At 32.5% G+C, this 144,179-nt stretch overlaps 1 protein-coding gene across 2 annotated transcripts; it reads left to right on the forward strand.

Moving 5' to 3' along the window:
- Positions 1-5,313: 5,313 nt before the first annotated feature.
- On the forward strand, positions 5,314-117,626 carry LOC119085747 (homeotic protein ultrabithorax). Of its 2 annotated transcripts, XM_037196227.1 has the most exons (3): positions 5,315-6,088; positions 36,468-36,518; positions 111,620-117,626. In XM_037196227.1, the coding sequence occupies exons 1-3, from the start codon at positions 5,527-5,529 to the stop codon at positions 111,910-111,912; spliced, it is 906 nt and encodes a 301-aa protein (XP_037052122.1). In that variant the 5' UTR covers positions 5,315-5,526; the 3' UTR covers positions 111,913-117,626. The 2 variants fall into 2 exon arrangements, with proteins under 2 accessions (XP_037052123.1, XP_037052122.1); XM_037196228.1 differs by lacking the exon at positions 36,468-36,518 and having other exon boundaries at positions 5,314-6,088.
- The last annotated feature ends 26,553 nt before the right edge of the window (positions 117,627-144,179 follow it).

Below are 144,179 nucleotides of genomic sequence, written 5' to 3' on the forward strand. Positions count from 1 at the left end.
TGCTGAATTAAATAAGTGACCGAAGGATTGATAAAATGAAATACAGTACCATTTCATTTATATGTATACACGAACACGGTTCCGTTTATTTATTTCCAATCAAATGAATTTTTTCCGTATTCTTCGTTTCATTGTAACAAAACAATTCCAAATTCTTCATGCTAAAATAAACAAAAAAAAAAACAGGTACTCATCATCATCAAGTTATACCCTCTATACCCGTTTTATATGCCGGCACAATAAAGAATCAGCACAATTGCTTAAATGGGCAATAACAAGGCAGTAAAAGTTTCGCTACCTAATATACTCCATGCACATTTACTTAACTTCTTTCGAGAGAAAGATAACACCCGTACACATCACATGAGTCAACAAAGGAAAACCGTTTTCCGATTGCCATTCTCTCTTATGAAACGTAAAAGCAAAACTATGAAGGTATTTTTCTCTATGTATTTTTTCCCATAAAATACACTTTTTTCAATAGTGTGAGTGGAAATTTCGACGTGCACAATGTTCAAAACAATTTTCCATCTCGTACTATCGCATTGGCAATGTTGTCATACGAAAGAATTTCTCTTTTTCAGCACACTTGAATTCAGAATTGACTTTGTACAACTTTTTATGGTGTGTTAGATGATTGTCATATATATCGTAAAACGGCAGAAAGAGATAACACAGTAATAACTTTCTTCATTTTATGTTTCCATTGAAAAAATTATGTGAACAGGGATTGATTTTTAATATGCTTTTGAGTAGGATAGACAATATACCGCCACGATTTTCTTTGAGGGTTTTTTTCTCGTTGTTGTGTGTTGTATGTTTGATTATATGTGTATGTGGAAAAGTGAATTGGGTAAGGGGTTTATGAACTTTAAACGAATTTATTGTGGGTTATAAATTTCTAAACTAATAAAGCAATTAAATTTAATAAGAGGTCCTACTATGATATACCATTGTTATTTTGATTGGAATGAATACTTTCATTGGTTTCTCTTTTATTTGATTTTGTGTTATATATGTTAGTGTGGTTATATTTGACTAGTTCTAAATAGTTGTATTGTACCATAGTTAAACGTATAAAAAGGTACCAGCACGCTGATATCTATACTCTTTATTCTCTGCCTTTGTACTTATCCTTATTATCTCCTATTAAAATTGCTTAAATAGTCAAAGTCCCATTCGAAATTAGAGGTGAAGTATCTGACTACATAAAGCTATATAGAAACTATATACCAACATATTTACCTATATATAACTATTAGTGGACAGTTTACAGTTAAATATAGCAATATATAGCTCAATATAACAATATATAGGTGAATATAGCAATACTTAGGTGAATGTAGCAATATACATGTAAATATAGCAATACATAGGTGAATATAGTCAAATATAGGTGAATTTAGGTGAATTTAGGTGAATTTAGGTGAATTTAGCAAAATATAGGTAAATATAGCAATATATAGGTAAATATAGCAATACAGAGGTGAATATAACAATATATAACTGCATATATCAATTTGTAGATATACAGAAATGGTATTGTGATGCCGGAAACACCCACCCAATAACCAATCACTTCCTTCAAGAAATCAACTTTCTAAATTTGATTTTAATTTTTACTAAAATCCAATATTAGCTGCATTTTGTTAGGTAACTGAAAAAAGTAGCGCGCACCTCTTCGCTTCATTTCCTTCAACAGTACAGCCAAGTAAATCCACTTACGCTCAGTCCTTGAAATCTAACTTCCGATCCGGAGAAATTTTCATAATTTTTTTTCCTGATTAGCTTGGTAGGTTTCGTTAGACGTATTTGCAGCTGTCTTGTTGGCATAGTGTAAAATATACGAAAATCCTTAAGCAGCCCACTACAATATCACTTTTTGGACAATAACTGGTTTTGCTCATATCAGTTTTACTGACGTTAGAGAGTCCACAAAAATGTATCATCTTACTCAGAGACTCTTATTCCCTGTCTTACAGACTTGTTAGTTTAACTAGTAGACCCTTGTAAATTCGTCCGAGTCTAACTATAGTTAAGTGTGAGTCAGAAAGACGAGCTTCGTAAGAAGTAAGGAATTTGAATTTCTGCGAATATAAAACTCAAAATCAGCTCTGTTCACAACACAACATCTACTACTTCATTAGTTGCAGCATACAGATTGTTATGAAAGATAGCACCTACCGCCAAATTTTTGCGGCCATTGTCGGCAACAGATGAAGTGATAACTGGGACTGCTGTCCGAATAACGCAAAAACTCGAAAAGGCGAAAGTAAAAATCTTCTCCTCTACACTCCAAAATATATCGGAATGAAATGAACATATGAACATATAGGTAACATGTTTCAATGTGACCTATCCTATCCTCATCACATTTTTTGAAGCAAATTCTCGTCTATACGAGGAGTTTATGGTAAAAAATCTAATGCTTCTCAGATCGCTCTTTCTACATGCACAGTTTTGTTCGAAGCCCATACGCAAACGTAAAATACTATTAAAAGCATCAAAATATATATCCACAACAATGCTAACAAAGGAAGACAGACATGTTGAGGTTACGCTTATGTAGACCTCGACAGTTTTCCAAATTTTTCTACGAAAATACTTTGAAGTACATGCGAACAATATACACAAAGCAGGTAGGTGTGAGTTCTCAAATAAAGTCGAATATGAAATTGCAAATTGTTTTTTTTTTCTCGCAAATTTTCTTTCATTTCGTACTTCGTCGCTACATAAAACAGTTATCGTTATCGATACAATCAGCTATCAATTTTCTTCTTCTTTATTATCAATCGGATGATTTGTCAATAAAATCTTGCCGATTGACAATTTGTTCGTCGATTGAATTTGGGGGGAACAAATTCATTTTGGAATGTTATGATAATGAAATCATTCTCATTAAAACGAAACGTATTCGGTTGTAAGATATTATAAAAATTCCCAATTGACTGTCATTAAGCGCACTGAAAGTGGTAAAGATTTTAAGCGCCAGTGAAATTCATTTCAAGTGCAGAGGTTTCAAACCATCCTACGAAATGACTTTTCTTATTTGTCATAATACCTTCACATACCATTGACGAAGGTCAGACATCTTAATCTGCAGATCATTGAACTCATACGTCAACGTTCCCAGGGGGATACAGCAACTAGCAGGCTTCTCATAAAAGTAACTCTGGTGCTTAATACTCATTTAGTATAACCATTGAATATTGGGTTCGACAAACAGGGTCATATGCCATTCACTCGCTTTTCATAATATTGATCACAAGATGAGTCGACTTTGGAAAATTTAAACTAATTTAAGTTTTTCCAAAAATCTGGTACAGCCTATCTATTTGAGTATCAAACTCTTAGATTTGCCAGTATGGCATTCTTAACGTCCCAATTCCAAATTTTGAAATTTTCGGTACTTTAAATTACAAAAACAGAACATTGAATCATAAAATCTTTTAAAACGGCAAGCAAATCTGTTACTTCTCTTCTTTCAATTTTTTTTCACAAAAAAATCTTTTACTTCAAATATTTTAACGTAAGTACATTTTGCTATATAGCATCACACTAAAATTCACTGTCTTCGTTGTCGCTAACAGATGATAGCCATTTTATTATTTTATGACGAGGACAAACAATTGACAGTTAATTATTCTAATTTCATCAAAAGCATTATTCAATAAAAAAAAACACACACAAAAAACAACGACAAAATTCACGAATCAAAACAAAACAAAAATCGCGCCTAAAATTTTACACCTTTCCCATAATTCAATAAAAACAATTGGTTGTAAAATGCCACTGTAAATGCTTAACGAAGATAACAACAATACTTCACTTATATCTCAACAACGAGATGAATAGTAAAACCAATTTTTTTTCGTAAATTAACAACGACCAACAACAATAACACTAAAAGTGGTCGGTTAGACTTAAAAAAAAAACTTTTTTATTAATAACAATGACCAAAGTAAATAAATAATTCATTTTCTTTAAAAAAATTAGAAAAATTGTCCAAAGTAAATAACTATAAAAGGAGATAATTTTAATTGTATTTATTAATGTGCTAAAACAGGAAGAGTATATGAAACATTCAAATGAATATTTTCTATATAAAATTCATGTTAACAACGAGATGGTTTCATATAAAATTTAAATTGGAGTAAGCGAAATGAAAGATTGCGCAAGATACTTTTAAACTATAGCCCAAGTAACAACACATTTGAGTTCAGTTTCCGAATCGTCGTATCAAAGTGAACATTCGTTTCAAGACAACTGTTCAGAACAGGCGCGTTTTATATATTATCCTCAATGCAACATTTTTTCAGAGTATAACAAACACAGAAAAAAAAATATCAAAATAAAATACTTTAATACATTTTATTTTGTCGTAAGTGTATTTGTGAGAAAAATATAAAAAATTTTCTTTCTATATAAAACCGAAAAATTTTTGTGCTCTGATATATAAATGTGTTATAAAACTTCTGTTTATTTTGTGCGCTCTGCATATACTCTTGAACATACAACATTTCGAGGGTAACTTTTACTCTTTATACCAGCAGAAAACATAACAAAACACCTCGTTTTCATATCGTTGTCGGCGCTATACGATATCGGTTGTGACGTTTTTAAACAGTGCTTTTACGACATACCCACACATTTCATCGCATCGGAAAAAAATATATAAAAATTTTTCGTTCGTATTTTTTATGGTAAGGTCTCATGCATTTATTGGATTGGGGATTATAAAATTATTTTTGATTACTATTTTTATGATTATTGTTATTATACACAAATCGTGTAAACAGAAACAAGTTCATAATGATGACAGTTATTGCTCCAATAAAATGATTAAAAAAATGAATTTCATACGATAATTTTCTCAACATTGACATTAGAAAATTTGTTTTTTTATTTTATTATTATTTTTCATTCACAAAATTTCCGAGTGATAAAGGTGAATAGTTGAATTAAAAGTTTTTTTTTGGAAAAAAAAGAAGAAAAAGCAAAGTGATAATTTAATTTTTATTAATTTTATTTAATATTTTTTATAAATAAAAAGAATTTTACCTAAATGCTTTAGTGTGTGGCGATAAATTTTGATAAGTGTTAACTGTTGTGTAAACAATTCTTTTTAAGAAAACATTTTCGTGAACTTTTGTAAAGGAAATTACAACAGAAAAATATTTGAACGAACAACAACAAATGAAAACATTTTTAGAAAAATTTTTAATTTAAAAACTGATACTGAAACAAGAGACGAAAGAAGAAAAAAAAACATGGAAATCAAAGTAAAAAGTTTTTTGGAATTTTTTATTAAAAAAATTTCAGCAGTGCTAATTTAAAAAATTAAATTAAAAAACAAAAAACGATATACGTAAAAAAAATCCTTAAAAAATATTTCTAATCCAGAATTTACAGTATTTTGTGTGACTTTTATTAAGTGACTTTACCGTACTTAAAATATTTTTTAAAAAAATATTTAAAAGAAAAAAAAACTTTAAAAAAACAAAACAAAACAACAAATCATCAAAAATGAATTCATATTTTGAACAAAGTGGATTTTATGGTCATCCGCACCAAGCATCCGGAATGAGCATGACAGCGTCATCTCATCACGATCAATCGTCAGCCACAGCCGCCTATCGGGGCTTTCCACTGTCGCTGGGTATGTCACCGTACGCAAATCATCATCTTCATCAGTCCCGGTCAACACAAGAGTCTCCGTACGATGCCAGTATAACAGCAGCATGCACCAAATTATATGACGGCGCCTACAATAAAGATTGCTCGAAAACGGCTTCAACCGGCGAAACGAACGGTTACAAAGATGTATGGAATACATCGTCTAGCGGTAGCACGGGTCAAAATAGTTCCGTTCCAGTACGACCATCGGCGTGTACACCGGACTCTCGCGTTGGGTATTTGGATGGTGCGGCTGCCAGTCCGGCTAGCCGTGGCGGTTCGACGACTGGCGTTACTGGCAGTGCATGGAATGCATCACAATGTTCGATTACCGGAGCTAGTAGTCAGGCGGCGGCGACAGGTTTACACCAAGCGAGTAATCACACATTTTACCCATGGATGGCTATAGCAGGTATGTTTTGTTCATTTATTTTGATATAAAATTTTTTATCATGTTTACGTTTACACTGCACTTTCATGTCAGCTAACGTATGTAATATATTAAAAACAGCCTCGTTACTTTGTATCGAATAAAATCAAATTATAGATAACTAAAGGTTTTTGCCCACTTGCTTTACCTATGCATTTTCTCCTCCGTGTACGTATAAACATACAAAAAAAAAATATTAGCCCTGCAGGTATATCGTGGATGCCGAATTTTAGTTCAGTAAACTTTGGCATATTATGCTATACGTTTTCTTTGAGAATTTATGTGTGGACGTAAAAATGTTCTATAATTATTTTGATTAAAGTTTTTTTTTCTGTGTGAGTGTGTGTTTGTGTGCTCGTTTTAAAATCAATTTCGAAATAAATTGAAATTTAAATAATTTTAATTGTTGGTCAAACAAAAAATAAATTTTACGTCGAATTGCCGTCGGTAAAAAAATTCAGTCTCAGTTAACACATGTTTGATGTGATCTAACATACTAACAATATGATCGGAAGTTTTATCAGTGAAAATAAATGAAATTCAACTTATGCTAGGATTTTTGTCCGTAGATCTTTTATGTTGGAAATTCTTTAATCTTTGATGAAATTTGTCAATTCTATTAAGTGATCGTAATTTTGAAATTATTTTTTGTTGTTGAAAGATATTGTGATCAGATCCAAAATAACTTTCAAATTCAAATCGAATTTTATAGTGTTGGCAACTTACCGATCGACTAATTTTTACAAAATTTTCACTAATTGTTCTCATAATTCACTTTTTGTATTTAAAATTAATTTCTGCTCCTCAAAAAATTTATTGTAAAAATGAATTCTCGGACAAGAAAAATCAAGATCCCTGCCAAAATCTTTCGAACGCAATTTCAAATTACCCATCTGGATTCAAAGAAAATGTAAATCGCGCAAATTCTAAAATTAAAATTGAAATTTTGGTTGGTGTGAATATCATCAGAAAATTCTAATCTTCAAATTGACAGTCGCAATAAAATCCAAGTTTTTATTATTCTCGCAAAAAAATCCTCTCCTGATAACTTTTTCCTTACATCAATAGGCTAAGAATAGAAATTTAAAATATTTTCTGGTTGACATTTGAAGTTAGTTATGATTTTGAGAGGTCGAAAATTTCAGTACTACAAGTAATTTTCACACTTTTTTCAATTTATTCAAACTAACTTGACAATCACATTGTTCAGACTGCAGATTGACCGATCATGATTTGAAACGTAAATTTATAAAAATAATTGACCAAATCCAGTGCATTTCACTCATGTCATTATTAACAGTGACGAAATTATTTCCGTCTACATTTTATGAACCGCGGACCCGGCCAGCAATATTAGATTGATGAGTATAACCCATTGTCATTGCATTATTACAAATGGACAAAATTTCTTCCGTTTTCTTTCAAATTTTCTGTAGCTTGGATGCCACCAGTAATTTCTTATCAATAAGTTTTATGATTAATTTTATTTCGGTTTTTAATCTTCTTTAACTAAATTCTACACACACGGAATTTTGAAAACCGACACATTTTCTGTTTCTGAGCTTTACTTGAGTTTCTGATTTCTCCATATAAAAATACACGCAAAATTCACTAAAAACCATTAAACCACGAAACAGAAAAATGTGTCGGTTTTCAAAATTCCGCTAGTGTAAATTCATTATAGCGAAGAGAATAAAAATATTTACACGCAATTGCAATCAATAAATCTTTAGCTTCTGTTGTTGTGCAAAATCTACTACTTCATTTATTTTTAGCATACGATTTGATACATAAGAGAACACTTCGGTCCTTATTTTATTTATTGCTGTCGATAACAGATGACTAGCCTTTTCTGTTCATCTTAATTGCTGAATATATTATGTTTATATTGCCCCCTATCAGAACAATGAAATTGATCTCAACGTACAATACGTACGTTGGCTTCAAAATGTTTGATCATTTCCAAAGAAGTGAAGTGAAGACCTACCTTGATATACTTACTCTAAACTCTATGCATCCATATTAAAAAAAAAAAGAGTCCTTAAATGGGAATGCACAACAATGACAAAAATCAAATTAGAAATTTCTAATTCAAAAAAAATATTTTACCTGGATAAACAATAATTCTTTTAAGAAACTAATCAGACTAAAACGTTTATTTTTTGCTATTACCACCGTGATTCTCGGTTCATTTTTTCTTATAAGTTTGAAGCTTCGAATAAAACGGTATAGAGAATAGAAAGGAGAAACCAAACGAAAAAAAAAATATTGATTGCCCTGTTTCAAGTTATTTATCGCATTCTACTTTTCGTTTGATTCGTTCGCAGCCGCACATTGCTGATCTGAAAAATATAAAATGAGGATTTGGTTTATTGAAAAAGAGATGGCGCACTAGATTCTGAGCTCAGGCTGAAACGATTCATCAAAATATTTTTTTTTTGTTTTTTCTCTGTATAATAAATCGGGAAAAATAGATTTTTGTATTCATTCATCATTAGGGCATGCGATTTAGTCTTAGAAATTATTAGATTATTTTGTAAATAATATACGGCATAGATTTCAGTTTCAAAGCCGTGAATAAAATTAACCTTTTACATTTTGAACACTTTATTTCGTTCGTCATTCTGTAGTCATGCTGGTGTATGATTGCCAAAATATTTGCGAAATGCTCGTCACTAAATCAGATACAGAGTACAGCAAAATATTTTATTTCAAAGTGACTTTGCATTCGTTTGAGTGAAATAAAATGATTTTGCAACATTTTGGGTTATCGCTTTTTTGTAAAAAAATAATTTTAAAATGAAAATTCGTTTGAAGAGTGCTGCCGGAAAATATTATTTCTGTGAATTGGGTAGGCAGGTTTTTCTCTCACAAATTATTTCCGGCAACTATAGTGGAAAATGGTTATTGCACGTCACTCTTGTAGACTATGAAAAATAGAGATGGCGTTAGTGACGCAATATTAGAATCCGTGAGACTAACAAATTCATTAAATTGCATATTGCTCATAATTTTGTTACTCTTGGGGAGTTGTTTTTGGGGGAGGTAATGCAAGATTTACCTCACAGTGCTTGTTCTGTTCTAAGAGTTATATTCATATATATAGAGAGGAGGTGTCACGTATTTTTTGTAAACTTTTTTTTTGAGCGGTTAGACGACAATCCTATTCGATTTCCATCTTTTCCCAGGAATGACACGAGTTAATCATAAAGTAGTGAAATAGAAAATAAATAAATTCGTGCTGCTTCAACGTTTTTAATGTGATCGTCCGTAAAATAACGTGGTGTATTATTCGAAAAAGGATTATAGACATTTCCCCGCGTAAACGAAATAGCATTCCTCCATCAAAATATTGTGGCATATTATGTGAAATACTTAAAATGCTTTATGTCGGTCTGCTCTGATTTATTGTCACCGAACCGGTAAAGTATATTAGAAAAGAAAATTATTCCATTCACGAATAAAAAAAAATTTGTTTTTCTTTTTTATTTATTTATTTTTTTGGTGATTTATTGATTGAGGCGGTTTGTTACGAATAACAAATGATTTTCTAATATGCATAAATAAAAGCGAACATTGAACAGAAACCAAAAATAATAATATAAAACTTTGTATCCACAATAATTTTTCAAGTACATGTCGTAAAAGAATAAAAATTTATGAATACAAACAATAAAGCATATCATGTGCATTATATATTTTATAATTTATAAAATGTTACGTATATGGGTATGCTTCAAAAAAAACTAACTTTTAATGCTATTACATATTCATTTATCGTGTAAACCATTTTGTTTATATCACGAATGCATTTAAACCTACTTAAATGCTACCCGACTTCATACATATATGTGTGCTTGATATGCTTTATGGTATTATGTGCTGTTGTGTGAACTAAACTATTTGATTCAATTATGTAAAAAACGTTTCCATAATTATAAATTTTAATTAAATATTTTTTTATATATTTATTCATACTTAAGAGAGCACAAGCACAGATATGACGACGATGATAATTTTTTTTTCTGTTTTGTTTGTGAATTAAACTGGAAAACATAATTTAGATCATAATTATGGTTCGGCATCGAAAAGAAAATCGTATTTGTTTTTCGAGAAATAAAACACCATTAAATGTGTTGCACTATTATAATCCATAAACCTGCATTCAATTTCAAGTTTTGCCGGAGATTTGTTCTTTTTATCTACTCGTCTCGATACATTGTTAGCCTTCGACACAATTTTTGCTCATACATATGCACCATACAAAGAGTGTGTAATTCCAAAACCACATGAGTGTATACCATGTGATACAATCAGATCTATTCAACAAGTCTAAATGAATTTTAATTTTTTTATTTTTTTACTTTCGGATCTCTACAAATATGGTAAAGGTACCTCACCTATCTGTCAGCCAGTTACAGGCTTTCTAACACTGACATATGGTTTCTTGCGTCACAGAGCACGTTAGAAAATTTTCTCTAATTTTGAACGTACGCGGTGTGTATACGTACAACATTTTTTATTACGATATTGTTCTGATGTACGTTTTATGCGCTACATACACATTACCATATAACATGTAATGGGTGAATTGAAAAGGTTTTTTACTCGTTTACAGATAGCGCGACGAATACTTGAAAAATTAATATATCTAAGTTATCAGCATACGTAATTAGAGTTCTATTCCACTTGGCTGAAAATTACTCGGGAATTTTTCTATTTTTTTTAAATTCAAATAAAAATGTTTGAGCATTGAATGCATCTATGAGGTTGAATGTTGGAAGTAGTTAGTTGTTGTAGATGAACTACTAAAAGCAACCAAAGTACAAACAATGTGAAGATCTGAACAAAATGATGAAAAGTGAGAAATAAGTTTGATAAAAAAATAGGAAATAGTTTACAGGCAGCACAAATTCCAGGTGGGTCTGACGGTACCCACCTAATATTTAAAAAAAAAACTCAAAGAACGGCTCGCAAAGCTTTGGTCATGAAAACAGGGGCGTCGACTTCTAAGGACAAGTGAGGCTCGTTCACCACTACTCGAAAGTTGATCAATACTGGGCTCTAGTAATTTTACAGTAAAATGAATGAAAAGAGGTCTCGTGGGCACCACTACTCACAAGTACAAGTCGGCGCCTCTGCATGAAAAAGAAACTGAATTTATTACGCGTTGTATTTTGGTAATATTCTTCTGATAAAGGACCGCTCATTAATGTCATCACGAAAGAAGGTTTCGGGGGTTCACGTTACTCATAACTTGCTTTCTATAACGCTGGCTTCTGTCAATGTTCTGTTAATGACGACAACAACAAAAATAAGCATTGAGTATCGGGTAAAGTGGCTTTATAAAAAAATGAAAAACTAATGAAATAAAAGATCTGCTCAAATGAAGTAGTAGTCACGATAGTTATACTGGTGAATGTGATTTGCTTGCTGTCAGTGAAAGGTCAAAGAAATACATGGCGTAATTATCGACGCAATTTGTTTTGCGCCTTACAAAATTTTGATTAGTATAACTTCCATGTACGGTCGTGTCTTAATGAAGATAGCCTGATATGCTTTCAAAAATTCACCACACATTCATAAATAAATCGATCGATTTTGTCTTTAAATCGTTAATTTTTATTAATTAACAAATTTGCAAATCGTAGAGACATTGTTCGACCACTCAAATGAGCTCACCACATCAATAGCATTAAACATTATGCGGTTAAAAAATAACATTGAGCTACCAGCAAAATTTGAGTATATAAAATGTTTGGTGGAACTTGTTTCGTTTTATGCGTATGTTGAGTATAGACCATTCAAGAAAAAAACAGGGTGATCAGGAAGACCCGTACTATATGTTCCATTTTGAATTTATTTGTTTTTCAATCGCAGAACTATTTTTTTTTTCATTTTTATATAAAATAGATTTAGTCTTTACGAAACATTTTTGCTTATTTTGTTTTAGTCATCCATTTTTCTACAGCTCTTTAATCACTCACTAACCGATCCGGCTTCTATCCATGTGAACAAGCTTACAAAGAAATTAGTAATTCTTGGGTCGAAATTAAAAAGCCAGACTGCAGAGTATTGAACAGCACACAACATATGTTTTCCAAAGTTTTGAATTGTTTCGATCGAATGAAAGAAGTGGAACCCACATAAAATATTTTTGTTATTTTTGCTAAATTCTGAATCATCGAAAAGAGATAGAGAGAGACAGTGATTTTGATTCATAATGTTCACAACGAATAACTACGCCTGTGAGCAGAATTGTAAAATGATAAATGTTTACGTATTTAGAATGTGAAAAATATGCCAACGAAAAGGAATGCCGTGAATAAGATAGAAACTTTTGTTTTTTTTTTTATTTCGTTTGTTCACTTCTTTCATTTCAAAAACATTTCTCACTTTGTTAAATTAACGCGAAAGAAAAATGTTTGCTTTCACTTTTTTAACGTTGGTTCTATTTGGCCGTGTTTTGACAGCTTAAACGATGTGGTGATCTATTCGTTGGATCTTTCAGTTGTTTCGAAAAACATATTTTCACAGCTCAATGGCGAAAAGAATCGTTGCATCGTTCCAGTTGTAAAAAGTTTTTTCAGATACACGATTGTCTAAGTCGGCCTCTAGGGCCCAAAATCACTATTTGCTTTTCCCATTTTCAATAGTTACTTGATCCTTGGGAAAGCAACGTTCTTGTTCACACATCAATTTCATTGGTTTTTACTAATTTCCTTCCCCTCCTTCTTCCTTATCAGGCATTTTCTTTCTTCTCTCTTCAAATAGTCTTGATCTGCGAAATGATTACTATTCCAGTACATTTTTGGCAATAGTAGCTGCCCATTAGATTTAACCCTATAACCTACCTCGTAGAAATGGCTAATCATCTGATATCGACAACAACGAACAAAATAGGAAATGAGTTCTTGTCTTACCTTTCAATGAACAATATGTGATAAAACAAACGAAGTAAAAGATTGAACTCAAATTTGAAAGACTATCGATAAAAGATTATGCCCGGGAAGCCATTCATTTGCAAAGATCTCAATTCGAAACTGAGTGATTATTTTGGAGATCTTCAGTAAACAATGTACTTGGAAAAAAATTTATAAAATAAGTTCCATATTGTTTATTAACCTCGGAATCGCCTCGCATCAACAAAATTTCACACGAAATGGTTTTTCAATTACGACTGCATATTGTCAGCGGATCTATATGTAGATTAAATTCCGTATTGGTGCATCCTGTAGACCAATTCACTGAATCAGACAATCGATCTAAATATTTATCAATTTTTATTTTATCGATCGCATCTACGTCTGAGACCGTTACTCTAACTAAATGCCAATATAATAAAGGCAACAAACGAGATACGCATTTTTCTGCTTGCAAAGTCGGTTCGAATCAATTAATTGTTGAACGATCGGTCGAACCATGACCATAACCACTAAAATTCATTAACCTTAGTAAAAAAAAATCTTTTTTCTCAAATGAAGCTGCTTTTTTCAATCGTAAATCTATCAAAAAATTCACAAGAATAAATTCAAAAATAAACGAGAGACCGAAATTCATTTCTTCCAGAAGTCTGGATCCACACAATCTGCTTCTGCTTTTACATTTTAAGAAAGTGAAAATGAATAATCAACTTAACCTTGAATCTATTATCATCTTCGTATAAATATATATTTTCTATATAACTTGGTAGACGCGTTGCATTGAGCATAAAATAAAACTACACATAATAGCACATCATAAGAATATACCAAAAAAAATAATAATAATAAAACTACAACAAGATGTTGTTCATTCAATCATTATCATGTAGATTTAACCTTAACTTTATAGCCTTATAGCATCTTTTACCTAACTTGCTATAATATTATACAACACTAATAATTATTTATAAATTCTGTGCCGCACTAACACGCCCATATAAACGAGGTAGGTATGTTTTGAAAATAAGTTTTCAATGTATTCGTAGTGGTAAGCCATTATGATCAGCTGTTCGGTCTTATCGGCCATCATAACTGAAAACACACATATATATGTACGAATGCGTAAATAAGGTTGATATTTTCGTTGAGCAACTTCAGACCTTCATGATATTTTGTTCCATATAAAGCATTTCGATACTTTTTCTTCCCGTGCGTCTTCATATTGGAGAGAATGTTCAAGCCGATAAGGTAAATTCGAGAAGAAAAAAAACTTTTCGTTAATAATTAAAGTGTGTTGAGTGTTTTGCCCATAAATAAATCAATAATTTTTCATGTATATTCATATATATTAAGAGCATTATTATACTGACGACATATAATGTGTGAAGAAACGGATTGCAAGATTATTTCTTTTTCTTTTTTATTTAAAAGAAAGCTAAACTGTGCTGCCATAAATGGACATTCAGTGAAATTTATGTGCAACTCTTTCGAGTGTCACACTTACCATAAATGAATGAAAAGACAAAAAGAATGAAATAATTAATTCATTAAAAAGTTACGCTCGTCTGCACATTGTAATTTATAATCACGATCCTTTTGTTGTAAAGTGCAAACGATCACGTATTACAATTAATAAAAATAAAAAAAATTATCACAAGAAAGGTCAAATTGATCCTGATCCCGAAATCCAACCCAGTTTATTAAACTTTTTATTCTTTGCAATTAAAAGTCGATCGATAATTTCGAATGTTCGATGTACATTCTTGATGTATAAACAAAATGTTCTACATTTTTTCGATGTTATTTCAACAAAAAAATGAAAGAAGAAAAAAAATGAACCGACGGTGATCGTAAGATAATCAGTAAAATACTGAACACGGTTGCGCCGTTTTATTATAATGTATGCGTATCAAGTGAATAATCGATTTTTAACGTCGTCAGTCTTAATTGTGTTCTTTTTTGGAAAGAAAAATGTTTCACTTTTAATTTAAATGGACAATTTTGTCATGACCGAAAGGGTGCCAAGAAGCAGTTACTCGATCGCTTTAAGCGAATCAGAATTATTTTTCAGAATTTCGACTGGAAAACCTTTTTTTTCTCGTTAAAATGAACATAATTTTTAATCTTTCACTAATTAATAATTGATTCACCAGTTATATTTTCGTTGTAAATTCCACTACAGGCATGCGATCTTTCTTATGAAGCAAAAAATTCATTAGAATAATTGTCCAGTTAAATTTTGCACAGTTTTTCGAACGAATGATTAGTGAGTACCGTTCAAGATCACTTTGGTCCGCTGTGTCTCAGTTCATGGTTTGTTGTAAAACATATTTCACAATTCAGTTCAACTTAAAGTATTAGCTCGAAATGATTTATACAATGAATATCAGAAAATATCTCAACCATCGTTTATATTCGAATAAAACATATTCAAGATGCTTGCTCTAACGGAAGAAATGACATCAATATTGTGTTCAGATGGAAACGGATGAAGTTGCCAGTTTCCTTTCACATGAGGTGCGTTGTTCGTTTAACATCACATATATAATGTCTGTTATGCATCTGATTATGTATGTGGAATTCTGTTATTTATAACTCAAAGAGCTGGAGTGATTTTTTTTTCTTCTTCAATTTTTCTTTTTTTTTATTATTCTCTTGTACCGTGGTATGTAAAGTAAAATGAAGAGATTGCAGAAAAAGTGCGTAACGTCAATAAACACAGCGAATAGTTTCCGTTAAGTGCTGGCACTTTTTAGTTTGATTTGATGAATCAAGTGAATCTGAGAGAATCAATGTGTTGTAATTGATGCGCCAGAAAAGCTTGAAAATAATTACACTTTGATGTCATTGAACGAGGTGTTCATCTTTTACGATAAAACCAAATTTCTTAAAGGCGTTCATTCAAAGTGTATCGGGATGTTGGAGAAATATTCTTAGTTTGTGTCTTTTATTTTCACTCATGAATTTCTCGCGCACGTACATGGAGAAGATTTAATGTCGCATTCGGCTCCGGACAGGGCTCCGGACCTATTTTTGGAAATTTGTTTTGCGCTAAAATTCAAAAATTAAGTGAATTTTAATTTTGGAAAATCTTAGTACAGTCAGAGGCAGAAAAATTTCAGCAGAATTTGTTTCAGCAGTTTTTCATCTAATCCACACATACAGTTGTCTATAAAATTGAAGCTGCTACACGCACACGCGTGATTGTGGTAAAACCGTATAAAGACGTATAAACAGTTTTGATTGTTAGTGTGGATCAGTTGAAAAACAGCTGAAGCAAATTCATGCTGAAATTCCACTGACTCTATCTGTAAATTAAAAAAAATAAGCAAGTGTAGCAAATCAATTTAACAAAAATAGACACTTCTTGTTGAAACGAAAGTTGATAGTGAATTTATTTAGATGTTGATCAAGTTTATGTTGTCTTCGAATTACAACATTTTACAGATGGCGGCGCGCAAAAAATATATTTTGTAAATATCTTGCTTCCTTTGATGTTGACTTATAATGACACCATTTTGTAATAACCAAATTACTACCATTTAAAAAATGTCTTTAAACATGGTTATTGCAAAGTGCTGCTGAACAAATTGACAAATCTTTTACTTCATTTCATTCAAACATTGGTTAGATGTTAAGTTAGATGCTCAGTGAATAATGACCAATCGATTGTGGAAATTGTTATCGTCACTACAGCAAAAATCAGCGATGGCACTGCCTTCGAGTCGGTCTTTTGAGATACGAAATTTAAAATCAAAATTATTTGTTAGGAAATTAAGTTAAATTCGATCTGCCCATGAAAATATTGTTCGGTGAAGTGACCGAATTGCCGACAGTGTCAATCATTGAGAGTCCTGTGAAATAGTGCTCAAAACCACAATCTATAGATCTAAGAATTAGAACATTTCGAACATTTAAAGGAAATGCCGACAGAAATTAAAAAGTTTGGCTGTACGTACAGCTTGCGTGAAGAACATAAATGTAATATTTGTTTCGAATTCGCGTACAGGTCGCTGTTCTAACACGGACCGTGATTTTAAAGAAAAAATAAATTTATAAAATCCAATAATTCATTTGCGACCAACGAAAAGAAATTCATTAATTAGCATAAGTCTTGACTTCACGTCATGTTTCTAACATTTTTACGCAGATAGGTTGTATTTTTCTATACAATTAAACAAACATTATTCAAGTTTATCTATATCTCTATAATTACTGCACTTTTTTAGTTTTTTACATTTCACCGCAAAATGCGGCAATGTATTGGTGTGATGTATGCATATCAATTAATTAGTCTTTACCATTTACACACCAACACATCGTACGAATAGCACACTTGGAGCGTAAATATACCTAATTAATGTTAACATGAACATTTTTGAAAAATTCACACAACCTACCACCACTATCGGTCGGCTGTGGATTCAATACTATTAATTGAATTAAATTACGCTTTTGTGTCTGATTATTTCGTAACGTACAAATTTTTCGGGAAAATAAAATTATTGTTTTGAATCAAAACATAAGACATAAGAAGAACCACCGAAACAAATGGATTTGAAGTACTTTTCAGCCAAATTCATTCATCATGGTGGTAAATGTAGAAATGGAAATGGTTTGCGTGATAGAAGTACCTTGCACCTTTCAATTTACGTGTGCGTTTGCGTGTTGTGCTTGATATTATTATTTTTTTATGAAGAGTATCAAATTATTTGGCAAACTAGCAAAGTGAAACGTTGTCAAAACAAGGTGTTTTTTTACTACAGTTAGAATTTATACGAAATTAATAAATTGAAGGAAGACATAGGCGACGACGTTAATTAAATTGAGTGAAATATGTTTGGTGCAAAGAGGCATTATATGTTCTTACGCCTAAACGCTAATGTTGTGCAAGTATAATTAAGTGCCTGGCTCTGAATTTTTTTTTTCTGCTCATTTATGATGCAAGCAAAGAATTAAATATTTCAAAAACTAACGTAAAATACCAATATAAAAGTTGAACAAACCTTTTTTCATAAATCATAAAAAAAATATTTAAGTCTCTTGGTTCATAAAAAACATTCGGCTATAAGCCTAGGTTTTTTTCCCTGCCGTTTTTATCATAAAACCATAACGCAACATCGACCTTGAACAAATATTACATTAGAAATATTTTTTTTTGTTGTATTAGAATTCAAATCTCTAAGAAGTCATGATGAGGTTATGGTTTTTCACCTATAATTTTATGACTTTATTACGTGACGCAACAATAAAACTATATTACCGTTAAAAATTAAATGGTTTTTTCTAAGGTAACTTAATGGATGTGGTGTTTTGCATTTACTTAGGTGCACTTCTTATTAATTTCACATCTACTGTGACACTGTTCATTATGCATATATGTTATAGTTTGTTTGGCATAAAAAATGGTTTTTTTTTGGGATGGTCACATGGTTCATGTATGTATATAACGTACCTTTCTAAAAAGAAATCCTGTACGATCGCTGGATTATTTCGATCAGACTCGGTAAATATACCGTCAAAATTATGATTTTGCAAATTTTATTTTTTTTTTATTTTCTTTTTCGCGAAAAGCATTTTATAAACGTAATCCGTAAAATAATTCGTTAATCGTCCATCGAGAACCAGAACAATGAACTGAACAATTATTGCTCACATCAATTTTTTTTCGCTGTTTTCATTGATCAATGATCGGTACACCGATTCAAAAAAAATAAAACATGTTTGAGTTTCACCATCTGAAAAGATGAGGAATGTTTTTATGAAAATGAAATAATTTAACGTATAAAATTGCGTTGATTGTTTCTCGTAAATGAACAAAATGTTGGGAGCTGATGTCGAAATCGTATGACAATTTAAAATTAGGCGAAATTTTTATACGTTTAACATTTGCCATCGCATGGTGATCAAAATACTTAATACTTATTTTTTCATTACGATTCAGAGCGTTTTTGCAGAAAATAGAACCATAGTCTCAACAGACTCAACAGTCAATGCAGAAGTTTCGATTTGTTTGTATCATTACTAATGTTAGAGTAAGTAGTTCTATGCCTACGTCAATAGACGCGATTAAATAGAAAACGGGCAATATGAGGTAGACTGGACACAGATATTTTCTACCCGCAAAGGTCGATGTAATAAATATTTTCAGCTTGACTGAACATTTCATAAAGTTGTTGCTTTTGTGGTACATTGAATGGTTTTTGTAAACGTTCCGAACATATGCGTACACACACATACCTCGGCACTCGGCTGTTGTAGCTAGCAATATTAAATCAGTTTTTATACGGGAGAAGATGTACATATTATTGTTTTTTGATGATATGGTTGAAGTGGTAAAAAAATGAAAGAAAAAAATTGTTTTTCTCGCTTATTTAGTGGAGCCGAATTGTGAACAGTTTAAGAAATAATTGAAGAAAATTGAACCGGTATGAATAATACGTACTGTAATGTCTGTCTGTATTGCAATTCTACAAGCCGAGAGTTTTTTGTTTGAGTGACCCATGAATCCAATTTTGAAAATTAATGGATAACTGAATTGATTGAAAACAAAAAGCATTTCAATAAAATTAATTTCTGTAATTTTTTTCTCTCTAAAGAAATCGATATAAAATTCAAGTTTTAACCAGCAACCGGCGCTAATCTCACTATTTATTTATTTATTCCAATTCGACAAATAAATCATCCATGAATACCTGAGTATATGCTATAACAACATAAACACACGGCAATCTAAAAATACACGCGCAGATTCATTTATTTGTGTTTTATCAAACAGAAAAAAAAATAATAAAAAAAATGCTGACGATGATTATGTTACGGACGATGTTACCTACATGCTAGCGCATTAAACACACCGATGATACCGGACGATACACACAGTACCGAACAATGTAGGAATAACCAGTCTTTGAAGACGAAGAAGTTATTATAATTATCGATTCATCTAAAGAGTTTTCAAGATCATACATTGAAAGTTTCGCATTCGCATAGATGGGAACGAAAGTGCTGGTATTAAAATTATTGTGGTTGACAAACACCGGCTTGTATAGTAACTTTTCATTCACGTAACTGGAAAATAAATAAAGAAAACCAATTGAATTGGTCTGCAATCTTGTAATATTTGAACTCACTGTCACATAATAGTTGCTTACATAACAGGGGGCTACTTACTTTACACCTCGCTTTACACTCCAAATATATTTTTTGCTGATCTTGATCTTGGGTCGATTAGGGAGGGTAATATTTAAGAATTAACTCTGAATCATTCACAATTTTTTTTAAATCTCTTTAGTTAGCCTGAAGTGTTTTAACCCTCCAGGCAATGCATTCATATATCGCAATAAAATCACAAAATCTAAATTTCGTTTGTTTAAAGTATATTTGAGTGTTTGGTGCAAAATCTATTACTTCGATATTTGTATCATAATTTGATAAAACACTCGACATTTCATGGCCGGTTGAATTTTTTTTTCTAAGACTAAAAAAATTGAGCCGGTAATAATAACACTGTATTGGGACGAAAATGGAGAGTTTTCAAAAGTTTTCTTTGAAAAATTGGTAATTCGCCAAAGTTTAAACTCCAAAGTTGTGCACTTATATGACTTGGACGAAATTTTCTTTGACACTCTCCCATAAAGCCCTCGCTCCGGTCAACAAAAAATGACTTTATAAACCGTAGTATATGAATAATTAGAAATAATTAGCAGAAAGAAGACATTAGCAAATTATAAGAAAAATGAAAGTTTTAATAGTCGCATACAGACCCGCAATTTCTGTAATATCACAACTAAATGGTTAATAGATTGGTTTAAACCAGAAAATTGTTAAGGTAATTTATCTCAGTTCGTGCTATTTCACAAAATTTTGAGTTTGAGCATGGATGTCGTGGAAAGTGTTGATGGAATTGGCTTAGACTAAGATGTCAACTTGAAGTATGTTAAATTAATTAATTTACGATTTAATCAATTAAATCAATCAAAAAGATTTAATAATTAAGAGTAACTTATATTTTATTGATGATGCTTCGTGCTATTCAGGCCGCGATTCGTGCTTTTGTATGGATTTCAGAATATCTTATTTCGTGCTACCATACAAAAGTCATAGCACCAAACTAGATACATCGAATAAAAGTTCGTGCCATCACAATTTTTGCATGTAAATTCGCATAAAAGAACCAAAATCATTTTTAGATAGCACGGACGCAGATAAGTTACCTTATTCTCAATACTCCAACTAAATCTGTAACGGCACGGCTCAATAGAATGCTCCTTTCAGAAATAAAAGTCATCATTTTGATGTCGTCATAGGACAACGATTATTACGTGAAATCACCGTTAAGTGTTGGTATAGAACGAGGAATATGCTGAGCAGCAAAAGATTAACATAAACAATCAAGGGACCTATTTCTGCAATTGTGTGCAATAATTGGTTACAAACGAAGCCCACAAACTGCACTGTAATAACTCCTTTTAAATTTAAATAAATAAATAATGCATAACGGGAATAAATTACGTCACTTAATTCGCCTGGAAAGGGTAATGAACTCAAACATTATTACGTATACTTCACCCATATTACAAATTTTTTTTTCTTCGTTAAAGAGCGAGCGTTCTTAAAGTTGGCATATTTTTCAAGGGGAGAAACTTTCAGAAATATAATGGATGGCTGGTCATTTGCTTCTTAATTTTGACAAAACAATGAATTTAAAAAAAAATGTGAAACACAAACCATTTTCCTTTCTTTGTTGAACACACATTAACTAGCCTTTAAAAGCTTAATTATTTTCCCAGATCTTAAACAATATTAAATTCCCTGCTATTCCAAATATTTACATTTGTGTAAATCATCAGACAACAACCCATTGTAATAAACTTAGTTTTCATCATATACCACGGTGATATTACCACCTTACCGACATTTCGATGTATACTTGCCTTCATAATAACTTGCTAAATCACATATTATGATGAGAATGAACAAAAAAAAACTCATTTATTATTTCAGCAGACTTTGGTTACACGAAATATTTTGAAAATGATTTAATATCACTGATAACACACGTGTACCAAACCCTGGCGCCTGTGTAAATGTAATTTTCAACCGGCTGTGTTTACACTATAAAATTAAACTTAACCTTACCTTTTTACTAGTGTCATAAATGCATAGGAATATCGTTGTACAATGTGTGTACACACAATATAACATAACTGAAGTGATTCAATAAATTATTCGTATATTGTGGCATCGCATAAAATATATCACTTTAAATTGTTGAGAAAAATTTATGATTTTATAAAGTGAATATTTTAAAAGTATAAGAAGTGATACTATGGATACGGGAATGAGTATGTACCACCTAATATGAATAAATATGGTTTATTGGTGGTTTAGGGGCAATTTGAAGAGTTTTATGGAAAAAAAATATATCTTTTTATTGAAACGGTTTGTCGAGTCGTCGGACACGTGGTAGAGAGTATATTGTTTTGGCCGTGCAGATGCATTCCGATAATAAAATGCAGTAAAGTAAGAAAAAAAAATAGTTCAATTCAATAGCTGCAATTCTGCAATTGCCTGAGAGTAATATTAATTAAAAGCGACACTTACATCGAACGTAACTGAATAACCATGGGGCTTTCAATAAAATGATAACCGTCCTGTTATGATATATGGTAAATCAATGGTAGTTTTGATCTTTAAAAAAAAGAAGAAGAAAGAAACGAATAATAACCGAGATTTAAAATAGATTAGTGAATCTTATTTTTTATTCAGAAAACCACACAACTAATGGTTTTTCGTTCTGATATTTTTTTTTTTCACTTCTTCTGTGTATACAATGCAGACAAGCGATGCTTAAAATTTATATGTGGGTAACTAACTTCCACACGTTGTAATGAGCGCTAGAGCCGCGGTTAAAAGCAGTACACTGAGCCGATAAAAAATAAATGTTAAGGAGTGTCACGTCAACAAATCTTCGAATTTTTCCTAGACTTTCCTCGTAATATTTTGTCTCCCATTCTTTCTTTAAGGCACTGTTGTACATTTTGTCGACGAAATGCTTAGGCAATGGCTTCAAATAGTATTGATTTTCCGTTAAACTTAGGCGTATCTGTTACCTCTTTTGTTCAAAGTATCGCATAGTGGTTGGTGTAAAATCTTATACTTCATTGGTTGTGAATATACAAGATATGTAAGAGTAAATTGACCAGAGTTCCAGACATTACATCTAGTTCATGAATCTCTTTGATATTGAGCAGAGTTCTGCATTTTGGGCAGGGAAAAATGTATGTCAAAAATCTTTTAATGCCAAAGCGAAATTCCTATTACTTTCAAATTTGGAACTGAATGCAGAAATGTTAGAGCAAATGCTTTTCAAATTTACACCAGTCTGCTACCTTGAGTTATGGAACACAGTCTCTAGAGGGCAGCGGCAACCTGGTGTCAAGTTTAGTGTCATGCAAGACGTTTGGTACTAGATTTTTGACATCGCCTAATCAGTAAAGTATTGTCAATAGAATTACGCGCTTCTTCTTTACCTCTACTAACTTTCCTTCTGGGGAAATCATATTTTTACCAAGAAGCTGCATCTGAAAAAATATCCGCACCAATGATAGTCGACCAATCTGTAATAGTTTGAACAACAAATGTTTCAAAAAAGAGAGTTGACTGTGTCCACATTCTAAACTATCAACGCAGAAAGCAAAATGCTTTTCATTTTTATCATCGATCACTGTTGTCAATAACCGATGACAAGCCGTTTCCGAAAACCTGGTGTGTCGATCATTTGATGAAAATTTTGACATTTTTTTTAAACGGGAAGGTATGCCTAATGGCTTGTATGGTGTAGACAACATTCTCTCTAATTTTCTGTATTTCTTTCCAAAAGACACTACTGCTGGACAAGAAACTTGTTATATTACCAGGTCACTTTTAGCACTTGCATGCACTTTTAGCGAGTCTGCTTGTAGGGTCTGTTAGGTGCGTTTTCTTTGGTTCTACATACAAGAACATTTACACATAGTTTACATTTTTAAAGGCATTTCTAACATTTCTTAAGAAGCCTTATGATTCTCTTCATATTATTAGGCACTAGAGGCCTATCAGTACCAGAAATAAGGTAAATGCGCCCAATTCACCATGTTTGAAAATATAATCTTAGGTGTTGGAAATTAGGCACACTTAGTAGCTAGCGTACACTGATAAAAAAATGTTGGCGATGTACTTCGGATACGTATGATGTACTTCTGTGATGCATAGTAGGCGTCGGGTATGTACAATATAAATTTTGATTTGAACTTGTGAGGTTTACAGTTCGGGCCGATATAGCCTGAAGTTCATGCACCATGCAACAATTTGCAAATAACAATTTTCTTACCACGATAATTCTTGTGACGTATAGACTTCTTGAAGACTGTGAAACTATGAAAACTTGAAGCTCCTTCTCAATCTTGAAACACTTTCAGTACGTTCTGAATCAAAAGTTTAGTTTATTTTTTCATTCAAAATAATAATTCGCATATCTGACGGCACATCTGACGCTTCCGAGTAATGGCCGTTTTGTCTAAATGGCGTATCTATCGCACAGCAGTATGCAAAATTTACATACGAATTTCCGACCTAAACACCGTAATTTGTAAGCAGTCACTCAAATAACGTAAATATAAACTCAATTGATTCTAAATGTTTGTAATAATTTTGTTTTTTTGTGCTCCTTCGGCCAACGGTCAAAGTAATTGTAATTCGCACGAGAAATCATCTTAACCCGTGGCAAATATTTTTTGAATTATTTTAAAATCACTTATGTATATTCGTTTCTGTAATACAATGCACTTTGAAACAGGTTTTTGTGAAAGACCTAATATTAAATATTTAAAAAAAAAACTTTATAATGAAAGGTATACACACAGCATAAAAATTAAAAAAAATACACGATGTACAACAAAAACACTCCACCAGAAAACTACACTATAACACAATATGAAAAAAAAAACAACAAAACGAAAAACCACGAAAATATAGGAAAAGGAAACAGCAAAACACTGGAAATTAATCATCGAACATAATTTATGGACGTCTCAGTGTAGTCAAGATATATGGCATGGAATGTATTTTTCAGTTATTAAATCATTGATTTTAATTTTTCTACTATTTTTTATCGTGATTTCACTATAGGATATTAAATTTTGTTATGAATTTCGGGCAGAAAAAGAATGAATTGCTTATTTAAAAATGTATAAAACACCATTAGAAAAATAATTTACGATCAATTCATTACATAATGTAATGTAGGTGGTCGTTTCATTTCAATAATATAATATAAAACTGACTAATTATTGTCAGTGGATGTGTTTTGGATGCTGGTGTGTATGATATACAATATCAGTTTTACGATGCGGATTCATTTTTTTTTTAATGTGAAAATGATAAAAACGAAGCTGAGGAATATGATCTCAATAAACTGAATATAACTGGTTGTTTAGCGTAATTTTACCATGTAGCAGGTGGTAAAAGAAAAGAAAACATTTTTAGGTTTTGTGTCGTTTGTTCTTCTCTCTTTTCGTTGATAAGTTGGGAAAATTTATTTCTTTTTCGCGCAGTAATTTTACTCCGTGTACATGTTCATTCTGCCTTGCATCTCGTCTGTCTAACATTACAGAATTGTTTTGGGCTGCTGAAGTTTAAAAAAAACAAACCATTCCGAAAAAGCAGGTTACGAACAGCATTTTTATATTGCATTCTTCAGAGACAGGGAGTCGACGTGTGAATGTGCAACAAAGGCTGTTAATTTGCAATACTCGTCGAGATCTACCTTCATTTTATCATCAATTTTTAAATGTGATTACGAAATCCGGTTATGAGAATATGAGATGTGTATCATGTACATAAACGACCCCAAAAATATTACTTATGGTAACCCATTTTTTGTGTATTTTCATTGATAAAGAAGAGCATAACCGAACCAGAACCTTTCCTTTCACTTGTTAGTTTGTTAATAAATTGTCTGACTTGGTTCTATGTTCTCTTGATTCTGACACAATGACCTTATAGAGCCTTTATTAACAAAAATAGATTATGGAATTTGTTCATGTACTGTCCGTTGACAAGGGGATCGCCACTAGTTTCGAGTGGGTTTTGATTTTTTTAAACGTTGTCACAAATTGTTGACAAATGTAATTTTTTAATTTGGAAAATTACGCAGATTGCTTGGTGAAAAAGGACTTCACCTAGCACAAATTAAAGAACTTGGACATATATTTGACAATGAGATATGTTATAACAAAGCACCTAGCAGGGTAATAGAGATTTTTACACGTCAAATAGAGTAGTTTTTTGATACCAATAATACCATTAGCAGCCTTAATGGTAATTTTGCAATGACATTATGAAAAAAAAGGTATGGAAATATTCGCATACTTCGATTAAAGTACTACTTTATTTTTTTCTATTACCCTGCTAGGTGCTTTGGTTATAACATACAAAAAATTAATTTCGAAACCCACCGAAACACTGTGCTTCGACTATAGGTGTGAATTCAACAGATATTAGCAAATTCAAATTTTTTAGTTGAATTCTGAGTCTTTGGATAGTTTTTCTAAAAAAAAATTGCCTGTGGCGCTTCTTTAACCGTTCTTTCTGTTTTCTTTGAAAACGTGGCACTGAAACCCCCACACGACCAAACTGAAAGTCGGCGCGTCTGCTTCCACCGACATAAAGATCACGAAGTATAAAACAGAGACGGATAATTATCTGTTTTCGAAGCAACGACGAAAATAAGCGAGAGTCTCCTAAAATGGTTTTAAATAGTGAGATGCATGTTAAAACGAATGAAGTAAAAGATTTTTTCATGAAACACTAGGCGATATTTTGATCAATAGACGTAACAGATTGTATGATCGTAGTAAAACGCTTTCTGTATCTTAAATCAAAAAGGTTAACGATCAACTTCATAGAGGAAATTCATTGAATTTTATCTTGAATTTGTAACGTTGAATCTAAGCTAGCACAATGGGCCCAATGGAGGCCCCCGTATGTGTTTTCTACCTCGGTAGAAACAGCTAAACAAGAAAAAAACGTTGAATCTTCTTCTGAAAGTCAACCATCAGTTTACTAACCAACTCAGTGCGACCTCAATACTATTTATATATAATGAGCTACTGTTACCTGTTTTATGCATCATCGTTTGACATTAATCGCATTTTCTTTAAATTTTATTGGTGGATAAATCTTAGATCCCCAAATTCGACTCTGTTATTTATAAAACTGATGATAACCTTTTGCGCCCTCTTCGTCTCACAATATATGTTAGCATACACACACACTGACGTCATGCAGCGATTAACACCGACCGAAATACACTTCTTTACCTGAAGCCAAATGGCTCTTCAGTGATGATGAACTTTGTTAAAAAATGTTTCTTTATTGTAACTAACACCATCTATGCATAAAACGACGAACTCTAGTACCGAAGTCAAAGGTGTGTCTTATCAAATAAAAAAAAAAAATAAACTTACAAGCAATCAAAGGTGTATATTTTGAAAGCTTATATTATTTATTGATGTTATATTCGCCTATATGATTCTTGTAAGATTCACAGCTGGAGGTAGAACTGGCAAATAAGAATTATGCATTAAAGAGTGTCAAGATTTGAGTTCGTATAAAATCTTATTAGTTAATTCTTCTTTTTTTTTCTCCTCTCATTTCAATTTGTTTCTTTTTTAGTGTTAAATAAACTTATGCATCATGCATGGATAAAGTACAAAATACAAACGAGAGACAACAAAAAAATGTATATATTGAAATTTTCTATATATCGATATTATCGTTTTCTCATTGTATGTCCGAATGTCCCCCCATGTAACGTGGTCGTCTCGTATATGTAATTTTGTTCGTATTTTTCATTTTCTCTGTGGTCATTTTTCGATGTCAAAATGTCCAACAAAGATGTTCTCTTATTTTGTGATTGTTGTAAGAGATTTTGACTACCTACTAACATTTCATATAAGCTACATGTATATATATAAAAGCACGTTGGAGTGCGCGGTACACAAGAACTTAAAAAAAAATACATGAAAAATATTTAAATTTCAAATTTAATATTTAATTAAATTGTTGCGCATATTTAGTGAGATAATAAATTCAATCTGAGACTGGTGTACGGTGGCTAATGGTTCTGCAGAAGTTGTTTATTCCAATGTACTAGCGATATTGAACAAGATTTGTTTATTCGATATTTTTGTATATAAAAAGAAATATCTAAAGAGAAAAGTATTGTCCAAAAGCAATGCCTACTACATCGTGTTAGGTTAAGAGAAAGTTGCATAAATGACCCACCGTATTTGAGCTTGAAAACTTAAAAAAGATTCGAAGTTCTGTTGCGAGAATTGTTTCATAGCTAGTTAGTTATGTTGATCCACGTTGTGGCTTGCATGTTTTTTTTTCATTATTTTCGTGTTTTTATCATTTTGTCGTTGCCAGAAGTAGGCTCGCCGTCTTTTGCCTTTTTTTAAATTAAAACTTGCATGAAAAACAACTTGACAAAACCAAACTCGCATGAATTCGCCTAAGTCTTCCAACTTTTGACTTTGCCATAAGTGCTAGTCTACAGACCGTTTAAGTTGGCAGAAACGACTAGATTGTATACAAAGTGAACCCATTTCACCTTTTTATTTAGTTGTCTCCTAGGCATCTGGTTTTTTATCGCAAACAGTCTGTGCATACTTTTCGCTGTCTTAAACGTTCATGAACAAGGGATACTTTTCTCGCTCTGCCACTGCCACCGACAACAAATCATAAAAACACTTCGGTTTGATTTTATATCAAACTAGAAGACTGAATGACGACGTCAATAGCTATTTTCATAAAATGTTGTTTAATGGAAATTTTGCGTAATAGATGTGAAAATTGTCAGCCCGAGACGAAGGCGAGGTTAACACCATATCGTATGCTCAAAATTCCAGTTTAAGCACAAGTTGGGAACAACATTATATGTACTATTTCAATAGCACTACTGTACTTAAATAAATTTTTAAATGTCACAGAACAGTGACAGTTAAAAATATCGATGATTTCATTTGAACTTTGGATAAGCTGGGCAGATGAGATGTATTATTTCATATTAAATTGGCTCTTATTCACAAACATGGTATAATTAATTATGCGAATGTTGATCTCGAATTAATAGAACGGTTCTAGTGAATGCCAAATCTAGTCCTTCAGTCTTAAGAAACGTATGTGAGTGAAAAAGTGTGCATTTCTTTAAAATAAGTTTCATACAGAAATAAAAGATTTTGCATCAAACGCAAAGCGTTACTGAACAAAAAGAAGTAACAGATTTAATCATTTTATTGATACACTTTCCGTTCCTGAAAGGTCAGTCACTTAAAAATATTGTTAGTCACCCTGCAAAGATTTATTTTTACAAAATAAGATCCAAGTCTTTCGGCGCTCTTTGTTCATTTTATTTTGTGTAATTAATTTTGTTGCACCCAATCATTTCAAAGCGGAAGGGGTTCTCAACCAAACAAAAAAAAAATTGAAAGATTTTAAACAAGTGGATAATGCTCTCTGACGCATTGTACTAACAAAAAACGCATTTTTCTTCTTAGGCTCAATTATTCAAAATTTAAAACCATTTTCCAAGCTCGGCTGTAACGGCATCCATTAAACTGAAAGTACGTGCCAAACTATTATTGATAAAATATAAACAAAACAAAAAAAATCTATTTTCGGTTAACAACACGACTAGAATATCATTTTATATACTGAAGGAAGTGTCTTTAACATAAAAAAATTTCTTATTTGGTAAATCTTTTAGGATTTATTTTGTCGAAAATAGACAGCCATATATTTTATTTTGTGTTGAGTCCGTACAGTGAAGTGTCATGTTTTGGTGATTTATTATTATTTTTTATTTGTTGATCACGCCCAAAAATCTTGCATTCCATTTATGTATAAATATATATACAATATTATATGCTATTGAAGTACAAAAATTAACGAAGGTTTTTTTTTCTTGAATTTTTTTTTCTCTCTCTGTTTGTTGTTATTCGAAATATACAAGAAAAACGAACATTCAAAACTTTTATTTAAATTCTTATGTGTGATAAGAATAAATTTTTGATTATGAAGTGATTATTTATTCGTTTTACCTGTTTGTAATTTAAAATATATTTATTGTTATTGTGAAAAGGATTTCTGGAGACAGTTTATTATCTTCATAATTTATCATTTAAATCTAGGTCGATGATGATGAGCCAGACGTAATACCATTTTTTCTGTTTATATGTGTTAAAGAACGCTTCTTACCTATAGTAAATAAAATTGTATCTCTGCTCGATAGAATTTTCCAATTGAATTAAATTATTCGCCGTTTACGTTATAATGGAATGCTAAAATAATGGTTATTATACGCAATTTTCTCGTCTACCTTTTCCATTAATCACCAATTAATTTCAAATTACTTATTCAAAATGGGAAAAAATAGAACCGCAGGGCACAAGATTTTTTACATATACAGTTCATAGCCAAACAATTATCAAAGCTAAGACGCGTGAAATACGAGCACGAAAATTCTAACCTGCTCAACTTTCAATAAACATTTGAATTTGCGGAATTAAACGCTTTTACTCGATATATGCTGAAAACAAACCATTATTAAACGATTGAAAGCAAAGAAATGATGACCGGCATCGTTTTTCATTTCCCTGAATAAAAGTGATGAAACAGAGATATGACAAAGTAAGCCGTTTCTTTGTGAATGTGCTCAACTGCGAAGTACTCTATCAGAATTCTTAAGCAACTAGTACATATATATTGAATTCTCGAGTGCACGAGGAATATAAAGTTCCACTGGGACAATTCTAGATTAAAAAATTAGGTCACCAAATGCTACTGTCGTTCATTCAGATTATATTTGATTTTCGACATCAAACAATCATGCTTTCAAGTTTCTTGTTCTCTCTATTGGGTGGCCCTTACCCATAAATTAGAGTTGGTCTAGCTGTTCCATAAATAATCTACGTTTTATGAATTGCGGACAATGCAAACGTCACTACAGCACGAACCTGATCATTGTGAACCGGCATCAGATCAATGAAAACGTGACAAAAGTTTCGGAGATCTTAACTTAAGTGTAAAATTTCAACATTTTTGATTTAAACACCCACATTTGGGCGAACTTTTAATTCATTATTATCCGCCAATATTGTTGAGTAGCGATGGCGTCGTTGTGTGGAAATAAGAACAATTATAGACATCCTTTAGATTTTATCAGGGAGGACTGATCATTTCTGATCAATGCACACAGATCATACTTTGTGCTACCCTGTCATAGACAGCCTTGATCATAACGGTCTATGGGCAGCATCTGGTACCTATGTCTGTTACTACAAAAACAATAAATAAGTTCAGCTTGGTTTGATCTTATATAGTGAAGTATATTGAACTACTGAAGTAAGATTTTGTATCAATCTACTGAAAATATGTAGTTGAAACGAAGTGACAGATTCGGTAGAAATGAAAGTAATCTGATATGTGCAGCTCCTTATCCCAACTATTTCACCAGAAACACACCACTATTACAATAAACAATCTAAAGTCAAGGAACTCACAATGTCTATGATACATTCACACTCATGGCTATGTAGACAGTGCTAAGGTTTTTTGATTGTTAATTACACGCTGAATGTGAAGGTGTGTTTCTGGACCAATTGGTCCAGTTTATTTTGTAAAGTAAAGGTCACAAAAAGTGTACCAAACCGATTAAAATGTTTCTAAGGACGTCACAATATCGACCAATATGACAACGAAATGAACATAAACTTTTAATGAACCACCCTATAAAACCATCTGAAATGTGATATTAAACTCCGAACAAAACTGGTGCAGACCATGATACTTAACAAAACATATAAAAATAAAATATTTTGTGTCAAAAATTTCTATCTGATTCTTATCTTAGGTGATATATTCTTCTAGAGACAAATGGCATGGAAGATCCACATTATGTATTTTGCTGATATAAATGACTATGGAATATCTATGTATATACATACCCAATCCAAGATGTTTTTACCGTCGTTGTTGTTGTATAAAATTTTTATTCTGTTTTGAATACTCGTAGTTTGTGAAACATTTATTTAAATGTTGAATTTAGTGTTGCTTTCTTGTCGTTGGAAACATATTCACTACTGTAGGGGGGCATCCAGTGCCCTAATATCACAGCAATCAAAACTGTTTCGATTATGATCTGTGAAAGGGAAAATGTATTGTTCTTATGCGATACGAATGTACTTGTAGGACGAAATGCCGGAGGGACATAGATCGGTTATTATGTATTGATTTAAGATTGGGCACTTGAATTAAATAACAATAATCGTAATTAAAATCAGATGACGTACAACACTTGCGGAAACATATAAATTTTGTGTAGTAAGAATGCTAATGGTATACGCATATATGGAGAGGTGGAGTCAATGAGTAATATTTCCTTTTAAATATAGCAAATGTTTTTGCTACGATTCCTTGATAGCAATCACTGCAGTCGATGCAGAATGTTTTAAGCAGAAATAATCAGTGCGAAACATGTCAAATGACCTCCCACCTAACAACCTAAACAATGTTTTACTCATCACTCACTCCCTATCATTATCTTCCGTTATTCTCAATAAAAATACAAATGTGCCACCATTTTCGGTTGTTGTTTGCCCCTCGCTTTTCAATTCAATAATAAATTGACTGTTCGCAATTTTGATTAATTTGATTCATTAATTGGTTCTTTCTATCCTTGAATGATTGATTAATTCATCCATTCACTCGTTCATCGGTCAATTGATTTATTACATACGTCTGTATCCATTCGAACTTTCAACAAACTATATTTACACAAACTCATATTATACAGCATCGACTGATTGATGTGAGATTTGTCTATTTAAACAAGTTTTGCGAAAAATGTGATTGATTTGAAATGCGCAAAAATTGTATTACGCACCAACCAATTACATGGTTCATGTTTACTTTCAAATCTACGATAATCTAACCTCGAAGCAAATAAAAAAGCCGCTGAAATGTTACAGCATACACAAACGTATTATGTACGTATTGGCCGTAGAATGAGGATTATATTAACATTTATATATGGTAAACCGAAGCAAATATTAGCAAGTTTTATTGAAATTAGTAAGCAAATAATACACGAATATCATTTGTAATGCTACGACGACGGAAGTCGTCAGCTGAGCGAAATGAACGTGTTTATTTCGAAAATGTTCAATATGTCGCTGCATATGTAGTATTATATAGACATATTTACATAAATTTGTGGTGCCATGGAGCCGAGTCCAACGGTTGGATTTCTTCATTTTGGTTAGACGTGAAACAGAGTGTGAAACGCTATTCCAGGAAAAATAGCTAGAACCGTATTATCGCGAGAAAAAAAAAAGAATTTACTTCTTTTGTACCATTTTTTTTATCGTTCAGTTCTATCAACCCCTCCCGTACAATTGTAGCGAAATGGATGGACCCGAAACAAGACAATACTTCCATGCACTCTTTTCGTTGTAATATATTACCATATGAATCGGTATACAATGTACGCATAGCTGCATCGTAAATTAATTTGTCAATACAAATTATATGCACAATATATATTGTAAAACGCACGTGTTAATCATGTTCCTATATAATTCCTTCCTTCCAACCATGCCCATGTAGATATACGCAACATGCACAAAACTTTACACACAGAACGTATAGGAACAGCCGAACGATATGGGTACGAAGTATATTTATTGTTGATCTCCTAAATTGGTCCCCAAATAAGATTATGTGTATCAAATAAACAGATATTCGGCACCATTATATTGGAGCTACTTTATGCAGTAGAGGAGAATTCGATTAGTCCTGTATATGCGCTATAGGTTACACAATTTCATATGCCGTGTGACCACTGACCGTTGTTCACTTTATAATGCAATATAAATACAAGTGCATAGCTTATAATGTATGTATGTATATAGATTTACTTTACAGCATGTGTAAGTGGAATGTGAAAGTAATGAATTAGGGGATGTAACTAATAAAGTAGCCTCGTTTCGTTTGTATTTGGTTGTTTTATAGATACAATATAGAGACACACTTGTGCACATACATATATGTATAATACACAGTGTTATTGGCAATGGCCACCCTTACTCCATGAAACAACACAATGCAACATTCTGCAAAGGGTGGTGTAAATATACTCTACTCCACTTTGTACAAACATTAATTTATTTGTTTTGTTCTTAGATCTATGGAACAACACAACTAAAATGTATAATATATTTTAACTATGTTTTTCATTCCTTTGTCTGGAGCGGTGAAGTATTTAAATCGGTTCGGTATTTGTATGCCACTTTATAGATTGAGCTAAATGAAAATCGAAAGTAAAAGTTAACATGCGATCGTGCAATAATAATATCAGGATATGTAATTTAAAAATTGCTGAACATTTATTGTTCAAAATATTTTAATTGGGTCAAACGACGACATTTTCACATAGGTGTACAACTAACTGGGGACATTCAGCGCAGCTATACCATGTAGATATTTCTTTTATAGACAGTCAGCACAACTACTCTTAGGACTCTTGCTCGCTTGTGGTGGGCATACTCTTAAGTAAAGCCTATAGTTTGAAGTAATGTTCAAGAAATCTGCATACATCGCTTTAATACTTTAGTCGTTCAGCTTTAGTTATCTGCACCGATGATAGAAAATTAATTTCTCGTATAGTAATCATAGCTTCAAGTACTACAAGTTTTTCTGGAATTAAGAGAGGAAAAAATGATCATTTAGTTGTACAAACAATCGTTAATGACTTTGCCTCTTAATGTTATAGCACACACATCCAATTAATAAAAATTAATTGAGATGACTTTTAACAAAAAAATATTAAATTAATTGATCTGGCAAACAAGTATTCATTAATGGTCAATTACATTTGCAAACATTTTTTTTTTTAATGAAACGGAGATAATTCTGCGACTAGAGTCAAATTAGTGTAATTAATATCAAACATGTAAAATTACCACTTAATAAAAGAAACAAACAAAAACATAATTCTCTTATACTTCTGTCCAACTACTTTGTTGGTCAATCAGATCAGTACATTTGCGGGACTCAGATAAGAAAATAACTATTTCACAACTCATCATCATAATGTGCGAAAACTGCAAACTTTAGATGTTTTTGTCGTGAAAAAAGTTGTATGCAACTCGGTGCGATATGCTGTATTAGGTACACAATGTTTAATTGTCCCACGAGGCCTAACAAACTCGGACATAATTTCTTTATTTGTCCACGGGTGACTAAGGAACTATCATGATTCCGAACCATGCTAGTGTTCTGTTATTATAATAAATTCTATGCTAAAGTAATGAAGTAAAAGATTTTTGCAACAAACTCAAAGATCTGAAGAAGTAAAAGATTGAATGATTTCAACGCAATACTCTTGCCAATTATTAACATGATTGGGTTCACTGTTTACATTTGGTGTTAGAATTAAGAATGGGACGACCCACTTCTACCCTGGTTCATTGAGACGTGCAGGACACTGAGGGATCTATGTTTTTATAAAGTCAATAAAATTCTTATGGACCCCTTCCTTACAACAACACGAGTGTATCAGCGTTGTATTCGGTGCTATAATGAACCTGGTCTGACCTATTCCGACCCTAAATGAAACCAATAGTCCCATTCCTATCCCTAATGAAAACCATCTTTCGTTCTACGGTGCATTGTTCCATTACCGTCAATGCGATATTGAGAGACCGCACAGACAGAAATTAAGGAAGTTTGTGCCGAATTATTTTAGTCGTCGGACTGTGTGTGTATTTCATTTGAAAGTTCTTTGGAGCATCTAACCGTCCAGCTGTTTTTGTATGTTTTTAAACTAAATGTTCAAAATTTAAAATACAAATTCAATCGATGGATTTCATTCAAAAATTGTTTTTTATTTGCATATCACCTAGCCTAGTATTACATAATTCTTTAGAAGTTTTGTCGAATTTCACGGTCGAACAAATGTTACATTTTTCAAGCTCATCATATTATAAATGTGTATTATATGCGTTTATATAGCATCTATTTTGATGCATTATATATAAATTTAACGTGTAGTTTATGCGCAAAATATATTTCAACAAGGGATGTTGCCTTTTAATTTATAGCCATACAATATGTGTAATTCACCATCTATAAATTTGCTATATAAGCTAGCATAATCTACGTCTGTAATATACTATACATCATATGCGAAAAACAATGGTTTTGTTACTGTGTTATCTGTGGAACCGTATTAATTTGATTCTACTCTCCCTCTCATTTTTTTATGCATATAAATTGCATGGAACTGAAAACGATGGAATTAATCAAATTGCTTTTCTTTACTTTCGTTACAGGTAAGAGATATTCTGAATCTCTTGCGAGCTCTCTACTTCCAGATTGGATAGGTAAGCGAACAGCCTTCATTATTTTATTATTTTCTATTTCTTTTTTAAGTTTATTTTGATATTTTTTTTTTTAAATTTATAATTTCTATTTTTACGATATTCTTCTTACCAAAAAAAAACAGGCGACAAAAATTTTTCTCTTGTATATATTTTTGGGTATTTTTATTAGATTTTTTGAATAGTTTTTTTTATTCTTTCGATCAATTCTCTATGATTTTATTTATTTTCTTGTAATGTATAGTTTTTAATTGTTTGTATAATTCAATAATTTTATGTTGAAAACTGAGACGATGAACTGATTACATGTATACGATGTTGTTTGACTTGAGTTGATCGTGGTTTTACGTTTAATTTATGGAGTTTTGTTTCATTCTAAACTCTCGGTAAAATAATGTTCTATTTCCTGGATTAGACACCGACAATTCTCTCTTGTGTCTCTTCGTGGCGGAAAAGTGAATGAACTAACGGTTTGAGTTTCTTTTTCGAAATGAGTAGAATGAATATTCAACTGATTTATTTAAAAAAAATGGTAGACGATGCATTATAGAATTAAGAGGTGAGAACTGCCGACGAACAAACTTCGTGTGTTCCAACATTCAGTTCACGACACTGGTTTATATAAATTTTGAATATTTTTCCATACTTGTTTACTTAGTTTACGCCAAAAAAGAGACTGAAAAAGAGGTCGAAACACCTAATTAAATATTAAACTTGCATACAATTATGAAATTTATGTTTGAACATATCTTGAAAATGAGTTTCAATACAAAAATACGCCCATCACTTTAACTAAAATTTTAGATTGTAGCCAGTAAAGAACCTTTTAGAAACTATTAATCATTATGGTGTCGACAGCGATGACTAAAATGAGCATTGAACTTCGGTTACAGATATCTTATATTACAAAATGTATGTCCGAACAAATGAAGTAGAAGATTTTCTTGTCGTACGCTCTACCCTGCAACGCATAAAAAAGACTTACAAACCTGAATTCTTCTGCTATAGGCGGTTTGTAAGTTTTTATGCGATGTAGGGTAAAGGTAGACTACATTTTAAACAAAAGAAGTTCCAGATTGAATAATTATGACGTCATTCGATTGTCGTTTATAAAAGGTTCAAAGTTTCGTAGCTAGAAACGTAGCGGTGAAAATTGAAAATGTCTACCAAAAGTCAATAAAGGAGAATCTTCCCAATTAACCAAGTAACTATTGCTTCGTTTGAGTCACTCATCTCTCAAAGGATTTCACGGAATATCAAACTGTAAATTGTGGTAACTTGATAACACTACCTTTACTGTCAAAAATACTGCTATTCTGCCTTTTTAACTCTCAAAAAAAGAAAATCTTTTGTCTCGATTCCAGAGCAAACTAAATTTAAATTATAAAAGCCAATTTCTCGGATTAATTTTGCTGATCTCATGGAGAATTTTCTACAACATTGGTATAACCCTTCGTGACTGGTTAATGAATCATGCAGAGTGTCACGAACCAAATTTTTCTTTCGTTATCAGTTTCAGGGCAACTTTGAAGTTAATTTAAATAGCAAAACTTTTCTATGAAATCAGAAAATCGATTCTTTTTTCAAAACTTTGTGTAAATGTGGTAGACCTAGATCGGCTGGTGTTGAACTCATACATACTCTATTCTTAATGTCATCGTCCATAATTACGAACTATGCGTGGTCATGATTTTCCATAAAAAGCACTTTCATTCATTCGATATATTTGTAACATTTTCTCGTCTTATTTTGTTTTTGTTTGTTTTGATCACTTCTATCATAATAGGGATATGGGTTGGGCTATGACTTATAGCATTTAATTTAAACAAATGACCAAGAATATAAAATGTGCTAAAGGTGGTGATAATAAAGAATGTGGCGGTAACGAATATATCACTGATTAGGTAGATTGTGATTGTACTCTCGCAGTTCGCAGTTCTATACAACGGAATTTATTGTTGTCGGAAAAATTACAATACACAGAGTGTTTCTCCCATTGGGAGTCTATTTAAGTTTTATTTTAGGCATACGACTGGTTATACGTTTGAATGACTTGTCAACGCTCGTGTATGTTTCCATTTAATTAAATTTATTTTTAGTTTCTGACGAGATTATATCCTCATGTCGATTTTGTTTATTATATTCATATATCATCGGAGTCGCAGTTAATGTCGTCGTCTCAGTTCAAACGTTTAAAATTATTGTCAGCATAATATTATACATACAAAGTACTTTTATTTATATTTTTAATTAATTCTCAACAAGTCGATAGTGCACGAGGAAGGGTAAAAAAAATCTGGAAAAGGTAATTGTTAAGATATTTTTGTTGTAAAAATAGTAGTTTAGAATTCCCAAGTGTAAATTGCATTAAAATTGTACATAAATTTGAAAAGAAAATTCGTTTAATAATTTATACGGTCTAATCTTGTAGTTGATGCTTATTATTAGTCTGCTATTTATGCTGTATACCAAACGTTGATTTCACTATTATTTTTGGTTCGTCAATGTAACTTGTCTATAGACCCGAAATACCAAACGTAACCAAACATATTTTCTAGTGATTTGAGATTGCATAAACTTAACGTGAAAATTAGGTCTTAATTTACATAAAAGCAAAAAAAAAATTGTTTGTGTACCATGTACTCTCTAAACTCAAAACAATTTTCACTTCATAGAATCTCGATATAATTAATCTGTACAACGGGTGAATTCTTTTATGAAAAAGCTATATCCTGCTGATTTTATTACCGAAATTTAATTCACTTCCTATTCTCATACTGTTGAGTTGATGTTCACTGGTTTTTTGACTAACAGAGTGTCTTAATGTATTTATCACAAACAAAAAAATGTTTATGATTTTTCGGCTTGTGGGACATAGGGTAGGCGCACCAGAGTCCCGATATGCTAGTAGTTGGACGTCTACTGTTCTTTCATTGATAAACGTTTTATAAATGAAAGAACAAATGCTTTCGACTTCTAGTACATGTTCGGACACTGATCCCGCTACCGTACAATAACTTTAACTCGATGTGATGAATGTTGAAAATGCATCAGCACTATTATACGCTATGATATATCCCACAATATACAGTGGACCGGCTCGAAATTCAACATTAAAATATTCAATTCATTAGACTCGGTTGGAGTGAAAGTGAAGCAAGGGCATCATTATGACAAATTTTCAATATATAACCAGCAAAAGTTTATTAAAGTTTTCGATGTAAAATCTCAATATCTCCTCATTTATAGAGATTTTCGCTCTCGTCTTAGGATTTTACAAAAAGAGGTTTTGTTTTGGAATTTTTGGGAATGTAGTTGGGTTGTGAAGTCAAAGTTAAACCTGATTCGTGATACGAACGAAATCAAACGAAATTCTATTAAAAAATGTTTTTTTTAAAAAAACGGAAGGGGACTGAGGTCTTTAAAGTCTTGGAAATGGAGATTTTAGCGTTACGGAATTTATGAATGGCCCCAAATTGTATATCCTCGCTAAAACTCCATTTCTAAACAAAGTCCTATCTAGACGGATAGTTTAAAACAAAATTAAAAAATTTATGAAGCTACTACTTCTAATCCAATTCCATATCCAATTAAAGAAAAATTAATCTCCTGACAATAAAAAAATTAAATTAAACAAATCGGCAAAATACCTAGATGCGAACAGTTTGATAGCAACATTCTGCCAAACGTTCCTAACAATTTTGCACATTAAAAACACAGTCCCCTCATTCTTCAAAACATTCTCAAAATGTTGTTCCTACCATCGATGTCACATCTTTATAAACATACATGCACAGAATATGTCTATTCTGATGTTGGTAGAAATCTAACAATATATTGATTCTTATCGATGAGCATTTTTTTTTTGTTCCCCAGCTTCGTTTATATAATCAAAACCAACATTCGAAAGGTATATTTTCATAAAATGTTACAAGCTATTTTGGAAAAGAAACAGTTTATCGTGTATTTATACACCTATATTACAATGATCTCATAAAACATACGTCTTTATAAATACAATCGCTTTTTCATTCCCAAACCATCAACAGAAATATTTTGTCTACGAAAATGACGTAAAATTTGGTTGTGTATACACAAAAGATCCAAGGAAAAATGAAACATATGTATAATACACATATACACTCAGTATACAAAATTAATTAAAATTCAAATTCAAAATAAAAAAAAATTGTGACATTCCATTTAACAAAAAAATATTGCTCATAAATGGTACGAGTTAAGTGTGAAAGTGTAAACATATGAGCGTAATGATTTGTACGAAAATAAACGAACATGCAAGAGATACTTTAAGTTAACCTTTCTATTGCTTTTGCTTGTACTGTTTGACTATTCGTAAATAATATTCTGTATTTGTGTTGTGCGGACGATGTTTATTTTTATAATCGGCGGGCGCCACTTATTTGTTTAATTGTTTTAATTTTGTCTAACAAACAGTATATTTCTACATTAAAAAGCATTTTTTTTTCAATTGAGTTTTTTTTTGGTAAAGACATGCAAATTGTTTGTTTCGTTACACGATTTTTCTAGGGACTTTGGTTTACGAATTGACCAACTATGATGGTACCCTATCTATTGTTGGTATGCAAAATTTAATTTTCCCTTCACATTATTGGTCTACTTATGCATGCGAAAAAGTTGCTCCAACTAATTTTTGTCTAATCATACGTAAGATCATTCGTACACATGATGTAATCAGAGAGTTATAAGTTACTTTATGTCTCTTTATGTGATATATTTTTTGTTGTCTTGCGACCAGAATACGGCTCATTACCGTGAACAACAAAAACCAGTATTTCGCTTTTTCTGGCCGCAAGACAACCAAATACCGTACTCCCTAGCTGGGAAATGTTTTGTTTCGACGTGTGAGACGCATTCCTCAACAAAAAATGTCCCAGCGAGACAGTAATGTACTATTTTCTGTCAGCGTGAGGTAAAGTGCTCTTTAACTACTACATTATATAAGTTACGTGAGTTAAAGTAAACTTTACTTCACAGCGCCAAAACTTTACCTCAAGTTTTTGTGTAAAATTTCTTACTTTGCAATGAGGCAAATGAAATGGTTCTTCTTGTGTGTTTATCGACCTCACCCCCCTAGGGTAAGTAATATACATGCTTCGGTTGCAAAAGTGGGTTTATTTTAAAAATTTTCTCTTGATTTCTTCCCTTTAAATGGTAATGTTTTGGTTTATCTTATTCACGTAGCCTTAACTGAGCTCAGGCTACAACAAGTGAAATTACATAAAATCAATCATCCAAAACAGATACACAAATAACTATTTTCAGAACAAAAACTTAGTTTCAATTTAGCTCCTCTTACAAACTCTTACGAACAAAGGGCTTTCACTGAATCATACAATCTGCTACTGCATGTCTTTTACTTCATTAGTTTTAACATTTGCTTCGTCTTATAAGAAAACATACCATGCAGAGCCGACCGCGTTGTCGATAATAAATGAATATAAGTTGATAAATCAATATCACTCTAATTAAAACAAAATTTCAGTTTTGCGATGCATTAGTAGAACAGAATTGTCATAATGTTGTCTTTTTAGATGGCAAGCGCATCGCAAAATAAATCATTAAATCTACTACTTTTTCTCTTTAAAGTACCGCAATGGGTTTGACATTAAATCTTTTACTCCATTAGTTTTCGCAAACATGTTTCTATATAAGACCATTATATAAGTCCATCTCACACTTTTGATGTAGGTGTCAATAACAGATGACTAGCTAAAACCTTAAAGGTCTTTCTTCAGAGAACCAGATTTACTAATTAACTTGTTTCATATGATACTCGATACGATCATTCTAACTCGCCAGAGGATATTTGTGTGGATATTTGTCAAACAGCTGTGGTTCATTTGATTGTCCACTTGTTACGGCAACTACATTGCATATAGATTGATAAGCTAAATTTGTAGACTGATTTCTTATTGTTCATCTACGTATTTGGCATCATTAGGCTTTGTGCTGCAATTTTAACATAAATTGATTTACGGATTTGATAAATAAAATCGGTCTTAGGTTTTTTTGCGTAATTTTAATACATTTTTTTCGTTCGTCTATAATTTTTATTTCTGTCTATTCTATTTATAGAAAATATACATTCCATCCTACAACGAAAAAGCGATTTCAACCCTAATCTCACGAAAATTTACAATCGTTATATATTGTTAATATATGGAAAAGAAAAACCCAAGATTTCCATAATAAATACAAAACAAATAAATCTTTGAATAAAGCCTACATTACCACACTAATTTCTTAATGGATTTAACTTGCGTTTTCGGTTTTTCTATGCATCGATTTGTATTTTACTTACGTTATATTAAATTGAACGGAAGAAAAAAAAGTTGAATAAATAAGTTCCCAGTATTTTGCTTTATTTTTTTTTCCTTTGTACTGATTGGCAATACTTTAATGGAATTTGCAGCATCGCATCGATGAATAAAATCAATGTTAACAATTTCATTCCTTCATCCGCTAAACAAATTCATTTTAATAGTATAACTGCTTCTTCTTTTTGCATACGATCTCTGATTGATTAATTTCTAACGAACCAGCCAATTGAGATTTAATTGAGGATGTGTCAAAATTACACTCCACGAAACAATAACAAATGTTAACGGGGAATTGAAAAGAAATAATCAGAATTTTATTTTAGAATCAAATGAGATAGAATCTCACTACTTGACCTTGAGATAAACATTGAACTAAATGCGTCAGAGCGTCCTGCAACGTTCGTTAGCTATCAACTAATTTGAAGATATTTATACCAACTCATCATTTTTGATGACCGTTCAATTCTCAAGATAATCTATCGTCTCTGTAAACTATAAACGTTAAAACCAATGAAGGTGTGAAGCCTTGATGCATTTATCTCCTTTCGTTGTTGTTGAAGAATTTATATAAGAATGTCTTTAAGTGACTTATGTAACTAAAAAAAACTTCTTAGAAGCACAAATCAATTCTGAGAAGAAAAAAGATATAATAGCGACCACCATGTTAATCTTTCATTAACATTATTCGAAATACATCTGTGGTTTTCTAAACGGAAAACACCTTCAATTTAAGAGATTTGATCAAGAAAAATTACATACCGAGTCAAGCATAGACACATAGACAAGCATAGCAACATTTCATGCATGGAATTAACAATTATGGGTGACTAGTGCAGAAATTACATGAACAGACGAATAGGATTACTTGTAGTGTAGGTTGTGGGGTAAGATTACCGCTTAAAAGTCCTGGTCTAATTTCTACGGATTACACCACACCACCGGCCAACGATCCAACAATGTTAGAGTTACGTGACCCTAAGGAAAATAATTCATGTAGCTCGTATCAAAATAAGCAATGTAGACAATCAAATCCTATTAATTTTTGCAGTTTTATTTTCTTTCGTTTTGGTATCGGAACAGCCATACCCATTCTGATGTATTTATTTGCTCAAAATTATTACGTCGCCACCACCACCATATTTACGAGCATTTTTATTAATTAAAGGGAACCCGGTTCTCAATTAAATGCCTAATTCTTCGATCTCATTTCCACTGTTATATTTCATAACCATTTGACTGCTTATCGAATTCCATTCAGCCAAACAAATGCGGCTTGAAAATTACAGAACCATAATTAAACGGATTGCTTTTATACCGATTTTTCAAATATTATTATTTTCTTAAGACTTTCTTTTTAACCATGACTAAAATTTATGTCTAAACAGAATACACACACAAAAAAAACCTCAAAGATATAACGAAGCCGAATTTGTAGAACGTACGTTTTGGAAAACAATTTTTTTTGGTTGAAAAATTTATCTAAATGCTAGCAAATACAGCGTTTATTGAACAAAAAAAGAGAAGAATGAAAAAAAATACTAAACGGTGTATTCGTTTGGTGAAAATATTCGTATTTATTTATGTGAGAGAAAAACATAAGTCTAACGTGGTATACGACATATTAACACGAATTACGAATTTTTATTTAAAAAAAAAAGAATCAGAAGAAGAAAGAGTATAGTGTGGTAATGTATAAATGTGTTATATAGATAAATAAGCATAAAATATATTATATTTAGACATACAATTTGAATTTTAATTTATGTAAATTGTATATTAAAAATTACCTCTACACACACTTAATAAGACTTATGTTTCGAGAACTTAAATGTGTTATGGATGGTAAATTATATAATATAAGATATTTTGTGCGTGCGGTCACAGAATTATTAAAGTAGAAGATGAATAATAAATGGCCGACGGTTTATATTTTGAAAGCAAAACGTTCACAATTCGTATGACCTGAATGATCCTTTTGAGATATTTTATTTCGGGAAAATTAACTAGTAAACCGAGAGTGAGAATAGAGTTTCGGTATTATTATTATTAATTTAACACTGAGAGGGTATTATTTAGGTGAAATGCTCACAACTATGGATTTAATTAATGCCAACCGAACAGGTGATTTTATTTACGGCCCGACATTAGGAACGATTTGGACACACCTACAAAATAAACAAAACAGAAATATATGAGAAAATTGATATTTCAGTTCAGGTGGGCCAAATTTCAGGTGTTGTTCTTTGAAAAAGAAATGATTTACCCTCAGCCCGGCCAAACGAATGATGAAATTATGTTGAACGTTTTATAGTTGTTTGGTTTCCGCCAATCTAACCGCATAGCGATGAATTTTAGTGAATTATTCGAATTTTTCGAATTTTTCGAACATCGACACATAACCGGCTGGTGTAAAAAATTTTATTACCGCAATTTTATTTTGTCGCAAAACGATGAAAACATAAATGAATCATCAACCTTGAAAAGTGGCATATCATAATTATGTGATTAGCGATTCAGTACCGTAACGTAAACGTCACAAAATCAATTCACATTCCATTTGGCTAATCAATTGACGGAAATTATTGTTACAAAATTTGTTTAAATGGCTAGAAAGCTACAAATGAGTTTTAAATCGTCAAGATACACCAAGCCATCAACAACCACATTATTGATAGAGGCAGGGCCTAATTTTGAGAAATATTTCACTAAATTTCACTAGACTTAGGATTAGGATAACTGGGTGGGACACAGGGTCTCAGCACCTTGGCCTCTAATGTGTCCTGTTGTGCAACTACTTGTGTGAAATTTTGTGAGATTTAGCGAAATATTTCTCAATATTAGACCCTGGGTGAAGGTAAGACTACAACCTAGGACTGGCTATTCAGAGGGAAAACGAATGTTCTACTAGATAGATAAAACGTATATTTTAGTTGAAAGAGGCGACAACATAGAAATATTTAGTAAAAACGCGTAGGGTGCAAGGGGATTGGCCCGATAAGCCCATTGTACCACTTCAGGTCTGAAAACACTAAACTAACCCAGAATTACTATGTCTTTTTTCTGTTTATTTTACTTTCGCATTTCTTGAAAAAATTCCTAGAAAATGAAATATTTACAAAATTGATTCCGATGTCTCTATCTCCGAAACGAAATGCGAATTCGACTTTTTTATTTGAAAACTTTTGAATGAGAAAGTTATTTTTTTAAGTTGAGCCTCACTTTTTTACGAAAACACCACACAACAACAAATTAGTTATTTAGTCACATGCTACTCAGAATGCATACGAACTGTGGTCACTTTCTTTTTTTTATTTGACTTTTTTACGCGATTCTAAAAGTTTTATTGCTTGTACAAAAAAAGAGAAAATCTGTCTTTTGTTGTTTTGCTTGTTGACTGGCATGGTGTTGCATACACCGTCACCTATACTAAAAAAAATATTTTGTCGTTATCTTTTGTTAAAATTCTGATTCTAAATAAACAATAAACATACAACATTCATTGCGTCATGTCAGTCGGTCGTTGGACTTCATTTAATTGAACGAAAATTGTGATAACAGTTCATTGAAATTGCTTAATGATGTGTTGCTTTTGTCAAATTAATATTGATAAAGTGCTAGCATAATTATACCGACGGTTTTGCTTTTTGATTTATTTTTTTAATATCGAAATTTGTTTCGTGTTCTGAGTGGTTCCTTCTGTTTTTTCGCTGTAGCGCAATGGTTTTAAAATTTAACTTCGCGACCGGCTCGGAACTAATGAGTGATCCGGATCCCGCAGGAAGGAGGATTCACAGAAAAAAAATTTATGGAAAACATTGCTACCGTGAATGTAGTGAAAAGTAAACTTTGTGGCATGTACTTTCTTGGTCAGTATTTTTAATGCATTTAGTAGACAATTTTCATTGATTTTCTGTAAAAAAAATTATTTGAAGAAACTCGATGTGTCAGCATGATTTCAAATAAAATGCTCAATTGGACAATTTTATGAAAGTGCTTAAAAATTATGAAGTAATAGATTATGTGGGCGATGCTTTTAACATAAGAAGTAAACGATTTATTGATCTGTGTGAAAATGTTAATAACATTCAGAGACAATACTCAAAAACTTAATTTTATCTCGTCTAAACGTACTTTATACCTCGCTTTATACAGAAAAAAATTTGATCGAATACCGGTAACATTGTGGCATGTATTTTCTTGGGCAGTATTTTCAACGCTTTTGGTAGCCAATTTTAATTGATTTACAATTTGAACAATTTGATCTGTTGGGAGATCTACCACGCGAGGTTTTTATTCGCCCTGTACGTTCATGAGAGGTTTGAGTTGAATACGCGCCCAAAGTTTTAAGTCTGTCTTACAAACTTATTGGAAAAGAAAGAGACAGTGCTCTAGAATTGAAATTAAGCGTCCCAAGTAGATCTGTTTTTTTTCTCTTGATTTTCATATCTTTCGGCATATAAATTTCTAAATACACATATGTGGCTCTTTAATCGTTTATAAATGACAAGCGTATCATATAATCATTAAATCTGTTACTTCAATTGTTTAGTACATTAAGTACATTTAGTAAACCCCTTTCTTCATTGGTTTTAACATAGATTTCAATATATAAGACGACAGTACATCATCGCTTATTTCTGCCATTACTGCCGCTAACAGATGATTAACACCTTATGAAAAGGTTTAATGTTCTACTTCTTCCCTAGACATGACATAATAAACATTTTTGCACAATATTCAAAACAAAACTTTCTTTTGAATCCACTGCATTATTTTTCTCTCAGATTTGTAATGAGGCTTATTTGTAATGAGGCTTATCTGTCATGATAATCTACATCAGAAAAATCATTGTATCAAAGATATCAATACGGTCTATGCATACCACAGTTCTCCTGAAACACAGATTACGCAATGTAATCAAAATATTGTGGTAATCGTCAGCAATTTCGGGTGTTCACTTGAAGAACATCAGAACCGATAAGGTTCGTGGCTTACTGAAATAAGCACGTATGCTAACATTTACATTTTCAAAATAAGATCCACAAAATATACCACAAGAACATAATCGGCACCGGAAAAAGCTCTTCCCGCCAAATATTATTATTCAAAGCCACACGAGAGAACATCAGCTATTATTTAGTAACTGTTTCTAAGATCTTAATCACACAAACGTACCATATACCATACAGTCTAATAAAATCACATTTTTCACCCACTTCAAAATTTTAATTAAGACTCGTATACCAGCGCTCACGTGTATCTTCTTCTTCTTCTCAATTACTGAAAAATCTTCGACATACACTTCTGTATCTGTATAAATCCACTGCAAAAATATTTTACACGCTATTGATTTTTTTATATGTGTGCTCAAATTTCTCCATATGTCAGCAATAATTCACATTGACTGTTTTAGGGCGTGGTTAAACGTGGTGCATTATTCCACATATATATCTATATCTATATACATTCACACATTGTAATATACGAGATCATATTTGCCATAGCCCATAAATCATTTATGAAAATCGTCTTATTTTTCTCTAAGATTTCCATAGATTTTTATGACATAATCAGTAGCTGAACGAATGAATAACCAAAACTGGTGCGCGAACGATCTCTAGCTGTGTGTATGGTACAAAAATAATATAGGTGGTTTTTAGCGTTATAATGCAAACGATAACAGAAAAGGGAGACATGGAAAAATGGATCATTGAATTAATTTAATAATATGGTAAGATGAGCATAATTACATTAATTAATGAATGAATGAATGAAGTAGATCATGTGCATAGTTTTATTGTTTTATATTATAGACAATATGGTATATGGATTAAGAATAGTTATACCAAACAATAAAATTATATTGGGCGTATTTACAAGAAGAGGAAGCTATTATGAGTGAGTATAATAATAACCGGTTTTGTTTTTCGTCGTACAAAATTATGGATTGTCACAATACCGAATTGCTTCGCATCTAAGAACAATTGTTGGCGATTTTCATGTCATGAACTTTTCACGTGTGACAATTAGCTTTTCGTAGATAACACATTCTCAAAAAGCCAAAACAAAATCAATTTTTAACACCATTTTTCATACACTTACACCATTCAGAAACTACCATTTCTATACACGATTTCTGTAGTTGTATGCATCATCAACCTCTTTTGTTCCATATACCTACAATATTACCAAAAACTTTTTTTTTTCGTTAAGAAACTCGCTCATAATAAATCTTAAGAATGAGAAAGAAAAACAACAATCAGTTAATCATTTTACGACATTTTATTGTATATATGTGTCCGTCGGTGGGGCATATACCTGTAAAACGTAGCCTGATGCTAAGGTGTTCCATCTATTGCAGACTGGACTAAGTTTATAAATTTTATTTATTTCGTTTCGTTTATTTTGACACGATTACACTGTTAAAAAAATTTGATTGCTCACCTGTGAGGATCAAATGGTTCGAGTTCCGACTTATAGGAAAAAAATCGATCAACAGATGAAAAATAATTTCGATAATTTAATGATCTCACCATTCTACAGTTCGATATTAGTTCGAAAGTAGTAGATTTCGGATCCATTTATCAGCGCTATATGAATTCGTTCTTTCTTTGTCGACAAAAAGTCGATTGTTAATCATTTTGCATCTAGGAGTTTTAATTTCCAAACCAAAATGTCTTGAAAGAGTGAAAAATGACTCAAATCCCAACTTAAAACCAACTAAAACTAAAATCAAACACATACAACAGGATTCGAACCAGTTATAAAAATTACGATACTAAAACTTCTAAGCGATAATTTCGAGTTTTTAAATGCATTTTAAAAGCATACTACTTCTTTAAGGCACATTCTACCACTAATGACGATGTATGTATCTATACAGATAGCCAAGCAGCCTTAAAGGCATTACTCTCGCCTGTTATAAAATTTGCTATCACTCTCGAATGCTGGAACTTAATATATAAGGTGGCTGAGAGAAACACAGCGTAATTAATATGGTTGGAATTAAAGGAAATGAGGAAGCGGACCCTTTAGCAAAAAATGGTGCACAAACAGATTTCATAGGTCCCGAACCTGTAATAGGTACTCCATACAATTGTATTAGAAAAAAAATTACATCACTCCGTAACATCAAATTTATTAAGTTCTGGGCAGTGGCGCCGAGTATAGGGGGGCGAGGGGGGGCGATTGCCCCCATGACAATGCAAAACTTCTTTAAATTCCTAGGGTTTTTCACAATTTTTTTATCATTTTGTGCTCTTTGCCCCCCATGAGCCCCCCATGAACGAATTCAAAGTCGGCGCCTCTGGTTCTGGGCAGATAATCCGAACTGTAGACAAGCCAAAAATTGCATAAAAATCAACAGAAACAACTCCACGTTTTTATTAAACATCAGTAGGACGAAACTCAAAAACCATACAGGGCGGAAACTCTGTTAGGTATGATCTAATTAAAAGTTTTGCAACCAAACGACATCCTGAACTACATCAGTAGTACAGGAAAATTCGTCGAAACAACATAGTGCTGCAAAAAACAATAGTACGCACAATGGGCCCCAGGCCTCCGTACATGTCCTACTAGGGAGGTACAGCTATTTTTAATTAAAAAAATTTAATGCTCAGTCAAAAATGCAAAGGCACAATCTTCACAAATTTTCTATAATCTGTAAATAAGGTCAGATTTGGTGAACAAGCTGTATGATCAAACAAGTCTAATAGCTAAGCAGGAGGTATTTCGATTTGATGAGGTGTAAATATACCAACGTTAACTGGTTCCACGTAAATTTGAATTTCGTTTGAATTCACCGAATACAAATGATTTTGAGTAATTGTAGAAACTTGGTGTGTCTGCATGATTTCAAATAAAAGGCGCAGTTGGACAATTCTCTAAAGGTACTTAAATGTTTTTGAGATACTGATATCTTAGACACCATCCATCAATTCAATTTTATTCATCTGTTATCGACAATGGTGACAAAAATAACTAGCTTTGTCTTGTCTTCTCTTAAATATAGCAAATGACATGTTGAAAACGATGAAGTAGTAGATTCTTTACCAAACACTGGGCGATGATTTAAACATAAGAAGTAGCAGATTTACGTATCTGTGTGAAAATGGTAATAACTTTTAGAGACCATGCTCAAAGACTTACTTTTATCTCGTCTAAACTTACTTTATACAGAAAAAAAAATTGATCGAAAGCCGGTAACATTTTTTTTGCAATTCAATAAATTCGACCGGAAAAATTCCATCCAATCGATAAATATTTATCCCGTCATTGTATGAATTTTATTTTAATTGAAATTTGAGAACAAATTCTGTTGATGCATTTTCTATTTATATATTTGCTGGCCGGGGGAAAAATCATAAGCATTACATTAATATATAGAATCGACCATAATATATAAATGTACCACAGTATGATGGTGTTCAAATTTAATGTACACACGAAAAAAAAATAAATGTATGATTTATTGATCTTGTCAAACATGTAAAATATGCAAACCGCGGCAAACAGCAACGTTACATGCATCTATATATAATACATATATATGTCCACATCCATATTATATACATAGTGTACGTTCATTAGATTACAAATAATGAATATTCTGCATGGTCTATAAATTACTTTATGCGCGCGAGAACACAAAAGTTCACTAAAATTATTCTAAAATTAATCAATCCAACAATTTTTCATTTCAGCGGAACACTGCGCCATTAAATTTTATTTTTGACCATATTTCTAATATCCATAGTTGAATATATGTCTCTAGAATGTTGTTCGTCTCATAAATCGAACCGTTTCAGCATTAAAACAACTATATCAGGAGAGAGAAAGAGGAGTGCAAAAAAATGTAGAAGAAACGGTAAACTATCCGATGGAACTGTATTAAGGACTCAATAAAACTGAAACAATCTCATTATCAGATATATGTTCATATACGTACGGTATATAATTAAGAAAAATTGGACAGATTTTATCGTAAGAAAACTCTTTAAATTACTTAACTTTTTCCTTCAGAAAAGTAGTATAAGTTAAACTACATCACACAGTAAAGAAAATATTGATCCCATTTCCTATACAGTGAATTAAGATTTCTGTTATTTGGTTCTTTTGTGGAACTTTTTCGTTTAAAACTCATGCGCACAAATATATTTATGTTTTATTCCTCACATTACAGTATTTTTATCTCCTGTATAAATATAAAATGTTATATATCGTGTGCTGCCTGGGTACGTATTATACACACGTATATATATCTATATATTTATTTGCAATTTATATCTAAAGTAATAGATCGCGTTGCGTAAAGAATGAGAAAAGAGCGAATAAAAAGAATATTCGATAGTTCTGAGACTGTGCATAAAATGTATATAAAGTATGTTGCCTTGTATTGTATATAAGAAAATTTTCTTTGCGTACCGCTTTTCTTTATTATCTTGGAAAATTTATCTGTTGTGATAATTATAATATATTTCACGCTCGTTTGGTCGTGTGTATAGAGAGAGAAGAAAAAATTGTACCGAAGAAGAAGAAGACGAACTTTGTATTATGAATTTTATTTTACACAAAAAAAATCTTTTAAAGAACTGAAAATGAAATAATTATAAGCTCCCTGAACACGAATCTAATTAAAAATATTTATCTTCGCTCAAATTACTTCCCAAAAGAATACTCAGAAGAATAGTACGCATCCAAGTGATTGTAGCTGGACATCAAGTAATTAAGGGAGTGAGTGGGAAGAAACGACCAAACGAATTTATCTATTTCTTCACACTTATCGTATGATTTGTTTGCAGTAGAATTGATAGATTCGTTTCATTTATCTATCACAGTATCAAACTCCACTGTCAGAGCATTTATCATGAAATCATAAGCTTAAAATTAGCACAGCATCAATACTCTAAAAGTATCACTATGTCTTGTAGATACAAACAGGATGTATGTACGAAGTTGTCTGACTGTTGTATGTGTTGCAGCAATTCTCGCTTCTCTGAATGAATGAACAGTAGTGAAAAACATAATTCTAGCGTTGTGTGAATAATTCATGTTTCCCATAGTTCATAGTTAATCAAGAGAACGGTGGAAAGTTCGAAAATGCTGCTAAGCAAGATACCTGAAAAAACGCAACGTTCCAATAACAGCATCTATCTCAGAACTGATAAAATAGCTTTTTCCTCGCCTGTGTGTGTTGTGAAAAATCCATATGTTCGAGTCGACTTGTTAAGCGCGAACTTATCACATTAGGTTGTATCCTATCTTATCCATTTTTTTAGAACTTTAATCGTATCAAAAAATGGAAAACTTCTGCCCAAATATGGCTCGTCTCGAAATTCGTGTTTGTCAGTCGAATCAATAGTTATTCGAGACCTTATAAACTCGACGAAACACTGTAATTGTTTCCATGAAGAACGGTGTAATCTTTACACCATTTAAACCGATTTAACTTGTGCCGTATCACATGAGTGGTATAGACTCACATAGAGAGTTACACCAAATAAAACAATAAAATCTCTCACTAACATTTGGAACTTTTCTACGTTCTATACGTTCAAATGTTCATTAAAACGAATATAGGTCATTAGGCAAATACCCTTTAACAAACAAAATGTTTGAACGACGACGTGCGGTAGACCAGTGGAATATATGTGTGTAAATTCAATATTCAACTCTCTTTTTCCCTCATATTCACGTTCATTTCAATGGCGGGTAGTGCTACAATAAATTCGGAGAGTAATATTTACGCTAACCTACGTGTAGATGTTGAATCTTAAACGGATAAAAAAAATATTTATCTTTCTTAATGGGTGTTTGAGGGCACCTCTAATGTGCGATGGCCGAAGGCCAGAGCACATTCCCCGGGGTAGCTGTGCACCTGGGGGTGTTTGTTAGACCCGCGAGATGGGTTACGTACTAAAATTGGGCCGATATTTTTTTGACTAATTTTTTTTCCATTTTTTCAACTATGTCTCAGAACGTCGGGCGGGAACCGCCCGACATGATAGTGGTGAAAAAATTTTGAAAAAAATCATTTTTTACGATTTTTGAGTGAAAATGAATGAAATACAGCTTACATTGCGAATTTTGGTAGGGGTATGATGGGAGCGTCGGCACCCGGAGGTGCCATGGATCGACGCAGATTTTCATGACCGACACGTAGATACCAAACATCGACCCATTTGGCTTTGTCTTCGGCGAGATATTACTCAAAAACTGAAAATGGTCATTTTACGTTAGTGAAAAATTTTTTGCTCAAAAACTGTGCGATTTTTTTTCTTCATATTTTCACCTTAGAATCGACTGGAACGGCCCGATCGATACATATATGACTCAATAAATCCAAAGGGGACATTTTTGAGAAAAGTGAAAAAAAATTTTTTTTGACTTTTGATGGACTTTTGGTTTTTGACCATTTGCAGCCAGTGCATCGCTCGGTGTACGGTGTGTGTGGGCTCAAAATGACGGCACGTTCAAGACCTATCTAACGATTACAAACACGTTTTGGTACAGTTTCAATTTTGGGTGAAAACACTTCCGAAGTGAGATGGAAACTTAGGGTCGGGAACACTTTTGCACTTGCTGTGCGGATCAGGGGGACTGTGGTAACCATTTTTTTTCTCTATTCGATAGAGCAGGTCCTGAGCTTTCATTAGACACCTCACACGCCGTGGTGGTTATGTTTTCCGCCGCACAAACACTCTTCAAATGGGTCACTTCGAAGCTACTCCAAAGCACAGTGAAGCAAAAATGTTTTTGATTGCCGTTTGGCCATTTCTGATGGCATTTTTTTGATATATGGCTCATATTGACGGGTGAGTCAAGCCCGTTCGAACGCATATAAATTTGTTGGTGGTGGACGCTCCGCCACCGGCACAGCGGTCGAAAATGCAATTTTTTGCCTTTTTGATATTTTGAGTGCGGGGAATCGATTTTTTTGGTCTGTTTCGATGGATTAACGCTTTTTAAGATGATTAGCGTTTATTAAGTGCATTTCGCACGAATATCGGCTGTGGAAACAATGGAAAATTGTCGGTGTGGTTACTTTTAATGAATTTTTTGTGCGCTCATGGACTGTGAAATGGTCGTTTATTTTTCATTGGGTTACCACTGTCAACAGCTGTATAACGGCAGTACGTTTCACACTTTCCGGTCAACATTTATGAAACTGAAAAATATCGCTTATATCCAAGAACACATATAGAGTAATGGATTGAATTTTTCCTATTAGAAAATGAATCGGAAGTTCGCTAATGGAAAAGGGAAAAATTGCATTTTCCTTAATACGTTACCATCGTCAATGCTAATCTGATAGCCGGAGGCCCGGGGGTGTGGGGGTGGAACCCCCACTCACTACGTCATTTTCTACACTGAAATTTCTATTTTTTTTCTCTAGAAAAATTGGACAAGATCACATAGAATTATTGGTTTTAGGATCGTTTTAGGATGAAGTCGCTAATTTAGCAAAGCCAAAGAATATTCCATTTTACAAAATATGGGGAGAATTTCCAATTTTTTCCGATTTTTGAATTAAACAGGAAAATCGCTAATTCAACAAATTGATGTAAGTTTACCTTCTACAAAATGTTGGGAGAATTTCCAATTTTCCCTTTTACGAATTGAACCGAAAAGTCGTTAATTTAGTAAAGCCAAAGAATATTCCATTTTTAGAAAATATGAAGAGAATTTCTAATTGACCACAATCATGCAATTATTGCTTATACAAAACGTGATGAGAATTTCTAATGAACGACCACAACGAATTTTCCCTTTTACAAAATGAGCTCAAAAACCGGTAATTCCACAAATTCATTGAATTTTCCCTTCTACAAAATGTTGGTAGAATTTCCAATTTTCCGTTTTACGAAACGAACCGAAAAGTCACTAATAATAGCAAAGCTAAAGAATATTCCATTTTACAGAATGTGGGGAGAATTTCCAATTGTTCCTTTTACAAGATGAACAGGAAAATCATTGAATTTTCCCTTCTACTAAATGTTGGGAGAATTTGCAATTTTTCCTTTCACCAAATGAACCGAAAAAAACGCTAATTTAGCAAAGCCAAAGAATATTCCATTTTGGAAAATATGCGGAGAATTTCTAATTGACCAAAATCATGGAATAATTCCTGATACGAAACGTGATGAGAATGTTTCTAATGGAACGACCACAACGAAGTTTCCCTTTTACAAAATGAGCTGGAAAATCGCTAATTCAACAAATTTATGAAAGTTCCCATTCTACAATATGTGTGGAGAATTTCGAATTTTTCCTTTTACTAAATGAACCGAATAATCGCTAATAACCAAAAACCAAGCACTATTCCCTTTTACAAAATGTAGAGAGAATTTTCAAATTTTTATTTTTACAAAATGTGAGCAAAATTTCTAATGTATTGATCACATAGAATTATTGGTTTTACGAAATGAAGCGAAAAATCGCTAATTTAGCGAAACCAAAAGACATTCCATTTTACAAAATATTGTGAAAATTTCCAATTTTTTCAGATTTTTGAATTGAACAGGAAAATCGCTAATTCAACAAATTGATGTAAGTTTCCCTTCTACAAAATGTTGGGAGAATTTCCAATTTTCCCTTTTACGAATTGAACCGAAAAGTCGCTAACTTAGTAAAGCCAAAGAATATTCCATTTTAGAAAATATGAAGAGAATTTCTAATTGACCACAATCATGGAATAATTCCTTATACAGAACGTGATGAGAATTTCCAATGGATCCACCACAACGAATTTTCCCTTTTACAAAATGAGCTCAAAACGCTAATTCCACAAATTCATTGAATTTTCCCTTCTACAAAATGTTGATAGAATTTCCAATTTTCCCTTTTACGGAACGAACCGAAAAGTCACTAATTTAGCAAAGCTAAAGAATATTTCATTTTACAGAATGTGGGGAGAATTTCCAATTGTTCCTTTCACAAAATGAACAGTAAAATCATTGAATTTTCCCTATTACAATATGTGGGGAGACTTTCGATTTTTTCCTTTTACTAAGTGAACCGAAAAGTCGCTAATAACCTAAAACCAAGCAATATTCACTTTTACAAAATGTAGAGACAATTTTCAAATTTTTATTTTTCAAAATGTGAGCAAAATTTCTAATGGATCGATCACATCGAATTTTTCCTTTTACAAAATGAGCACAAAAATCGCTAATTGAACCATTTACACAATGTTGGAAAAATTTCTAATTGAACGAAGAAATCAAATTTTTCCTTTTACAAAATGAGCCGGAAATCGCTAATATAACAAATTCATTTAATTTTCCCTTTTACAAAATGCGGGAAGAATGTCAAATGAACAGATCACAACAAATTGTTCCTTTTACAAAATTAGCCGAACAAAGAGTTTTTCCGTTTTTATATTGAACTAAAAATAATTAATGAAAGGGCCCGTTAGGATTTTCCTTTATACAACATTTTTTAACTCCTTTTTTCCAAAAAAAAAAGAACGGAACGCAACACTCAACTATGAAGCCCAACTCCCCCCCGGACAGCAACTAGGATCAGTTTTTTAAGGCAGCTTTGCTGCCTTCAGCGCCGTCTCCAACTGTGCTTCGATCATTCTGTTTGCATATTTTACTGTGGATGGATATCGTCTATGTATTGTACTAATCATGAATCGTCTCATTTTCAATCCTATCTCATTATCAATCATATCTCATCGTAGCACATATGCCATCATAGCACAGATCCCATCGTAGCACATATCCCATCATAGCACATATCCCATCATAGATCATATCCCATCATAGATCATATCCCATCGTAGATTATATCCCATCATCAATCATATATCATCATATATCATCATCATATATCATCATCATATATCATCATCATCATCATCATCATAATCAATCGTATCTGTTCGTCAGCATAAACGCCAAAAGAGAGGCTAGTCTCAACTTAATTGAAGTGAAATTGTATATTCAAGCTAATATACTACGTCGCACAAATTATTCCATCACTCATCGCATTGTGGGTTTCACAAACAAAACTTCATTCAGTAGAATATTCATGGTTACTCAACGGCTATTACCAATTGAGTTGAGACAGAAAAAAAAATTGTATTTCAAATTAACAATTTATTTAATTACGAACAAATCACAAGCATCTATCAAACAACATCTTATGAAACTGTGCACATAATTTTAATTGAACAGTAACTTATTTAACCATTAGACCTACATTTTTTTTTCTTCTCTATCGCATCTTAAACACCGCTCACATTCAGACATTTAAAACGACGATATACATTAGATTGGCAGAACGTCTTTTTTTTCATCTCAACTCTACCATATTATATTAAAACACAAGCAATCTGTTTACACAATGCACTTACATTTCTTGAGATATTAAATTCCATCTATCATATATGGAATTGTTTATTTAACAAGTAAACTACTATAATATACGAATTCAATTTAAAAATAATGTTACGGAGAAACGTTTGTTTCACTATTATGTTGAATTGATCAAAATTATCTATTAAATCAATGTGGAGTCACATTTTGTCCATATTTGTGCTTTGTGTATTATACATCCTTTGGCTTTGCCATGTCGATTCCAGCGGCTAAAATGAGTCGAATGGGTGTTTGCATTGAATACAATTTTTATTGTCACTGCACGTTATTTATTGTATCTATTTCATTAAACAGTATGAATGAATGTGAGTTATTTTAGGATTTTTATAGTTCGGATTTGGTTTTGGTAATTGTAGCAAAGTAGTTAACTATAGTGATGAGTCACAATTGCTTTCATTAAAAGACTATAATTGACATAAAAGTAGTGGATCTGTTACTTCGTTTGTTTCAAGTATCAAGTGTTTCATACAAAATCTTGTACTTCATTTGATCTAACATACATTCTGCTATATACAAGAAAAATATATACGACAATGTGTGGTCGATGTCGATTACAGATGACTAGTCGTTTTCTAAAATATACATCGCTAGGTTTGCTATTTAAACAGACCAACAATCGTTTACATTTAATGAAACAGAGAAAAATAGTCAAGCCTGAAAGTGGCCATAACTTACTTTCCATTTAAATATTTCCCTTTTTTCTGTCGGAACAAAAAAAAAAAATAATCGGAAACGGTCATAGCTCATGTTAATGCAATCCGTTCGCAACAAAGTAAAACGTTTAAACAACACATCATTTCTAAAATATACAACAAGGTTGAGTCCTTTGCTTTCCGTCGAAATATTACCGCATGCCTCTGGAATCAATATAAAATGATTCTGTCGTTGTGTGTGTAAATATCAGCCATTGAATGTCGTTCATAGGCAAACGTAAAGCATTTCATATAATTTTATATATACATGCAGGATAGTTATATGTTCATACCTACCTGTTAGTACACATCACGGAAAAAGTGCAAACATACGAATATTTATTGTCTTAGCGTTTTCACCGTGCATTTTTTTAAAAACTTGATTCCATGTACACAAAAACCTTTTTTGCTATGTTAATTAAACTTGGAAAATTCTTAACAAAAATCGCGCAAAAAACGTTTTTTGTTTGCTCTTTGCCTTTGATATGTGAAACGAATATGTTTCGTACGTTTTTAAGTGATGCAAACATTTAACACTATACGTTATTTGTGGCTCGGCCGTTGTTTGTATTCGATTTCAAATTATTATGAATGCAACTTGTGAATCGTTAAAAAAAAAGTAAGACAAGAAAAATGGAAAAGAAGGAAAAAAAACCCACAAACGAATTATATGTCCACATGTATGGATATTATACATATCTGCACCACACATATGTGTGTTCGTTTTTCGTTACAAATATGGTGTTATTGAAGAGGGGGATATTCTTTTGATATAATGGTGGAATGCTAAATTGTAAGAAAAAAACGAATGATTTATTATGGTTGCTTGAAAATACATATCATTCGTTGAATATTTTTTGTAATAGGTATAACAGGTAATATTTGTTCGGCTTTTATCTTGTATTTTATCATACGGTATAAGAAACAAGTTAATGATGGCAGAGACATTTTCCATATTAAAATATACCAAACGAATCGGAATGTATTAATGATTAAAGTTATTTTTTTGCATTAGAACTCCGATAAATACTTTATAATTATCTCTAATTACGCTTAAAATGGTTGATACAAGCCGTAGCATATACGCAATAAATTTTTTTTTTCTCCAGTGCTCCCTCTTGTCTCTCTTGTAAACGTATAAACTTTAGCATCCGACGAACTCGTTATTATGAAGAGCAGTGCATTAACATATTATCATTTTACAAAATTTTATGTTATACACATTAAAAGCATATTGAAGCTGAGACTATTATAACAGAGGTAGGTGTAATTTGTAATTAGCATCCCCCGAGCGATCATTATAATATATAGTACTTTTATTATTAATGACGGACACCCTGTCTGAGTTCCTGTGTACTTTCTATTTTAATTCGTACCACATTCAGCAGAACCAGATAAATATTATTTAATTAAACATTGACATAGACTTGTAATTTTCCTATAATTTTATTAATAAATTCAAGAGATTTATATGTTTATTATATGAGTCCATTAGACGGACGCATGCATTGCTTGTCATCCTGTGAGGTTTCGGTTCAATTTTGTATGCTGAATTATTATCGATTGTTCAGTTTTGTTTCGGTATTATTTGTACATTTTTTTTGTCATTTGGAGTTACGTTGTCAAGCCAACAGAACATTGCGGTCAAAGTCAATACAAAGTGGCTGATTATCGAAATGTAATTACTAATCAGACCATTTGTTTTTGGCTTTAACGGTAATGAAGTAATTTGACGAGGGACATTTTTAGTTGATTTACTGGAATATTAGGCTTTGGTGGTTTGCAGAAGTTATTTAACAATCTTAATAAATGAATTGTAACTGCAATTCGGCTGTGCTCAAAGCACTTCATTTAATAGTTATCTAAACGCAGACTAAGAAATATTATTTACGTATTCCAAGAGACACTTATTGTCAGTTTTCTGTGCGTATCTCAAAACAAAGCAGTATACACTAGCACTTGCGTTAACTCCGAGAACACTACGATTAGCGCTGACACAAATAAGCGATGAGTTTTAGCTTTTTACGTAGTATTTTGAAGAAGGGCTGCAGCTAATAAATAATTATATTAAAAGGCAATGTGGACCGCTTTGTTAGTTTACTCCTACATCGTAGTCTATAAAAAATAAAATTGAAATTATCATTGCATTTGTGGCAATGTGTAAACCCCTCGTTCAGTGGCGACCCACTTGTCAAAACGAACAATACAAGAAGAAATTCCTTTATCTTGAGATACGAAATTTAAAATCAAAACTATTTGTTAAGAAATTTAAATTTTCGATCACATGAAAATATTGCTCGTGTGAAGTGACAGAAGACCGACTTGCCGACAGCGTCAATCATTGACGCTCCTGTGAAGTAGTGCTCAAATCCACAATCTATTTTCTGCATAATCGGATATGTTGTCAATTGAAAATCTGTTACTTCTTTTGTTTAAGGTATCGCCTAGTGGTTGATACTCAATCTTTTACGTCTTTAGTTGAAATTTATGCTTTGCTATATGAAGAGTACACTCACGATACTTCACTGCTTATTTTTGTCATCATTATCGACATCAGATGCCTTATCGTGACAGTTACACCGAAATCTTTTGCTGCGATCGATATTCATCCATGCTTAGAAGTTATATCTCAATTTAATATACTTATTCAGACAAGCGATTGTGTTCCTGCATATTTTCTGCATCGAGCTGTTGTGGTGTTACACTCAAGTAAATTTTGGTTATAAGTCCTGACTCTCGCATTCGGTTCAATTTAATTTATTTTCGTAAAATTGTTCATATAGAATTCTCAGATGTATTCAAACATCATATATAAGTTATAATTGTGGTTGAAGTCTTGAATTTCTGATCATCATCTGATCAACAAACATAATTAACTGAATGAATTTTCGTAGCAAATTTTAGGGTATTTCGTTCTTTCAACATAATTTCGACTCACCATCCGCAAAATAATCCTAATGTATATAATCTACTTAAACATATCCATTTTTCATACTTCTCAACACAATTACCAAATATATGAAAACGCATTAATCATTATTATCTTTCTGTAGCACGCAATTGGCTACTATACGAAAGAAAGCAAAAAAAAACCCAACCTTCGAAAACATTATATGGACAAATCAAGATTTCTTCCTTTTCCACATCGTTGATTCACCATTTTTTTCTCTATTGTTGTAACACATATTACATAACTTGACTTGAAAACCTTCTAAAAAAAATATTAATTTCGATATGTTTGATTACGTATCGCCAGGGCTTATTTTTGACGAATCTCGTTGATTGAATGAATTATGGTTTCACCGTGGTTCACAATTTGAGTTTTGAATCATTGGTTGACTTTTCTAGGAGAAGTCGAATGTTATCTTTTAAATGGCGTGCTACACTTGCAATTTCCATTTATTATTTACTGTCGTAGTCCAATCAGTCGTAGTGTTAACCTTTTTGTCTGCAAGACTGTCAGTGAAAGTGGAAAATCATTCTGTTTGAACAGCAGTGTCATAAGCTCAATTCCTAATTACTCTACACTCTCTTCGAGCATGATCCACTCAGCACATCATATCCTCCCCTAATCCACATATATCTTATTCTAAGTCAGAATGCCTCACCGCTCCAAAATCGAGAGATAAACGAAACCGGAAAAATGGTTGTGGGTGCTACTTAAATCCTGTTCAGATCATAATCATTGGGTTTGCCCTTTTTCGTGTTCCAATAGATCAATACGCATCCTAATCCACTTATCGAATCCTGTGTTAATCCACTGATTTGATTGATTTTAATTGATCTTATTATTTCTGTGCACATAAAGCATTGCACGTAAACAGAGTCCAGCAACAAATTTTCCTTAAACTATTCCCTGATGTTAGGTAACACATTTTTCTTTTGATAAAAATTGCTTATCTGTTAACCCACTTTAGCCTATCGTGCCCAATTTTGCGTTATATACATGCGTAGTACAATATCCATTTTATTACGTTGCTTTTGCATGTAGGAAAGCATTATGAAAAGAAGAATGAAATGAGTGGTTAAACGTATTACACATACATAATTATACCGAAAATAAAAACCAACAAAATATCCATATATGCTCACCTGACAGACCTTAAAATAATAATTAATGTCTAATGATATGTATATTAATTTAGATATGATAAATGAATATTCATGTTATATTCGTTAAACCTTTTTACCTGAAACATTTTTACCTTTTATATTATACTATTAACAAAGATATACACAAATATGACTTCATTAAAAGTTATATTCGTTTAAAAAAAAAAATAATAATAATGTTGAAGCCTAATGCCTTCCAAAAACACACACACATAATTTACATAATTTACGCCGTAACGAAATTGTTTTTTTTTTTCAATTTGATGAGTTAATTTTATTGATAATTGTCCCGTAGGTTTGCATTTTTTTCAACTTTTTCGGTTTATCGGTTTTCATTTGCTGTTTGTTTGTTTAACACAAATAGTGGGTAATCACTCGACGCATTTACACACAATAGAAAATTGCAGGGGAACATTTTTGCATGCAATAATAATAGTGGCGTTTCGATGGACATTATCTTTCAGATTTTGCAAATCCGTGAAATCTTTAGTTCTTAAGCTCAACGCAAGAAAATTGTCTTTAAACGTTACATTTATTTCTAACAATCGAGTTCGAGTCACATCTCATAAAAGTCTGTTTATTTTTAACAATCATAACTATCGTTAATTGTCTGATATGATAACATTAGATTCAGTTGAAATAGTTTTCAGTTCACTTCAATAATAGAATGTGTTATTTGATACGGTACATCTAATGTGAATTTAATGTCTTACACTCGTCCTTCCAGTCTGATATAGTGTCTGTTTTATTGCAACTGTTACACTCATAATATTACGTATATAATTATGTAGACAGAGAGAGATATGCAATAAAACTTCCAACCTGATTCAACAATATATAGAAATATGTGGGCAAAGGTTGTGTAAGTTGGTATGCCATTCATATGCCATTTCGATAAGCTGCAGAGGATGTATCGACCTCACTTCAAAACTAGATTCCTTCAGAACTGATGTGGAAGTTAAACATATTGGTTCTCAACAAAGAGTTCGCTCTTTGGTAACAAATAACATCCCTCGAATGAAATTCGATTTTATTAAAAAGTATACAAACAGGATATGAGTTGATTCCATCTTTTAAATATTGCCCGACAGCTTATGTGTTCCACTCTAGCTGAAGTGACAAGACGAAAAACCAGTTTTCTGTTAGACTATTCTGCAGCATCATGGATTCGACTCTGTATCAAATAACCCTCATTTATTCCTCATACTAACACGTTGAAACGTAACATCTATTTTATAAAACTGAAAAACTGGGCTGGTCTTACACTCTGAATAGAAAACGAAAATTCATTCATCACAATCATCCAGCAAATATAATAATTATTACTTTCGTATCCCAATTTATGACCCACCTTAATACAAAAAAAAAAGAATTTCGAACTCACAAACACACATCTACAAAACATTTTCCATTTATATTTAATAGTTTTCTGGAGCTGTTTCAGAATTGTATATTTTTTATTTTAGTATTTTCGACGGTGCCGTTGTAAACGGGTAATAAAATTCGTTAAAAAATATATTTTGGAATCGTAGTTTTTTATTTTGCTGTGTTGATTGTTTAAAAAAAAGAAGTCGGTCAGTAAAAAACTACCCATGACAAATTCCAAAATATTATTCTCCATATAAATCGTACGAAAATAGTTACGTTATAGAAAAGTGTCATAAAAAAGAGAAAGTTAAGGGTTGTTTTGCTAAAAGATTGTTTTCTTATTGTGTACAGTGTGTTATATTACTTTTGCGTTTAATTTTTTTCTGCTGTTTCTCTACTTTTATGAGAGAAAGGTTTGCAGTATTTTAGCATTTCGAAGAAAGATTTCGTTAAAGGTAAAAATATTAAATTTCATATTTTCTTTGTGTGCATCGGAACAATATGTGCAATTTCTAAAAATATTTTCTCTATTATACAACTGAGGAGATACAAAATGTTTTTTATCTTCCTTTTTTGAGAAATATATCTATCGCGATACCTTACCGGCTTTTTTTGGTCTTTTACTTAGGTCGCACGTTTGAATTTGTGGATTCGTGTGTAAATATACTTTTACTGAAACATTCTTCACTTCACAAAACATTGCAATAATTCTACAATCTACAATTGCTGTGAAAATTTCATGTTTTGTGTACAAGTTCACAAAGGATCCTTATTAGGTTTAAGTCACAAAATTTATCGGGTCAATTCGATTTCGCCAAGTCGATTGGTAATCTTCAGGTTGGAAGATTTCATCCAGTTAAAATGTGTATTGCATAAGACATATATTAGATCCATTATACACATCTAACACAGTAAATTTCCCAAAAAATTGTCTAAACATGTATTCACAATGTTTACAGCGACGGAGGTACAGTTAAACGTAATTGCGTTAATTGGCAGGAGGTCGTTTTCTTTTAGAAAAGTTTTTGTTTTGAGTCGGCGACGGGTCAACACACTCTTTAAGGTGCTGTGCACACATTTAAAAAAGATAATCGTTTTCTAAATATTGTTTGTCTCGACAAGAAATAAAATTAATTGGTGAGCCGAAAAGACGTTAAAATATGTGCACAGTTAATTATCCGCAGAGAAAATACTTATTGATCTGCTTGAAAAGACTATCGAAATATCGCTGACAATTTTATTTATTAACAAGCTCGAAAACTATCGCCATATAGCGATTAAATCTGTTGCTTCTAATGGTTCTTTTGTTTTAATTATAACCTAGAGTTTGACGCAAAATCTATTACTTCACTAGTTTAACATTACATTTTGTTACATAAAGGAACATCGGTCGGAGCTGATCACCTATTTAGGTCGAAGATGAGAAGCAGTCTCAAAAGAAGCTTAAAATTTTGCGACCTCAATAGCAGCTCTTTACGGCAAACAACATGTACAGTCTGAACCACATGACTTCCAAACCACGTACGCAAACATTTCTCTCAGCATTTTTATTCCCTGGGCATACTTTTCGGAACTTTTCTCATAATTTAGGCCATCAAAATTCCACGTGGTAATTCGCCCGCTACGGGAATCTAACCCGAATCGTTTTGGTTGGCGGTAAAATCTTCCATCGCGAAGTTTTGGTGCTTACGTGAAAAGTAATACAGGCCAAGCAAATCGTTACTTCTGTTCGAAACGCATCCATCTGACCAACTATCTGGTAGGATCCGCATAAAGATATTTGGCTCAACCTTTGTACTCGGCATGTTTGTATTTTATCAAATCTTCCCAGTCTGACGGTCGTAAGTCTGACGAACTCGGTGGTGTGTTCGTTCCTAATTCAGTTATCTAAAACAGTCTTTTAACAAATTGATACCGTTTTCAAATAGAAATGAACCAAAATTTCATGAAAAGTGAAAATTTTCGGAGTAGAAAGCAACATTGTGTTATAGGTACGGTACGTACACTGTGGTAATGCAACACACAATTAAATTATTATATTCTGTACGAACAAGAGAGCGCGCAATAAATATAATGAATTTACAGCATAAAATATGTTTTGAATAATAATTTTCTATCTCTTCCATAAATTAATTAAAATATTTTCAAGTAGATTTTAATTGGAATTCTTTTGAATATACAGAGAGGAGCAGCAGCAGCAGCAACAGAAAAAAAATATATTCGAAAATTGGTTGCCCGCTTTGATTATAATGTCTGTTTTCTTTATCTTATGAAAAATGCAAATTTTATGCAAGCCGGCAGCATTGATTTTTCGGCGTCTAGAGATTTGTTCAATTAACTATACTGTAATTTTCCAAATAAACCAATTACAGATAGATTGGGTGTTGCAAATTCGGATGAATATTTTAAATTGAAGTCTTTTTCCATCTCTTTTTTTTTGCAATGGAGTTATTTCCACATGTGTATTGTATACGTTTTGGTTTTTGTTTTTTTAATTTTCTTTATTCATCAATTATTTTTTGAGCTGAATGCAACTTTTCTTTCCACTATTATTTACCCATAAATGTCAAATTTAAAAGAAATGGTAATTAAATGCAATTTATTGTCGATCAATAACCATTTTCTGGTCGTTGAAAGAAACATTTTTGATAAGAATGTTAAATATTTACTGAAATTGACCATAAGGTTATCAGCCAGTATTTACGAGCATCACTTTGATTATTATTTATTATTATATTGTGTTTATGTTTTTTTCTTTCTGTTAAAAACCCGAAAGAAAACTCTGAATACAACATTGTAGTTGAATTATTGTGGGAGATGTGTAGTGTATTCTATCACCAGTGGACTGAACATAAGGTTTTTTTTTTGTAGTAAACTTTGACTCACAGATACGGTCTTGTGACTTCATGCATTATCGAAAATTTTTGATGCGTCCGATGGTATTCGTATTTAGATCAGAGTATGTCAATGAAAATCTATACATATAAATCTGAACGTAGGGGCACCACGACGCCCCTCGGCGCACCACGGCGCACCTCGGGGCACATCGGGGCACCTCGGAGCACCTCGGGGCACAATGTGGCCTCCTAGTGGTCAGCCAGTCAGCCGTCCGAGGCCATTTTTAGAAATCGGCCTCCGACTGATCATCCGGTCAGTCCTCCGAGGCAGATTTTCAAACTCGGCCTCCAACGATTCAGCCGGTCAGACCTCCGACGACATTTTTTTAAAATCGGCCTCCTAGAAGCCAGCGGATCAGCTCTCTGAGGCCGTTTTTCAAAATCGATGTCCGACAGATCAGCCACTCAGCCCAGCAAGGCCCTTTTGAAAATGGTCCTCCTAGAATTTAGTGGGTCAGCTCTCCGCGGCCGTTTTTTAAAATAGACCTTCTACAGATCAGCCGGTCAGTCCTCAGATCGCGGTGGAAACAACACGAGCGAATGGTCGGACAGTGTTAAGCGAATAATGAACGAATAATGGTGAAAAATGAGCGAATGAAGGCGAATAATGGGGAAATAATAGGCGAATAGTGGGAGAATGACCAAACGGTGTGACAAGATTTTCCATTGTTGTTTCCCCCTCGTCTCAGATGCCATTCTTCATAATCGGCTTCCGACGGAACGGCATGTTAGACAGTAGAAGGTGATTTTCGAAAACTACATTTGAATTTCTTTCGGTTTTTCAAAATCTGTCTCAGATGAATCAGCTAGCAGAAGCTCAGAGTCGGCGCGCATCCTGATGGAACAGTGTGTTAGGCTATCGATGTCGACTTGAAAACCACTCCCCCTGTCATTTTTCAAAAACAGCATTATCAGAAATCAGCTAGCAAGATTCTGCCTCAATCTCGAGTAACCTTCCCAAACAATTTTCGCGAACTTTTTACCCCGTACGAGGTGCAAACAATCTGCCTTGAGTAAAAGAATATATTTAAGTATGACTACAGACTACGAATCTGCAAAAAAAAAATTGAATATACGCGTTGGTCGGTCGCGATTTCAAAACGGTTTTTTTAATTAAAATTGTGGCTTAAAGTTCGTAGATGAGCAAAATTGTTAGAAGGGGCCCAATATATCATGTTTTCGAGCATTTTTGAGATTTTTCAAACCGAAAAAGCAAAGAAATAACTACACGAATCTGAAACTAAACAGTTTATGAAGTTCGGTACAATAGATCAGAGTAGGCAGAGTAATGGTTACAATGTTACTGTTTCATGGTCAAGGTCTCAGAAATTTGTGAGTAAAATAAAGGCAAAATAGCAAAAAGTTGGAAAAAAAATTATCAATCTCGTTTTCCGGGATTTTTCATTAGCCACACGTGATGCTATGGACAATATTCTACTAATAATACTTTCTCGAGTTGATTGTGAGATTGGTTCTACTACTTCCCAAAGTCCATAGAAACCTTTTGTGATAGGTAATCCATTTATCGTAGTTCGCCAGAAGCTTTTCGCATATTAGTTAGGGAAAAGTTCCATTGAGAAGCACATATCTAATCTAACAAATATTGCACAAAATGGGTCAAGCAGTGGCCTCAGTGCACGTTTCTGTGTAGTAATGTAGAGAACAACTATTTTTAATTAAAAAAAGACAAATACTTGTTTGGTCAAAACTCCTGGGCCCAGTGCGACCCGGCTGTTCAATTTGTATGTTGTACGGCTATCTAGCACTACACGACGCGGCCGAAGGCCGCGTACCAGTGCTAGTAGTACATAAAGGGTAGTCGCAAATTCAATTTTATAATCGGTGAGCTTAGCTACACCCTTTGGAAACGTGTTGTTTTAATACAACAATTTCAAAAATACAACAAAATATAACAATGCAGCACTTTTGGTTTAGCGTTAGTAGAGCTGAATTTTTTTATAAAAATTATTTTGACAGACAGGCTTGTGTGGAAATCCAACATAAATACAAAAGAATTAAACTATATTTAAAATAGAATTCTACAAAGTCTCATACACCAACCATACCAAACCAAAGATGAGTTCTAAGTTGTGTTCTCTTATATATATAACAAAATGTTTGTTAATGCCAATGAAGTAAAAGATTTTGTATCATCACCCTTTGTTTCATTTCATCTTTTTCAAAATGCACCTCCTTCAGATTATTGCAGCAATATTTGACTGTGACTAATCATTTCTAACAACGCTTTACTATATTACGGACTTTTAGCCTAAACGTTTTAGGATATAAGACTGACGTACTTATGGTGGAAGCAAAATAGGGAAATTTTTTGGATGTAAAACTTGATAATTATACGTTTCAGTTGTTTTCCAGCTGATCAACACAAACTATACGTGGATCAGCCGAAAACCAGCTGAAGCAAATTCATACTGAAACTTCACTGCCTCTGACTGTACATTAGCTTAAAGTGAAAATCGCAATATCCCTAATAATTGAAGAAATCTAGTGAAACAGTCTCGCCATTAAGAACATAAACAATTTTTTATCTTTACAACAAAAATACGCTAACCTGTAGCATACACTTGTTCAGAAAACAACACCCCCAACAACCTCAATTAGCATAACGTTTGTTCAAAAATTCTCTTTAACCACTCCATGTGAAGGCATCCTAAAATGAGCACCAAAATGTTTAATGCAAAATTTAAAAAAAAAAGAAACCCTTCAGCGACATTTTTTGGATAAAGTAGCTACCAATTCATAAATCACAATTTAATAATAACATTGTGTAGAGTCCCTTATACGTGTAGTATATCTATAAACTGTTATATACTTACTGTAACATGAGTATATATTATACAGTATAACAAGCAGTGTACACAGTATTCACACAGGACGAGTATATTAAATGGAAGAGTGTAATCACAAAGGGCGGTAATCAATGTGCGCTATAAAGCGGACATAATTATCGAGTTATCGCACCGGTTCATAATATTTATGATCTTTGCATTTAAGTTGTTATGTAATTACACAATACGTATAATCAAGTTTCAAGTGTATGAGCTTTTAAGTGCAGTAAACTGAAAATATAAAATCAACATATACATTGTGTTGAATCGTCTCGTTATGAAAAATTGTATATTACAAAATAGTACATAGAATTCTCGATGTGGAATTGTTATATTGTAACACATTCGCTTAATTGAATTTAAATTTATATTGCCAATATTTCTAATTGAAGTTTTTATTCAACAATTCATCCAGATCGTTCGCATTGTCAGCCGTTCCATGTGATTTAAGTTCGGGTAGAATTTCTGCAATAATTCAGTAAAACACGAAATTGAAAGTACAGGCTGCCACATTGCAATATACATATATATGAATGCACATGCGGCTCCGCTGTGTGTATTGTATATAAACATAAACATTTTAAATGGAACTTACTAATAAATTCGTTGGCAAAATTGCATTATATTATCACAATGAGATTGAATTCGTGGTGAGGAAGTCACGTTAAGAGGTTCATGGTTTCTGTCTGGTTAACTCATATTACATAGTTGCATGTGAACTATGGTGGTAGAATGTAACAACAACAAAAAGAGAGCACACAATATATCTCTGCTGTATCTATGTCGGATTCGTTTTGTTAAAAACAATGCTGTTTTCCAATAGTTTAATCATTTATGGGAGGTAATCATAGATATTTCGACCAAGCAGTTCCGGATCGCGATACGAAATTTCTGAAAGGATGATCTCAATATTTCTCGCATTGAAGAATACGTTTTTACGTCGGCATTGGACGTGTAACGAGCAATCTACTTAATACTGAAGCAGACAATTGCAACACCTTAGTTTAACACAAATTACACTTCCCACCACCAATGGAAGCAGAGAATGTTCTTTACTGTGTTTCGGTCCCAAACTAGCTCACTTGATGAAACAATATTGCGCACATGTTTATGAACTGAACGGAGTAAAACTTTGGCAGATGTAATTATTCAAAACTTCCTTCCGCATGCATGCATGAATATGGGAGTACGCTTCGCGTTAATACGTAGAACCCCTTTTGTAGACATTGTAAATTTTGAAGTCTTTCATTTCTTCACTTACTTATCAGCGTCTCTAAAACTCACTAAAAAATATTTTAAAAAATTAGGTAAGCTATCCGAAACCGATCCAGGGGTCTTGTTTGTTTGTTCTGTTTTTTACAAGACAGCGTCACACGTTCAAATCAAATACCTGTCCTTAATTTACAACAAAAAAAAATGATAAAATAGACTCAATTTTCTACAGAATATACGCACTACAAGTATCGTGCTGCTTAGCGACATATGCTCGAATACAATGTCACTGTCCGTATCGTCACGCGTGGCACATTATACTTTCGTATACCTACGGGGCATACTGTTACGAATATTTCCGTTTTGAAGCTTTTCATGGATGCAAAATGCAAAGGATGTGTATAAACATTTCACTTTTTCGTCTTCTTTTTTAATACAGTAAATAATCAAAGGAAAATGTTGAATTTTCATTTATGGTAAATGAGATTCGATGATGTAAACCACCATATTAAAATAGAGAAATATTTTAAGCTTGACTTCGTGACATATTTCTTAGTTCTAATAATAATTGCGTTAGATCCCATCGCAGGCAAAATGAAGAGGCGTATAATTTCGAGACCATAACAAATACATGGTCCCGTAGTACACATTAAATTGATAATAATATTTGCATTAAAATTTGATGAAATAATCATGAACCGACCATTTATCGTTTAAGTGATTATGTCACCAGAAACATTCTAATTCTAATTTATCCGCGTAAGAATGACTATGAGTTTCTTCTCGTTGAATTATATTAAGACGAAGTAAATAAAAAAATAAATTTTGAATCGTAAACAAAATCTAATTTAAATTATTGTACACATTACATCCCTTATCTGAATGCTATAAATTGCATGATTCTTTCAAATGATTTAACATTAAAAGACACAATAAAGACTTTGCATGCATGGAAGAATTTCAATGTTTTTTTTTTTTGCATTCGTTCTTCTTCTTTTGAATAAATATAAATGTTTCCAATAATAAAATTGAAATAGATTGGCTCGAAACAAGCAACATGTATGTTCATGTAATCCATGCAATAAATCAACGGCCATTTTAATAATATAAGTAATGGATCTCGGCACATCATTATTTTTAGTATATACGAAAAAATAAAAAAATAAAAAATCTTTTACGAATTCTCACATGTAACCCAGCTATAAGCTGTGTATATGAACCATTTCCTATGCTTGTAATTATATTCGTAAATTAAAATATAGCCATAGCCACATACACACACGCTCTCCACGTCTATACCACATTGAATGGAATCAACGAGAAAAAAAAAACAACAAAACTTTATTCTCTCTTCTTTTTTTCGTTAAAACTTTAGAATATGTCGATTATTCAGTTTCGAAACAAATACCAGCGAACGTTTTAATATTGGATTAACTTTAAAATTCAAACCGGCTTTTATTTAATTTTAGAGGTAGAGAGTATGTTCTTCAATTTAGCTATATCCATCGTACCCAGTACAAGCTCTATCATCTTATTATAAAAGCGCACACTATATATGTACATGTATATATATATATATATATATATATGTATGTACAACACAATGTATGGTTGTTGTGCTGTAGATATATGTATCTTTCTACACTGTTTTTTTTTGTTCATATTATTTTTCGTGAACGAAACAAAAATCTACCTAACGACCATGTTTTTAAGAACAAAATGTTTTCATGAAAAACATTGTACGTATGTATATGTATTCGTATAATAATCCACAAACATCCATATCTCGCAATATAGAAAATACAATTTCTGAAATGCTGTGTTCTCTGGGTGCATCATGCAGAAAAGAAAAAGAGGAATGTTTGGTCTCCTCTTGATCGTGTATTTCAAATGAGTAAAAATGTATGCACATATTTTACATTTTGTTTTTGTATGAATTATGTACTGGAAGATTGTATGAAAGATTGCACCGCCATAGAAATAAATGATACATATTTTATCAATATATAATTTATTTTAAAAACGTATGTAAGTTAAAAAGAAAGACTGAACACAGAAACAAGAAGTAGAAGAAGATGAAGAAAAAATTGTAACAAGAAAAGCACAATTTAAAAAATAAATAAATAAAAAAAAACAGAAAAAGAATAAAACGAAAAATACTTAAAACGAATGAAGTGAATGGTTTAAGCACAAGCACTTTGACTAAAAATTATGTGATGTCAGTGGAAGGCATTAAGAAGATGAACGAGTAATTAATAGATCTTCCAAAATTATTGCCCCTGGACATGATTTGTGTATTTAAACTGATAACTGGTCTTTTACAGGCAATTAAGGGCAATAACCAATGAATTAATGGGTGAACAGATATTATTGTAATTTCATCTGTTTGTCAATTATATTGGACGGTAAATGAATGATCTTGGATACATATATATGTGTCTGTATCGTTTCGTTGGGTAATAATTTTATTTAATTATAAAAATGTGTTTTCACAAGAAAATTTATTTGTTGTAATTTACTTCCATTTCTTGGCTGACTTTAATGGTCGCGTAATCGTTTTGCGAATGAATAAGCCTCATTTATGCGACAATTACTAGATATATGATCGGTAATACATATATGTAACGTTTCGCCGCCATCTAAACTAACACGTAACAGCTTAAATAGGCGGATATTATCGTTCGTTTACTGCATAATCTGTACGCATTTAACATTACCGACAATTAGGGGATTTTGGCGTGTGAAATATGTCAGCGCTACTGTCAGCGAACGGTCTTTTACATATAAAACCTTCGGATATTGTAAATCGTCACATTGGATTGAGTGAACGGAGTAATAAAAAAAATTCTATAGATTTTGTATGCATCGGATTCAACTAACTCCTAGAATTTGTAACGCTTCGAATTCCCCATTTTAGCTGTTGTGTCAAACCAGGCATGCCTGTCTGTCTAAACCCTGCCTGTGAGATGAGTTATTGATCAATTTACGAAGTAATATGCGCCAATGACCATCCATTAATTTCAAACCGCAATCATTCTTTTTCCTTACTCAATTACTTATACCAACTTGTCGTTATTTAAGAACTATAATCATCTTTCGAAAATAAAAATACTTGCATGTTCGTCGATTATTAAAGAAATTGATAGCTGAGGCGTATTACAAACTAAGAACATAAATATTTTCATTATGGCTGTGTGGAAAACAATTTTTGATGCTGTGTGAAGATCGGCATCTTCTTTTTATACCTCGACATTTGAAGTGACAACGATGAAATGATTTAGTTTTTTATTCTTCGACTAAAATGAAACACTCAATTCGCGCCATCAAAAGATTATCAGAGAAGTCGTCCGCCATTAACGTATTAATCAAACTGTCACTTTTCAATGGAGTATTTCACAGAGGCGTTCGCCATTGAGGTATTATTAGGGTGTCAATAAAAATGGCAAAACGAGGATGATCTGTAAAGGAAAGATGCGGAAAACTGAGGGAAGGACTTTGAAAAATTATGGCTAGACCGGACATGATTGTTAAGTGTTCTCAAGTCAACAAGAATTTTGTGTTCTGCATAAATTTTCATTATTTGATTAAATTAAAATGAGATTTTTGCCAGGATTTTGTCTGGCCATTAAACAATTTTTTAGATCAAGTTGAAGGTTCGGTTCTTGAATCAAAATCAAAAATCTCAGTTTCATGTTTGGTATTATTTTTGTTAAAGCAGCCGTTTTTGAGAAATGGATTTTTAAAATAATTCCAATAAGTGCAAATAATTTTTGCTCGATGCAATAGCTCTTGTACTTCACATGTTATGTGTGGTGTTTCTATTCATGTTGGTTAAAATTGGAACTTAAGAAACAAGCAAGTCCTGACCTCTTAAGAGAGCAAGTACAGATCATCTACAAGTGATACTTTAAAATTTACACTCACTTTGGTTTCTGAAAATGTTTTGTTCATTAATTTATTTGTATAAGATTTTTTTGCCATGCACGTTGGCAATTCCAACGTAATTGAAGATACACTTTTGTTTTCTGAAAAACAGCTGAAACAAATTCATGTCTAAATTTCACTGACCTCCGCTGTAATTGCTAATTGAGAAATGGTTCTATTCAAATGAAAAAAAAAAGAAGAAATAAATGCAGCGTCATTTATAACCGAATTTGTTACATTAAATTTTAATGAAAGACAAACCATAAAACTCTAACGAATAAAATTTGCAGAGACGACAAATGGTTGTGATTTCGATCCGACCACAAAACGTTTCAAATAAAACACTCAAAATCAAACAGCGATCCATATTCATATTGTTCTTTTAAAACTTTATGTTACAACCAATACCATAAACAAATTGATAGCAAACAAAACCAATTTTGATTATCGATAATGTACAGCGAAAAAATTTCCTCCTCATTTTCATCTTCTTTTCGCATAACCAATAAATCATAATTTTAAGTTGAGCTCCCGTTACGTATATATGTGGTGTATCCCATAAAATATATAAAAAAAAACCATTTCATAGCAAATAAAAATATTTTCAGAATATTCGCAACCCCATTCAAAATAATTTTAATTTTTAACCAATCGTGAAATTACATTTTTGTCACCCCCTCAGCTATTTTTTTTTCGTCGTCGTCAGTAATTCCATTTCCATCATAAAATATCTTCATGGCGATGTAAGTTAGATTCAATATACTTGAGATGTGTATCGGTCGCCTGTATGCTGTATGTGTACGTATCAAATGTACTTATGCAATGATAGACATCGTTATAACCGAAAAAAAAAGTTGTACACTGAAGTACCTTTTTACATGGCAGATAAAAAATTCTGTTCGGATACCAAAATAGCATAATAAATGTTATGTTTTATTTTTATGTACCTTATGGCATAATATAACAAACCAATAAGAGAGGGTTGTTTAATGTCTAAAATTAAATTTCTTTTTTTTTTTTCGTCGAAGATTTATTTCTCCGAGTCTGCCAGGCAATGGCATATTATGTACGCAACGCAAGAGTGTATTATAACCGTCGTCGTACCAAATAGATCTCACTGTATGTTTGTTTAGATACGCACGTACGGTATAGGTAATGCGCTTATTTATGTTTCATTTTATGTTTGGCGGTAGAGTTTAAAACTTTCTTTAAAGAAAAGGGGTGTCGTCATTAATCAACTTATTTATTGAAGGAGTCTTAAAAAAGTTAAATTACAAATTAGTTACGTGGGTTCGGTGATGATATTTTGTTGTTTCTTGTTTCCTGTGAATGTATAAATGAGATAGATGAGAGACATGCATCGAGACGATAACATTTTGTTAGAACCGTAAAATGTAAGCGGTTGCGTTCGGGAATAAAATATTATTCAGAAGGACCCCATGTGGGTTACAATATTTCTTTCTAACAAATTACTGAAGGTGCTCTTCAAATTGTGACTATCTTATTTATCCTTTCACTTTAACAGTTTAAACTTGATACCCAAGGAACTCATAATTCTTTGGAACCTAATAAGAATTTATTGAATTATACATTCCCCAAGTGATATGCGTTCAATCGCCTTCACCTTATACCGCAATTAATTCCTCTAATAATTCACACTCAAGATTTCCCGTAATATGCGAAGCTTAATGGGTTCTCTTACGAAATGAAATGTGTTCCATTACGTTTGGGTATAAATTCGCAACTTGCATGACACATCCATAATTCAGCCCTCTAATAACATAATTTATTTCTCAATATGGAATAATGTGATAACGAGCTATGCGAATTAAATAGTATTGATTTTCGGGGAAAACTGGCGTATAAACCATTTTAGTATCTCTGGGTATTTAACATAGAACAAACCAATGTAAAAATAGGAATTATATTTTCATCGATTAGCCAAATCGACGGTTATATGGGTTTACTTTTAATATATTTAAAATGGACTCGGATTGAATTATGAAAATGGAAACTATCCGTATCATCCATAGGTTGATATAATTTAGCGATAAAATATTTTATTTGAAAAACTGCTTACAGTTATTTGCTTCGCTTTAATTAATTTTAATAATTAGTCGCTTTGGCCATATTACACACTATAATGTTTGTTTAGCACTAGTACACTTAAATATTTTTGTTTATAGTTGAAACATTCACAAATGAAAATCTATCAATATCTTCTTTGATTTATTTCTAGGTGAGTCTACACATTATTATAATCTTGGATTTACCATATACGTACGGTTAAGTTAACATGTATGTTGAATTTTGAAATTATGGCAAGCAGAGTTCGTAAGTATGTGAACACAGTGTTATTAGCTTATAAGGTTCGTTAGTCGCGCTGGTTGCAACTATTTTAATCCATATTAAAAGTCATTCGTTACAACAGATTTATGCGCGACCGGCTGGTATACTAATATCGACAATATTCAGGTTATGAACTTCAATGCAATCTGTTTCTGTTGTTGATGCAAAAACGTATGCTGACTTAATTGCTAATAAGTTTGGAGGGAAGAAGGGATAGAAAAAGCTTCCATTTGTCGTAGATAGGAATAAAATATTATTTTAAACTCAATGTACAATTTCCAGCTTGACTCAACATTCATTTCACAATTGTTGAATTAGCAGAGTCCTCTCTATAGAAGTCAAATCTCTACACAGAGAATGGTTTCATAATTTAATCTATCTATCTTCCTATCACATCATTTACTGCCTTCGTAATCGTAATTGAATTTCGATTACGATTCTAACATTTTATGGGAAATTACGAAATCCGTAATAAATTATGAGACAAGAAGAGGTTCAATTATGAAACCTCTCTCTGCGTAGAGATTTGGCTTCCTTAAGGCTGCCTCTCTGTGTATAATTTGGACTCATCTTCTGATACCTTACAGCGTATGCCCAGCGTTTCTTCCCTCTATTATTTCAATTTATTGTGAAATTCGATTTTGCAAAAAATTATCATAACAAAGACTCAAAAATGTGTTGAATTTTGATTGTCACAGACTACAATGAATCGAAACTCGACCCAACCAAATCCAAGTAACAGAATAAAATGACAAGGATACGACCGTGTAATTGATCCTAAAAATTTATTTTGTAATTAAACCCTCTTAATACTTCCAACCGCGATGTAGAACTATAATGGGACACTCTAAATCTCAAAGCGAAAAATTTTATTTACAACTCGTTTCGTAGAACATTTTCGCATTCAAAAATTTCATTTATAAGTCATACCAGCTATATAAATTTCGGTTAAACTTAATTTAGAACTTAATAAAACAACTGCTCAAAGGATACGTGACATGACCTTTCCAAATAAAATATGTATACCGAGATATGTGTAATACGAACGACTGTATTCGTCGGTATTTCAGAGACAGAAATGCCCGTACGTATAGATGTGTACATATTGGGATCATAACATCAGACCCTTCACATATTTTCCTTTCAATTCCAAAAGGGTGTCCCTGCGTTTCCATATATATATGGTAACCATATCCACGTCCATACGTACGTCTATATATGAACTGCATATACATTTTGAATTTCTGAGCTTATCATAATCCATATGAAGCAATTTTATATGAACACATAACCAGGAATATTATATGGTTTTACCAATAGAAAAAAAATTATATCATAAATGATGTGTCACCGAAGTGAAATGGTTTTTGATTGTGACGTGTTATGGATATTTTATTGCCGATTTTCATTTTGGATGTTTAATATTAAATTTTTAGAATTTTATTTCAAGTTTTTGTAAAATTTATGTTTTTTTTGTGAAGGGGGATGCTTTCATAATATTGTAGTATTTTGCCGACTATAATATTCATTGACCGCCTGTGATCTCAGTTATAGACGCATACATGGGGTTTACCTATCTGTATGCAAGACACATAATCTCACAAAAAGATGGCTTTGTTTAAGTATGTACGAACTATATGGGAAACTTATGCACTTATCCATATACGAGTTGAATCAAATGTCTGATTGTATTTGTTAGAGGTGGGTTTCTTAGGTCAGACATTCGATTTTAATCATAAATATGACGGAACTATTAAGTCCAGCAGAAAGGCATTTCTTAGTAGTACGCTTAGACATTCCGAAAATATCTGTTGATTTTACAGCATGTTACTCATGCTACAAAACATGAACTCTGACACTAAGCGGAAAACTCGTCATATTATTTTCGTAACGAAGAACGTTTGAATTTGATTTAAGTTGCTCTCACATTTTTAGAATTGAAAATAAAAATAAAATTACAATTGACCCTGTGACTGCATACATCAATTTTTAATGGGTACCACCAGAGTAGGTAGTGTAAATTCAACAAAATTCTTTCATTATTATCATCTAGCCATCATCCTATCAAATACAAATTGAAAGGGTTGTAAAATAATAAAACACATTTTTTTTATATTATTACGGATGGCCGTATACCATAATTGTTAACGTTTTTGTGCCGGTTTTTAATCCAATGTCTGGACAATTTTTTTTTGTGAAACTATATTAAGTTTATAATATTACTCTTGCTGCGATAGAGTGTATATGCTGCATATTTTTATCCAAAGATACTTATACAAATCAATGTACCCAAATTTATAGTTCCAGTAAATTTTATATGCTTGTACTGTTGAGAGTGGTACGTACAGTGTATACTGTGGGTATTTATGAACATTTATACATAAAAGTCGAAGAAACTGAAACGGACATTTTAAGATAATCTGGCTATAAAAACATCAAATCTACAAAAGTGCTATGTATATCCATATATACACATATCGTCTATGGCATATCCTTTATAGATTCGAGAATATATGGGTACATTTTGCTGCTATGGGTTATATGGTAGCCTCAATTTTTTCGCCAACACATGAATAAGAGAAGAAGACGATGAATATTACACTTCTGATATATGATGTAATATATCATGACAACTAAAGCAATTTGGCAACGAAAAATCTCTTGTATTGAAGCAAAGTTCAACCGAAATGAAAATGAAATGTGTTTATATATTATTTTCCTACATAAAAATAAATTATGGCTCTTTTATGTATGTATACATAGACGAGAATATTTTTCGAGGATAATTATGACATATTTCTGGCTAAACTTTAACAATTTCATATCATTGGCCATTATCAACAAAGGGAAGTAGTAAAAATTAAATGGAGAAATCATGACAAATAATGCTTAAAACCATTCATAAAAGTTGCATAATGATTGTACAGTTATCGATAATGTTCTAAGTACTTGGAAAATGGGAAAAAGAAAATGTGTCTACGAGTTTGATATGGAAGCGTATACATATGGGTGGTTGTTTTTTGTGTGTATTTTGACTCGGATATTTCATCATACATACTTTTCACTTTGGTCTGTCCTCAATGACGATACACAATAAACATATCCGTCCAGTCTCAGCTTGAAAATATTTTATTTTGTCAAATTTAGATTATGCCAGGGTTTTTCAAGGGATATATTTTGCCAACTCTGTCGCCGATATAAGAATGATCGATTTTTACATACTCCCAATTTGTATATCAATATTTGGTAGGTATTTTGGTATCAGACTTTGTGACTCATCTATTACTATGTTCATTAATTTCTGAAACTTATTCGAAGACCAGTTTTTTTACAAAACTTCAGAAATTTTTATCGGCTAGTCATCTGTTATCGGTAAAGACCGCAAGAAAAAGTGATGACTCCTGGCATCTTTTTTATATAGCAAGGTGTATCTTTTGCGATTTTATTATCGTGTGAGGTGTCACCATTAGAATCGTATCAAATGAGTGCAGTTTAACCTACTGATGTAATAGATTTCAAATCAATATTATCTTTTGAACAAAAGAGGTAACAGATTCAATGGTCTATAATGCAGAACACTCACCAGAAAGTCATAATATAAACTCTAGAAACAACCTAATTAGCCAGAAACAGTACCTTTTACCATGAACAATATGATGTTCTTTGTTGCTTTATATGGTTCGGCAAATTTGTTCAATAAATTCAATTCATGTTGATTGTGTGTTTAGCAGGAAATCTAACTTACTGTAATTGTATTAACGTCCTTTTCAAATCAACACTCCATTCCAAACATATTTTAACTTTCGTTTATAGAAACATTATGCAATTTTCTGAATTAGATACCGCTCGTTTCGTCTACTTTTAATGATCATTTATTAATCCGTTTAACCGCATTTACTTACCGGATTGAATTCGCAAAGTTCTTTATAACACGCAATGTGAATTGGGTTCAAAGCGTACACTGTATAACGAAGTGTTAGAAAATGATAATATGAAGAAAAAAATCGCTTCAAGTCAATCGTTCAAACTCAATGATTCTCGCATTTATTCACCGATTGTATTACGTTTATTATACGGCCTTTTTTCAGCATTAAATTTTCGTTTAAGATTCGAAGAATTGGCTTTTGGGCTTCTTTTTCTTTTCTTGCTCTCTGAAACATATCAATTTAAGAATTGTAACAATATAAACTCTCAATAAAACATCATTACATCTTGTTCTTCAGTTTGCACAGTATAATGGCAATAATTTCAAATGTATATACATAACCGAAATACGAGAAAAAGATAAATAAATGAGTTCATAATAAGCTAACCACAAAAAAATTCGTATAAGAACCTCCTTAAGACATCAGAGATTATGTTAATTTATTACCGTCGACCGAATGAAAAATGGCTTTATTTACTCAAATAAAATAAATTATATATTGTTTAATAACTCTATCTGTGTATCAAAAACTACACAGGTACAAAAAATACTAATAATAAAGACTTGTTCATCATTCATTTAATTCAAAAACCGAATATTGCTTTACAATCCACAACGAGAGAGAGAAAGAATGGTTGATTGTAGATAAAAAAATAAATTTTTCGTTAAAGTAGTAAGCATCCAGAAATGTTTTAAACGAAGAGAAGCGTGAATTTATCGGTTCTTCAAAATTAGTTTTTATTAAAATGAAGTCACATCATCGACAAAGCTCGTCGACAATAAAGGCAACGAAGAAAAATGTAACTCTCAAACAGTGTCGATTCTTGCACATTTCTTGCATATGATTTCATTTTTATGCTTCTAATTTGAGGACATTATTGGGCGTCGTTCATAAAATATGTCACGCTAAAATCTACGCTTTCCAGACCATCCTCACCTTTGTCACGCAAAAATGTATAAAACCATAGCACTGTCAGCACTGACCCTCCAAACACTGTATTTACTATCCCGAAAAGCCAAATCTTTTCTTCCCCACCACGCAGTGTGCTGACATACTTTATGAACGGAACCTTACCACTTCGAATAAACCATTTTCGGTCAGTCGATGTCGTTCCAACCGCTACGAATAATAAATTAAAGATTACAAAAATAATCCTGAATTATTGTTGAACCTCTTCAGACTCTCTGTTCAATAAGGTGCTAGAATTTTCATTATTATCGAATCGAATGGCAACATAACAGTCATACCGAATGGGTATTCTCAGCAGTATATAATCGACTTGTTACTGACTTCGTGTTGATTTTGATAGATATCCGTGCCGTATAGAGTTCCAACCGAAAAGATTACACTTTGATAACTCTGAATGCTTTTAAATAAAAAAATTTACATAATGATGGAGTCGATGTTCAATAATAATGTCAACGCTGCCATGCCGTCTTTTTTTGAATGTGGCTCTAGGGTCTATGTTCTTATATGCATACACTGTTGCGCTTTGTTTTATTTCGTGAACATTATGCAAAGACGAAATATTGAGAGACATGATAGTTTACGGATAAGAATTGACTTTACGAATAGTTTGGTGAAGAGCGTGTATCTCTTTTAGGACGGCGTGACTTTTGATATGAAAGATTAAATTTGAATTTGGATGATTTTTACGGTTGCATTAAGGATAATTCAAACCACGCTTGGCCTAAACGGCACTACACTTTCCAATTTAACGCCAAGATATAACCGATGTAGGTATATAGTTGCTATGAGCAGTCATCTGTTATAGACAACGACGAAAAATCGAAAAATTAGAGCGGCGAGCTCCGATAAATGTTCTCTTATATAGTATGGATTGTATGTTTAAACCACTGAAGTACAAGATTTTGGATCGAACAACTAAAATATGATTTTAAGAAATAAAGTAGCAGATGTATTGATTGGGCAGTTTCCCGACTGATATATGTCAGAAGTGTCAAATCAGCTATTTATACCCATTGTGAGATTGGGCGTTCAAATTTTTAATTTACCGTTTTAAGCTTTTTCTAAGCTCATACTATACTCCCGTGATACTCAATTAATTTCTAAAAAAAGAAAATTTCTCGGTATTGCATTGAAGATGCGATAAAATGGCGCCTTTTTTCATGTAGATGAATCGCAGATATTTGTCTGAAGTATCATCTGATCTATTCTGATCATTATATTTCAACGACACTAAGGTTCCTCCAGTTCATAAAATAAATTTCATAAAATAAATGATTACTAGGATAGGTACTTGCACGCGAAACATTAATCTCCGATTCACCCGATAAACACAAAATGCTCGCATCCGTTTCGGATAACTAATTGAAAACGAAAAAAAGTGTAAGCTAATTAATAAACGAAAACAATGCACCTAACGTTGTTGCGCTCCTTTTAATTAAAAAGAAAAATTGCAATGAAGACATACATACCAACAACACGAAAAAAAGGTCATTGAGAAGCCATAATATAAAACCGGGTAGGTGTGGTGTTAAATAATAAATCGTTTCAAAAGGTAGGCGGGGTCAAACATTGCGAATTATCTTCGTCAGTGTCAAGAGATTAGACTTGGTAATCCACTTTATGACCTTGAACGAATCGAAAAACTCTGATGCCTCAAAAGTGCCCAATTATATCATTTCTTTTGCGTATAATATTGCATGAAAATCAGATGGTTTTTTCTTCGCTTTGCGTCTCCATTAGAAGCAATTTGATGTAATTAAGGAAAACATTATACACATATTTTCAATGCACTTTGTACAGACAATATTCAGTTTTTTTTTGGTTTTTGCGTTGCTTTCAGCATAATAAAAACCGATATGTGTTATAATTCAATATTTTAAAATTAAATAAATAATCAAGTTATTTTGTAAATTATTTATAACATGTAGATATTATGTGCATATAGAGTATGGGTATTCAATTAAAAATTTCTTCGTTTATACTTCAATAACAAACCATGTACAAAACCAAACATGCACGACCGTATGTAGAAGAAAAAGCTAAGCAAAAACAGGATTTATAACACAAAATAAAAATAAAAGCACTTTTATGTCTTTGACCCTTTTCTTGAATATTTTTGATGTACATAAAAGATATACGATACAACTTGCGCGGTTATATATGCTTGCTTCGAATATGTACATACCAAGTATGTTGGTTGAATTGTTGAGAGCAATGCTGTGTAATAAATTTAGTATACAAAAAAAAACACAAAAACTCTACATTGATGGTGTGTATGTATGTACGTACATATATATATATAAATAAAAATAAAATACATTGTCGCACTATAAGGTTGGCTATTTTTTATTAATTTGATCAAAATGATCAATAACGTGAAACGAAAAGCAAAACAGCACAAAAAAAAGAATAATCGAGCGCACAAAAAACAACACACTCAACCAATATTATCTTGCATTTATGGAGCCAATTTAATGTGTAGCAAGTTCAAGCTAAATAATTGTTCCCTTGAAATATGTCTTGCCATTTTAAGTTATTTTGAACACGTTATTCATCATATCAATTTAGCATGGTCTGACTCCATAAAACCCGTGGGTTTTCGGTTATAGCATCTTAGACATAAAACCTTCGATCTGCTCGTACGATACATTGACCCTTTCTGCACCGAAAACCGGTATAAATTTTTATTTGATTTCCAACCTGTTAGCGACAAAGGATTTAAGGATTGTTAGGTTCACATATAAAGTACGGATTTTTGTGATTATTTCTTTTCTTTTTTTATTATTTTTTTGTTGTTGTTTTGTTAGTTTATTTTTATCCATTTCTTCAAAAAAATAAAACATCATTACAGGCTTGAGTGATTTAAGGGTTTCAATTCTATAATATGTCACATCTGGTTCTACCAATGGATTAATTAAATTTTGGATCTTTACTGCATAAACGAGATGTTGATTATTATGCATGGAATAAACATGGAATTCATGTCGAATCTTTTCTAGCCACCTACAGACTTAGCAATTATTGCAGAGAGCGTATCCTGTAGAAATAGAGTTAGACTTAGTATAATCTTTCTATAAATTTATAATGGCAAAGAGTTGTATAGTGAAAACCATTTTAATGCATTTTAAGACAACTATAGCAAAACTTTACATAAAAACAAAACATAAAAGAGAAACGGGAGCAAAATAACAACAGCATTGGTTGCGGTAAAAGGATTTTCATAAATTGTATAAACTATACTGGAAAAGAGCTATGCACTCGACGTATACATGTTATTATTATAAAGAGTTAAGACTCTGTTGGGTAGAGATATGTTATATATGCTGTTTGGAAATTTGTTTGTTCTAAAGTATGAACACATACCAACTTTAAAGGGATAAGCTACTTTAAATATCACTTTTGAGTCGACAAAGCATTCTGTGAGAAATTAAAATATTTTCCTTGGCTTGTTAAATGCACAACAAATTTAAAATGCGGAAAATCTTTTTAATCCAAAAATTTTCTTTGAATATCAAAGCAGTTTATGTCTTTCATCATGAGGCATAAATAAGATGCTTTCGAGAAATGCGAAGAGTCGTACGTGAACGTATGGAATTGGAGTTTCGGTTGGAGGTTCGGCTGAATATGAAATATAGAAAGGTCGTTCTCGTCAAAAAGGAGGAAGGGGGTTTGAGAGAACGTGACGTTCAAATTGTTGCTGTTGAAGATATTCGAACGAAGAGGAAGAGAATAGAAAATCCTGGAAAAATAGAAAACCGTCTGTGTACCAATGCCTTTCGTCTATTTTTTTCTAGTGTATCGTGTTTTCGAGTCGCACGAATTTAACTGACTTTTCAATCTTTGAATCGCATCAACCACTGCATGTGTAGAGGAAGTGTAACGTTAACATGAAAACTTATTATGAGTAATATCCATTCGGTAGTCGATAGTGTTCAACTGCGTCCACAAAACATCTAAATACTCCATAAAATGTAGGGAATTGACCTCACCTCACCCTTGACCAATAAACATTTTCACATTAATTTTATCAAATAGTGCCGGACAAGACCAACGCCGACATAAATATAAACGCAATTTGATCAATTTACAAGAGAAAGTTCACCAAACAATCCATCCAATCAACAAAGTTTCGTACACAATAATTCGAGGAATAATTCCGAAAATATCTTTCATGTCACTTGAGTTATTTCAATTACGAACACACTGGCGATGAAAAAGTAAATTCCTATTGCTGGAAACCACGCAAAGCCCATCGAAATGAAATGTATGAGTGGTGCTCAGACGGTGAGTGAAAGCGACCAAGAAACAGTAACGCAATATAAAATTTCATTAGCCACCCTCTTTTCTTATTGTAATTACTTCTTGTGCATTTAAAAACTAATTCTGATTTTAGGGTTGGAATTTGCAATTAAAATTACGTCCCAAACAATATTGTTTATAACCTATTTACTACGAATAAATTTCCCTGCGCTGTCTCTCTCTCTCTCTCCTATTTTAAATATATTTGGCATTTTCAGTTCTCCAATTTATTTCACCAAAATTGAGTTTAATTCTTCTTCGTTTTTTTTATACTTTTAAATAATTCGTTTAAATAACATACCTACACTAAAAAAAACTTTTTAAATTTATTTGATCCAACTTTTTGCACATTTATTATCTTTGCCGTGCGCACATGAATATTATAATACCTCTCTATTTACACATAACAAAATCATGCTATAACTGAACGAGTACCCATACACTATGGTAACATCAGTTATACAGTGCTAAATTCTTGTATATCGAGCATTTAAATTGCCATCGTATACTCGTATATGTTCACACTTAAATTTAAGGGTGTCGTCCATTTAAAAGGGTTTATTTTCAAGCGTAAATCCCATATAAAACCATTCCACAGCCGCTTGAGTGACAAATGAACGTTATAAATATTTAATAATACCTTCACAATTTATACTATGTGTTACATATATATTATGGATGGGCGATATATATATACATGTATGTGTGAATGAGTGTGTGTGTATAAACGTGCGAAATTTAGTTTTATATTAAAAATATCTTTTTTTTAGTGCTTTATTAAATTATCCTTCTACCTTTATTTTTGTGTGATTTATCCTCGCATGCACAGTCACAAATTTATAATGTAAATTGAATTCACAACACACATGAAATATAATTTTTATGATTCATCCATTGATTTTTCTGAATTTTGTTTTTTTTTATTATTTTATTTCATTCTCTCGATTTTTGATAATTCCAAAGACACTTAAACGCAATCGTAATTCTGATTTATTGTCACGTCACGATCGTGTAAAGTGTTTGATATAAAATCTATCACCTCAATATTCTTATCATGCATTTAGCTACATGAGAGGCTCGTTGTCGATAGCATTCGTTTCTAGATGGTTAATAGAGATCTAAATTACCTCGCCTCCGGCTCGTGTTGGAAAACTCTCATTCGCCAAAAAAGCCTCAGACGTTCGTAGGTGATACCTAGGTGATAAAATAGGAATTCCAACAAGAGCGAAGCGAGGTTCATCATTCGCTCTATTAATACAACAAAGAAATTGGCTGTCTGTAATAACAATAAGTGTAATAACTTTGTATTAACGCTCTCCAGACAAAAAGGATCATAGGCGACAGCTGCCAAACTATTTTGTTTTAAATGGTTTTTTACCGTGCTTTATAATTTTGTGACACACTGTCAAGTTTTAGTACCCTATTTAGAGTATCACTCACGCTGGAAGTGCGTGGCATCAACTTATTTGTGGTTTGTATCGATTTTTCTTATCAATGGAACATCTTGGAGTGGTACATAATCAAAATAAATCTTTCATTTTGTAATTTTAATACGAACTGCTGAGTACCAATGTGCATTTATAAGCTATACGAAAACATTGCTTTGAGTTGGACTTAGTAAATGCAATTACTGTCAGTTTTTTTTTACCGGTAAACGGTATTACCTATTCTTCTTGTCAGCTTCGACTATTTGTAGTCTGTTCTAACTTTTACTTGACCGTGATAGTAAAATACTGGAGCATTGGCTTTACTAGATTTTTCGGTCCATCATTGGTGGCAAGAATTCAAACACAAATTCTTGAGACGTTTCGCATCTTTATTGATACATCATCAGTCATGTGGGCTATCTGTACAATATCAAAAACAATTTACTTTAGCTAATTACAATATCACAAACTAGTTTCTCAAAACACTTACTATCTAATCCTCACAGTTTTGCATCGTCCACAAACTGATTCAAATCTTTTCACATCCAGTGAGTAAACATAAACATAAACAAACTTGACAATTACCGAACTACTTCGAACAGCTGGACAGTCAAAGTTAATTATCTTGTTATATGGATGGAGCTATCACCTCTTTAATTAAGCTCTTATACACCGAGCTGATGTTTTCTGTGTCTCTTCTAAAATTCATAGCCGGATTGGTCATAATGTGGAGAGACTCAAGCACCTTACGTTTCGCATAATTATGTTCAACTTCCAATATTGAAACATTTTCAGTGTCTGGTACATGACCAGCTTCGTAAAAATGGTGCACTAAAGCTGTTGAACTTTCCAATTCTCCATCCTGGTTAAACTTTTTAATATCTTCAACGTGTTCATCTGTCCTCACATATGCCTTTCGTCCCGTTCAACAGCTTTAGTGCACCATTTTTACGAAGCTGGTCATGTACCAGACACTGAAAATGTTTCAATATTGGAAGTTGAACATAATTATGCGAAACGTAAGGTGCTTGAGTCTCTCCACATTATGACCAATCCGGCTATGAATTTTAGAAGAGACACAGAAAACATCAGCTCGGTGTATAAGAGCTTAATTAAAGAGGTGATAGCTCCATCCATATAACAAGATAATTAACTTTGACTGTCCAGCTGTTCGAAGTAGTTCGGTAATTGTCAAGTTTGTTTATGTTTATGTTTACTCACTGGATGTGAAAAGATTTGAATCAGTTTGTGGACGATGCAAAACTGTGAGGATTAGATAGTAAGTGTTTTGAGAAACTAGTTTGTGATATTGTAATTAGCTAAAGTAAATTGTTTTTGATATTGTACAGATAGCCCACATGACTGATGATGTATCAATAAAGATGCGAAACGTCTCAAGAATTTGTGTTTGAATTCTTGCCACCAATGATGGACCGAAAAATCTAGTAAAGCCAATGCTCCGGTATTACCTATATTTTTAAGTACTGGTAAATTACCGGTAATATGTATTCCATACAAATCGGTAAAATAGGTTATAATGACAAAACCCAAAAAATTTCTTTGCCTCAACAAACGTATCTTGCATTCGAACCCAAAAATGTTTATCAGTTCGATGAATAAAACGAAATTGCAAAATTTTCAGTTTGTGTTGTAACTCTTCTTTTTTTACCTCGATTTTAGGATAAAAAAGTGACACATCCTATTAAAGCTACGGACTGATTTTTTTTTTCTTCACGAACTCTCATGCCACAATAAAAATCTCACGCAAGTCACAAGTCGATGCTAAAACATCCAGTTATGACTCTATGTTCTAATTAGCTTTCTTGGGTTGAATTTTTTTTGCGAATTTGACTGTAATCTATATCCATTTCGTAGATTTTGACAATAGAGCGTGTGCGATTTTGAGAAAAAAGTTTCATATTTTAATAAAAAGAAGATTTACCATGAAAACCATTGAAAAAAATATTTAATTTTTTTTATAGAAATTATTGAAAAATATTGTTGCCATCCCGATGCCATCCCACTTATTAGAATCTTAGTAAGAATCCAATTAGAATGAATTAGAATGGTTCGGATATCCTTTTATTTTTATTCAAATTACAGCTTTTAAAGTGAGATATAAAATCAAGCAGACATTTTTCAGATATTCTGTTTACACTTTTGTTCTGCAGAATAATAATCTACATCAATTAAAAATAAATTATTTATACTGTACACGGTCTATTGTCAGTATTTTTCAGTATACTCAGGAGTATAACTTAAATTTGACGTATTGACTTTACCGACAACAATTATTATTTTCCTAAAATGTGATTTTGAGTAGTTAAATTCGTTAGGTTTAGATTATTTATAGAGTAATAATGTTAATAATGTCCTATGGTAAAACCGGTAATAAAAAATTGCCATTACCGGTAAACGGTAATCGTCATTACCGGTTTCCAAAATATATATTCATCTGTTATCGACAACGAAATCAAAAAAATTGAGCGTTGACATTTTCCTACTATTCTTTTTTATAGTAAAACGTAATGTTCTACGATGGAAGTAAAAGATTTTGTATCAAACGCTACGCAAACGAATGAAGTACTAGATTGAATGATTATAGTTTAGTGCTGTTCAATTATAAGAGTAAACAGAGCGTATTTTTCAACTGCACTTTCGTGATCCATATAACTTTTTACAATATATTACGACGACATTCCCCCTTCCATCTTTCAATGAACAAAACAGAAAAGAAGCACTTTTGATAACTCAAAGACTTTGCGCCTGTGTACAGCGGTGCGGTCGCTTTTTATAGCATAATCCAAAAATGGATAGAAATCCCAACATCCAAGCACTTTATGGCCACTTCGCTTGCATTATATTAAAGTTACATAATTTTCCATCCTTACGCTATTCACCAGTCGCTTCTATTGTTTTCGAAATGTACAAATTTAAAATGTACAATTTTTCAACTCTGCTCGTTTTTTTTTCATTGCAAAAGTTTTTAGGTGATCGGTTATCTTATCATACTGTGAGATTAGATTCTCTACCGTATAATAGTTTAACTCATATGAGCAGCCCATAACAGAAAAATGAAAATGTTTATTGCATGTGAGTGCAAGAATATTATTATATCTCTTGGTGATTGTGTGATTTCATTGTTCTACAAAATTGTTTATTATTTTTATACCCGGGAGAACAGCGAATAATATTCACACCGTGATTGTAAATTTGTGCATTTACTTGTCCCGATTGATCGGCTAACTGGAGATTAGGTGACATATGGCGCGTTACGGCCAACCATCAGTTATACAAATATAGAAACGGATTACGGCATATTACGATAAAACTCTTCTGAGTGCAGTTATAATACGGCTAATATATAAATGTTTCGAAGAGATAACGTCTCCGGCTTCTTATAAACCGAACGAAAAAACAAGAACTTTAAACCAAACCGATCAATAAACCATTTTCGTGATATCACCTCTCAGTATACACCAGTAACGTATGGTAAAGTAAACACAATATTTCATTAGGAGCAAAAAAACGATCGGTTATACAATACATTGTAGTAGAAAATAGGCATGACCAGTTTTGCAAAACCCTGTAATTTTATCAAAATGGTATTTTGTCGTTAGTTTTGTGAAATCACGACCGTGTGCAACTCACTTGTATTAAATGTATAATGTAACGAGAAACGAGCTCGAGCATGTCGTATATGTGTAGTGTATATAATATCCCAGCCCCTTCTATGTATGGATATACTTAATTATGTATTTATGCTAGTTTTGTTTTTTCGTCTTTTTCTTCTTTTTTTTATCCCATTTTTTAATGCACTTTCATTTTGTCACAAAAAAGGAAACCATAAAATACAAAATTTAAGAAGGGAATGTCATTTGCGGTTAACTTATAGCATGTACTCGGAATTCATTCCAAATACTGATAGCTTGTGTGTTAAAAGAATATATCTGTTTAACATAAATTAATATTAGACGCATGGTTCTTGTTTTCATTTCACCCAGCCGTCTTTCTTCCAAAGCAGTCGAAATGGAAAACTAAACAGAAGCCGAATTACGGCCTGGTAAATTGTATCATTTTTTCGGTTTTACACAGCCGATAAAAGAAATGCCATGTTGTGTCAGTTGATAGAACATTAATTTAAAATGATTTATTGAGATTTATTGTCACTTGCAGCAGAGGATCTATGGAGGAAACACTGTCGCTGTGTGCATTACATACCCATCGAAACTTTCCTTAACTAAAGTGAATTACGATAGCTGAAGATGATGTTTTAGTAGAAGAAAAAACGGTCGGTGTGTAAATTGAGGGTTGGTTATTAATATTCAGTTTTTAAAAGCCAATATGAACTTTAAACGAAGCAGCTGTTTAGTAATTTCAAGTTAAGGATTTTGAGGACACCATTTTCTAACTTTACTTTATAATACAGAAAGGTGTTCGACCGATTTGGATATCCTATCGATTCATCTACGTACGTTTGTACCGAGAATTAATCCTGAACGTAACTCAGAAAGAAGAAGCGAAGCTTCTAAGAAATGTTTCTACTTTACGCGAATCTGATTCCAAAACGCGCTTTTGATCTTGTCCTCACAAATTAACATTCAATTGAAAACTACATATTAAAGTCTTTGAAGTTTCGCGACATTGATCTAATAATATTTCAATTTTCATGATGACAAAATGCTGTATTTCAGCTTACCATTCTTTTGATAATATCATACGACCAACGTAGTTTCTCAGTTGTTAGCGCGAATAGTTCTCTTCGAATATTTCCCCTCCGATTTTTCCTTTCGCTCTTCCGACGACAACGAGACCACTTATTACATTATACGAAAAACCGTTTACCATTAGTGAACTTAGTGAACTTGAAATTATGTAATTAATTTCCAAAACTAACGACCGTAAAAAGTTTCCATTGTTCATATCTCATTTGCTTATCGCTTCGAAAATCAAAATATAAAAATGACAAATGACATGACGTAGTTTTTTAGTTGTACCAAATTTTATTGAAAACGCTAAGAAACGAAGACAATTCATTTTGACTATATCAAAAACTACACTTAAAGTTGTCTTTTTAAAATGATGCCGAATATTTCCATCCCCCTTTTTTTCGGTGAAGCGATTCTCTCATTAAAATCACCCTATATATAATGTCATATAAATTTTAGCGAAAGAAAGTTTTGATAATAAACCCAAAGCTTCGAAGATGTCCCAAAATGATACAAACAAAGAAAAATATATTACAAACGTGTTTGTTATGCCACCCACTCTTGAATAAAGACTTTTCCAGATTATATAGATATATACCCACTATAACACGCCATCCGCTATCGCTAAATACATAGATATATAGGAACATTGGGTGTATATAACTATCTTGTACATAAGACGACAGAAAGTATGTGACAGGTATAATTCATCGAAATGTGTCCCAAGTGTAACATAATAAATGTGAACCCCAAATTTCGGAAGAAATATTTCTTTTGAGAAAAAAGTAATTGTGCAAGGAAAAGTATTTTATCATCCAAATGTTTGAATATAATGTGTATATGTGTGTTGTATTACACCTACCCGAAAGGTACAGGCGAAAATAGCAATTATATCAATTCTGATACTATGGAGATAAATTCAAATGAATTTATAGGACTTTGTGATGTTGCAAAGAACTTTTTTTTTTATTTTTGTAATTAAGGAACGAGCTATTTGTGCAGATAAAATACGATAATTTAGTTGTGTATTTATAGCCAACGTATAGAGCATACCGTCCTCGCGTTGCTCTTGAATTATTTAAAAATTCATTTATTACAAAAAGGAAATTGTTGCTGGTGGTTGGGTGACCATGGCTACCACTCTCGTTTATAGTGACACAGTTGTATTATCTGCGGAATGGATCTGCATTACCTTTAAACAACAAGACGAAAAATATGGACCAAATGTCAATCGCATAAATCTGATAGAAAAAAGTACAATTTAAATTGAGATTGCCACCAAATTTATCGAAGCTAAACATTTCCTCAAGTTTAAATCTTATTAGACTTCTACGGAAGAATATCCTAACGTTTTTTCGTTTCTTTCTTTCTTTATCTAATGCCTGTGATCAATTTCACCATCATGTCGTTTCAATATATGTGTACGTTTTTGTCCGTCGTCCTTCTCGTAAAACCAATGCCACTAAAATGTTATCTTCCATTCAGTCAGAGAATAAATTGTTCTTTAACTACATTTTTATGAACAGAATTTTATTGAGGATTCTGCGTTCTCCTCTCTCTGTGTGTATCTGTTAGCCGCTACAATCGATAAATGAAAATTTATTGAAATTAATGATTTAATTTAGTAATAAGATTTGCCTCAAAATGACTTTAAATTCAGTGACTGGTGGAGCAGTTACGTTCAGATAAATATATAGCAATCGATTCTTGTAATGGACGTTAGTTTATTTGCAAAAAGTTTGTTTCGAAAACTTTCGATTTCTTTCACACAGTTATATGTTTGTGGTGTGATTGTGTTGATATGTAGAAATAATTGAATTTTTAAATAGGTGAAGTGAATATGGGTGATCAAGATCAAAATGTTCACATAAACTACAGACCTAGTAGGAGCTTTACTATCAGATCTATTACTTCATTTGACTTAAGTATTCTCATAAACTGATTACAAATCTTCTGCTTCATTCGATGTAACATTTTTTCATTTTGAGAGTTTATTTAAGAGGTTCCGAGCGTACGCTGAAATTGTAGCATACATTTGTGCGTTCCGAAATTTTTGATCGCTAATATCTTTTTACGATAGCCCCTTTTAAAAAATGTACGACCACATTTTCGAGTAAAAATATGTCAGCTTTGAATAAAAAATAAAATTGTCTGTGAAAGTTTCATGTGCTTTGAGAAAACTGTACCGATGCCCCAAATTTGCATCAAAGGTACACTTTTCTCAAAGCACATGGAACTTTCACAGACAATTTTATTTTTTATTCAAAGCTGACATATTTTTACTCGAAAATGTGGTCGTACATTTTTCAAAAAAGGCTCTCGTAAAAAGATATCAGCGATCAAAAATTTCGAAACGCAGAAATGTAGGCTACAATTTCAGCGTACGCTCGGAAGCTCTTAATAGACATGCCTTTATTAGACGTTCATAAATTGAGCACCAATGGATATCGCTTCACAACACCATATCAAGCCTGTAATGATTAAATCTGTGATTTGTATCAAATCTTTTACTTCTTTAGTTTCACCTCATTATATAAGAAGTCAGTGTCTAGACGTAGACACAATTGCGTTATACGTTACAGATGACTAGTCGTTTCTGAAATGCAAGTTTTCCATAAAACCCTGCTATTGCTTTGTAAAACTTAATTTTTAGCACATGAATTTTGTTTAATGGATGGTATCAACGACATTCACTACTACCCAATTCTTGTCATTCATTATCAAAACAGTGAATTTAATGAATTCATTTAAAACTGCTTACAAACAGCATTCGTTTCACGATTCAGTTACTCCATCGCTTTTGTATCGTTAACTGTTCTCTAGTACTTGACACGAAATATATTACTTCATTGGTTTGATCGTACAATTTACCATACAACTAACTAGCACAATTCGCTTCTTTTTGGTCGTTGTCGTTAAAAAATGTCAGTTCACAAAGACTGGGTCACCAGGTAAATTGATACATAGTTGAAATATGTATAAATTGTCAGGAAATCCTTTGGTTTAGAGTTGAAGGACACACTTCATTATAACCGTGCTATTGCTCCAATAATTTGAATGTGTCTCTGATTTTATCAGATCAAATTTTTGCGCCTACTTGAGGTTGAAAACGAACAACTGTCACATTAAGTTGGTTGACATTATACCGAAATGGTTATAAATTTTTATTTTTGTTTTTTAGTAGATTTTTTCATATTGATGTTCTGTGATTGATCCGATAAGGTGTGGAAGGTGTTATCAATTAAATTTCTGTTGAACAAATACGACATTGTTCATATAAATTATATAGTCGGACAATTAAAAATCATTTCGTTTTCATATCAAAAGTTGGTATTAGATACGCCGACGATGGCGATGTTTCCTTTTTTTTGTAAATTTCTGTCTTCATTTTTTTTTTCACGTCTTGTTCTTACTTTTTTTTGAAACAGTTTTCAAGTTCTTTTCTTTATCATACCAATAAATTATTATGCGTTATTCCACGTATAATGTAGTGTGTATTTTATTTCATTTTATTTTTCTACAGATAAATCTCGTCTAATTAATTTCTGATCGCACATTTCTTTATTTTATTTTAAAAGCCAGAACATGTTTGCAAAAATCGGCAACCATATATTATATGTACGTACACACAAGCATGCACATATCTTGCAATATATATATGTAACATACCTGATATGTCTGTATGAATATTATTTACTTCTTCACGAAACAACGAAAAAAAATCAACAACTAAAAGGAAGCACATAACATTTCATCAAGAAGGCTGAAGCATTTTATTTTCTTCGCGAAAAAAAAAATAAATAAAAATTTTTATATAATAAAAAAGAAAAATCAGTTACAAAGAATGATACTTTTCGAGCATGCTGCAAAATGATTAACATATTATCTGGCAATTGAAACTGCCGACAAAACCCGTTTTTGCTATATACATATTTAGAAAGAAAAAACGACGAGAATATTGCAAGAATTAAAGTATCAATCGAATCCATTATGGTGATTTTAGTAGACGGAATGCATCTTATACTGAACCTTGTTTGTTCTTTCCATCCTATTAAAAAAGACAATACACAATCTCTGAATAAAAACTAAAAATACCTAAACTGAATATTTTTAAGAAAGCGGTTTAGTTGTAAGATATAAGATATTGTATGTGCATAAAAAAGTCGAGAATATAAGTGCAAAAAAACACCGCAAAGTTTTGAACTTTTCTTTCAAATAAAACGGTTAAATGACGACGATCAAGATTACTATCTTCTGTATTCTACTAATAAATTAAAATCAATAAAGAACTTATCATACAAACACACACGATATATACTCACTTGGCTATATACGTACATATATATATATGGAAAAAATATAAAACAAATAAAAATAAAAATAACAAAAGAAAACTGACAAAATGATGGACCACACAAGACGATTTTATGGCGACCGAGTGAGAAAAAGCATAAATCTAATAATGCACTAGAATAAGACACTCAATGAATTTAATGGCTTCCGAGTGCTAAATGAGAGACGGAACACATTCAAATATAATCGACCTGAAGAATACCTATACGTTGACCAATTTATTTATGAACTTTAAACGAAGTTGGTGTATAAAGCGCATTTAAAAAAAAAGGGATTCGCGGAGAATGGGATGGATATGGAAGACGAGAACGGAGAGCAAGAAGATGAAGGAAAAAAAGTATGTGTTTTATTAAATGCATATTATTTTTATTTATGTATGGTGAGGTATGTTTTAGACCTCAAGCAAACAGTAAACATGTTTTCTTATAGGCATTTTACTTTAAGGAATGAATTGCGTTTTATGTGGATAATGATTTTGCGATTATCGATTATCCACAACGCGCTTATAATGTAATATACCATCACATCACGGGTATATATTTAAGATAAAGGCACATATTAAATTGCAATCAGTTTATTTAAATTGAAGAGTTTCGAATTTAGTTAAACGGCCTTTTTGTGGTCTTTTACCCTTGCGCCTTTTACAATTTGAATTCAAATTATGTGAAAGTAATTTTTATGTTCACAATTTTTTAAAAGGTGAATAATAATTCGCTGGCAAGACAAATTAGCATTTTTGATTATCGGCCTTACCTTCAGCGTATAGATACATCGAATATCGGATGGTTTCCTCTTCCTGCGTTCATAATAACTGAAACGAAACGATTTCAAGTAATTTAATGTTTAATATTGAAAAAGAAAGAAAAAAAAATCATTCAGTGCAGACCAACGGAATTACTTTTGAAGACATAAGACATCATACTTCGTACAATTTTCTTTTTGTTCAAACGTTTGTAGTCAAGTAGAAAAACGTACTGAATCTGCACTGAGATGAGAGAAACTTAGACGAATAACATCGAGCATAATATGCAAAATAAAAATGATTTTTTTTAAGAAAAAAGTTTTTTTTTGATTAATGCGGATTTAGTTGAAAAACTTTATTCCAAGATGGTAGGGGACATTCGGGGCATAAGATTAAAATCTTTTTCTTTTATTTCGAATATGATAGTAAAACATTTAATGAAAAACGTGAGACTTTCAGGTCTGAAAAATTTGGAACATGTTAGCCAGTTCGTATAGTGAGATTTAACACTTACATGTAAATACATATGTAGATCCCTCCGCACCTACGATTGTGCACACGCTTACACAACACACGTACCAATCTTTTACTTTTACTGTTCAAAGCATGAACATGCAGCTCTATTGTAAGCCAACGCATCGTTGAGTCACTCATATTCACGACATTCTCATATTGTGTTGAAATTAATTATTCAATTTGATTGTTCATACACCAGTTCACCAAAAACTTCAAATTTTGATGGGCATCTACCTCGTCAATCTTGTACTTACTTAGTTTTTATTAGACGGCATTACCCAGCGTTCATCGCTTATTTTTGTGTTTGCTGTCGTTAACAGGTGAAATAGCTGCCTACAATAGTTATTTCCGTATCTGTTGTGGACGGTATATTTTAGGCAATTTCGCGAGTTGCAGCCCGAACAAAGTGAGGGTGACAAATAAAAGTGCCTAAAATAAATCGTCCACAACAGATGCGTATACAACTTTTCATAAAAGTGTCCGAAACCCCGAGAAAATTTCTGCAAAACCAACGTTGTCAGCTCCGACACATGAAAATGACATATTCTTATCAATGTATGACTTAATTTTTAATATTTCGTTATCACTAAAGTGAAACAGAAATCTAGCTCCTCATTTGCTAAGAAAAAAATAAAAAATTAAATTTCCATCGCTCTGAATGTTCTCTTTTATCGTAAACAATGTAATCTTCATTCGCTTCAGCTGCATGAATTAAGATTTCATTTTTGTAGAATTGTTTTCATGTCGATTAAGAGTAATTTCGTGTTAATAAAATCCAGAAATTGAGCCGATCAAACCGATTTTGTAACAACATTATGTGTATGCTGATTACGGAAGCCCCTGAAGCAAATTAAAATCTTAAAATTGTCGTCAACTTTTGCGTCATTTTGATAATGCTGCACTGAATTGATCGCCCTTCATTTTCGTTCTAATTAAATTAAAATTTAATGGAAAGAGACTTAATCTGTTTTCAGTGTAATGAGATCATTGCCCACGGCTTATTATTATTATCAACTGACTGTTGAAATAAATTCGTTTCAGTAACAACAACGAAATGTTTTTTATAAGTTGCCTTTCACGTCTAACTACTAAGTAATTCAACCAAGGAAAACACAGGTACACCAGGTGCATATAATTTCGACAATCTTGTCAACTGAATTTCGAAACCCTTGCTTGATTCGAAGAAAAAGAGGAGAAAACTTCGCTCTGTATACCACCAGAGAAAGCCTTTCATTATTCGGTCACTATTACCCTTTACGCCCTAATTAAATTCATTTAATTCAATACACCAAAAACAATGTTCGATGCAAATGAACGTCGATCCATTTGTTATCGTTTCTAATTGTTGTTTACATATTTAATTTCGAAATGAAATGCAATAAATTAGCATTTCATTTACTAACTGACAAATTAAAAACATTTTAATTATGGCAAAAAGAAAATGTTTTGCGTTTGCTGCTAATCGGACAAATTAAGTCAATCATTTTTTGTTCGTTTGTGTCTTTAAATAATTTATGGAAATAATCTCGATTCCAACGTCTTAATTATGTATTGTACTCGGTTGATAATTGATAGCGGGGTTATATTTATGTTGATTTAACATTAACAATTTTCTTACATAAAATAAGTCTGCAGTTCGAATTTTAATTATGATCTTATCATCAATTAGCTATTACGCTACTACACTTCGACAAAGAGATTTCGATCATATCCCATAGCGCTAATAATTAAGGTACTCAAATAACCATATTTAAAGCACACCGATGAAGGTTCTATACATTTCGTTGCATATATTAAGGTGGTACATATATACAGAAAGACAAAACTCATTTATTTTTATATTATTTATGAGCGAGAATGCGATTCTATCTAAATATTTATCATACACAAACAAGAGGCAGGTATGCAATATATTATTATTATATTCTGCACGGGTATTATGTTTTGGTATGAAAGCAAGTGTAGGTAAAGGTACTTTCTATATGATACAGTAGAACGTTAATCTTGCAAATCCAAGTGTTGTATGCGGTAATTTATCTGATTTAACACCTAATACAATAACACTTTACCTACGTTTGTGTATAATGCTTACTGCAAAGTATACTCGTATAGTATGATCATAACGAAATGCGATATTATCATGTAAGGAGAAACATTTTCAGAATCATGGTATCATTAGTTCCATGGGTGTTTTTCGGAGTTAAGCGCGGGGAAGTTTCATTGGTAACCGTAGCTTTTTCGCTGAAGTTTCTCTTTCGTTTGGCACTTCTTTTCATTGAGTTCGGACATATTGTTTGCACCACAAGAAGTAACTCGAAGAAATAATTTCATTTTACTGCCACTCTTTCGCAGGTATGGGTTATGGGTTATCCAGTTTATGCTGTTGCATAATATAAAATCTCAAAATTTTAAATAATAAATCTCAATTTAACGTTAAACATTTTTCCATACATTTCCCTGAGCGCAATTTTCTTTTAACGTACATTGTGTGAGGTGAGTGTGTATTCGCCGGTGTGTGTGGCTTTTAGTATATTACACCAGTCTTTGATCTTTATTGCTTGCTACGTAAATAATTTCATTTACAGTACGCGCTAAGAATATCGGACATGTAATTACATTTTGAAATCAATTTTTTTTTAATTTAAATTTTTTCCGTAAATTGCATCGACGCCGGAAAAATGAATTTTAATTGTGTTACCAATAAACAATGCAAAAAGTCATGCTCGAAAACTGCAGCCACTGATTTCGAAATAAAATAAAATTTCGACTTCTGAATCGATGAATCTGCTGACACAATTTCATAGAATTTGGTTTAGAAACCATTCCGACCCTAAAAATTTTAAGCAACCGACTAGTCATCTGTTATCAGCTAATGTTCTCTTATACAGCAAAGTGAATATTCATATTGATGAAGTAAAAGATTTTATACCCAACACAACGCTATAATTTAAACACAATAATTGTCAGATTTATTAGCTCGATTTTCTTTAGATACAAAACTAGCGATTTAAGATCAGTTTATCTTGGTAAACATATTCTCATTCCGAGGATTTCTTATTGCTATTTTAGTGAAAAGTTAAGTTTTTCAGACTCTATATAATGTCATCGATTTTTTAAAAATATAAATTATGAAACTATGAAAATCCTATTCCATTGGTTTATATCATCTTAAAGACACAGAATCATTAATAGAACCTTCTCAATGTTTCGAAGACAAAAAAAATGAATAAAATTATTAATGATTTGCTATAATTTCATTATAAAACACACATGGGTAAAGGATCTAATATTTATTCGATATATTCTATTAAAGCCTTCTGCGGCTCCTGAAATCTATACCATCTGTCTGTCAGTTTTTCGTTTAACGGGCATAACTTCTGAAACAAAACATACACATTTTTCTGTTTCAAAGCACACAGAACTCTTTCATTATTTTTTTTGTCTTATCCATTATATATTACAGTTTGATCTTAATATGTTTAAAAGCATATTGCCTGTGATATAACTAATCTTGTCTAAAATATTAATTGAGTATAAAAATGTTCTTTGATCTTTGTATGTTTTCGGTGCATAAATTTTTTTCTTCGTGATTTTGATTTCAATTTATTAATACGAAACGAAGAAAAATTATTTTCTTTGTTGTCTATTTTGGAATTTTTTTTTTGTAAAAAAAAAATCGTTTGACACTGCGTATAAATCCAGATCGTCGAGTACATAAATTTTAGATTTTTCGTTTTTAAATAACCGCAAAATATAATTTGTAAAAGAGATTTCAAAAACAAAACAAAAAATAAAACAAAGTAGAAAGTTGAATATAAAGGAAACAGAAATGAAGGTCAATCCCTTTCTCCTTTTGAAAAAAGAAAGAAAAGAAAAATGGTTTCTAGTGACCTCCACAATGGCACCCGTGAAGCCATACGAATTACGTCTTTTTGTTGAATTACGATTGCAAAAGAAAGAGTTTTCCGTTCTGTCTTTGCCACCAGATGTTACACAAACGAAGTCATTTCAAATAGGCGACACACTCGTTTTTATATTATATTCAATTTTTCACCATGACAAATAAAAGAAAGAGTTCAAAAATTTCATACGAAATTGAATGTGAATAGGGATCACATTATCGTCGTAAAAACTTTTTTTTTCTTCTTTTTTGGGTGCGTATTGTGTCAGGGTCTATTTTATGTTTCGGAAAGTGTCAACGTTCAGCTGATGATGGTCTACCAAAATGGTGTAAAATTTATGATTACATCGACATTGGTTGAACGTAACTCAACACCCAAAAAATCCAATCTCCACTTTTGGCAAACCAACTTTATCGTGACCGCGTGCCCTCATGGTAACATCTGTAAAAATGTTTTTGTAGATGTATATTGGAGTGAGGAGAAAAATGCTTTACGCGTTGCTCAATGAATATAGCTTGGTGATAATTATGAGTTATAAACAAGCGATTTATTTTTGCTTCACATGGTATTTAATGACATCCTTTTTGAGCGACCCACCTTAAAAATCATCCTCCAACGATCATTTAAAATTATTTATTTCGAAAACATTTGTTTGCTCTACTTGTCTTAAGTATCATGTGAAACAGATGCTGTACACATTTCTCATTTTCTCAAAATTTTATATCAACGACACGATAAATATATCTATATTATCCCATGCCATATATACACATCCCATAGTCTTGTCCTCTTACACACCAACAAAATTTTCAAAACGGAAAGTTTTTCGTATATTTCCAAAAATATACAATAACATTATTCAATCTAATAAATCCCTCCAATTAGTCTTTTTAATTATATCAACGGTTTATTGTTGCTGTTTTTCAAATTTTCCTCATTATTTTCTTAGAGAGCGTCACTGTGTATTCCAAATTGAGTTGAATCACCCTCTAAATGTTCGTACAAAACAGTCCCTTCAGGCCATTACAAAACAATAATTCACTTCAAACAAAATCCTACGCCCTACATATTTATGTGGGTATTCTATGTAGTATTTTATATATATGTACGGCCATACATATACCTATAATATGTAGTATTGTTGGATATATGTATACTTACACGACATAGAAAGTAGGTAGCTACAAGATTTTTAGATTGCCTGCTTACGCATGAGTTTTTTTTTCTGCCTTCTTCTCCTACCAAACCAATATATGTATTCCCTTATTTTATTTCTATTTTATAAGCGCTGAGTTTGAGGATTTTTTTTTATTCTTCTTCGTCGTCTTTTTTTTTCCTCTTCTTTTAGCCAATAATTTATTTGAATTATTTTTCATGTAACGTAAGTTATACGGATAAATTATGCGAACTACAAATAAATGCAATAAACAGTCAATAAACTATATTATTTAAATTGGAATATTCGCCTAGATAGTATCGGGTTAATTATACAATATAAATTATTGTGTGCGATCATAATGCATCCGATATTCAAAATTATAAATATTATTGTGTTTCTAGTAGTTCGGTTTTCGGTGGTGTTTTCTATAGTAACTATTCTCTCCTCTCTCTCACTGTGTGTTCACTGACTCACTGACTCCGTGTGTATGATATATATCTATAGATTAAAATTATTAAATAATAAACATATACGAATTCGGAATATCTAATAGTATTTTCTCTGTTTTCCATAGTATTATTTCCCCGGTAATACACTACATGTTTAATCACCCCATATATCGTATTATTATGAATTTATATACGTGCCCTCAAACTATAAATAAATATATCGCACCAATATTAACCACCAACCCCAAAAATTGTTCAATAAATGAGATTTCTGGTAATATACGTGTTGTTTAAGACAATAAATAACAATCAATATCTACATATCATGATTATGTATGTTGTAGGAACATATAGGACATATATATCTATAGAATGTATGTTATACCGACCATTCACTATATTGTGATTCCCGGATGACCAATAAAGTTTATCCAAAATTCAAACATCATATAAACCATACAATGAAGTGCAATTTTAAAGCAAAAACCGATTTGTCTATATGGTATAAAGTTTGGATGTTCGGTGTGGCCAAACATATTGGTTATTGTTGTTATTTTTCCTTGTACACACACATTTCGAAAATTGTATAAATGATGTTGGGAATATTAAACTTAACAAAAAATTGGCACTTGAATTTTTGATTGCATAAATCAATGTTAATAACATCTCGTGTACTCTCTGGTTGGGTTTTTTTTTCACCCCGCTTGTTGTTGCCGGGAATTTTTTTTTGGCAAAACTTTCTACGGCTAAGAGATAAGAATAAAATCCAATAAATATTTTCCACTTAGATAAAGTTGGGAAAAGTGCAACTGTGTTTTCCTAAAACTCTTAATAGATTTATTATGGTAAGACGTTGAAAGGACTCCAAAAACTTTTGGGTTTTTGTTTAGCATAAATTTCGTTTGAAGTTTTGAAAAATGTAAGCTCATTAATAATTTATCAGAGCGAGTGAATGCTTCTGACTTCTCCATTCGAATTGAGTTGATGAATTTGTGTTCAGCTGCGCATTAGAACGAGATAAAAAGCAGTTGCCACATTTCCCTCTCGATTAGTTACAGAAAAATTAGCGATGATATAGATAGCGACAAAGATCGTAGACTATTCGTGGAGTAATCATCTGTAATCGATAATGAATACAAAATTAAACGATTAGCTGTGGCTGGTATTCTCCTTTATAGCAAGCCATGTAAATAAACTAATGAAGTACCAGATTTTGTATTGAACACTAGACAGTAGAAGTAACAGATTTAACGATTTTGTAGTAAAAACCCGCTTGCCGTTCGTAAAAGAGAAATATACAAAATCTGCACCCGGTGATTGCGATTTTTTATAAGAAGTCAAAACAACAGTTTGTGTCGAATGTGTGTTCATTTAACGATCTATAATTTTGCAGAAATATATTTTATTCACGGTGCTGTTCTGTCGTTCTTGTGCGTGTTTTCGGTGTAAGTTAACTGAACTTTGCTTTCATACAGCAGTTGGTGAACAGAAGTTACATCGATTTAATTTATCTTTAATGTATCTTAGCTATTATTTATGTAATTGTAATTGCATTAAATACCCATAGTATGACCATGATGATAGGAAATCAGGTCATACGATATTCCATATATCTATTGCTTGCTGAGATAAGAAGAGCAATAAATCCCATCGTATTTTTTGGTATTGCATTACAAACTGCCGGTATATATATGAGGTAACTGGTTGTTTGTGGAAAGCGGTTATATGATTTACGGATCGTGATCATTCGGTTGAACCATAAAGTCTTTCGTTAAAACGTGTCGACCATTGAAAAAGTGGCTTTATTCTAGATTTGGTCAATGTTGAAACGTATATATTAGTGTTTGCAGAGTGATTCATGTGTGGTCTCGATGAGAGTTTGAGTATATTCGCTGAGCGACTGAACGAATTAAACAAGCAAACATAACCGAATGTAACAACTAAACCCACAAAACGTTTTTCGCATATGAGAATCTCAAATTCCGTACTCCGTGCATAAAACTAAAAATCGCAACATTTACGTTTCCTACAAAACTCAATTTTCTCCACATTTTCAAATGGCAGATGATACCTAAAAATATCCTTTGTCTCGAAACAACCATACAATTCTAAATGCTGCTACATGTCTGTAAAATACAAGTTCATCTCCAAATCCTAAACGTTTTGTGAAGTCAGAGGGGTTGATCTCTTCGCCGGAAAAAATTTATTCAGCATTCCTGCATGCAGGAATAAATTTAAGTGAGTCCGAAGACGCTTTGAACTTGACGATTTACAGTAAGAACAGAAACCATTTTCGACGTAAATATTTATGAAGAAAAAGAAGACATTTATATAACGGGTACAACGGGTACATCCTCCTCAGAACGGAACCATTTTTCGCTGCGTTGTTATCTCCTTTAACCTATGTATCATGTACGATCAACAACAAAAAAAATAAATAAATAAAGATTTCGAAAAATTATACTATCGATTTATAACAAATAAAGATAAACACAAAAGCTTGAGTTGTGCTTTTTTTTTCCTCCTATCGCATATATTATCATATAATTTATACAAAACCAACCTATAACTGTATACTTTCAGAAAACACATCGTATCCATTTTCCACCATACATATGTATTTTCTTTCAAGAGTTGAGAGAGAGGCAAAAAAAAAATATTGCAGAACTGTGTGTACATGTATATGTAAAATGAAAAGCTAGAAATTTATTACCTTCCCTTACTACAACTGAGTTTAGTATTTTCTGCATGACAGGAGGGAGAAGAATGGTGTGAGTAGAGATTTATTGCCCTCGTTGCTGGTGGAATTTCTAAGACGTGTGGGGAGGTCCCACAACGTGCGCCATTCTTATTTTAGTACCTCAATCTTACCTCGCTTATAACATAACGTATATATAATAGAAAATGAATTTAGTTTTTGAGGGTAGATATATTATTACGTTCTACATGTTATTCACATATACATTCGCTTGACTACCTTTATGCTTGTTTGATGTATACGACAGTACGACAAAGTGTGTAAAAATGTGAGAGACTATAGTGTGTTTTATATGGATGTGTATATACGAAGGGAATAAATAATATTGGGGCTGTAATTTGAGCATACTTAATTAAGTTAAGGCTCGCGCTACAACCACTGAACACTATTCTATCATGAATGGGGGTTTTTTGGTATGCATAGCATACTTTTTATATAACTTAAAAGTTGTCAGGAAGGAATAGTAATCTCGGCGCTGTGTACACAAAACTTTGTTGGCATATAAAATATTCCTTTGTTGTTGCAGACGGTTTTTTTTCTGGTTAAAAGACCTGATTGAGCGGATCTATAAGGAAATGTATGCAAGCGAAGCCAACAATATTGCATACATAAATATTTAATGAGAATGTTGGTTTTTATATATTATATTTGTTGGAAATTTTTTTCTAATAACCGACAAGGCTTGGTAAAACTAAAAATTTGTAATTCATAGATTTGTTTATGCAGGCTACTTTTTCTACACGGGCGACTGTAGTTCATTATCTTATCAGAATTTCACTGCATATTTATATGTATAAACACATTCGCATAACTTTATGTTATAGATGTGGGGAAAGACTGATACAAAACGTTTATAATGGTAGATAACGCCACTTAGCGCGCTGCGATAATTGAAATCTGACTTATCGTCATTATTCGCAATTATGCTTTACAGCCGAGCCGTTTCTTATTTACCAGAACAGCGTTCTTGGAGCGATGTTTACGAGTACGATTATTAGCAGAAACAAAAGAGAATATTGAAGGCAAAAATTAATAATAATAATGAAATTGTGGTTTGAAAGCGTTCACGATTTTTGCCGAGCTCACATCGAAAGTGAAGTACAAGCATTAACAGATTGTTTAACCATCGCTTATAAAATTATATCGCTGCGGTGGGGTTCATTCTATGAATTTTAGCATTAATCCAAGGTGGTTGGATTCACGAAGAAAAAGAGAAATGACTTGAATAAAAGAAGTATTAGATGAGTAGATGTCAATTTTGTTACAGGTGATATGTCTATTATCTGTAAAAAGTTGATGAGCGATTATTACACTAACAAAAAGGAACACTACTGCTATTGAAATCTACAGTTTATAAAAAAAGAGTTTTCAACAAGGCCACAACATTTAATTTTGTTCAATCAATGACTCTAACAACAGTCTTTTAAATATGATTGTATTATGTACCGAACACGGGAATTTAATAAATTTGTGCCAAAGCCTGAGCGACAGAAACAAAATTAATTTTGAAATTTAAATTCTTTTTTTGCATCTCTCTAAAAAAAAACGAAATTTTTTCCGGCTCGATATTATGAAGAAATCCGTATTTTACGTATACGTAGTCGATGTGGAAAAGTTTTTATGGTTTCCATTAGCGTTCCTCGCTTTTTTATTTATTATTTTATTGTTGAAAGCTCCGAAAAAATTGTGGTTTTTCCTCCAATGAATGGTCTGAGTTATTTTTTTCATTCATTATCTTTTTTAGGAAAAGATTTTGTAGCTAGAGTTTAAAGCCTTGCAGATGTAATTAAGAGCCTTCTTCTAACTATTGAAGAAAATCGAGTTTATTCACTTAATCCGTTGTTATGGAATGAAAAGGACAAGACATTCGTTACATCATTTTTATTACATTCATGTCCCATTTCCTATTTAAAAAAATTACAATATGTACGTACATAAACCCCTCAATTTGTTACTTTTGCAATTCAAATTATTTTGGGCTGTTTGGTAGAAAATCTTTTACTTCATTAGTTTTGCCGTAACATTTTGATATAAAAAAGGCAACATTAGCTAGAGCTCAGCGCTTATTCTGTAGTCATCGTCACTAATAGATGTCTATCACTAGCATTCCTTTAATTTGATCACATATATCGATGGTTTGTTATCTCTGTGGTTGCGACTTTCATTTTCGGTGGCGTAATGTTATATTAGGTACTTTAAAAAGTCAGATTTTGTTCAATAATGTGCCCGTTTCCATAACGTCACCAATGGTACATCAGTTCATTGGTAGTTAACAAATCGTGAACTTTTTTTTTGCTACACCTTTTACGGAGGATAAGGAATTTTCTGTAATAAACCCGATAAAACAATCTAAAAACAAGTTGCTTCTCGATTGAATTTATCGCTCACCATGTTTGTATTGTACATAGAGAAAACCCATATAATTCACTTCAGCAAACATTAAACAACATACATCTACACTTTCTCTGAACTCCAATATTCTTGTTACAAGAGTTGCGCGATGGAGCGCACCAGCAATTTTCTATGTGAATTGTTTTGTTATAATAGATTTTGGTGTTTAAGTTTCCTTTTCCAACGAATAGATTCATGCACGTGTAGCCGGGTAATATATCCGATTTTATGGGAATGAATGGGTGGACGTACTATGAACTGAGATTTTATTTATTTTTTATCTGTTATCGGGTGGTAAAGTGCACTTTACTGTACGAAACTGTAAGGAAAATTTTTATTTACTTGGAACAGACTATTATCTATATAGCGCGTCTCTGCCTCCAAATTATTCATTATACTAGTAGGTCGCTACGAATTGAGGTTAAAAACCTCCTGCCTAATTAAAACACATTTTTTGAAGGATGTACGTAATATACTATTCATCAAAGGCAGATCGAAATTTATTACGAAAGCATCATAATTTTGTTGGAAGCTTTTGATATTTCGGCCAGTCAACAGTAGATGGCGTCCTTGCTACTTCGATATTTCGTAACTGTACGACATGAATGAACATTTCCATGTCTATTACTCACAGTTGGAGAACTTACAGAAATCGATTTCGAAATAAAGGGATTTTAGGAAGTGTAACTCGTACAAGTTGGTGATTAGTCAATAAGACCATTATGTGCAAACGTAAAGGTGCAAAACTATTGAATCGAACGTTGTTTTACAATGATGTAAACTCGAGAATATTCAAACTTTCCGGCAGTGTTATAAAAAATCGGATTATTTTTAATGCAATATTTTCGTGCTGAAATTTCATTTGAATATTAGTTAGGCCTGATTGGCCTTAATTGTATACAATAACTATATAAAAATAAGTGCTTTGTTTTCGTCCAAGCAAAAAAACAAGCCATCAACGCAGTGGCCACTTATAAAAATGTTGACCGTAGTGGAGATTCACTCAATAACAGTGATCTTACAATTTAACGCCGGCAAAAAATGCACATCTGCATTCTATATACCTTTTCGTCTGTTCTTATATTATTCGGTATCGATATTCGCAATATGCGTGGCATGTCACGAAATGCTATCAACTCCACATAAAATGAAATCGACAAACTTTTTAACTCTATCTGTTCGTTTTTCTCCCAAAAATTATTCGTTTAATTTACATATCTAATTTAAAGCAAAATAACAAAACCTCTTTAGCGCACACATTTTTTTCCCCGTTCGTTGTGGAAAAACCGCTGCTTTTGTAATTAGGATATTTTGAAATTCCATAAAGCAAAAGGTCCCATATGTACTATAAGTTTTCGCAATCTTGTTCCATTTAAAATACATTACCTCATTAATTACCGTATCGTATCTTTAACGTACATATATATGCCGCATACCAATATAAATACGTTCCTTATACCACTCCATAAGTTACTTAAGTGACATTTTCTTTTAAAAGGGGCTTTGTTTTTTGTATAAAATTTCAAGGGTGGGTGATGTAATATTAGACATAGGCAGTGCCCTGGTCTGGCATTGTAATTGTGAACACAAAAAGACTGAAGTAACACGCACCGAAAAACGAGATTTATGATTGCGTTCTCCTTCGAAATGGAAACCGCACTTATTTTACAATGGACTGAAGTTCAGGCGACAGTCTTATGTTTTAAGTAACTTTTTGTTTATTAATGCACAAGGCAAAATATTGTACATATTAAATCATGCGTATAAATTAGATTTGCTTTCATTTTAAAAGAGGGTGATTAAGAATGGCGTAGGCGTGGAAATATGTTACGTTTTATACAATATAAGATGTTTTGTATGGAAAATGTAATTAGAAAATCAACGAAACTAATTCCGAATAAATGATCTAATTTGATGGTAGTATAATAGCACCAACAACAGCACCAACACAGTGTACCAATCATAGTGTTAATATGACTATGCCGTTTCCTTTCTATAATTCATTATGACTAAATTTGCAGTCTTAATAATTTTGAATCGGTCGTTGAAGTAAGTGGCAGACGGTTGAATGAACTGTATTTTTCGAAGGGAAGTCTTCAGAAAAGGTTCAGTTTCTACAGAAATGAAAAGGGTTTCTATGATATATTATTACTGCTCGTTTTGGATAAAATAAGCGGTAGAGGCACTGAAATATTTCTTTAGTGTTAGCTGTAAGATTAATTTTCAGAGCAAAATGGTTGCTGAATTTGGTTGTTTTATGAAGCTTCAATTCGATAGACTAAGACCTAGATACAATTTGTTAGAAGTATGTTAGAAAATCGTACAAATATACTAAAACATTTCTTTCTTCCTCAGGTGCCAATGGTCTGCGGAGGCGAGGACGACAAACATACACAAGGTACCAAACATTAGAACTAGAAAAAGAGTTCCACACAAATCACTACCTAACAAGACGACGGCGAATCGAAATGGCCCATGCACTATGTCTCACAGAGCGGCAAATAAAAATCTGGTTCCAGAATCGACGAATGAAATTGAAAAAAGAAATCCAAGCAATAAAAGAACTCAATGAACAGGAGAAACAAGCCCAAGCCCAAAAAGCAGCTGTTGCGGCGGTGCAAGCGCAAGTCATATCCGAACAAAATTAGTTACATTGTTATTGTAAATAAATTAAATTTAGGCTAAATAATTTATACAAAAAAAGAAGAAAAAAATGAAAGAAAAAAAAAACTCTACACAAACAGAAACAACAACAACAAAAAATGAACAAAGTGGCATAATTACGTAAACGTAAACTAATAATTATTAACAATTTTTTTTATTTAGTAATTAGTACTGAGGCGGTGATGTTAGTCCATTATTTAACGCACTATCACCGGACAGTTTTCTTATTTCTTTCTTTATAAAACGAAACAAAAAAAAACTTTCGAAAAGTGTTCCATCAAAACGGCGAATTGACCCAATGCGATTAGTTGGAAGTGATGCAGTAAAATCAAGTCTCAAATCTAAGGGGTTACACATAATGAAGGAATTGTGACTAATCAAATTGTAGTCGATTTAAATGAAATTAGAAATTCTGTTGAACAGTAGTATCAGTATTTCGGGTCTAGGTTCCGATTTTATTGATCACAAATGATGAAGTCAATTTTTTCAGCGAACTTAACTATGAAGTTTACACCAGTTTAATACACTGTGTCTGGTAGAAACTAGTAATCTGTTGTCGTCAGCGCAATTAAAAATGAACGATAAACTGTGGTTGGTGTTTTTTATATAACAAAACTCATGTTAAAAATAATGAAGTAAAAGACCTTACACAACAAATTCAACAAAAGAAGTAATAGATTGAACCGCTTACAGTTATTGAAATGTTGATGTGGACTTGATTCAATAAAATCCAGAATCCAGTAACATTTGGTTCGGCAACAATCCACTGCTGATCGTTTCTAATTGCGTTCGAATTGGTCCTGATTTTGTTACATTTTTCTGGGTTATACGACTAGTCAATAGTTTTGCAAATTTCATTGTTTCTCCATTATGTGTAAACACCTCAGAAATTGTCTCTACTAAATTCACGTTAGTTCCTTTATTAATTGATGCCGTTCCGTTCCTCTTCATACGGTCAAATATTTGTAGCAAATTTTAGGTGGCTGGCTCCAATGTGTCCGATTTATGAAATGCAACTTGGAAATACATATACATTGGAATGAACATCATCTATTATGTGTATATTAATTATGATTTGTGCATAAATAAATTTGAAAATATTAACGGTCCAAATTTACTTATGAATAAATCACCGACAAACATTCTGCTCACCACCATTATAACCACTCATCAATACTCTGAAATGGACTTTTTCGAAACAATCACACCAAAGTTCTAATCAACAACAATTAATGTTACTAAAGACTGCGTTGAGTGGCAACGGTGAGAGAGCAGTGACTGGGAAAATATTATATGAAAACCTTCGAAACCAAGGCCTAGATTTTAACAATAAAATTTTACTAACTGTTCAGAGTCCTTAGTTATGTGTGTTTGCATTTCATAGCTGATCATAACAATCTCATTTCCTGCATTCATTAGCACGTTGGTTGGAATAGTTTATAACAAAAAAGGTATTTTTAATGAAGTTTCAAGATAGCTCACGGAGTAGTGTCAAATTATGTCCCTATTCTTGTAGTCTGCTTTTTGGAAAGAAAATGTGTACTGCTTTGCACACGTAAAAAATCCCAATTTCGCATCTAAGCTGTTCTTCTTGGTTTCTTTGATTTTTCGCATTTGCCACGTGAAAAAGCATTTGATACTAGAGAGATCAGAGAACCGGAGAGAAACGTTAGCCCCGTTACGAAAGTGAGATTTTTGATGTAAAAAATCTTAAAAGTTCTGACAGAGATTGTTATGATCCATATAAGATTCAAAGACTAACCGACATTGAAGCGCCACTTTCTCTTCTCCACTGAGAAAAGAGAAAATTATTGCCAACCCATACCGTTGACTGATTATATTGTGGAACTATCCCGAATCTTAAACAGCCAATAACAATTACTACAACAACCAATTATTTCTGTTCAATCCGTGACAGTTGCGTGTAAATAAACGACTGATTTTCATTGCTCATTTTTTTGATATGATTTGGAGTTCTGGATAAAAACTCATTTGGCCATAAACACTAAGCAGCAATTTTTTTGTTACATCGTAAATCGCATTAGATTCCTTCCATCCACTCATACGGAACAGAGACACAGAAAATAATATTATTTTTGTCATATAAACATTTTTCAAACCGGAAATGGCAAAATGAAAAATTCTCTAAACTCGAAATCATGTCAGTATTTGTGGCAATTTAGTTATTTAAAATTTATAAATAAAAAGAAAAATACAAATAGCTACGTCTATGAGATATAAAAACAAAACAAAAAATAATATAAATAATAATTTATTAAACAAAAAAAAGCGAAAAGAAAAGAAAGAGAAAAATGAAAAGAGAAAAAAATAAAGAAGAGAAATTATTGATATGTCTACTGTACAAAATAGGGTACCAAATTACACACATCATCTCTCAAAAAGATGACTATTAAAATTAGAATATTAATAAGTTCATCAAATATGTGAAATGTGCATATATTAGTCAATGACAAAATAAAAAGTTGTGGCAGAAAATTTAAACAAAAAAAAATTAAATTAAAATTTACTGAATTATTAAAAAATTGGTTTAAAAAATGATAATTGAAAGTAATTTATTAAATTGAATTGGAATATTAAACGAAAAAAAAAAATATTGTACTCGTAGGTACAAAAAAACAAAGAACAGTAGTGTGGGTGTATCAATGTGTCTGTACATGCAAACAAACAAAAATATTTATCATTAAAGAAATTGTTAGTTTTTTTTTTAATTTTGTCGAGAAAAAATTATTCCTAATTACGGATTTATATTTGTTGTAGTAATTTTGTTGATTATGTTATGTTCCAAAAATCTACAATCATTTTTTCTGTTTCTTTTCAGTTTTGTAAATAGAGAAAAAAAACTAACGAATGAACAAAACGAAGAGTTGTGTCCCAATCAGAATTTTTTAGAGAAAGAAAGATAACAAAAAAAAAATCTTCTACAATTTGGTCCTTTCTTTAATTATTTTATGTCTTTGAAGTGTCTCTGTGTTGATGAACAAGCCATGTAGATTTTTTGTGGTAATTTTTGGAACTTAAGTTTGATCGAAAAAAATCGGTTTTCAATCCATCGACCATAAGAATCATGTTATATTACATTTCTGGGGTCTTATACAAACTCCAGCTCTTTAACTGGCTTTTAATACAAGATCGGTGAATGGCAGGGGAAAATGTTGTGACGTAAGACCTATTTTTAAAAATTTAATTTTTTTAAAATCCAAAAATCTTAAAAATTCCTAAAAAATTCTTAAAAATACAAATAGGAATTTTTTAAGTATTTTTTTTGGATTCCTAACACTATGTTCGATGCGACGAGATTTTTCCAATTTTTTGAGGGTGGATTTATTAGAAGTCCTTAGAATTTACCAGAAAGTCTTCAGTGTGAACCTTTTCATAACTTTTTCGACAGTTTTAAGATTAAGATTCCGATCAACTGACAAGTACACGACTTTCTATGATTTCCTAGCGACAATGGATTTTAGTCTCGAATATTCCAATAGTCTCCAGTAGTCTCGACTTATTTTATTTTTTTAAATCATAATTGATTCAGTTAGTTAACTGTTTTGGATAACTTCTTGAGACTATTGAGATACCATTTTATTCAAGGAGCACCATAGTGCGAAAGCCATTACATTATGCCAAAAAAAAAAGTTTCTTAAAAATCTGTAAAATTTTCCAAATGAATTGACGATAGTGGACGATAGTCTCTAATATACAGCCAGACCATTATTTCAATCTTACCTCTTTGCACTCCAAGATGTCAGATTTAGACGAAAAGAAAAACAGTACAAAATAGAAACGAAGGCTTCGTGTTTTGTAGAAAGGTTAGTTAGTCCTTCGGACGATAATTAGGTTCAATGATATTATTAGGAAATTATATGAACGGAAAATCTTCGAGGACAAGGCTTTATTCTTCTTCAGCGAGACCGACATACAATTCTTTTAACTCATTTTTGTTTGAGCGTAGCCGTTGATGATAGTAGACAACAGGCAATGATATTAAAAATTAGTTAATAAAATTTGAAAAAAAAAGCAAAAAGAAAAACAATTTTTTTTTCTCCTTCTCTTTACAAACGATGCAATATTTAAACTAGAACAAAAACCGTTTTCAATTTTCGTTAAAATTATTTCTTGTTTAATTTTTTTTTAATTATTTCTTTTTTGTTCGTTTTGAAGATACACAAAGACAATATATTTTATATATACATGTATATTACTACTAAATTACTTACATGTGCGAAAAAAACATTGATGTGAAGTTCTTCTTCTTTTTTTAATTTTTAAACTTAAGATGTATAATAGGAGCTTTAAATTATTTAAAATTTACTATGGAAAAAAATACAAAAAATTTAAAAAAATACTAAACAAAAATACGTAAAAACTGTGAGATTATGCATATAAATATTATCTAAATTAAGTTTAAAAGAAAAAAATAATAATTTAAAAATTGAATGATAGAGAAACGAGATGTTTCTTCAAAATATGTAACACACATTATAGTAAAAATCATTTCAGCCGATGATGTTGTTTAAGGTCCGCCTGTAACTTCCAGCCATTCACAAAATATTTTGTTTATTTTTTTGTTTGTTTTATTTTTCTTTAAATCCAAAGGTATTTGCGATGACTTAATTCTGTGGTAATTGAGATTTTGATGCCGAACAGGAGAGGCTCTGCTAATTTATAGTTTATAAACCTTCACTGTATGGAATTTCTAAACGGTTAATCATCTGTTATCGACAACGATGCCAAATATAACAGATGAGTGGTCCTTTATAAAGTAGAACGTATGTTAAATCAAATGAAGTAAAAGATTTTGTATCAAACATGAGTATTCCTTTTACGGATGAAGTAATAGATTCAAAAATTTGTTGATAGTTTTCAGACCCATTCTGAACACTTCTTATTTGTCTGCGAACCACACTTTTAAATAGTGTAAGAAATCTTAAAGCTTTTCTCTACCAAAAATTGACTTTGTTTACGCCAGTTGGTCAACATTGTTTTAACAACTGACAGACGTGTGCAGATTATGTCATAAATCTTTCACTTCACTAGTTTGAATATACGTATGTACGCTATGCAAATTTAGCTTAATCCCATTGCTAAGTTAGGTGGTCGATTCTAAAAGATTATTTTGTTTGGTTTTGTGGTTGTCACTAGCTTAGTCAATAATTGTTTGAAATTGGAAAAATTGACAGAATTCGAATTTTGTTTTGTTAGTCGGAATCGTGGGAATAGTGTTCGTTCGATAATCACTAGAAGCTAAAATATTAGAATCAATTTAATTTTAAAACCAATACTGGTCAGCAACTTCCTTGCTTATTCTTTAATTTTTGTTGACTTAGAAATGTTCGAAATTACAGTAGAAATTCTCGCACTACTTGCTATTTGCAGAACAGCCATTTCAATTTAGTTGATGCAATCGGCATGTATTACGAAAAACCGAACACAAAATCCTCTCTCAATAAACTTAAATAGCATGAGCTGATCTGAAAAAATTGTGCATCTCAGAACGTTTCAACAACATCAGTACAATTAATTTCTCATAAAAAAAAACAATTTATCGCTAAAAGATATGGAACAAAGGTATACTATAAAAATGTAAACAAATTCGTCAAAATAATTCAGGAATATTAAGTTATATTTCGAAGTGAAAAAGAAAAGTAAAATAAAACTAAAAACCCTAGAAAAACAACAAAAAAAAGATGAAATTTAAAGAGAAGGAAAAATAAATTTTATTTATAGATGACACAAATTAAAGATAGTCAAGCAAAAAATCGAATAGATAAGAGAGGAATTAAAGAAAAATTAAGATGAAAAAAATAAATGCAAGTAACATAAAAGGAAAAAGAAAATTATACTAAAAAAAACATTAAGTCCTACTGAAGTGACAAAAACAAAATAACCTTCAGAGATGTATACGTACGCTAGATAATAGGATTAATTTAAAAATTAAGTTTAATTTCAAATTAATGACAAAAAACACTAATTTAAGTATTTATATGAAAGTAAAACAACAACAACAAAAAAATACACGAATTCAATTTATTAGATCCAGAGATACAAGTAACAAAACTATGTTTTAAAAAAAATAATGAACAAGAGCATTGATTATGTAATTTATTGAAACATTGTCAATAAGAGCATTGAAATAAAATTCTTTGTGAAAAAAAAAAGATTTTTTTTATAAGGAGTGTTATCCATAGCACCATTATATAAAGTACCGCAAACTGAAACAAAACATTTGGATAGAAGGGCACTGTGGCGCCAACCAACTGGATCTTGCTTTAGCAGAACGTTTTCGATAATGTTACAGCACATCTGTATTATATAAAGTTGTGTCATACGGAAACTGAACAATTCAGAGGTATTAGTAAATCAAAATTTCTGGTTAAGTTGAATGAACTAGGAAATTGACATGAACTGGAAATGTTGGGAAAATATCGACAGGGTTAACCGAATTTATGCAATATGTTATTCTGGTTCCTTTTTGATTATTGAACGAAGTTTGGAAACCAATATTCTTCACTATCCGATACAAAAAGCATTTGACCTTCGACTTTTGTTTTTGAGCGGTAGGTCCTTAACGTGGGTAGGTCTCATGTATGTCTCAGATTGATGTTCTGCCCTACAACGCATAGCAACGTTACAATAGCTATTTTCATAATAAGGATACGAGCGAAGCGAGATCGGCAACACATCGTGTGCGCAAAACAATCCAATTTACTACCGTGTTAGCACGACAGAGTAAAGTTAACCAGGCAGGAGTGCCGATTTGACTATGGACCTGAATAATCAAGTAGCCCTATATTTTTTGCGAATTCAATTTTTCAATTTATGTCAGTGTTCATTTGAGTTCATTTTCATCCAGTGTATTAGGTCCCTTATTTGACGTTTCGAAAATCAGCCGCTCCTGCCTGGTTTATTTTACTCTGCCGTTGTGTTAGGATCAAGGTTTTATCTACTGTAATGTCATAATCACAATTAAAAACTAATTTAAAAAATCGAACTAAAACATCAACACCCCATGACCAAAGTATATAAAGTATATAATGCAACTTGACGCAAACGAATTCAATACGTATGCAAAATGACAGAGCTTAAATTTATCTAATAGTTTGGATCCGTGTGTAACTGTGGATTTGAATTACCTTCAGTGTTTATATACTTTGGCCATGACACCGTCAAATATTCATATTACCTACAAACAAATCTCAGATCTAGTACACTGTCAAGAACCTGCCAATTTTCAGTGAATAAATGCAAAATTATCGAAGTTCGCTATGAATAAGAAATTATCAAAGTAAGCCGTGCGCAAATAAAACATTCCCGAAATTTTCAGTTTATAAATGGACGTTCTTAGAATGACGTTTTTAAAATGTCAGAGACAGAATGACGAATCAAAGGATTCGACAACATGGAAAGATGTCATGGAAAGAATAGCATCTCTGAAATGGAGCTGGGCGGGACATATTGCAAGAAGGACAGAAGAACGTTGGACCAAAAAGATCATGAACTGGCGACCATATAAAAGACGAGCTATAGGTAGACCACCAGAGAGATGGACAGACGGAATTAAGAATATTGCAGGTAAAAACTGGCAGCAAATGGAAATGGATCGTAAGAAATGGAAAGAAGTTGGAGAGGCCTACATCCAGCAGTGGATAGAAACAGGCTGAAAAAAGAAGACGACAAGCATATTAACAATTTTTCTATTACTTCATTTGATCGAAGATTTTCAGAAATTGATTTCAGAAATCTTTTACTTCATCCGTTTTGAACATGTTTTTTTACTATATAAGACCTAATTAGTAAGAGCTTGTCGTTTATTATTGCTGTCGTTGTCGATAACAGATGACAGCTGTAAATCGTGAATACAATGGCATTACAGTAGATAAACAGAATTTTTAAATTATAAAAAATGGAAAACATGAAAAAAAAAACCTTGGGCAGATTCCGCCAATAACTGTCTGTTGAGTTACAATTTTTAAGACTGAAAACTCTAGTTTCAAGAAAGAATCGCAGTTTTAGGCTTTACACTGATCCTTCCTCTATTGCCTCAAAGTGTTAAAAATTTGATCTGAGGTAACTGGTCATTCAAAACTATTGCAATTGGTTTTTCAAACGCATATTCTACGGCGATCTTCGCTATCAAAAATTTTTCTCCGCCAATAACGGATATGTTCCGTAGTTTTCCATGCTCTATCATCCCCAGCAAGTTTTATTCGTTTACCATAGAAACTCAGGTGTACGCTGATAGAAGATTTTACAGATTTTATCAATTTACCATGAGCGAACCGCCGAGTTATGTTGGAAGGACAACCAAAACTTTCAAGAGTGGATAGAGCCGGAAAAACTGTGGAACAAATCCATTTCCGCCCGTTAAAAAATGTTGATAGCGGAGGTCGTTCGGGGGCTTTTCAGATCCAATTTTTTAAAGCATACCCTTAAGGCCCGTCATTAGGAGCGAGTCGGACACTCAACGGAAATCTGCCAAAGCTAAGTGGAGTCTTATTAAATCATAGCAACAATTATTAGGTATCCGCTGATGCTTATTGAGTGTTCGCTTAGCTTCATTGCCTTACTACAACGTGCTAAGATCTGACGGACTCTTACTGAAGCCTAGCGGAGAATTATTAGAACTCATTAGAGGTTTGTCAAAGCTCAGCGGAGAATTATTCGACCTCAGCCGATATTTTTGTTCAAAGAGGTGGCATAATTAGACTCAGCGAAGTCTTATTAGCTTACTAAAGAAGTGGGAGAGGTTACAATTTTAATAAATGTCTACCATCGTTGAAGTGGCGGGCACTTTTTTGAATGAAAATATTTTACTATGCTGGTGCATGTAATAAGGCTATTACATGTATAGGCAATAACCTTTACATCACTCGCATAGTAAAACGTCGTACTACACACGGAAAATAAAGTGATATCTCGTATCACGATGAGTAAAAGTACCTCGGGCTGCCGCCCTCGGATACTTTTTCTCATCTGGATACGAGATATCACTTTACTTCCCTTGCATAGTAATGTACTATTACCGCCGAAGTGAACACAGCAAACATTCATTCTAGTCCTTATAATAGCGGAGTGTCACAGTTGTGTCGAAATATTTTCTGTGTTTTATCGCGACAAAACAAAAAACAAAATTTTGTTTTTGCATCGAGTAAAAAGTGTTTTAGTGTTTAGATATGCCTTGGGTACCTAAAGAGACGGTGCACGAATACAATGGAAAGCATCACGGGTGAGTTTCTTTGAATCTTTTCGGTGAATTTTTGTGATAAAATTTTCCATACATTTTCGGGAAACTGTCCTGTCATTTCCCAATGACGGGCCTTAAATGGATAATCGACATTAAAACACAACGCAAAAGAACCTATGAGGTATTAGTCATTGAAATGACGTCATAACGAAGGCAGTTTTTAGATACACTTTTTATTGAAAGGTCGGTCGTGTCAGACAAGTCAATCCTCAAAGTATTCAAACCTTATACGTACGCCTGACTGAATATGCACACAAGCCTTCTGTCTATATTACTTATGTATTCCAGTAGGGCTATTTTTCTACTCCACCTTCCCATTCGCCCGTTGTGGCTAGATTTCTGTTGATATGCTACCATACCACATTACAGACTAGATTTCGAGTACAGTGAAAGTGTGTATGTACCGTGATCATCCAATTGACACAAGAAAGAAATACCTTAAAATGTTAAGTTTGAGGAGTTCAGAGATCTGTTCGGACGTTTTTCTCTTTCAAATTGAACATTTCCAAGTTTTGTGTCGGAGTTCTTGAAGTGAAGAATTGTCTGCTCAAGTACAAATTGAGTAATTTTTTTTGGTTAATTCCAACTCTTCCTACAAACTGTGTGTACAATGAAAACTGTATAATTTAGGTTTTAGAGAAACAATATTCCAGAAAATATGTGTGAACGAGAAGAGTTCCATGAGAGAAAATTTGTAAGCAAATACCGCAACAACGTAAGGAGAAATTAGATAACAAAGTGGAAAGATTTGAAATAAATGTCGGAAATGCAGTGAAGACTCAACTTTTGAAGGTATAATGGAAATGGAAAATTGAGAACATGGTAAGTCTTAGCAAGAAATTGGGTAATAAAGATCAAGTTAATCAGCTCTCTTGACTGAAAGTACCGGTAACCAATCGAACAAAATCCGCCAAATTTAGAGAGGTATGCGCATTAGCTCAAATATGAACCCTATTTATAATGGTAGGAGTATTGGGAGATACAACCACCTCAAAATTTTCAGCAATATTCGTGTCACTCACCGTAGTCACACACGTCTATGTGTTAGTATAATTACATCTATATTCGGATTTATTGCTAACATGCGTTGAGTTAGCTGAGAGAGTCAGCTGGCGTAACGTGAACATATTGTATGCGTGTAATATGTTGTGATAAGTGGAACTATTGGAAATTAAAAGAAACAATCAAAGACATGCTTTTCTTGCGTAATATCTTTGACGTGAATTTAGGGTTAGAGAGCCTGATATTGAGAATTATTTCACTAAATTGCACCAAATTCCCATATAAAATTCAGTAAATTTGGTGAATTTTCCAGTGATATATGGGGAAATTTAGTGAAATATTTCACAATATCAGGGTCTGAGTTGACTTTTTTTTTTGGCTGGTTAAAGACGCCGACACAAGGCTCTAATTATCAGCCGAGAAGACTGACCCCTACTAGATCAGGAACCAATGAAAAATATTCAAAATTGGGAAGTAATATCTAGAATTTCAAAAGATATTAATCTAGCGTAACAAAACGACTCTTGGACTCATAGTCCCGGTGAGAACATAACTCTCTATGATTTTTACTTTTCGTATCTGTCGAGAACTCGTTCCTTATTGTGACAAAGTAGATTAACAGCCAAGTACTAAAATGTTCTTGTCTATTACAATGTGGCAGTATGCTCGTCATGCCGACAAGTCAAAACAAACTTTACGTAGTACAACAATCAATCAACGCAAGCATTTTTATTCAATGAAAATATTCTGAATTTATCTGCAATTTTATAGATTCTAGATTATCTGATAGAAACATGTTAAATCATCCAAACGATTGAGGATACTTTAAGCCAGCACAAATTAATATCAATATGAACTGTGAACTAATTCTGTATATGAAATTCGGTTGAAACGTTTCCGGTGATGACACCCTCAAAACTTCAAACAATGCATACCTAAAAGAAACTCATACAAATTTTCAGAAATATCTATGTTATATACACACATGAAGCTATTTCTTATGTTATTCACCCTTTCATTGATAGAAAAATTCATTCATAATTTCAAATGAACGAAAAGGGATGATACTTTTCATTTTAATATGAAATTGGAGCATTAAAGGGGTGTTTATGCAGTCTGAGATTGCGAATAATCGGAGAAATAAAATCCAAAATTGTCGGATGATACACAAATCATAAGCAATTGGTAATTTGCGGTGATGAATGGATGATAGATGATAAATGCCTTGTTCTACATGTTCTTTGTTAAAATATCCATGCTTTGAACTAAGTGAGTTTAATCACCTCATAAAAGTTGTGGCTATTACTGGAACAAAAAATCGCGCTCGAATGTCAAGCGATTTCCACACATTACTCCACATATTTCCAGCGTCACGCATTGAAAGTGAAAAATTGTTTCTTGACTTGAGTTATGTTGTATGTACAAAGGGCTTTCGAAATCATTTGAAGCTTCTTGCGACGTATACAAACTTTTAGAATCGAAGCGAATCATACAGCCATGCAAAATCAGATGGCGCTCTTCATTTTTTAGGGTAAGCTTGTGTGAGTGTATGCTTTACCAATAGATGGTGCACCAAGGACAGTTTTAAAGTTTTTAAAGTTCGACTATAATAATGCATTTATTAAAATGTTTCAGGTGCCTCTTCCTTATAACTAATATTAAACCTAGAATTTCGATCGTAAAATTTATTAATGAATGTATTTTAGATGACAAATGCCTTAAACAGTGCAGATGATGTCACATTTTAACTCTTCAACATTAAACTCGTCTTTCAAACTTTACTTGAGTTGCGGGTTTTGGTTTAAATTTAAATATCGGAAACCGAATCGAAGGACTTAATTTGAAATGACTCAGCCGATGCCGCAAAGTCAATAATTATTAAAGCAGCTTTCAAAGCTCACAATACAAAGCCCACAATCGCCTGTATTTATACTGTGTGAAATATAAATTAGAGCAAAACAAACCGTCAACGCATAAAATTGTTATTTAAGTGCATTTACTGAACTCATACATTTCAAAAAACTTACTAGCCGCCTTTTATTTTAAATTAAACCCCAAGTTTTCACGCAAAATGATATAATAATCTTCATTGTGGGTACGTTTAACCGTTGTTTTAATGTGACAGATGGGTGGAACGATCCAGGGAGCGACTTTTTTTTTAAACTTTAATACAAACATTATAATGGTAAAGGTTGAGATTCCTTAACGTTTTTGTTCGCTTCTTGTCGAATTAAAGAAATATTATTTTAAAATTCCTTCGAGCAATCATGATTAAATTGGAGGGGTAATGTATCTGCTAATTTTTTTTCTAAAATTTACAAACGAATTCGATCATAACAAAAATCATATTTAATGTCGCACAGTTGTTATAGTCTGTATTTAGGGGATTCTTTATATATGCCGTGTATGCTACATACGAAAAGCGTTTCAAGCAGAGCATCTGTATTGTCAGCTTCATTATGAATACACAAAATTCGAAAAATATGAAGAAACGAGCGTTTACAATTATTATTTGTTTTGTCAAATTTGCGCAATTTGAACATTTAAGAAAATATAAAAAAACTGTGTCTGTTGTGTGAATAACCAGGGATAATTTACAGTATTTACATTACTGTAAATTCTGCACCGGAAGTAAATAACCATCACAAAATTTTCAACCACAAAAACAATGCTTCGAATGCTCCACATTCAACCATTTGTAGGAACACAAATTCGGGAGTACATGGAATAACTCATTACGTTCGAATTTGAAAATGAATAGAGGTGATGATGGAGATGCTCTCAGACACTTTAACACGAGGGGTAAACGACTCTTGCAATCGCTGTTTCAGCGTCGGGTAAATGCGAAGCAAAATAGCATACAACTTTGAAACTGAATTTGCCATTAGAGCTTATTATTGATACCGAAGCATTTAACTAATCTTCTTAAATGTCTATCCTCAAGGCTAGTTTTATGACAGTCGAGGAGTTAAGTTTATAATTTTCATAAAGGTAATCTAGCTAGAACAAATATCTGGTTGTAATAAATTATGGGTAGGTCCAATTGTTTCTCCAAGTCGGTTCCTCCTCAGTTCATACGTTAAGCATTGTTGGAGTTGGAATAATGAAAATCAAAGAGGTGGCTTGCTCTTAAAATATTGTTTATATGTTCACTTCCATCTCCATACCCCAAAAACGAAAATGTTTCATTAAAATCAAATTTCTCGATTCGATGTTATGGTGATTCGTAATCCTTAAAACACGACTTTCCCTAGTCGCAGATTAAAAAAAAATATGATTGCATCGACTATCGCTAATATATTTTTTAACATAAAGAAATTTTTGTACAGATTTTGAATAAAAAATCATGCAATAAATCGTAGGATCTGTCGTTTGGTAAACTTAAAAATTTTAATTAATTAGGTATCGGTTACACATTATGTGTTACGGTAAAATTTATAGATTTTTTTTTCTTTAATTACGAAAAATTTATTGGTTGGATTATGCTTGCGGAAATTGATATCTTAGATATTTCTTTTGGCTTTCGATAAAACATTTTGCATAATTGAGACATTGGGAGAGATATGAAACAAAAAACACACAGCAGGGCCTAATTTTTTGAGACTAAGTCGCTGAACTTATCTGAAGCACAATCTTCCATATATTTTTCATTTACATTTTTCACATTTTGTTTTAAACGGTGCAAAGTATACAAACGCTGAAGGTAGATCAAGCGGATTAGAAAAATTATGGATCCGGACTTTCAGATGAATCCATTTTTGTAATGTTGTCATCATCATATTTTCTTGTGCCCCTTTGGGTTGTTTTAATACAAAAATTTCAAAAATTTTTGTACTAAAATACAACAAAATACAATAATGCAACACTTTTGGCTTACCGTTAGCAACTATAGATGTTAAAATATTATCTATTCACTCAAAATATTCTTGTACCTGTAAATGCCTAGCAAAATGGAACTAATATCATTTTACAGAATGATCATACAACAAACAGAGTTTAGACTCTTCCCTTCCCAAACTTTTACATGTTAAGTGAATGAACATGAGCTTGACTATCAAACAGAGAAATGTTTCGACTTCAGAACTCGGTGTCGGTCGGCCCTAGGAAAATATAGGATTGTCCATAGTCAGTTGTTTCACCGGTTCACGACGGAATTCCAAACGCTCTGGCTCTGAACAATCATATATTGTCCTAGGACCGACACCGAGTTCTGAGGTCGAAACATTTCTCTGTTTGATAGTCAAGCTACTTTCATTCACTTAACGTGTAAAAGTTTGGGATGGGAAGAGTCTAAGCTCTATTTGTTGTATGATCACTCTGTAAGATCATCCGAATGCTAGGCATTTACAGGTACGAAATAGAAAGAAAAAAGAAAAGAGAAGAAAGAAAAGAGTAAGATGACACTTTCGAAACCCTCAAAATTTTCCTTAAGAATATTTTGAGTGAATAGAAAATATTTTGATTGGATTGTTGCTGAACCTGCTAAGTTTGTAAGGAATCGCATTCACCTCATCATTTGATGCAACTTGACGCGAACGAGTTCAATAAGTGTACTCATGCGTTAGTTTGAATCTTCAATTTTCTTCCCCGATATTAGTTATTCATAGTCCACAAATGAATACAAATAACCTGATGTAGAACTATGTAGAATTGGACGATGCCATTCTAACGATTGTATTTTCCGTTGTGTCTTCGAAAATGAAAAAAGGTTATTGCTGCGTTGCCATCTTACGTCCAAAAGGCACAAATTAAAGTTCAAATAAAATTACGAATCGGCATTTCTCGGTGTAATTTTGATAAAATAGATTTTATAGAACGAGGATTAAAAGTGTGTCTTGGTCTTATTATAGTAATAAAAATTGTAAAAGAATCTATAATTGCAAATGAAGTGACTCCACTTAATTGGTCGACATTTCAATTTGTAAACAATCGATGCGATGCTATGAATTCAGTCGAACAATTTGCTTTTATGAACAATCTTTACACTTTATATTAGCTAATAAAGCAAAAGATTTTTTAACAGTTTCCGCGATTTACAATTTCCGTTTTGTGTAAAGGTTTTCAACCATCTTTGAAACAATATTTTTACAAAAAAATTGTCGGTCTCGACGCATTCGAATTTAAATTGTCTTTAAAATTTCTTAGACGTGTTTGTATCTAAGCGGATTACGAAGGAATGGTCCCCAACAACCAAGTAAGTAACAAATTAGCTATATTTCTAAAAATCTTCCTTGTCTAACAAAATTTACGTAGCGCAATCTATCTATAATTAGTTTAAACCATTATTTTATGAGTGAGGTCCAACGTTAAACAATTATGATAATTTCCGCTCGAATATAATTACGCTTTTATTTATCTCCCGTCTATACACCTTTTATTTTAGGATAAAAAAATAACTTGAAAAATGTACAGACACAGACAATGTAATGATATGCAGCCTGTTTTTTAACCAGACATATTTTATAGTTAGGGTTAGCTTATTTTACTGGTTACATGAGTAACCAGTCAATTTAATAACATTGGTCGTTAATAATTACTTGCATTACATTCAATTGTTTTCCTAGTTTTGTATAATTCGTTCTACAAGCGGACATTATGTTTTTGTTTTAATTGTATTTATGGACATGTAGTTAGCCACTTGACAAAAACTTAAATAGCCGAGAATGGAGTAGACATCTGCGACGATGTTAGCCTCGTATGAATACGTGGATCTTTCACTCCATAGATCGGTAAAATTAATACACGCTCGGAATTTTTAAATCCGACACATTTTCTGTTTTACTTCAGTTTTTCATTTATCCTAAGCCTAAACATTCGGACACAGGTGCAAATCATTTTTTATGTGTTGATGCAAAGATAAACCCAAACTCCCTCTCCGACAGTCAGATTAGACAGTATTATTCTGGCTGAGGCACATCTATCTCAATGGAGTAGTTTTCGATTTTTTGGCTCGCTTTAGAATTTTAATCCCTTATATATGAAGTAGGAAAACTATTCAGAAACTAGTTTTTCTAGGAAAATATCCGCAGCACCAAGCGCCAAATATTTACCAATTTTGTATCATCATCTCCGATTTATTAAGATTCTCGGGTTTCAAAAATGTAATTTGAATCGAACCAGGGTTGTGTTTTAATTTCATCGGGTTTGGTTTAACAGGTTAAGAAAATTTGATTCGGGTCGGGCCTGTTTCGAAAATCCTCGACCCGCTCATCACTACACAAAACAGCCCAATAAAATAGTGGATTACGTTTCTAGGAACAAAAACAAAACTTTACATTCCATACATAACATAACAACCTGCGGTATATCATTCACTCATATTTGTGTGAGCAATCGAAGAAATCTACTTTAATATACCTACCATTTCATTTTATTCATTAAAATTGCTTGAAATCCTTGGCAATACGCAAAAAGTGACGTGAATGGGAACGAAAATCACGGTGGCGATGAACAACTTTATTTTGCGTAGTTCGTGAACTTGGGATTTCTCACTCAACACAATCGTATTTTTCGTACCAAGTCAGGAAATGACGCACCAGTCCTCAGTGCGAAGCGAGTAAGGAAAATTAGGACGTGTGCTGAAAAAATCCATTTCCTGTCGAGGTACGAACAACGTTTTGTTGAACGTACAACTGAAGTAGACAAAATTCAAACTTCACATTCACCATATTAAGAGGCATCGGTGCGTTGCTGAAAAGCATACATTAGGGCGATGTTTAAATACTGGATTTTAGTTTACTTTTGATGATATCTTTCCATCAAAATCCTTTTTGAAAAATATGCGACCGCAATTTCGACCACGAATGTGGTAGCTTTCAACAGAAAACACATTAAATTGTAGCAGTTTTACCGGCTCTGAGAAACGTGAGCAGCTTATGAAAATTTCGTTAAACTGCTCACTTTTCTCAGAGCTGGTCAAATGACTACAACCGAATGTATTTTCTGTTGAAAGCTAACACATTTGTTGTCGAAATTGCGGTTGTACATTTTTGAAAAAGGATTCGTATGTAAAGATATCATCAAAAATTAAATATGACGCACACAAATGTAGGCTACAATTTTAGCTAAGTACCGGTGCTTCTTAAATTTGTTCAATCATATAGTCATGGAAAAATTCAATCAAAGCCGTTCTCGCACGATAAATCGTAAATAAATAAATTTTTCATACCTAAAACCCGAAAAGTGCGACTTCGTCGCACTTTATTTCACGTCCAATATGAAAAATACTGTTCGTACGACGGACTAAAAGTCTTTTTTAGCCTATTCGATTCCATACCTCGCCTTCGCATCTGTCTGGAAACTTCTCACACGCTAAAAAAGACTTTTAGTCCTAGGTACGAAATGGACTATTTTTTCGCATGCTATATCGTTCGGGAAAACCTGACATTTCATAACAAAAAACCATTTTCAAAATTTTTCAAAATCGTTTTTAGAGCCAAAACAAAACTTTGTAGCAGCAAAAAATCTTTTCGTCGATCTGTTTGAGAAAAGTCAAAAGTGATAAAAACGACGTCTTTCCATACATTTTCATAGTGTGTCTGAATGTGATGAAAAAAGTGTTGCATACTGACTATTTCTTATTTTTATCGATAAGTCACATCATGCTAAGAAAAAAATTATCCTACGGTATGCCTCTGAGTGTTTTAGTTTTTTTTTATATCTCTATTTCAGTCTTAATTTTTGAGACGATACTTCAAATTAGCGATATAATATAAAAAAACGAAAACACTTAGAGACATACCGTAGAACAATTTTTTGCTTAGAATGATGGGACTTGGGATTAGAAAGAACCAGTATGCAAAAAACGATTTTCCGTTGAGAAATCTCATGTTCACGAACTTCGCAAAATAAAATTGTTCAACCCCACCGTGAAAAGTGATGTCAATGGAACGAAAGTTGAAAGAAAGAGTAAGACAAAAAGTTGTTGTTTTGGCTATCTCTCTCTGGTGAGAGAATGTGACGTTTTTGGTCCGCCTGAATCAAAAATTTGTGATTGTCCTTGCCTAATAAAAAATACCTATATTTGAGCACCACCGATGATTCATTCAAACTTTTTAAAATTTTGCAATGTTCAGGCGAAACATAATCATTATATACACAGTAGGTTATGCAAACCATCGGCAGATCACAAAATATATGGTACCCAAGTTTCAGGTGAGTTTGAATACAGTGTTATATTCTATAGAATGATTCAATATGCTGACACTGGCAGCGTTTGCCCGTTGAAGATCAATACTTATTCTTTGTTTCTAATAAATTTTCGCTCTGGTCTACGTTGCCCTCGAATTCACCGCAGACTTGGGTTCCGTGTGTTTTTGCGGACTTTGCATTACCTTCAGTGGTTAATATACTTTGATAAAAGGAGGGTCACATTTTAAAAATGGATTGAAAATCAGTAATACAACAATATTAACACGACGATCCTTGTGTTGCAGCAATTCATAAATAGTGTGTTACTTTGAGCTTGAGGTTAATGTATCGGCTATAGTTTTTTATCCTCTCCTGTTTTCTAAATATTTTATTAAATATTTATTATAGCGCGCTCGTTTTTCTTTTCTTTTTTTTTTGTAAACACAAGCTCATAAATTTGTCACCTGTCAAAAGTCCTTCGTAACTCATGGAAGTGGTCAAAGGTGTGATAGCATGGACCTGCAACACACCATATCTTATTTTATTTTATTATATCTTTTTATATCGTCCAAAAACATCATGAATATAGCGCTCACAAACTTATGACCATAAATCTAAAACTAAAATGTTATTTCTGTGATTTATATTATTGTATTATTCATGAAATTAATGTATCATGTATGTATGTAAGTATGAGCACAACTCTTCAGAAGAGGAGAAAAAAAAATACTGAACTTTATGTACAAAATAAATATATTTACAAATGTACGTAACTATATCCTCTATCTTTACGAAAAAGAATATTATAAAGGAGATAATCTTACATATATACTGACACACGTTGAGATAGATACCAAACATAAAGTTTTCTTCTTCGTCTTCTTCTTTTTTTTACTTATTTTCAATGAAAAATGTTATTTATTCAAAAGAAAAAGAGTTTTCATCCTTTTGAAGATTTTCAGTTTGCGGATTGCAATATATTTATTGTGACTATATGACGCCACCCTGACGCAAAATTAAAAGGCTATAGACGTCAAGGTTTGCATAAGCCAAGTATATCTGTAGAAAAATCTGTTTATATAAAAGGGTTTATTTTTCAGGTTTTTATTTCCATATCAATAAGTAGGAGTCGCATAGATTCGGTTACCATAACATTTCCATCTTAAACTACACAAGCGATAAATAAACATCACAAATAGGATGATTTCTATTATCGTAATTACATCGGACAGATCTTTATTTTCAAGTAGGTCTTCAAAAATTGGTTATTATAGGGCGTGTGATAAGTAGAGTTTGAACATTTTAATTCAGTATTGGTCTCGCAACAAACTGTTAAAAATCAATATTTCATAGCTGCAACATATCAATAGACAAAAAAAATTGAACCAAAGAAAACCGTTGCCACAGATGGAGTTGAAAGAAAATCGATATTCTGAATGGCTCCCTGAATTAGTGTATTGCTGTAGTTGATACTCTTTATGAACATCCTGTCACTTGGTATATATTTTCATTTACGAAAATAAATCTAAACTTTTTCTATTTGTATGGAACGGACGATTGAGGCTGTTGACGATAGCAAATTGCATTTTAGTCTGGTCGTTCTTACGAGTACAGAAAATATTTCTATTGTTTTTCGTCTGTACAGCGATCTAAATTTCAATGGCGTGAATTGCAAAAACATCTGGTACGTGGTGTGATAACCAAATTTGTTACTTGACTTATTTTAACAGTCAATCAATGTTCAATCTTTTACTTCATTTGTTTTAACAAGATTTTCTTATATAAGTAAACACTTACCCTGACAAACCGACAAATACAACTGAATTAACATTAACGACAGAGCACACGCTATTTTATCTGTCGAGATGCCGAGATAAACAAATTTGCCCTAGAGTTATAACATGAAGATTATCGTTATAGGCAGATAAAATATTTTTAACTTACTAGATAGGTAATATGGCTCTTCCACCCCTAGGGAAGACCTTTACCATGGTAAATATATGGGCGGAGGCAAAGACATATATAGCCGAATCAGATGTGCGATGGCACGCACGAAAGTTCGCTATAAACGCCATATCTCTTTTTCTTTAAAATCACAATATTTATAAATTTACCTTGGTAAAACCCAATACAATACACGGAATAGTCCATTACTATACCAGTAAACGAATTTGATATGTCGTGTCGTATACTCATCGTGTTACGAGATTTCAATATCTTTCACGTGTGTAGTATGGCGTTTTACTTTACGAGCGAGGCAAAGACTTTTTCCTAATGAAGGAAAAGGCACATTACCTATTCCCTCAATAGTAAAGTAAAATAATTTGTGATCTTGAATCACGATGAGTAAAAGTAGCTCAGGCTGAAGTCCTCGAATAATTTTACTCATCTGGATACGAGACTGCAAATTACCTACCTACCGACTATAGTGTGAGGGGATTTTACAAACGGAACATAAATAAGTCACATTTTAGACAACTTATTTTTGATTTTAACTCAAAAAAAGGATAAAACGAGAAAAATGTTGATAACAACTTGACTAGTCGCTACGAAACCTTTTTCCGAACAAACGTTGTGTAAATCATTCTTAAGACTTTGCCAGACTTTGCAAATACGTTGGTCAATTTCAGAACAAGTTTATACGATTCAGTAAGAATTATATTCTTATTCGATGCCAAACATGTTTGTATATGCCGATAAGATGGAGTTTCCTTATAAATTCTAATAATTGTCTTTCGCTTAATTAAAGTTAAATTGTAAATTAATCAAACAACGAGTACGCTCTCGCATTTCAATTTGACGCATCCGCATGTATGGACACTATTTTGTTGATTAATATTTATCCGCATGTATGGACACTATTTTGATTAATATTTAATTGAAGAAAAGTATGTACCAAGTTCGAAAATATGAGGTAGAACAGTTTTAAGTAAGGAGGTTTATACGGAAGTTCAAAAATTCGTGCAATAATGTACGGACTTACTTTTAAAGTTATCCTTCATTCGGTTCATTTTCACGCTGTAACGTTTTTCTGTCTTCAATTTAAACTCCAAGAGTGACTTTCGTCCTTCTGAACAAGCGTTTTTATGTTAAAAGCGTAGTCAACCAATAGACAATCCAATAGACTATTGTCACATGACTAATTAAAATCCTACAGAAAACCCTTATAAATGTTTCCGAAAAATACCACATAGCCTAAAATGTGATTTAAGTTTAAATTATTATCTTTTCTGAGAATCAGTCTGGTGCTTATCAAATCGGATATAGACAGAATCTCAGAAAATTAATAATTTAAACTCAGAATACATTTGTAGCCTATGTCATAGACATTTTTAAAGTTTTTTATTAGTAAAAATTTTAGTATCTCCCTACGCTCGCGTGGTGTGACCTTTCTGCAAAAACGATTGCTACTTTGAGGTTTCATTCGAAAGCTTAGTTGAAGATTGATCTAGGACATCGCTAGTACAATGGGATATAAATGTTAATTCTATCAAAGTTATTCTCAGCACAATTCAAGCTTTCGATAGAGCCATAAAGATTTGGAATCTTGAATCCTATGTGAATATACTTAGTCGAAGTTTTAGCAAATGAACTCTTCAAATTATTAAAATGTTTGTCCAAAGAGACTTTGGCAGAGGCAATTGACTTCAGTACTGTCGTAAATAATGAATTTAAACTTATATATCAAAGAATATTTTCGTTTCCATTTTGCAGTGACCTGACACATGGTTCAAAGTCTGAAATTTAGATTGTGATCCATGTTTGAGACACACCTTTTATGACGGTCTGACACATGGTTCTAAATCTTCTAATACACCTTAAATTGTTGTTTAAACAAAACAAGTTTTATCAAGATTTTTTTTTATTATATCCATGCCAAAGAGAAAACTTACTTGTATTCGATTATCCATCTCTTCCATCATTTTTCTTCTTCCTGTGGCTTACGGGATTTTCTAAATTTCACAAAGAAATGTGGCTGCTTCGAGATCGGAACATTATAAACGCAGAAAATTCAAATTTATAACATTACCCAGTCATTTTTTTCCTCTTATTCAGCTAAATCATAGGATCAAAGCCAAAGCAAACGATATGTCATAGAGAGGGAAGTGTATTTAATTCATACCGCATGCGCAGCGCCGATTCTTGCATACAAATTTATAACGTATTTTAAACGAATATTTACAACCTGTTTGGAATATGAATCAATCTGTTTCAGGAATCTTCTTCATTGTCATATTTAAAATGCTTTACATGGTGGCGGTGTCATAAATTTTAAAGTAAACCACTTTTTGCTTGTTATGCAAAAGCATATAATATAATTATTATTTCAGGTATTCTCGTTATCTTAAAATTTTTGTTTTGTCGACCTGGGTCATTTTGTGTATTTTATGCAACATATTTCATTATAGGGTACCGACACCAGTATTCGGCCGAATAAGAATTGTTGTTGGCTTTACTGATTTTTTTACAAATATTTTTAAAACAAATATCTGTCTCTTGAATTTTAATTGGATTTAGCATTTAATTAAGATTTTTTTAATGATAATTACGGATATTTAATAAATTATTTAATATTTTTAATTAAATCTCAAAGTCGAAAAACACAAATTCTCTAGTTATCGGCCACAATTTTCAGTGTTCGGCTATTCGGATCTAGTTATCGGCCACATCTGTCAAGCGTCTAATGTTATTAATTTTCATTGATAAAATAATTATTTTCACAGTTAAAACACTTTCTTGTGACTAATTACCTAATATTAATGATGAAAATCACCAAATAGCATTGATTTAACTAGTTTATCGAAACGTTTTTGCAATGAAATGATGAGCCGTTTTTTCATACACGAGCACACACAATACATAATGAAACATAAGGAAACACGTTGGATGTATCGTGAGTTTGTTTACAATTTTTACATCACCTTGGATGGCTAATAATTCAGCGAATTTTACTTTTTTCGAGTATCCGTTGATGTTTAGTGATATTTGAGGTTCAAAACTAATTAAATATCGAGTAAAAACCGCAAAAACAATGAATCCAAAGTGAATTAAATGTGAAATAAAATGTGGCCGATAACTAGTTTTTGTAGAGAAAACATGTACCCTATTTTCGGCCACAAACAAATTACGTGGATTTAACGGATTTATTAGTGAAAAATGATCAAAATCTATCATTAATCAATGAAATAATCCTTAATTAATTGATTAAAACACATAGCCGCACAGAAAAACCAAATTTTATGCGAAAAATACTTCCTCAAGTAGTGCACTACAATTCTTTGATTGCTTAATAAAAGCGTTTACTTTCGTTCTGTTAGGTGGCATGAATACTTTGCAACAGCAATTAAGAAACTTTAAAATAATTATTGGGACCGATAACTATACACAAATACTCTTAATGCGATACATTTGCTGGAGAAAATAATTTTAATTAATTTATTAATTGATTTAATTGTTTTATTAATTCGTAAAGTCATAAGTGGCCGATAGCTGGGTGGTGGCCGAATACTGGTACCCGTACCCTACGTATGGAAAAAAAATAGTATAATTCAAGGACTTCTAATGATTACAAAGAGAAAAATATTCTCATTTTTTATGGAAATATTCTTTTTTCCTTCTTTGCTCTTCTGTGATTTGCATGAAATAATTTTTTTTTACCTTTCATTAGTGTACCTTTTATTATATTTTTACAGTTAGGTCATAAAATACGATGTTGACACAAAACATCGGTTACATTATTGCGTGAAAATAACAATAATTTTTTTCCACAACTTTACTAAACGAAACTATAACACAAAAAAGAAGATAAAATTGGACTTGACTCGGAGAATATGATGCATTTATGATCTACATTATTACTTCGTACATACCGTAACGTACGATGCGATGTTGTGTAAAATATTCAAGGTTTTTCACGATATAAAATATTAGGACGATCAAGATATTGAGAGGTGCTGCAATCTTTTTTTTTTTGCGAATAGAATTTTAATGTCATAAAAGGCCTTGTTGCAGCATTATGTTTTATTTTGAATGATTTCATCCATAGTGGTAAACTTTCTTTCGTTATATTGGCAAACATTGTAACCGAAAATTATTTCAACAAACGGCAAGCGTGTCGTATACCTCGTACCAAAACAATCCTAAAATTAATTTGTTATATATCCATTGTTTAACGTTTTAGAAACTCTTGTGTATTGCGCTAGAGTCCATCTGTGACATCATTGGTTTGAAGTATCGAATAGAATTTAAAAAAAAATCTTTTGCTTCATTTTGTTATCAAGTATTTTGCTATAAAGATCCCATTACCTGGAGATCATCATTTTTATCTACGCTGTTGATAGCAGATGATTAGCCAAAACTAATGTGTGTTTCCATTGTGTAAGAAATCAAAATGATCATCACCCAATTAAAAAAAAATAAGCGCGACTTCTTAAAAGCCTAAATCGAGCGAAGTCAAACTTCTCAGTTAGATTCTTCATACAAAATTTTCCTCACTGAGAAGTCTAAATTCGATTGGTTAGTAACTACATTTAACGTCATTGAACTTGGTTAAGAGTCAATTCGCCAAAACTTCGAACAATATGGAATCAGGATTCAATCCGACGGTGATCCAAACGAGGTGAATCGTCGTTCAATTCTTATAATATCGTGGAACAACTTTTTTCCCGACATTTTTTTTTTTGGGCTGACATGGCCCTTAGAAAAATTTTCTCCTGAGTTGTCGTGAAAATCGTTTTTTATCAATAGCTCTAACATGTGAATAATGTCAAATTTTATACGATTATGAAGGTCGATGAGCTGAATATTATTGACCAACAAACGCCGATGTTCGACCCACCCAGCCGCCGCAACAAGTGAAAAACCTCGAGAAAACAGAAATTTTTGAAGGACTCTGGTCGGTTGGGAAAGTTAGTAGCACGAAGCTCTAACTTGAAGTTTTGTAGCTTACTTCTCGCCCTATCCATTGACACCCCACTCGACCATACCCACCGATAGAAATAGAGTTGATTTTTCACAATGTATCTCAACCCATCAAATTTTGGAAAATCATCGAACTTTAAAGTTCCACAAATAATGTTTTCTCGAGCGAATTTTGTTATTTACAGTTTTACGAGATAATAGTCAGTAAAACTAACGTGATACAGCCAGAAGATGAGCCATAAATCTTTTCTGTAGAGGCCAAAATAAATTAATTTTTTGAAAATAGTAAGTCGAGCTCAAAATTGTTTTTCTGATTAGTTCCTATTTCTCCAACTCACATATGTGGGAACTAGTGTTGAAATGGATTTTATTCAAAATTTGCAAACTTTAGATGCATCTGTGACATAAAAGGTTGTGTCATAATTAGACATCTAGAGTACTTTGCACCTCGATTGCATAAATAACTATTACATACTGAAGACGCACAGATAAAAAAATTCAGTAGGCGTAGCGAAAAAGACCAGACGTGACAATTTTTTGCTCGTCAAATTTTCCTCAATTTTTATTAATTTTAAATTTATTTCCCGGCTTTCTTTGCATGTACTTAATTCAAACGTGTGTTGCAGATATCTGTTTTTAGTTTCTCGTGCAGAAATCTTTCATGAAAAAGTTCAGGCGGCCGGTTCATCTCCCCACTGCCGACAGTTTATTCGTATACCAACTGTATTTCGGGTCTACACCGGTCTCGCTCGCGTAGACCAGTATCTGGCCAAATCTCAAGCCGTGTGAAAGTGCCGGCAAGTATGAATGAAGACTGTCCTCTCTGAATTTGTCCACACAACAATACAACCAATCCACCTTGTGCCAACCTGAATCAACGAGTCCTTTTGCATGTTAATTATGTCTTCTCCAATCCCAATACAGGAATTTCCCTTCAGTCAAACAATAACAACTGGATGGCAGGATCGAGGATGTCAAGCAATTTCACTGTATACTGGATTCACGGGTCCCTGGTCTATTTTTTGATAAATTGAATTGAAACTGCATAACGTAATCGGACTGAAGTTAGCCCAACGCCAAAATTTGGACTAGTAACAATATATGTTTATAAGTACATAAGATGTATATGTGTATGTGTGTACACTGTACATAACAAATCATATTACATAAAGAGTTATGCTATCGCTGTTATGTACTTATGCCGGCCTCGAATTTGGGTCAGACCCAAATGTTCCTCAACTTTAAATTGTATACATTTGGGTCGGCCCAATATGTTCAGTACTCATGACTGCCTTGAATTTGGGTCGGACCCAAATGTTCCTCAACTCTGAGTTGCGTGTATTTTGGTCGGCCCAATTTGTTCAGTACTCATGACTGCCGTGAATTTGGGTCAGACCCAAAAGTTCCTTAACTTTGAGTTGTATGTATTTGGGTCGGACCAATATGTTCAGTACTAAGAGTTGAGGAACATTTGGGTCCGACCCAAATTCACGGCAGTCATAAATACTGAACATATTGGTCCGACCCAAATACACATAACTCAAAGTTAAGCAACATTTGGGTCCGACCCAAATTCAAGGCAGTCATAAGAGCTGAACATATTGGGCCCGACCCAAATTTGAGGCCGGCATAAGTACATAAAAGCGATAGCATAACTCTTTATGTAATATGATTTGTTATGTACAGTGTACACACATACACATACATCTTATGTACTTATCAGCATATATTGTTACTAGTCCAAATTTTGTCGTTGGGCTAACTTCAGCCCGATATAACGTAGATAGTCCGGTCACTTGTTCGAGCGACGGTGATTGTTGTTAATTTTAAGTTTCAGGCATATCGGATAGCGGTCCGGGGCTGTTTATTACAACGATACAATGTGTGAACGTAAAGAACAAGGAGGGCAAAAAGGGCAAGTCGGTCATTCCACTGTTACTGATTTAACGTTCAAGCTCTTCCGGAAAGACCATAGGGTCAGAAATTTCTGCAGAGTGGCTGCAACTATAACGAAACTATATTTCAGGCCTCCTCATCAATTTAACATAATTTTATTGCCGATCATAAATTTAAGTTTTTCCAGCTTCGTCTTAGGCCGACTTTACTGCTAAAACGTGACTACAGATCACACTTATCGGGGTCGGATCATATCGTACAAGGTGTCAATGGAAATGTTGGAACAATATAAGACAACGATTTTGATACAGCTAGAGTGAAACGTGTTTCACGGAGGTGTAATTTTTCTGCTTTTCTCTCGAAAAAATGTGGAGGAACTAAACAAAACTGTTACAAACATATCAGTGCTGCTAAATTTGTACCTTGTTGAGGCTAGTAATTGACTATCACATTTATCCGATAAGTTGTAAGGAGAATATTGCCCAAATACACTTTTGTCCCATCCGGTATAGTGCGTTTTTCTCAAAGGTTCATACCTAAGGTGAAAGTGTTTGAAAAAAAAAATTCTTCTACAAATGCCTCAGCAGAGTCCAACGAAATCCATCCATACCAAAAAAGCTATATTCGGAGACCCCGTGGATTTGAATTAGTCGACGTTTTCGCAAATTGACTCTTAATTACAGCAGGGAGGGAAAAGCATTAACCTGTCACAGACGGCTGTCATCTGTTATCGACAACTACAGCAATAAGCGACAAGCTACGACTAATTAGTCTTATACAGCAAAAAGCATGTTAAAAACAAATGAAGTAAAAGATTTCTTAAATTAATCTATGAAAATCTTCGATCAAACTAGAGGTGAGCGCCGGCGCCAGTCGCGCCGATCGCCGCCGAAATTTTCAGTAAAAAGTCAGCCGCCGCCGGTCGAAATTTTAAATTGTTCAGCCGATTGCGCCGCCGCCGGTTTATTTTTTCCTCATTTTTCGGCGCAAAGTAGAGGTAATTGGAAATGAATTTGTTTCACTAAGTGCGAGATACAAATTTTTTATCAAAATGATTCGAAAAAATCTGTATGAGTGATGGTATCTTGTGAAAAACGGACTCGTGTGTAAAGTGAACTCCTTTGCTGCGCTCGTATACGTTGATGTTGATGAAAAGAGAAAATTATATTTTGGTAATTCTATATCACCAATCAATAACGTCAGCAACCGAAGCATATAGCTTTTGGCTCACATTTTACTGTCAGATTTTTTTAACTTTCTTCTTTATTGACCATGTAAAAGTATGAAACTAGTGCAGATTTCGAAAAATCTGGCAAAATAAATTTTGGCTGGTATGTTGCTGATTAGACTTTCTCGAATACTATATGGACGGTTTGGATTTTGAGAACTTGAAATTAGTGGAACATTGGTGGCCTTTTTACATAAAGTTTAATAGAAAGTCAATTACTTATTTTTCCGTTTGAATGTCCAATTTTTCTGGTAACAGCTACTTGAAATTTGAGTAACAACAAGATGAATTAAAAAATGGTTTCTGAGGTATTAGTTTCACTGAGAATGTCTTGGACCGCTTTTTGTCAAAACAAGAAATTGAATATTTAGGAATGGTCTTCAAATGAAATATTATAAATCTAGAGTGAAGCGAAAAAACTTTTCCGAAAAGTAATAACAATTCGCCATATAGCGCCGATTTTTGGGCCGAAATGCGCCGCCGCCGCAGTTTCAAAATTGCATTCCGCTGAAGCGAGCCGCCGAAAAAAAACTTCAATCGGTTCGCGCTGCCGCCGATACTATGAAAAATGTTTACAGCCGCCGCCGAACAAAAGTTGACCGGCGCACACCTCTAGATCAAACGAAGTAATAGATCACATAGTAAAAATAAAATATGCTTGCCGTCTGTAACAGGTTAAAAATCATTTGTATGATTGTATCAATGGTACTCTGAGCTGATAATGATGACGCGTTTTGATTACGATCCTAGGAGTGAAGAAAGTAAACATCAGCAACTACTTAAAAGTAGGTGAAGACAAATCAGTGCATGATTTAAGAACACCAGAAATTTGTATACGGACAAGCATAATCACCACTATATTTTCCATTTTCATGCATTTCGTCATTTCAATAGCAATAAATCACATAATTAATTAAGACATATGTCATACAACACAATAAAACAAAACGCAAATACGCGTTACGTTGATTTATAAAACAATGAAATTGCAAATTTTTCTCATTTCTCTTTTCTTACCTTTTGGTTTCTGCCGCAAAAATTGTAAATGCGAATGGAAAGCACACAACGTTTTGACATCGAAACCTAAAGTAAAGCATAAAGGTATTTGTAAGTAATTTATTTTAAACTAATTAACATTTTTATGTAAAGCACGCGACCGCACAGCATAATTGACAGAAAATTACAATTTACACCCTCTTTTCCTTTGAAATTTTACAGTATCGTTGACACACACTCTTTTGTCTTTATTATGTTCTATGTTTTGCAAACTGAGTAAGGAACATGTTGTTTGTATCAACAACAGCAAAGTACTTGAAATTGACTTCCGAACGAGCTTCCGAATGTGGTGTTTCATTTGATTGTTTTTCGCGATTCAGCAGAATACTTGCGGCATCAGGCGTATTCGGTGAATGGTTTTTCCGATTATCTCAGGGTTATGATCTTGTACTTTATTAGTATATATAGATGAACTTACCAGTCTGAAAAGTTACAGTTGTAGAAGACAGTTTACTGCAATATCATATGCTGAAGATTGAAGGTGTGAAATAATCTGATGGTAAATTGTAGTTCCCATTGTGAGGAAATTGGTAATATGTAAAATTTCTTTATTGGGTCATTAACCTTCTAATGATAAATGTCGGCATAACTATCGATTGTTGATAATTATCTGCCTGTGTTGCTACAGGTAATGTACACGAATAGTGACATAGTGGTGTCCTGAATATAGAACACACCTCAGTTCGTCCCAGTCACGTCAGTGTGGAAAGGTAACCCGCTCGAATATAAGAAAATGAAAGTGCACCGATCTGGTCGGCAGTTGGTGTGGTAAGATATTCGGACCTACTGAGTTCAAATAACAATTCCATTAAGGTCGATCACCTATCTGTGGTACGAGGGTTGCCTTTTATATTTCTGGCCTCTGGTAATTCTAATGCCTTACGATGTCAGTCACTCACGGTGAGCTTGAAAAAAATTTTATTCGACCTCTCGTGGACATGAAATGTTTTTAGTGGTTTTTGTAGAGGGCGGCACCACGAGTAAGAATAACATAACAAGAAAATATTTCGATGGGAAAATTTTTAATTAGATCGATTTTTCGTTTTTCTGTGCGCTGCAGGAAGCTTCGAAAACTGTTTGGACCCTACTGGTGACTTGTTTGATCACAAAAATATAGTTACTGTTTAGCCTGAGGTCTAAGCTTTACAGCGATACCAATCATGCCATTCATGACTACCAAAAAACATCTTTTATGAAGGAAAGTCATTCTGCTATGTCGATGTGAATTTTAAAGGCTGTATCATACGTGGATTACTTTTATTTTCTCTTATAAATTATTTTTAGTTTTTTACATAATTTAGGGGGTTAATAAAAGGTCGAAAGAAGATTTTTAACTCGAAATAGGTTTCTTTGTAAATTGCACCCATGAGTAAACTGCATTATCTCGAGTCAAAAATTAACAAACCTTTCTTTTGTTTCGTTCGTAGTTTCTCCAATAGTCATTCTAAGCTAATTCTGCAACATTTTAGTTGTTTCCACTAAAAAATGAGACATTATACGAAGAAATTTGGGTGGTCGTTCAGGTGTACCAACAAAGATTTTGTCAGAATGAAATCCAAGCTCATCCTTTGACCTTTTATTAACCCCTTAAATTATGTTAATTAACTAAAAATACTTTTTAAGAGAAAATAAAAGTAATCCACGTATGATACAGCCTTTAAAATTCACATCGACATAGCAGAATGACTTTCCTTCATAAAAGATGTTTTTTGGTAGTCATGAATGGCATGATTGGTATCGCTGTAAAGCTTAGACCTCAGGCTAAACAGTAACTATATTTTTGTGATCAAACAAGTCACCAGTAGGGTCCAAACAGTTTTCGAAGCTTCCTGCAGCGCACAGAAAAACGAAAAATCGATCTAATTAAAAATTTTCCCATCGAAATATTTTCTTGTTATGTTATTCCTACTCGTGCTGCCGCCCTCTACAAAAACCACTAAAAACATTTCATGTCCACGAGAGGTCAAATAAAAAAAATTTCAAGCTCACCGTGCACTGTGTTAGGTGAAAATTTTGGACCTTTTCAGGAGGAACTGTCATTATGACAACAATAAAATGTTTTTTGGTCTAAGCACAGAGGCCATTCTCTTAGAAGCCCTCACTTATTTTTGAATTTTTGGAAAATTGTGTGGTCTCTTGGAAATTTTAGTGTTTTTTTGGAATTTGGACCTTTGGAAGAGAAAGTAACCCAATGATAACCCAAATCATTACCCTTTTTTGATCTGAATACTCTTGACGAGAAACGAAGATTGACATAAAAAACATAGCTAACGCCGACCCGTACGAAACACCTATTCGTATCAAAAGCCTTTAATGTGAAACTCTTTATTTCTCTTACTTTATTTTCTTCTCTGCTGAAAAACTATTCTCCCTTTAAAATCACTTACATTATCCACTCTTTGCCTTGTTATCATATACAACTAAATTGCCGGAGGCAATATAGACAGCCCCGTACGAAGACAAATTTCGTAAATTCCTATTTAAACAGCTATATACCGCTATATTTAACTATATTTCACTATAAATAAACATTTCACAGATAAATATATGCTATTATATAGCTCTATATGCCTGTATATAGCTCAATATAGCTGTATATAGGTATATATAGATGTCCATTTATGGAATCCCTGAAACCCCTCACACTTAACACATTATTTCCATGTTAACAGAAACTATCTAAGTACAAATTTTCCCACTTTATATAGTTTTACTAAAATCCAATATGGCCGCCGGCAGCCATTTTGTTAGGAGACCGG

This window comes from Bradysia coprophila, chromosome X (assembly GCF_014529535.1).
Source record: "Bradysia coprophila strain Holo2 chromosome X, BU_Bcop_v1, whole genome shotgun sequence".
Taxonomy (NCBI): Eukaryota; Metazoa; Arthropoda; class Insecta; order Diptera; family Sciaridae; genus Bradysia; species Bradysia coprophila.

Coding starts and splice junctions, on each gene's coding strand:
- LOC119085747 (XM_037196227.1), top strand. CDS start 5,527: ATGAATTCATATTTTGAACAAAGTGGATTTTATGGTCATCCGCACCAA. Junction 6,089..36,467: donor CCCATGGATGGCTATAGCAG/GTATGTTTTGTT, acceptor CTTTCGTTACAG/GTAAGAGATATTCTGAATCT. Junction 36,519..111,619: donor TCTACTTCCAGATTGGATAG/GTAAGCGAACAG, acceptor TTTCTTCCTCAG/GTGCCAATGGTCTGCGGAGG.